Source organism: Haliotis rubra, unplaced genomic scaffold (assembly GCF_003918875.1).
Source record: "Haliotis rubra isolate DU_JTF1 unplaced genomic scaffold, ASM391887v1 Scf114, whole genome shotgun sequence".
NCBI classification, from domain to species: Eukaryota; Metazoa; Mollusca; class Gastropoda; order Lepetellida; family Haliotidae; genus Haliotis; species Haliotis rubra.
The window spans coordinates 119,699-263,877 of record NW_025765048.1 but is presented as its reverse complement, the minus strand read 5'-3'; the positions used below and the strand labels follow the sequence as shown (position 1 = coordinate 263,877).

General features: G+C 40.3%; 5 protein-coding genes across 6 annotated transcripts in view; 2 read left to right on the top strand and 3 right to left on the bottom strand.

The window, feature by feature from the left end:
- Positions 1 to 1,375, bottom strand: part of LOC124253139 — a 1,649-nt gene extending 274 nt beyond the window's left edge. The window contains exons 1-2 of the mRNA XM_046686860.1: positions 1,214 to 1,375; positions 1 to 888 (exon numbers count right to left, since the gene is read on the bottom strand). The exon at positions 1 to 888 is cut by the window's left edge and continues 274 nt beyond it. Of these exons, the coding sequence (XP_046542816.1) occupies positions 1 to 888; positions 1,214 to 1,302 (977 nt within the window). The 5' untranslated portion in view covers positions 1,303 to 1,375. The remainder of the gene's footprint in view (positions 889 to 1,213) is intronic.
- Positions 1,376 to 11,195: 9,820 nt separating this feature from the next.
- Positions 11,196 to 37,401, top strand: LOC124252762. Its single transcript, XM_046686417.1, has 3 exons — positions 11,196 to 12,730; positions 35,931 to 35,950; positions 35,985 to 37,401. The coding sequence occupies exon 1, from the start codon at positions 11,196 to 11,198 to the stop codon at positions 12,705 to 12,707; it is 1,512 nt and encodes a 503-aa protein (XP_046542373.1). The 3' UTR covers positions 12,708 to 12,730; positions 35,931 to 35,950; positions 35,985 to 37,401.
- Positions 37,402 to 44,113: 6,712 nt separating this feature from the next.
- On the bottom strand, positions 44,114 to 49,526 carry LOC124252769 (peroxiredoxin-like). Its single transcript, XM_046686428.1, is given in 8 exon segments — positions 44,114 to 45,693; positions 46,128 to 46,258; positions 47,232 to 47,335; positions 47,750 to 47,808; positions 47,811 to 47,887; positions 48,462 to 48,603; positions 49,269 to 49,359; positions 49,445 to 49,526. Coding segments are annotated over 8 exon segments (717 nt in total). The 5' UTR covers positions 49,472 to 49,526; the 3' UTR covers positions 44,114 to 45,607.
- A 254-nt stretch (positions 49,527 to 49,780) lies between these two features.
- Positions 49,781 to 71,416, top strand: LOC124252754 (WD repeat-containing protein 6-like). The gene is made up of 25 exons (XM_046686409.1): positions 49,781 to 50,084; positions 50,455 to 50,553; positions 51,149 to 51,227; positions 51,869 to 51,935; positions 52,177 to 52,295; positions 52,713 to 52,860; positions 53,216 to 53,443; positions 53,608 to 53,668; positions 53,832 to 53,881; positions 54,552 to 54,656; positions 59,640 to 59,713; positions 59,977 to 60,128; positions 60,242 to 60,348; positions 61,144 to 61,308; positions 61,507 to 61,671; positions 63,778 to 63,852; positions 64,991 to 65,170; positions 65,785 to 65,848; positions 66,120 to 66,185; positions 66,638 to 67,148; positions 67,825 to 68,333; positions 68,962 to 69,105; positions 69,879 to 69,976; positions 70,328 to 70,389; positions 71,270 to 71,416. Exons 1-25 carry the CDS (start codon positions 49,988 to 49,990, stop codon positions 71,349 to 71,351), a joined length of 3,507 nt encoding a protein of 1,168 aa, XP_046542365.1. The 5' UTR covers positions 49,781 to 49,987; the 3' UTR covers positions 71,352 to 71,416.
- Positions 71,417 to 76,596: 5,180 nt separating this feature from the next.
- On the bottom strand, positions 76,597 to 127,609 carry LOC124252737 (QRFP-like peptide receptor). 2 transcript variants are annotated; one of them, XM_046686399.1, is made up of 4 exons: positions 127,484 to 127,609; positions 114,141 to 114,247; positions 81,050 to 81,753; positions 76,597 to 78,051 (listed from the first exon to the last, which is right to left on the bottom strand). In XM_046686399.1, the coding sequence occupies exons 3-4, from the start codon at positions 81,438 to 81,440 to the stop codon at positions 77,183 to 77,185; spliced, it is 1,260 nt and encodes a 419-aa protein (XP_046542355.1). In that variant the 5' UTR covers positions 81,441 to 81,753; positions 114,141 to 114,247; positions 127,484 to 127,609; the 3' UTR covers positions 76,597 to 77,182. The 2 variants fall into 2 exon arrangements, with proteins under 2 accessions (XP_046542355.1, XP_046542349.1); XM_046686393.1 differs by lacking the exon at positions 114,141 to 114,247.
- Between the last annotated feature and the right edge of the window lie 16,570 nt (positions 127,610 to 144,179).

Sequence of the window (144,179 nt, the reverse complement as noted above, 5' to 3'; positions counted from 1 at the left end):
GGATCTTCCGCTGCCTGGTGTACTGTGGAAAGCCGCCACTTGTAAGGACACTTAATTTCAAGAAGTCCAGTTTCATTTCCAATGTGAACAACACCATCAGGACTGGATCCAAGATGAGGAAAGTCCTGATGCACCATGAAACCACATGTAACAACCTTTGCATTCACATCATGTTTCTTCATCAGATTTGCATATTTTCTCCTTGCAGCCAACTCATGAGTACGTCCCCATCTCAGAGCATCATTATCAAATGGTGAATATGCAAAAATGGTCTTTACAGCATTATCAAGGCATGTAGATGTTTTCAGTTTACAGACAAGGCCAAAATTGGAAGAGGTTAATCGCCCTTCCCTTGCTGAGCTCCACATGTTATTGTTGGCTTGTCCACGTGTGTTCTTCTCAATTGTTACACAGTCTTCTTTTGAGATGGACAAGGCACTGAAATACTCTGAAAAATACCTGATACAATCTTCATTTTTCAAATCACAGGTGTCTGCATAGTTGAAATCAACTGAATGGAGGGGAGGTACTGATACATGGGATTCCTCAGTCATATTGACAACAGACTCTTGAGTCAGTAACCACCCTGCATGTGGAAAATGTTCACAGAGTTTTGGAGCAAATCTGTCCACATTTATGGGTTTAACCATCGATTTATCAGGAGCATTAGTAGCATCTTGCCTTATAGTTGTTGTCTTTTTATGTTCTATCCACTTGTGTTTTGTGAATGTCATATCTTGTGATTTAACAGGACTCAATTTACGTTTTCGTGGCTGGTTCCATTTGCATTCCTGTGAAGTAGATGCATGTAAGCCCTCAAGTTTCTTTTCTGAGATGTCAACCAAAGCATACAGGACAGCAGCGACATGGTTGCAAGATTCTCCTTCACTGAAACAGATAAATTGTTCACTGAATGTCAAATTGAAAATGTACAAAAAACCCCTAATTCCATATCAAATGAGGTAAAACAATACACTGTAGGCATACGCTTTACTTGGATACGGTCCCGCACACATAAATGGAACACATCTGTATTACATATGCCGACAACGAACGCTCAAACGTTATTTGGTTATACATTCAAAGTTGAATCAAGTCCAGAACATTCATCACAATCGTATATACACAAGTATAGTTTGTTTTCAGTAAATGGAATTCATACTTTAGATCTGCCAGATAATATGATTATCGGTAATTTATTAGATCTACTTACCCGGCAGTGCAGTTGCAACCAGCAGCATGTACCCGGCCTGTAACCTTTGACAAGGACACCCACACATCATAATCTGGTTTCTGTTTCATATTCTGAGTTGGTATGGAAGGAATCACTTTGGCATTGACATAACAATGAGAACAGTCCGCGGATATGTGGTGATATCGGACTGTACACTTTAGCTTTCAACTGGCGTTTAGCGTTGTTTGGGTCAGTGTCTAGTGTCCGCTGCTTGCTCAAAACCAAATAATTATACAGATCACTTGAACTAAATGATGGCATAAGCTCAACACTGCTATCCCAGCCATTTTTCAAGCGTAGTGGGTCTGGTAAAAGTTCCCCGAGAGGTGACAGAAACTTCTCAAATCGTCTTTGTCTCACGCTGACCACGTCGTATGTATTGACATCTTCAATCGATCGTTTGCCAAGATCACGTACACCTTTGGCACGCAAAATTAAGTCAGACTTATTCCCTGAAACGTGTTCTCCGTGATTCCGTAAGTAGGTCTTAAGTTCACGCACATTCAGTTTATCAAAATTCAGATTCACGTCTTGAGTTTTCCCGCCTTGTTTCTCTGCTATCGACGCCATTTTGAACTGAAAACATCTCCGGAAGTGTCCTTGATAAAGGGAGATAACACATGGAAGGGGAGATAAGAACTTATTGGAAAGGACTATATCCTCATCGTCCATCAGAAATTTTCCATAATTTGCAATCTGCCCTGACATGTAACATGTTTTAGTGTAGCTATAAACAAGGAAGAAACGGAAAATACATATTTGTTCTTCTCTGTTGCTTCCTAACATCCACAGACCAATAATTTACTAATAAAGCTGTTTAACAAACTATCATTAAAATATTGACACAGTTCACTGTTTGTTACGAGGGAGGAGTGCAGAGAAAGGGACAGCCAGGTGTTCGCGAAGCACGTTCACAGACAAAGTTATTTATTCATTAACCTGTGCTGTGCCGTCTCCAACCTGGCCTACCCTGTCTCTGCACTAGCCATTAGCCATCTTGTGACACATACTGAATATTATCAGTAAGACACATTTTATGGATACCAACTTCTTCAATATACCATTATGGCGATGTTTCCGAAACAGACACTTTTCCAGCTGCGAAGCAGTTATACAATACGGAGACTACTCTGCTTAGCGCCTCTTCATATGATTCTAACGCAGCATTAAACACGCAAGCAGATAAGCTAGGAACGATGGCGGGGGGTAGCATAGTGGGACACAGCGTTCGAATACCCTGTATGGGTACAATGTGTAAAGCCCATGTCATGTGCCACTGCCGAGACATTGCTTGAATATTGTTGAGAGCGGGGTAAAACCATACTCACTCGTCCAGAACATAATACAGTAAGAAAGATGACAGTATTTACATGGATGCTCGAGTCTCAGGATGTCAATCACTGGCCTGTTTGTTCCGACCCCGAGTATTTACAGACCGACTTGGTGTAGCTGGATTATTGCTCAGTGCGGCGTTGAAAATACCCCAACACAAACATCTGCAGCTTTCATGTCTGGTCGCAGAAAATACATTTTTTCACGAGTCCATCGAGTACTACTCGAGGGTGAGACTCGACTCGACCCGAGTACTCGAAATTCATACCTTTCAAGCAAACGATAGCGTAACCGGCATGACATGTGTTCCGATCACACAAGTGAACACTTACTTCTTTCCGACTGCATATCGTCGTGTGACTAACATTTCCTATTGGTCAGAATCAGTATTTGCATGTTTACTTGGCAAACGTTTTTTTTTCTTCGTACTTCTTGTACTGCCTGCAAAACGCAGTGAGATACCGCACAGGCGGCATTTGGTTATTTTGCTCTTTTCACTATCCAGATCAAGATACGCCCATATATTTGATTTTTTTATCTTTCTCCATGTCTATCAATTGTCTATCAAGATAGTTACCTAATCATTTTAAAAAGTGAAAACTCAAACCATGTATAATATTTACTCTCATCTGCAGACTTGTAGCAACTAATACCATACAGCCACACCGTGTGAGGAGTAAACTATTTAATCTAGGTGTTAATAAAAACATCATCAGATGGGTTAAAGAATTCAGGGTACATAGAACTCAGTATGTCAGTGTCAATGGCTATCAATTTTCTTTTCTCTCAACCTCTACTGGAGCTCCACATGGTTGTGTTCCTTCATCCGTACTCTTCGTTTCGTATACCAATGACTGTTACTTGTCAATATATGACTTGTTCACTGTGAAATTCGCAGATGACGCCACTGTTACTGGCCTAATTTCTGATTCTGAACATTATTATCGTCAAGGCATTGACTAAACCGTAATGACAGTTTTTTTATCAAACCTTTATTCAAAGTGTGTTGACCTACAATTTTCTATGTTGGTATGGGGATCTGTCTCATCGCAACAGAAACAAATTTTTCAATTTTGTTAATACTGCTTGCAAAAATTCTGGAGTGTCTTTCGAGTGTACTCCCTTTATCTATGAGCGCCAGATTGTCAAAAAGGGAGCTAAAATTAGATTTGATAGTTGATATACTTGATCTCAACATTTTGAACTACTTCCTTCTGGACGCTGCTGACGATTACCTTCCCTCAAAACAAACAGAGCTAGACAGTCTTTCATACCATCAAGTATTCGTGAATGCAACAAATATTTTGAATCACCATCATGTGATTAGAACTAGAATTATTCAGCCTCTTTACCTATGTGGTTAATTGAATTATATCATGTCAGTTTTATTTGTAAATAGCATTCGTTTTGAGCATGTAATTATTGTGTATATTTTTGTGAACTGTGTATATATTCATTTTGAGACAGTTTGGATGTATAAGAATTTCCTCCGGGATAATAAAGTTATGTCTTATCATAATATTAGACGTTAACGGCCGCTCATGCTAAGCACATGGCAGACAGTCTGTCAACGTCAAATAATCCGAGTTATCTTCCCTTTTCGAGTCCTCGAGTCCTTCAAAATGGACTCGAGTCCAGCTAGACCCGACTCGTCCTCGAGTACTCGAGTACCCGTGGAAGCCCTATTACCCGTACGAAATAGTTTCCAAATTTTGCCAGTCTGGCTAGCTATGCCTGAAGGTTACCAGCCGACAACATAATTCACACGCCCGAAATTTGAATGTAGACACGGGTTTGATCATTAAGCTGCTAATATGATAAACATATTTGTCAGGCCATAATCTTGCATGATTTAAAAGTGTGTTTTAACTTAACAAGTCGGAGAGAGAGATATATTTACAAAATTAAACCATGAAAATTCTCTAACCAGTCGGGCCAGTAAATTTCCACAGTCACTAACCCGATTGGTTAGTGAATTTTTGACATGGTTTAATTTTTTATAAATATATCTCTCAGACCAGTGTCCCCTGTGTATTTTACTTGCCTTTGCCAGGGGCTAGACGGTGTCACCTTTTCGCCAGTGGCCATTTCGCATACCTGCCCATATAAATGTCACGATATGGCTGAAATACTGCCGTGGTGACGATAAATTTTGACTCACTCACTATATATAGGGTTATGGTCGCCGTCCAATAAGTGGAATACTGAATACGTCGCTAAACAAAAAAAATGCATACATTGATATTTGCCGGATTGCACCATCTTGGAGTTGAAACGTGTGTATATGCAGGATGTTCGGTACATTCTCTCTGTACAATGTGGTTGCTTGTGGAATGTTGTCAATGTTTGGTGTGCCGCCATAAACATGTTCGAACACGTCAGTGTCTGTTGCAATAAACACACTTCTCAGCAAGCCTGTTGTACATACTTTGTTCAAGTGCTACGTGCGAGGTCTTGTGGCGATGTGTGTAACAGAGGGTTTAAGTGATCCACAGCCTACACGTGCATGCACAGACGCCGGGGTTGCTAAAAGCCAATCATAAAGCCATGTGATCTCGTCTGTAGTGTTGGCATGATTCTTAAACAACAACTCAGTTGCCACTTGAGTTTAAATGATTTACCATCCCTGACTTGAATAAATAATTCATGCTTTACAGCTGGCTTGCACTTATAGTCAAACAGTTTGGACTACCTGAGTGGGTTTCTGACAATAAGATCGCCTGTCGTACCTCGAAATATGAGAACGAATGCATACCCAAAATTATAACCGTCCCTATACCGACAGGCATTTGTCTGGACAAAGTTAACATAGGCGTAGATGTCTACGTAATCACACGACACTCTCAAATAAGAACACAAAATACAGTGAGTGAGTATGGTTTTACGCCGCTTTTAGCAATATTGCAACAATATCACTGCTGACGACACCAGAATTAGGCCTCACATTTTGTACCCATGTGGGAAATCGAACCTGGGTCTTCAGCGTGACGAGCGGACGCTTTACCCATTAGGCTACCCCACCGACCCCTACAAAAAATAGAAACTACTTCTTTGTAAAATTAGTTTTTCAAACACATTCAGTAGGGCCAGCCTTTGAATTCGCATTTTCTTCCCCGTAACATATTCAGCGTTTTCAAGTGGACTCGTGATGAAACTATATCTGAACGCATTTCTGACATTTACTACATAATTGACCGAATTTACGAACAAATCATAATTTGAGTTGTTCCTGGTCGAGATCCGTGAAGATCCCGGTTAGAATTGGTCTACAGTAATCCATGCTTGTCGTAAGAGGCGATTTGACTTGGTTGACACATGTAATCGTATCTCAATTGCGTAGATCGATGTTCATGCTGTTAATCACTGGATTGTCTGGTCCAGACTCGATTATTTACAGGCCTCCGCCATACAGATGGAATATTGCTGAGTGCGGCGTAAAACTAAACTCACCCCCTCCCTCCTGGTCGGTTGTTGGGCTACAGTGACCGATACTGCGGCTGTAATACTTCATGTACTTGTAAAACACTCAATATATCAGTCCAGTAGGACGTCAGGTTATAGCCGACATCCCGAAATAGCACCTACTGAATGTACAGGACAGGAGCTGCGGTGTAAGAGCAGGAATTTAGTCAATATGTTTAGGAGCTGAATTACTTTTCCACGAAACATAGGTGCTTATTTGAAATTGTTATTTAGAAATTAAAATAACAAACTTATTCTCTGGAAATTTCAACAGAACAGTGTGTGGTATAAGTATCAATTTGAGTAAACCGGGATTTTTTATTGTGTTATAAACTATCTGTAGCATACTGGGTTCAGTTCGGTCAGTGTAAGCCCTTGTTTCTGCCTGCTGCTACCTGTAGAAACGTGTGCATGTAAGAGCATGTAATCAAATGTTAGGTTCAAGCGTGGACAGCTTGAGTTGGGAGCGGCCTCATGAACTACAACTACTACAGCACGTTTTAGAACTAGTAATACTTTTATTTCAGTCAAACGACTTTCAGGAATCATAAACAGGTGTTGTTTCCGTGATCTAGAGTCCAACCTTGAAGCATGCCTCTCCAGCACAAGATCCTGGATGTCTGCTAACAAGCTGAAACTTAACGACTATAAAACAGAAACATTGGTCATCTCCACAATCTCAAGACAACGAAGCCTTATCATCAAAGATATTTCCATTGGGCAATCTTCGATTCCTTTTTCTCCTCTTGTGAAAAATCTTGGCGTTCTTTTGGACTCAAACCTCAGCATGGACAAGCAAATAAACTCATCTAGTAAAGACCTGCCACTACCATCTGAAGAACATCGGCAGCATCCGCAAAGTCCTAACAAAAGAAGCCACTGCCACCCTTGTGCGGACACTGATTTTATCCCGCCTGGATTACTGCAACAGTTTACTGTTCATCTCTTCGTCTCAACTCCATCGTCTTCAGAAAATCCTGAACAAAGCTGCACGCACCATCACTCTCACCAGTCCTCGCTGTCACATCTCTCCCATTCTAAACTCTCCACACTGGCTCCGTATTCGTGAAAGTATTGATTTCAAGATTCTCTGCCTCACCTACCAGTCTTTCTACAACTCAGGACCTTCTTACTTTCAAGACCTTCTGACACATTACTCTCCAGAAAGAACTCTGCGCTCATCACAACAACTGTTACTTGCTGTCCCGAGCTACAATCTAAAATCATTAGGCTCAAGCACCTTTTCATATGCAGCAGCTTCTCTGTGAAACTCTCTCCCTATCGAGTTAAAATCATCTCCTTCCCTAAGTACATTCAAAACTAAAGACTCATCTATTTCTCCGCTACAAGTGACTTCCAATCATCCGTACCTGCCAACTGTATATAGTTTAACTTGAGCTCAGGAAGCGCTTTGAGCATATCCCTGTGACGTGGAAAGGCGCTATATAAATGGCCTATTATTATTATTATTATCTTTCTCGTTTACACCCTGATCACCGAAGTAGGCATTCTGACTAATTTGTTTGTTTGGTTGAGTGTGACAGCAAGCTATTCCCTGGGCTATAAGGAATGTCGTTATTGTCAGTAGTACTTTTGTCTTGGTCCAAGTTTACCCAAGCGGAGAAATCAACAGCTTTATTAATACGTCTTAGATCTAGTCACGGTCGTCATGTGACAAGACCTAGTGCCCAGACAATATGGAAGACAAAGAAATATTCACTAAAATACTAATAATATGAGCGGTCTCGCGGTTTATGTGCTACAACACGCGAGAGGGCTGCGAGACTTGGTGTTTCCAGTATACGCCACTCGTTGGTTCGAAAGCCACATTCGATTTGACTATGATCCTTGGTTTGTCTGCACCATTCCCGTGTTACTGGGTGCATCGGATCACAGCTCTGTTTTGTCATCCCTGTAAAGCCGATCGACGCCTTGTGGTGAACGTGTGTTCGTTGCTGAAGCTACCCGTGAAGATCCGGGTTAGAATTGACCTTCAGTAACCCATGCTTGTCGTAAGAGGCGAATAACGGGATCGGGTGGTCAGGCTCGCTGACTGGGTTGACACATGTCATCGTATCCCAATTGCGTAGGTCGATGTTCATGTTGTTGATCCCTGGATTGTCTGGTCCATACTCGATTATTTACAGACCGCCGCCATATGGCTGGAATTTTGCTGAGTGCGGCGTAAAACTAAACTCACTCACTCGTTGCTTAAGCCGTACCACTCACAGATAGTCCATCTCCGTGAAGGTGGTCTGTAAATACTGGAGTTAGTCTGGACCAGTCAATCAAGTGACTGACTTCTTGATACACCAGTCATGATAGGAGGACCTGCAATCAGCCAATCCACACCGTAAGCTTCTGCAACGTGCATCTCTAACGGAATCCTAAAGTAGGCTGTCTCAGTAACCCTGAACCACGTTATTTTGACTCAGGTTCTGAATCTCTCATCTCACTGGGGCTATTCTTAAATTTGCTAGGAATCATTTGTTTCTCTCAAAGTTGTATATACATGTATTCAGAGACTAAGCGTTAGTCTATCACACGTGTAATGCAAGCAACGATAAACGAAACTCGGAAACCTGCTCCTACCGTTGTCGAGCTATAGAGTTGTTCTGGTGACAATGTCTGCCCATTTCACCATTCTGTTTTCACTGTCCATTGTGAAAGTGGGACATACTGAGAGTGTGGAATGAAGGCAATCATGGCACTCAAATTGACTTGGACTCATTTAAACTGATCCGCAAAGAGCCTCATTTATCCCTTTAAAACGACAGATTGCAAAAAATTACTGAATATATCCATACGTGACATGTTGATTTTTTATGAAATCATTTCCTTTACACACCTGATTGACATGTGCTTGTCATGTTCAACGGTGTTTATCTCTTGAAAATACGCACATAAAAATATTAAAATTATATTTTGAATACCATTCACGCAATAGAGATGTCGTGCATGTACGTGTATTTACCACCACCATTTCTTTATAAATGTTTGTGTTGATGTTTAACGCTGTATTCTGCAATATCCCAGCTGATGGCGAGCATGACCATCCGATCCCTTTTAGTTTCATTTATGACAAGCTAGGATCCCAAATCTAATCCGATTCTTCCTGACGTTGTTCATACGTGTGTACAACTACCCAGTCCAGTGTTTTTTTCTGTCGGGCAAGCAAATTTGTATATCACACTGTACCGGTGTCCAGTTGACTTTCCAATGTTAATTATGTTGTTTATTTAAAAAATCAACAAGAAAATCGGCCAGTATAGTAGAAAAATTATCAGGGCAAGTGATTTTACATATGCCACTGTACCGGAGTACACTAGCAGTTTTAAAGTTATTTCCACCCCTGTAACTACCTCATCAATAGGCGTGGCTAAAAGAACTCGCAACACTTTATAAATCTCTACACTGTGATAGGTGTGTTTTTCTCCAATTCACAATCACGTGTCCAAAGATATGCAAAAAAAAAGCCTGGGGACAACAGAAAACTTCTCTGCCGCAATTCTAAATGAATAAAATTAATATTGCTTTTATAAGTTTATATCAACCAGAAACTTCATACTCGATGAAAGTTCAACATTCGTTTATAACTGCAAATGCATCCTCATCCCATCCTTTCCTTCAGCTATATAAATGTCATTACCACTATAACAACATATTGGTCCATGCTAATTTTCGTACAAAGTAACAAAAAGTTCACAAAGCGCAACAATCCAGATCTGATTTAGCTGTAGTTGTTTGTACAGTTAAGTGGAATCGTGCCTCTCTGAAAAAATCCGTATACGCTATAGGGTAATATCTCACGCACCGCCATTGAATAAATACCAAGCACTGAGCACCCCGAATAACACAAATATGCGAGAGTTACCTGCCTTTCCTGACATGTGACCTATATACGGTGTCTTGATTGGACGATTGATTAATAATCCTGTTGAGCTCGACAGGTAAATACAATATGACGTTTACACAGCAAAGATGTAGTTGAGCAGGTATCGGCATGTTTATCAGCCAGTTTCCATCCGTCCATGTTTTCGTCAGTGTGAATTATCTGAAAACTGAATACGAACTGCAGAAAGTGCTGGAATGAGAGATAATGGGGTGATTTTCGACAGGTGCAAGATCCTGTCATTGCGAAATGTCCATGCACGAACACTGTGCAGTGTGCGGTGCTTGTGCCAGATGATCGATGTGAGTGGGGACAAAATGGTGTCCCGTCGAAATCTCAACCTGTTTTATTAGCCCATATAAGGACAAGATCAATAATCGAAGATGACTTGAATCAAACTTGAATGTTTTCAAGGTTTGGATTTTGACATGGGCTATTTCAGAGGAAATGTGCAAAGAGAGCTTTGGTCATGTCATCAAGACTGTGTTGTGAAATCGTACTTTTGTTCCTCTAATTCGGATTACGGGGAGTAATGGAGCAAGTGGATTCTGTAAATATGTCGAGTAATTCATCACTGAGTGAAAATCAAAACTTGAGTATTATGGCGAAAATTGATGATAACAGTCGCCAGCCAAGGATTGTGTTCCTGGCTTTGTTCATCTTAGTCACTCTGATCGGAAATATATGTTTGATTATTGTAATTGTTCAGAACAAGAAATACAGAGGAACTGTTTCGAATCTCATCATCTTGAATCTAACCGTGGTGAATATAATGGACTCTGTGTTGAATATGCCGCTTGTGTTTGGGTCCTTGATTGCCACCGATTGGGTGTATGGAGATTTGATGTGTCGCTTTAATACTTTCTTCATGAACATTGTTATTGTAGAAACAGTATTAACATTAACAGCATTGACAATTGACCGATTTATTGCTGTCAAAATAATACCGTCCCGACATGGAAATATACTCAGCCCTTCACGCACGTACATTGCAATAGCATACACATGGCTTCATTCCTTTGGATTTAGTCTGCCATTATTGGCAGGTGCCGTGCCGTCCACCTTTAGGAACCAACTCCATCTTTGTTCAATTTCCAATTCTTCATCCCTATCATTCATTTGTCTTACATCAATAATTTGCTTTGTTGTTCCAGTTATTGCAATGGCCGTTTTATTTGCACTTATATTCAAAGCTGCATATAATGACCGATTTGTTGTTCGTTCCAAACTTGCTGAACACACTTATACTGAGAAGCGTGAAGAGAAGCCTCAGATATGGAAAGAGGTATCCATGGCCAAATATACGGGTGTGCTTTGATCATTTGGTTTGTGTTTGAAGTTCCCTATATTGTGACTGCATACATCAAGCAGTATCAGTACAGCCAGGAGTTTCAGGAGAATCCCAACCTTGGGCAGATTGATTACCCTTGGGTGGTGGATGTTACTTTTGTTTGGGTCAGGTTTGCATTTTCTGGCATTTTACCCATTTTGACATTTGCATGGAAGAAAGAGCTGTGGAGAAGCTGGAAAGATATGGTTTTATGTCGCCGGAGCAACTCGGTGACTGATTTGGAAACTTCTTCAAATCCTCATTTAAAGAAGAAGAATCTGAATGTTGCAAATATCAAAACTAGAGAGAGAGAAAAGATTGAGTCACCAAGTGCTTTGACATTTAATGTTCCAGTATTGTTTGCCACAGCCAATGGCATCCATGTACAGACTGAGGAAGGTAACATGACAGACTCTGATATTTTCTATGCTGAGATGCCCTCAACAACCAGATCCTCGTCAGAATTGAAATTTCTGAAGGGAAAGAAGTTGGATGTGAGTGCGTTAGAGTTTATTCCCCCAGACACAAGTGACTATGACTCCAACAGTGAGGATGATGTGCCCGATCAGTATTCACTTTCGCAGCCGATATCAACACGGCAGTTAGATCACAATGACCTTGACAAGGTCAGTCGGTCTTCATCTCAACCAGATGTACAGACTGAAAAAAGAAACAGCAGCAGAGTGTCGAGTGTACGACCTTTTGAAGGTAAGCTCACTGCTCTATCCTATGGGACAGACTCTGGCCTTGACCTTAGTGGCACATCACGATGTCATGAGGCTTTGACAAAGAGGAATAAACTCAACAAAGACAATCTGGTTAGCATGAATGTAGACAATGGGCAAGAACTACAGACATATGTGGTTTCAGGGGGGAAATTGGAGGATTCATGTGATAAGAAAGACTCTGCCAAATCTGATATAGCTCAAGATGTCAGCTCAACTTTTACTGTTAGTGATTCAACTGTTGAACAGAAATCCACTGAAAACTCACTTGGTGCAACATTTACTCATTCAGAAGTGCCTCAGCAAAGAAACTCCGATACAACCAGGTCATCACAACAATCAAATGTCACCAAAAAGCCACCATTGCACCTGGAGCCTTTGGCTTCCCCAACAAATGCTGATAGAAATGAATTTCCTCAGATCAGGAAGAAAAGGGTAAAACAAATGAAATCTCTGCAACATGGTGTAAAACCTGTTGGTGAACAGGAGTCAGTTTCAGGAAAGGATCAGGATGGTAAGGAATCCAGATCAGGAAACAAGAAGTCTTCCAAGCCTGGTCACAAAAGGCAAGGAACTGCTGACAGTCAGAGAGCTCTGCTTGGGTCATCCAGTTCAGCTGAACTCCAGGACATGAAAACTGAGTTGCAGAAGATGGAATCTAGGGCGGAACAGGTGTCTGTTTCGGGGCAGCGTGCAGATGGATCATCTGAGTTGCCAGCCACGTCTTCATAGAGCATCATGGACACACCTCCAAGGTAGGCCATGTGTTGTTTTAGCTGCACTGAGATTCTTTAGGGGAAAATGTTCAAATGATTTGTTGGTTTGTATCTTGTTTTTACATACTTATTAGAGCTGGTTATCATTGATTATAATCATCGGGATGGTCATTTCATAGTCAAATACCTTTAACTCCGTCAATTTAGTATGTCAATGTAAACAAGCTAAATGCATTGCCATTGGCTGACAGATTGCACTTGTGTAAAAAGAAAACAAGCAATGACAAGGTAGAATAAACATTTTAATGTATGTGCATCCAAATAATGATTATTTCCGATTATCGATCTGCAGTTTTTTTGTAATCGACAATCGTTTTTATTTTGACGTAGATCGAACGATTAACCGATCCTACGATTAATCGCTCCAGCACTAATACTTATATCTCTGCAATCTGTAGTCTGAGCCTGAATGTCCTGTTGTTGGCATCAGGGTCCATGATATATGCTCAGGGTTTGTTGTTTAACGTCCATGATATTTGCTCTGGGTTTGTTGTTTAACGCCGCACTAAGCAATATTCCAGCTATATGGCGGCGATCAGTAAATAATTGAGTCTGGACCAGACAATCCAGTGATCAACAGCATAGGCATCAATCTATGCAGTTGGGATACGATGACACATGTCAACCAAGTCAGCAAGTTTGACCACCTGATCCCGTTAGTCACACTTACAATAAGCTTGGGATACTGAAGACCAAACCTGGATCTTCATGGGTAACTATGATATATGATCACTGGTTGCTGAAGATAAATCTGATTCCTATGAATGCTGTGACTAAGGAATTGGATGGACAACACATGCGACAAGTCTGATTTTCTGTTAGTGTTCCTTAGATGTTTTAAACTACTGCATTGTTGAGCTGAACTTCATTGTTTACTGCTCACCATGATTATGATAACATAGAAAAGGCTTGAATACTTACTATTCTGGCACAAAATACATGATCACCATTTCCCAAACCAAAAACAATAAATTGATCTCAGATATTGTAGTGTTGACAAACTGGACTGCCTTGAAACTGTTGGGTTCATCATAAACCTTTCCAGCTCAGGGTTTGAATTGTCTGCATTTTGGTTAAAGAATATTTGTGGTCATTCCCATTTAGTTATAGTTATAAGTAAAATCAGCAGCAAGACTTATTGGCGGGTTAATCCCCAATCTGTGAACACAATCAATTACCTGTAAAGATAAACTTGGGTCACATTAAACAAGGTTTTTCATGGCCAGTAGCACCTGCATATTTGATGTTCTAATTTCCTGAAGTACACGCAATGGGTTTAACATGTGTCATGTAAACTAGTAAGTACTTAACTGTATTAGCATAAAGAATACACTAAGTTTACATAATGATAGCATTGAAACGATAGATCAATGCAGTGTGTATTGTGATTGTAGAGTTGAAGGGGTCATGTGCACAGGTACTGCATATTTGTACCCCAGGTATGTTACTGTTTAAAGCCTTTCTGTTTACAGAAAGTACCCTAGCCAAAATCAGAGTACAGAAACGTACCCTAGTAAGAGTCCATTCCCCAATGCCATTTTCTTGATCGGAACTGCCATTCTGTTGTACTATAGATGCATTTGATTGCATTATACTAGTGACCATACTCAGTATATGATATTTCGAGATACACAATACCACTCACTATCAGTTGAACATTAACAGCTACAGTCCGGTTTGGTTTAGCGTTGCGGAACATGGAGTCATTCGTTGTCGTAGAGTACTGGATACATTTCTGTATTTTGACTTTGTTTAGGGTACATTTTAGTATACAAAATGTACCTTGGGTACATATTACATATTTGTAGTACCTGTGTCGACAATGATCCATTGAGCGTGATTAGAGGCTTACAATAATACATCAGGTTACAACTCCTGTGTTGCGATGGATGCGACTCATGACATTTCAAGTTGATGTAAAATCATGTGAATAATGAAACTGTTCAAGAACCAGTTATGCAGGTTTTCTAGTACTTCCTAGTTGGCTAAGGCAGTGGGGTAGCCTAGTGGTTAAAGCGTTCGCACATATTGCAAAGATCAGGGTTCGATTCCCCAGATGGGTACAATGTGTGAAGCCTATTTCTGGTGTCCACTCCCGTGATATAGCTGTAATATTGCAAAAAGCAGCGTAAAACAAAACTTACTCACTCACTACTAGTTGGCTATGATATGAAAATCTGCACAGTGCTCTGAACTTATATGTTTCTCCCATACAATGTCCCAACTTTGTTAACTGAAATTTGACAAGTGATTCAGGGTTGTTATTTATCAGCAACTTATGAAATAAAATAGTCCTGTATAGGAATACGAATCGTATTGCACCCATGTTATCAGGATGTGTATTGTTACATCTCCAGAATATATCATCACTTCCATTTTTTACATGTGTGTATAAAACCATGTTAAGTGTATTATTTCATTGTAAAATATTAAACCATTCTAAAAGTTACACTGTAACATGGTGTAGGAATGTTATGACACAAACAGATTCTGAAATATTTCTTTCCAATTATCTTTTTCGCAGTAATGACGTGTCTGAATAGCTTGTGAAATATACGTTAATTACATCTTGAAAGTCTAGACTACTCTATGTCCACAAGGCGTAAGACCTGTCATTAGCTCTTCTGTCATGTCCGCGACCCTCTGGATTCTGCTGGAGCAGTGATTCGTCTTCATGTCGTGACATGGGGAAACGCAATACATTTGTATGAAGATGATTATTCAGCATCTTGTCGTGTCCTGAATAGGAAATATTGGTCGAATAATTGTCAACAAAGGATCAATGTCAGGTAATAAGTTCTATATTTGGTACATGTGGCTGGTGTAGACACAGTGTGGATATGGGAGATAGCAGAGTAGTGCTGTGATGTCTCAGGCTGCCTCCAGTGATTATTGGTTATTCATTAACTTTCCAAGGGACCAATTGTGGTCAAAATCATGTGGTTAATGTTCCATAGGCAGAGCCAGTGGGGTTGGGGTGCAGGGGAGCACCCTGTTGTCCTGAAATTTTATCAAGTGACCATTGAAATGGTGAAAATGAAGTGTGTAAAACACACACACACTCACACACACCCAGCCCCACAATCCCACCCCCTCTCAAAAAGCTGTATCCACCCCTGTGTTCAATGAGGACATGAAACCTTTGTGATAAGAAATGGTTTTAATGGTTTTCAAGCATCTAAATTTAACATTTAATAGTTTTCAGTGTTTTAGCCTTTTGATCCAATCCTGGACATTTTATGTCAAAGAACAGTGTATTTTTTTTTTATTATCTGCTTGATTGGCTTTTTAGAAGTTGATGAATACGGTAATAACAAAGGTATGATACTATATGGATGACAACTTCTTTATTATATTATGAAGCGACATTTCTTGTACTGTTGTCAAGCAAGAGTATCTGAGTATCTGATATGAAAATGCAAGAGTATGTGTACTAATTGAAGTATATAAAAAAATTTAAAAATACACTATCTGATTTTTTATTATCTTGGCTTGTTAAAACTATGTTTGTTTCTATTCATAAGCAATAACCTAATAAAGGGACTTAACTTTTTGACATTTTGACATTATTGTGTTACGCAGCACTCAGGCTCCAACAACGCAGTGTGTTGCAATGTGGGGCTGTTAAGTAGGATGTGTAAGGCAAGCCTTACTTTCAATAGAGGCTGTTTAGGAGTTGACTAGGTCGTTCCTCAGCTGTGTTGAAAGCTTTATCAAATGATTGTGCAATAGGTTCATAGAAAGCGGGGTAGACTACTGTAGTGTAAGGTTGGTGAACTGCTCTTGTTACTGCGGTGTTGTAGTTGTGAACTTTAACTGTGTCAAGTTACCGTCAACTACAGTATTTCCTTGAAAGAGTGCCTTACAAGAAAACTATTTGAAGTTTGGCAGTGCTTGTGCCTTGATTCACCATAGGATTTTCACAGCTTATGATTTTGGTCCTCAAATAACTGCTTTAGATCTAAACATTCAGGATCACAACTGAAGAAATGTAGGTTTTGAATTGGTTTATAAATGTGTGTGTTTGTGTTCAACTTTGTGACAATAGGCCATTGCAAGAATTGTTTCAGCATTGGCTATCTCAATTAATAATTTTTAACATCTGGAACTGATTTTACTTAGTCTTGCCAGCGGATCTGTAGATTTTAGAATAAAAGTGTTTCCAATATGTGTGACATATTCAGAAGAATACTAGTAACCAATTACCCAAACCGTTGAAAAAACATTGAAATTAACAAATACAATAAAGTAAACAAATGTGAAGTGAAACAGTCAAGCTTTATACATCATAAAAGATATTCTTGTTTTCTAAGGCCTAATGGCACGATTGGCCTGACAGGATGAGCGTAATCTGATAATCCACCCTCGAGTAGAGACTAGTTCATCGATCAAATAATACTCACAATAATGTGCAGATGTATTTTCCAGGATATTGTATTTCCTGATCGATGCCTGAATCTGACGTTGTTCCATCACATAGTCAGGTGATATCCTTACATACTTGGGAGAGTTTCTCAGTAGTCCAAAGCATTGATCACAGGATCAATGGATTAGGAATCAGTTGTAGTTATTGAAATATCGGTTATTATTTATTTAAATTCTAATATGTATCACTATTTCAGATTCTGGCCAATAAAAGTGATAACAGTGATTAAAAGAATTAGGTACCACCTTTGTTCCGACTGTCTTTAACAAAATCTTTGTATCACAAAATGTGACATCACAACCAAACATATGTATGTATATTAGCAGTGTTGAAATAGCCATTGGCAGCCCGTGGCTATAAACATCCAGTCAGGCCAATAAATTTTCACAGTCACTGGCCCGACTGGCTAGTGAATTTTCATGGGGTCACACACTGTATATTAGGGATGTCACAATACATAAGTTTCATGAATGTATCCGATACCCATGTCACGATTCGATACGTATCACGATACCTATTTTCATGGCATTATTCCGTAAATTTAGTTACATTTTGAACATTAATATTTCATATTTTATAATAGTCCATGAAGAAATCAACATTTTTTATTCTCTGAGAATAAAAAGTTCTAATTTCCCATCTTTGTGCATGAAAAATAATCATTTTTAACTCTCATAACATTGAAAAACAGGATACAATTGCAAAATGTAAACGATACATAAACGTATTTAAACCGATACTTTCAAAACTAAATATCGATACAGTTTTGAATGTATTGATAATTGTATCTTCTTAGAAAAAGTATCGATGCATTGATGTATCAATGTATCATGGCATCCCTAATGTAAATGTAGTGTAAGACTCTTTAATCCAGTAAAATTCAAATTGAGTTAATTTCTCTCCCTCTTGGATGATGTGTAACATAACCTACCTGTATTAGATGCTTGATTGGCACAAAACCAGCAATAAACAGGGACCAGGGTGTCTACCTCCCAAATGCATGGTACATAAAACAATAAGACAATACCCTACCCTCGTCACTGTTCCCGTGTATAAAGCATAATTTCTATGTATACACTGCTATTACTTTACATTCTATACATTTATAAATACGTCTCTGTACATTTCTTATTCAATCAACAATTTTGTATGAGCCATGTCATCTGTATCTATTGACCACCACATGTATTGCGTCGTCATAGCATTGTGACGTCATAAGCATTGTGACGTCACGGCCAGAGTTAACAGTTACTGTTCAGTTTACCTGATGATGGGGCCAGAACAAGCCCTGAAACGTTGTACTCGAGAATAAAAAGAAGATGTAACCCAGAAAAAATCTCTATGTTCTACCTGTATTAGTTCCATCACTAATTCATATCTGACCTGTGCCTACATGTGGGTGATGTAGGTGGAAATGGCATGGGGTTGACAACAAGATGTTTTATCATTCCTATATCATTGAATGAGTGAGTTAAAAGTTAAAGTCACTTTGACAATATTTCAGTGATACCTATATCATTGAGATGTCATTAGGTGATACATCTCTTCAACAGACTGTAAACAAGATTTAAGGCCAATTTTGTTTCCCTGAATGTGTCAATCATCAATGATATAATAAACATCTATTTCCTGTACACTGTGTTTACTTCTTGCCCCCTACATAGGTGAATGGGGCTATCACATATCTACCTGGCACATCCAGCGTCAGGTAAAGACTACCTGTTTATTGTTCACACAAACTGGTGGATCTATTTCCACATAACTTGGAGAGATTCTTTGTGGGGAAGGTCTCATAACTTGAAAGTCAAATATCGATATGAATGAATTTTTCATTTTTTTCAGTGCTGTGATACATGGAAATTCTTAACAATTTTTACTGTAAATACTGACCCAGTGTTCTTTCAAGTTTATTTGTTTTCACCTGATTATGATGATTGGCACTTTTGAAATGACCCCTTCTTACTTACTTCCAAATGAATGCCTGTGAGAGCTGTTGGGGTGTCTGTTTACAATAAATTGGCATGGTTTATGTGTTTTATGTGTTTTGGAGTCATGTCCTGTGATTACATGTGTTTCTGAGTGCAAGAAAAACACTGAACCATTTGTAATTACCATGCACTCTGTTTAACCTTATCGGAGACCAAAAACACATATATGGTCCCTGACCTCATGCAGTAATTCTGCCTTGTAATTTTGGGGGTATTGTCACTAAATGCTTTGAAATATTTGTACTTCTATGAAAAGCTTGCTGTTGCGTTACACGACATGTTATTTGTTTCGAATGATGGTATGAGAAAGTTCCATTCTTTATGAAACAATGTTCGTGTGAACAAACAAACAAGAGAAGACGACTTTGTCAGAAAAGATGGCAAATTTCTTAAACATCACAAGACAAGATAATTTACCTATTCAGTGATAATTTATTTTTGCTTGGCATGGTCTTATATGCAGGGATTAAGATTACCATATGTAATTGTCTCGTATAAAGTGCCCGAAATAGCAATCAAGTGCTCAGTGCACACGTTTCCCTACAGGTGATTTAGTTAAAACGTAACCGATAATATAATCACATGAATTCTGATGCCGCGATCCTTTGGCAAAACAAAAATGTATGCATATCCATTTTCTGTCAACTACACTTCATTTCGAGATGTGAGTAGACGCAATATGTTAGTGACTGCTGTGTATATTGCGGGCCGAAGTTTTAAATATCAGGTCTCGACACGCGATTTTACTGCAGTTAATGTAAACATTCTTTTTTAACATTACAAGTAAAATTTCTGTCTTGTTGTTGATACCAAACACAAAAACAAACATAGGTTCCCACATTAGGGTCAGTAAAATCTTTATTAGATAGTATTCTCACCAAACATACTTACGTTTTACATCCAAGACAGTAACTGCCAGTTGCCTTGTGATCTGAGTTGGCCGCGATTAGGACCCCATCGCGTGGGGGTCGGCTTATGCACGAAACATACCATTTTGACACTGATTTTGAGGGTCAAGTTAGGGGGTTGGCTTATCTATGAGATCGGATAATCTACGATAATATACGGTATTATGATATCTCAGTATTCCTGTCAAATGTTGAGCGGTATATATTGGATTGCATCATCATCTTGTACAGGACAGACCTCCTTCCAGCAATTTGTTCCACTGTAATCTTAACTTGAAGACTTCGTAACTATAATACCTCAACCTAGACTTAGGATCGTCTTAACGCTAACATCACTGTGTGGAATGGCATCCTTGGCACTGTAAACTAAACTAAGCTCATGTACAAATTTTGCAACTTCAGGAGATGAGTGCGCAAGAGCAAAAACTGTACTGTAGACAACTATGTCTTTGAGTTGTAATTGTTGTACTGCTGCAATGTTGAGAACTTCCCATTCTTGCAACTAGATACTTGTCAAAATAGCCACGTTGTTATATGATTACTCAATACTTCTTCTGTTGATTAGTGAGTGGTCTTTCAACTAAACATTTCTATTGTACTTCATTAAATTGACAGAGAAGGTGGGACACTTTTATTCACTATCAGGAAACAGATTTTGTTCCTGTTTTCATAAATCATTTTTTAGTTGGGGAACAATTGTTCAATAACTGACCAGCCATGCAAGCAATGTTGTATAATGGGGATGACTGGCATGAATAATACTTCTTCAAACATTCAAATTCAAAACATCGACTTCCGCCATATGCAAATGGATGTAACCATGCAACCAGTAAGGAAGTAGTTTATATCATGATGTCATGGCTACCTCACCCTTTTCTGTACCAAAGCAACACTCAGCAATGTCTAAGTCTTATGATGGTGATAAGGGGTGGGTATTGCAAAGAATTTTCATATTGCGATATATTGCGATGCGAAAGCATATATTGCATGTGTATTGCAATATATTGCAAGAAGTTTTTTTAAACAAAAAACTACTTAAAATGGAGTTAATGCTTGAAAAACACAACAAAATCACTATGTTTGATTATGCTGTAATAAAAACATTTAATCATGACAAAATAGATAATATGTGTCACAAATGAAACAAGGAAAAGAACATTGTAGCATCAAACAGTGGTTACTAGTTTGAACTACTTTCTCCACTCTCAAAAAGAGACCTGAGATTTTAGACAGCAACTTGACCTGGTCAGGACATATCAGACATCACTGGTCGTTAATGAGTAAATATTTAAAACATTCAGATCCAAAACATTGTGAAACACTTGAACAGATATTAAGAACACAACTTCAAACCGAACTTAACTTAACTTCCGGTGTGGAAAACGGAAATATCCGAAAATTTCTGAGTGTTACGAAGTTTTCCGAATGCATTTGAAATACCGGTTTTCGATCAGCGTATCACAATAAGTATCGATTTCATGTCTGAACTGGTAAATACCGGTAAACCGGTTATATTGCGCAGCCCTAATGGTGATGTGCAAGTAATCTGTTCTAGAGAATCCTTTGGATAATATGAGCACCAATCCAGTGTTGTGGAATAGGATGATACACAAACCACCAAACCTGATCCAGTTAGTTGCCCCTTTTGAAAAGCAGATGTTGCTGGTGACATGCTTTAGCCTGGTGTCTTTGTGATATACTGAGAGTGAAGGACATGTATTTTATAACACTCAGTTGTAGGGGTGTGGGGTAGCCTAGAGGTTAAAGCATTTGCTTTTCATGTGTGAAGCCCATATCTGGTGTCCCTTGATGTCATATAGATGGAATATTGCTAAAAGTGGAGTAAAACTAAACTCACTCACTCACTGAAAATTATGTCAGTTCTTTCATAATATGTCAGCTTAGGGATGCTATCTCACATTGCCTGAACTTTTACAAGCCTTGAAACCCTGAATGATTATGCAAGTCACTACTGTAGTGTCCACAAGATTTCTGAGTCCCGGTGCTGGAAACCATCATTCTGATCCATCGTCGGACACCTTTTCCACTTGACCAAAGGGGTTAACCTTATATACAGACAAACTTTATGGATAAACAACTTCTTTATTCAGTAGATGCGACGTTTAGACAGATTCTTGTATCGTTGTCAAGCAGGTATGATACAGATTCCTGTATCGTTGTCAAGCAAGTATGATACTTGGTTGACAATGATACAAGAATCTGTATCGAAACGTCACATCTACCAAATAAAGAAGTTGTTTATCCATAAAGTTTGTTTGTGTATTACTCTCCAATGTCTAAACGATGCCGCTCAAAGAATTGGTTAACCTTGTTAGCATGATGAACACGAACGAGTTTATGGATAGACAACTTCTTTATTGCTTGATAACGTAGTTAGCATCTACACTGAAACATTTCATCCATTGCAATAAAGAAGTTGTCTATCGGTAAACTCGTTCCTGTTCATCATACCAGCTTCTAAACGCCACTCAGAGAAGTCAGCAGTTGTCAGGTTATCTGTGATTCTACCTAAAACATTTACTGGACACCGGGTCATTCCTCAAATTGATGCATTTCATGTGTCCTGCCATGACATAAGGGGCCAAATTTGAAGAGCTTCATCTAACATTATCTGTGATTCAACCTAAAACATTCAATGAACGTCCGAGTCATTCCTCAAATGATGCATTTCATGTGTCCTGCCATGATATTAAGGGCCAAATTTGAAAAGCATCATATAAGTTGTACCTACATTCATCCACTGATAACCGTCTGTGTGAGTGGACAGATGGGAGACCATTACCTTTGTCCTTTGTGGACCATCGCCTGCTATTGTACAAAACCCATTGTTCCACTTTATCAATTATGTAAGTGTCAAATCAGATATGATTTTGGAGGATATTGTTTTGCCGTTCTGGTTACAAAACATTTGAGTCGAAGTTCAATTTAGTGTTTGTTCTGGACACCCCAGGGAGCTGTGCTGAGCTCATATTGTTCCGTGACATTATTTATGCTGTTTTCTGATTGGTCAGCAGTGTCGAATCTGCACTTCTCCTCTATTTTGCTGATGACAGTTACAAAAATCATTTCTTATATAAACTCATTGTATTTGGTTGTGAATGAAATATACAGGCATTGAATCTACATATGTAATTAGGCAAGATGACACCTTCATGATTAGTCACCAACTTCAAAATGATCAACCAGATGAATGACACCTTCCTGATTAGATTTGACCAACAGTCTAAAATGCCAATCAACCAGATCATATTGAATCTAATGGTTAAAAGCGTATTTAATATGAGATTTGGGCAATACTGTAGGTTTTTGTGTCCCCTAATCGATGTTGCTGGAATATTGCTAAACTGTCAAACGCAGTCAGTTACTTTGAACATGTTCTTATTGTCATGTGGTACAGGTGTTTTATTGGACCAAGGCTATAAACTTGATAAACACTCCTTGAGTCTTTGAAGATCTTTTTCTTTATAAATTTGAATTAGAAAGAATCTATATTCTAAATTGAATTTCTGCTGAGGTATTGTGTTTTTACACAATGTATTTATATTCTTGATTATAGATATGGAACAGTTGAAAATTAATATGTATATATTTGAAATTGAATTTTGTTTAGACACAAATAATATTATTTATATTCATGTATTGACTTCATACTTTTTGTCAGTTCATTGGGATATGAATCGAAAACCGATCAACAAACTGTTTGAATCCCTGTAGTGGATTCTTACAAAAGCTATACATGATCCGCAATATGCATTAATGTCGCCAAAAGTCCTGTGAATGACAATACCGATAAGATGAGAGGAAATTCCTTCAACTGTAATTGGGATTCCCGGCAGTCGTTAGTGGTAAAAGTTGTGCCCATTGGTGGGCGTGGCTTAATTTTTTTCTTTAAAAATAGTCAAGCATAAGATCAAGATCATACGAACCACAAGATGCCTAGTTTTCCAGGGCCCCGTTCCTCAAAGCGATCGTAGCGCTACGACAGTCGTAAGTCTATGTTAAAGTATGGGAGTTACGATAACCTTAGCGCTACGATCCCTTTGAGGAACGGGCCCCGGGGCTGGAAAGTGGACTTTATAGTCAGTTTCCTTAGGAAATATGACCCTGGTTGCTGTTAGAAGTGAGCCAGGTTTGTGACTGTCGGCAATAAGTTCTGGGATACTTACTGCATGAACAATGGGAAGGTAGAGGTCACTCAGTATATCATGGTCTTTCATGTGGTCTCAGTCTACTCTGTCTAGACATCTATACCCTTGGTGGAGAAATCATGGAATTTGGGGGTCATTATGTTCTGTTATGTCAGTTCACTATTATTGTGTTTCAACACCGCTAATTAATATACTCCTCACAAAAAGTTAAGCAACACAAATTTTTAGTCTCATTACATTTTCATTTATTGAAATTGCAAATCATGGAATGTTGCAATAGAAAGGTCAAACATATGTACACACGATTAACAAAATGAAATGACATGGTATTGAGCAATAATAGACTTACAAAGCATCAAAAGCATGTACCCGCGAAACAGTCGTGCAAAATGTGCTGCATTGATGGAGCAAAATGCTAACATTACGGTTCAAGTCAGTTTTGGACAGTGAAGCAGTTTTCAGTAACGTGTATGACCACCATGAGCACAAATGCAAGCTTCTACACATCTTTGCATTGATCAAATGAGCCTTTAAAGTTCCTTTTGTGGAATATTCTGCCATTCTCTCTGTAACGTCAGTTCAAGTTCATCCAGAGTCTGGGGTTGAACATGGAGACCGTAAACATTATTTCCAATAATGCCCAAGCATGTTCGATGGGATTAAGATCAGGTGACCTTGCAGGCCAGTCCATATGTGTGATGTTGTTGATCTAAACAACATCATTAATAACTCATTCTCGGGCATTATCATCCATGGACGGGCATTATCATCCATCCATATGGAGATAGGACCCGCTTGCTGTACCAGAGGAATGATTACAGGTAGGTTTACACCGATCAGGGTGCATGTGTGAAAAGTGGAGCACATTCATGCCACACGTTTTGCATGTGGTTTCTGAGGGTGGTTGTGTTTGGATGATGTTGTCAATGTTACCAGATAAATCAATTTGACACGTCACTAAAGATTATGTATTCTTTGAATATTTACCTTTCAGTAACATGCCGGCCAAAATCGCTATCGAGATTGAAGCTATTACACTGAAAATACTTGTTGCTTAATTTTTTTGGGAGGAGTATATTTCACCTTACTTTGTGAGGAATCACGTTACCTGTGACCAGAGAAAATATTTGGCTGCATTGGGCTACACATAGGTCATGTTATTTCACATTTTGTTGTTGTCAGCAGTGAAACCCCGAAACAGCTCAAACTTACAGCAATTGTTTCAGCTAGGCTGTCTATGAACCGATGAGAATCGAGTATTGTTAAAGCCTTTGTGAGCTTTGCTCAATGGTCTAATTTTGCCAGCCGTAGGGAGCAGTAATATGTGGACACTGTATTGGTTTTGTGATAGAAAATGGTCCCAAAGGAGGCATTCATGCGTGAATAATAGCGCACAGTTCAATAGCATATCGATCTATTGGTCTGTTAAGGTGTTTTACCGTTACATTTCTCCTTAACCGGCCACCTGTACGTATTCAGAGCGATAGTGCTGTATAGCAAATGTGAAAGTAGATCAACTTAGTGGCTAGTTTGAATGGTGAAGATGCCTTGAGTTGAAATATTGTGAAAGATTCCATTTATTGGAAATTGCCGGGTGCTGCCATTGTCTGTGTGATATTAAAGCAGGAATGATCAGTATCTTTAACAATAAGCTTGATATTCTGGGACCTGTCTGCAGGATTATATAGACAGTATGCTATAATTATCATTTAATTAACTTTTTAACCATGTTAACTAGAAAATATTTTAAGTTATTTTTAGATTCATAACTAGTGTGCAAAACAGCACATATGTTTGATTTTACAGAATTGTCAATAAAAGGATAGAAATATATGCAGATTTCTTTGGAGATTACAGACTTGTCCCACTATCAGAATTTCTTGAAATATTAACGTTTGTCATTCCCAAACTTGTTTGTTGCTCAACACAAAAATATTGATATGGATGATAGGTCTGCATAGTCCACATACCTTAACACCAGGTAAATATCTTTAACCCTTTCATGCTTAACGTAAGGTATAGCACATCAGACATTATCTCTCCCAGGCCTTGTGTTATAGACTATCAAGACAATTGCTCATACATATTTATGTGGGCCATCTGTCATAAGGAAGTAATTAATCTTGTAATGTGAATGACTAATCAGAAATGGCTATAGCTTCATGCTGAGGGGGCTTATCTGTGTTATACCACAAGGTGTAACATATTGAGGTGGCCTAGTGGTCTGTTGGGTAACTGACCCAGATGTGCCAGAACCTCATAGTCTTGGGTTTGAATCCCAGATGTGCCCTAATAATGATTACTGTTTGTCAGCATCATCATGCCCATACATTCATGGAATCTCCCAACATTGCTTCCTGCTGTCCACCCACACCAAGCTGGCAGGTTGTGACATAACTGGAATACTGTTCAATGCATGTCAAAAACAAACTTTCTCAGCCGTTGCAGGCAACTTGTGTCATTTTAGGCTATTGTGAGGTGAGGTGAAATTGGGTTTTACGTTGTGCTTGAGAATATTTCGCTCTTATGACGACGTGCATGCATGTGTATGTGTATGTGCGGCTGCTTGTACTAGCCCAGACTTAAGCTGGTTTTATAGTGCTAGCCCACTGAGATACCATGCCACAGTGAAGCATGAATACCCCACTCAGACACATTATACTGACTCCGAGCCGGCCAGTCCTTGTTGTACCCATTAATGCTGAGCGCCAGGCAGGGACCAACAAGTACCATATTTTAACATCTTTTGGTATGACGCGACCTTCCGCTCTCCGGGCGGACGCTCTAATCCACTACACCACGGAGGCGGTTTTAGGCTATTGTGATAGTCTTGCCACCATTGTGATACTTTACCAGATCTTGTGGACGTTGTGCCTATGAGGTGATACTTGCCACTGTCGTGTCATCTACACTTTATATCTGTAAACCTTTTTCTCTCTGACAATATCAAAAACCTTTTCATATATTAGGACCCCATGTTACAGATGCTGAAGACACTTCAACTATTGTAAGTCTTGTTCTTCCTCATCTTCCATCATTGTCTGTAGAACTACAGCGACTTTGTGAAATAGGAGATGGAACTGCACGATACAGGAGACTGATACTAGTCGATGATACTCCTGTTTCACTCAGGTGTATGGCCTGGTGGAGGTTCTCTGTAGCGTCACACTTCAGTCAGTGTTGGGAATTAGTTGAAATCTCACATTCGATGATTGGTTCATTACCAATGAGCAATCATCGCAAAAAAATTGGTTAGCGTCATTTATCAGATTTTCCTATTCAGGTTGTTATTGCAGATAAGTATAACATGGTTCTCTGTTGTTTTTTGTTTTATTTAGAAACTGCGTAAATTGCATTTGCAAAGTTCACATCAAATGTAAAATGATGCAACTTGCTACTTTAAAGTGATGAGAAATACGTCATGAACACAAACTTCCTGGAGTCTTAAAGAAATATGAAGTCATGACTTTTCAGTAAGTGAAGTGAGTTTTCTAAGAATTAAACATGTTTTCAGGCCCTGACAACTTCTAAGATATGTTCCATCATCAAGTGTTTCAAACACTAAAACATTAGTGACAAAATTGTTTGTGTTCGATTATGAGAAAATGTGATCGATTGCTTGGTCGTTTGGTCACTGCAATCAATCTTTGATTATTTCGATTAATCAGAACACAACTAACTTCAGTAGATCACTTTTCACTTTACACAAATCATGGCAGCATGAACATTTATCTGTGAAACACTTCAATTCTTGAATTTATGCCAAGGTTTGAAATGGAAGAGTCGATAATCAGACATTTCACATACTGGATCTGCCTTAGTGGCAGATTAGTGGCTGATTAGTGGTTCAGATCAGTCTGGATCCTTATCAGTACATTTCTATCCTGAGGTGACATTGTTGCAAGAGCTGACAGACTGATTAGCCCGGTTCTTGAAGACGGAAACAAGTCAATCAATCCTTTTGAGGATCATTCAGTAGTTGTAGATTTGCCCTGCGAGAACGAATCAATAAGTATGTACTGATTGTTCGTCATGGTTCTCCACTGATGAAAGGGTTGACCTTGCTTCAAGGAACACCATTTATTATGAGTTCAAGATGAGAGGAAAGCGTGACATATGCGGCATGGCTTTGATCGTGTTATTCCTAATTGTCATATAAGCATACATATAAGAATGATAATATGCTGTCAGTTGAAATGATGAAGGTTCAAAAGGGAAAGACATCAAAGATCTTTGATTCAAGATGTTTATGTATGAAATATACGGTTGTAATAAACAACTTCCATATAAGGACTGTGGTCACATTGCTCCGTCTGCAGTGTTTTACCGGTTCGCGTATCGGTGCTTGAGTTAATAACCATCACATTAACATTCTTCTCACTATTAACATCTTTTGTCACGTTAACATGGAGTCCTACCTCTGATCAGATTGTCTGGATCTGGATTTTCAGAACTAAGATATTATCATTATTATGGCCTCTGTACCACATATATAGTTTGGTGTATGTGTATATGACAGAGCACTTACTGACACTTGAACCACAAGCCTAGGTCTCTTTATTGTGAATGGGTACAATTAGTTCTTTTTAGTTCTTTTGTTTGACTTTTTTCTTATGTCTGTCAGTCAAACTCGAAACAAATAAACATTTCACTTGTCACAGTAGCAATTGAAAAGGTTCTACACACCCACCCACGCATGGTAGGATGAGAAAGCCACAATAACTTGGTGCGCCTAGTGGCTGCAAGAGTTGTACACTCCCCAGGGAGTTGAGATTGATAATGCGATGTGCCGTTGAGATTGACATCCAATGATCGAGGGAAAAAATACCAGCGCCTTGAGCATGCACTAGTGCGTGGATATGTGCGCTATATAAATATCCTATAATAATAATAATAATAGTAATGACACTCTCCACCCCCATCCCCACTCCACCCTCATTCACTCACTCACTCACTCACACTCACAAAGAGACAGACAGACATACAGACAGACAGACAGAAGTAATGGCAGTTCTACACCCACACATACACACATGGTAGTATTGACAGTTTTACAACACTCTCCACCCCCATCCCCACTCCCCCTCACTCACTCACTCACTCACTCACTCACTCACAAACAGACAGACAGACAGACAGAAGTAATGGCAGTTCTACACCCACACTGCAGAGCTTGAAAATTGCAGGTGACCCAGGGGTCTGACCTTGAAACAATTTCCTCCATTGCTAAGCAATTCCTCCATTTTTGAAACCATGCTATTCACTGGGTAATGTCACAAGTCTAATCAAGCTGTGTTCCAACCCAGGTGATGAACGTCCTGCAGCACCATATTCCTCCCTTCTCGTGCTGTAATTAAGCTTAAATATCACAACCTATCATTAAGTCCATGTGAGATTTGATATCAGGTTGTCCAACACGGTGAACATAGCTCTCATCCTACTAATCAGGCAGTAATCATTATTATTTCATACAAGGCTCAAGTGGCAACATCAATATCTGGCTGGGGACGTCACTTCTGACTCTCTCACCTATGTTGATCTCCGGGGGAATTATTTAGGAAGCTACGAAATATTGTAATTAGTGTTTTATCCAGATTTGATGAACCTGTGAAAAAAATTTCAGATGCAGTTACTTATTCACTAGTCTGCTTAGTGCTGCAGCAGTATCAGTCAACCAGAGTACTTCAGGAGTTCCAAGCAACCAAACACATAGCGGTTTCAGAGCATAATAGTTCCCAGGGGGCTCCTGTGAGTCCTACCTTGTAACTGGCGGGATACAATGTGTCCCATGGCACAATGGTTTGGATTGTTGGTCATGCTGTCTGCCTCTGGTTTACCTTCTTTACACAACAAGTTGATAAAGCTAGAACATTGCTCACCCATCTCGGGGTTGTGGGGTGGCCTAGTGGTTAAAGCGTTCGCTCGTCACGCCAAAGACTAGGGTTCGATTTCTCACATGGGTACAATGTGTGAAGCCCATTTCTGGTGTCCCCTGTCGTGATATTGCTGGAATATTGCTAAAAGCGGCGTCAAACCAAACTCACTCACTCACTCACCTTATACTCAGCGCAATACTTATGCGGTATATTCCATTGTTTATAGTTCAGATGAACAATTGACATGCCTTTGCTTGTGTTTCTAATTGGTGCCACTGGTGGGGCTGGATATGTACTTTTCTAAAGAAAGTGTATTAATGTTTTCGAAGGAATGATTATCCCAGTCTGAAGTTACCAATGATTATTTTCCATGAAACCTGGGTGCTGTTGTACAAAACAACCTTAGCGCTAAGGCTACCTTAAGTCTATGTTGAGGTATGGGAGTTACGGTCACCTTAGTGCTAAGACTACCTTAGTCTATGTTGAGGTATGGGAGTTTCGGTCACCTTAGTGCTAAGACTACCTTAAGTCTATGTTAAGGTATGGGAGTTACGGTCACCTTAGTGCTAAGACTACCTTAAGTCTATGTTAAGGTATGGGAGTTACGGTCACCTTAGTGCTAAGACTACCTTAAGTCTATGTTAAGGTATGGGAGTTAAGGTCACTTTAGCGGATTCTACAATGGCACCCTGATCCGTAGCACCAACCATAATAATCTTTCTGTGTTTTAACAAATACTACTTCTCGGTTGCTAATCATCTGTTTTGTAATATTCATGAATATCATTTTCTTTTTAAGAAAAATTCCCAACCTTAGTGACTCAGAGTAAAATGATCAGAATGTTTTTTAACCTATGTACAAAGTCAATACACAAGATTTGGCTTGTAGAAATGTCATGAATATTTGAAGAAACAGAAGCTTTCAAATGGCTGTCAGGTTGAGAGAACACAGCTCTGTTGCCTGACCTGTCTTGATGGAATTTAACCAATTATAGAATGTCAATTCTTTATTGATTTTATTGATTTGGTATTAAATCATTCGTGCTGCCACCTCTCGTGTACACATCTAATTTATACCTGAACTCAGGTAACACAATGGACGTGTAGTAGCTGCTATTATGCAAGATTAATTACAACATACATGCAAGATATGTTGATCAAAGTATGGGTCGCAGGTATGAAAGGGTGTAACAGTCTTCCTGAATGTTTAATGATGATTAAAAATACGTGGGATTCAGTATTTGAAATAGACATCAGCCCGAAGGCCCGAGGCCGACAGATTTGTTCCCTTGAGGATAGTTTTATATTTCAGCAGGCCCTTATGGCCTGCAGATTATTTTACGCTGGAAACATGGTAAGTGAAAGGTCACATGCAACCAAAAAATTAAACATAATTAAAACACAATTATCACTTATTCATGACATATAATATACATTGCTGATTATGAAAAAAACATTTAAACAAACTTATAAGTGTACAATCGCAAATCAAAAGTGCAATATTTTGTACTTGGGTTTACACCCCAAGAAACGAAGCAGCCGGGATACCGAACCCAGTCAGAGCGGGTGGGTCTGCACTCAAGTGTAACGGCTGGTTCATTTGCAGATGCCCTCACGGCTTATTGTGTGTGTATATTCGTTGGTTTCACATTACTTTTCAACTTGCTGTGCCCATGCGCAGAGCGTCCGAAAAATATCCACTGACATGTTTCCGTTTTGGTCGTATGTTTATCGATAGTGTAAACACTCCAAAGAAAACAAAAATCAAAACAAATATATAGTTTTATGTCGAATATAACTGATCCCAATTGATTTATGAAACAGAGGCCAGTATTAGTTAAATAAATAGCTTCATTTATGTGAACAAGCTCTCACCACCACCGTCCTTCCCGCACATCACCTTCTCACAACTAAACAAACACATCTCTGATGGAATTGCAACCAAAATAGGACATCAATTATTGAAAAGCAGGGGCAAATGGAAGTATGTACTCAGCTATGAACAGTTGTCACAACGCAAAATAATTTTCATAACAGCTTTTATTTAGAGTGCATTTACACTATCGATAAGCATCACGACCAAACCGGAAACATGCCAGTGGATATTTTTCACATGCTCTGCGCATGCGCACATGCACAGCGAAGTTGAAAAATAATGTGAAACCAACGAATATAACAATCTTGGGTTGTGTAAATACATGCTCATTTTTTGTGTATAACATTTTGCAATCAACAGACATCATAACATGTCATGTGTACAAGTATCACATCTGCCTGTCTGTGTAATTACATAATGTGACAGAGACCGAACTCGGGCCATAAATTAATGAGTTTTGTTTATGGTGTATAGCCTGATAGGTGTTAAGTTCAAATTGCATGTGGTCAGTGATCGAAGTTGTGTATTGAATATTGTCATTAGCAGACAGGCAGGCAGACACATAGGTGTCAATAAAACAGACATTGAGTTTTGTCTGTGACAACGACATATCTATATCACAGTTAGAAATTCTGTCAACGCTAAATAATGACATTGCTTTTAAGTATCGAACTGAGAAAGTGACTCGGTAAGAAGAACGTGTGGTGAAATAGACAAATGAAAGCATATTAACAGTTCAATCGGAAATCTACTGTCATAACATATAAAAAGCTTGCACCTGTGAAATATCAACGAAGCATTAGAAAAATAGCTCACACCAAAGCCTTCACCGAGTATTCACCGGACAACCCGCTTCCAAGCTGCGCGAACCTATTTCACTGCGCATGTGCTATGGGTGCAGCCCGGCGCAGCGCAGCCCAGCTGTTGAAACCACTTTCCCCCCAAGCGCTGGGGAAAATTAGTGAATCGTTCGAACTCTGATTTCGCACGTTTTTTTCATCGCATTATTTTTCATTTTTATAAGTTGAATTTGCATTTTTGATGATTTGTTTCGGTAAGTCCATACCGAAAGGTATCAGAATCTGCAAAGTTGTGTTTTACCTTGCATGTGACCTTGAATCATAACACTGGGATACTTTTGAAAAACTAGGTCCAGCTTCAACGTACTCTGCTGGTTAATCAGTCACGCGGGGTTGGAATTTATGGTTTACTCAACACAGAGCAGTAGGTGTCACATTGCTTGATGTTGATGCCATTACTGCACTGCTGTAGAGCTCTTAATTATTTTTTCTGGGAGCTGATACACTTTGTCTGTTTGTCCCCAGATTTCATTGAAAGCTTGTAGCATACCTGGCAAACATAACATATATATATTGCTTGAGTATGTTTGAGCCTACAGTTTTCCACTGGGCCAACAGTTTTTCCAGGTGTTGGCCTTTCAGGCTGTTCATTTACTCTGCTGAGTTTCAGACTCAGGGCCTAGATTTTCGAAGCTCTCTTAGCGCTAAGATAGTCGTAAGTTAATGTTAATGTATGGCACTTATTACTACCTTAGCGCTAAGAGAGCTTTGAAAATCTAGGCCCTGGTCTGTAAACGCTAATGTACCTCGCTGTACAGGCAACTGTTACGTGTAGTTTGGACTCATTCGGGATCAAAAGAAAGGGTTAGCAGTTTCAGTGTTAGAAATTATGGGGCTCTGAAATGTTTTAGCAGAGTATTTTAATCTGGACCCCTTAAATATTTAGGATTATGAAGATGGCTCATGAAAGTGTATTCCTTATTGGACATACAAATGGATGTAGGTTTTAAAAACTTTACCTTTTATATAGTATAGTAGGGAGTGGGTCTGCCTGGCAGATTAAAATGTTGGCAGTTTGATCCATTTCTGCATCATTCGCAAAGGCATTTGAAGGTAGTGCATGTTGTTACCCTGCGAGTCTCGTGGCATTCAAGGGGACAAGACAAGGACTTGTTGAAGTCAGTATCCATTAGTGGTGGTCCGATTAATTGAAATGATCGAAGATTGGTCGTAGTGACTAAACGACCAAGCAATCCATCATTATTTCTCGTAATCGAACACAAACAATTCTGGAACACTTGTTTTCATAAGCAATATTTTTCACATGGTTGGTTTTGTCTGTTACATTTCGTAAGCATTACAAGCTCGTTTCAAGTCATGATTGAATTTTTCTTAAAGATTCCAAGAAATTTATGTTCCTAACATACTAGCCATCCTTTAAAGATGTGAAATTTTGCCAGAAACCCCATAGAACTACATTTTGTTCCTTATTTTTATGTGCATTAACAAATTTCATAAATGATGCTAACCAATTATTTTCGAATATTGATCGGTAGTAATGAACCAATCATCAATTATGAGATTTTAACCAATTCCCAACACTAGTATCCATGTTAGACTGTGGCTTGAAATTTCAGTGGGCCAATGTGTAAACTTAGCAAAATTCAATAATCTTCTTATTCCTGATAGACTTTTCGAATCCTCAAAGGTCAAGCTCATACAATAGAACAATCTCACTCAAATGCTTTGGATACACATCCTCAAAAAGTATTAATGTGTGCATCTTTAAACTTGGTGTATACTGTTCCTAGGGTGAAGCAACATCAAGCTTACAGTGAATGTTTCTCAGTTTCTTTCTCAGTTACCTGTTTTCAGCCATGATAAGTTGTCTTTGCATAAATCTTAGAGATCCATACAACTTGTGTTAGTAAACTGTCTATCAAAGGTCAAGGTCATCCTTCTGTTTTATTGTCAAATCTTATCGTATATTATCTTTGCAAGTTACTGTTACTTGTAAAGTGCTAAGACTTGGGCTATTGTTAGATATAAAGAAATTGTCTTGGGTATGATTGAGGTCTGGAGTGAGTTAAGTTTTTTCACGTTTAGCAATATTCCAGCAATATCACAGACACCAGAAATGGGTTTCACACAATGTACCCATGTGGGGAATCAAACCCAGGTCTTCAGGGTGACGTACGAACATCTTAACCACTAGGCTACCCTACCACCCACTCGAAGTCTGGAAGTGCATGGGGTTACATAAAGTCTTTATATTTTAGGAAATGTCAACGACAGCTGCTTCTGGTTTTGCAAGTAAATGCATGTTTTGTTTGATGAAAAGATATGTGAACGGGATACATTGAGGTTGTTACTGGATAAGTGTCCATGATTGTGCACAATGGTTGAAGTACGTGCTTGATGACGGAACTGGATTGGGTTGTCTCAGAATGTTGATTGTGTGTAATCAGATCCCAATGGTATTGATCAGTGCGGCCACAGATTCAACTTAGTACAGACGGCCTTGTCTGGAGTATTGATATTAGTCGGGCAGATAGATTACTGCAGTTATTTCTAGTTTGTTCATTTCTTGCCATAGGGTGCTGTGTAAGTGGTAATTCTAAAGGCTGCTCAGGGGTAGCACACTTGATCAAACATCATGGGATGGATTAGTCTTATGTTAGTTCACTGTGACAGAGTCAGGGTAAGCTTATATCATGTATATCATAAGTCCTTGCCCTAAGTCTGTCCATTAATTCATCCTTTTGTTGCTCAAAACTCTTGTTCTCCATATGTTCTATAACCATTCAATTTGTGAATGTTTTATCATATGTGAATTTGTGAATATCATTTACTGACAAAGTTCAGTTCAACATCGCCTCACTTAAGTTTGATTTATTCAGGGTGTGTGAGCTTCCATTCCTCTGCTTTCTCTTGTTAACATCCAATAAGCTAGGCTTTCAGTACCTTCCTTGAGTGTTCTAGTGTTTGAAGTGTAGTTTAGAGGATGAATAAAAACAAAAACAGAATTTTAGTACCTCGAGTCTTCTACTGTTTAAAGTCTGTTTTGGTTTTGATTCATCCAAAGAAGGTGAGCTTCTGTACCTATGTTTCTGATGTGTTTGCATTCTGTTTTCCAGGAAGCTGTAGAACTTTGGCGAGCTGACTGAAGGTGATAAAGCGGATGTACCGACAGCTTCTACCTGACATCCAAGCCATCCAGAGTTATATTTCTACTGCTACCCCCATGCAGCACCCTGTCAGCTGCCAGTGTGGACTCCAGGCAGATACACTGATACACAGACTGATATAAATAGTGTATGTATGGATTAGTTGATACATTGTCCCCTCACAGCGATGTGGGAACGGAGCATGCCTTCTTCTGTACAAGTTCATTCTTGTGTGAATGTTGTTGTTCAGTATGTAAAGTATAAATATGGTTGCAATGATGAAGTAACTTTCTGGCATGCACTGGCAAATAAGAAAATAGTGTTTGAAGCAGTCCATTATGTTGAAAGGGAGATTGGGGAAAAGGGTTGTTTTAGTTGTTTTGGGGACAGACCATGATTTTGGTCGCTTTTGGTCAAAACATACTTTTATTCTGAATAGTGAACCCTTACAAATTCAATGTAGTTTACACACCATCCAGTGGACAATTTTGGTAACAGGCCCTCCAATCCCCTCTTCTGCCTGTTTGTGATGACATGTGAAAAATTAGTTTTTTCATTATTTATCTTGTGTATGTTGCCTTGATAACTAGTGAACAGTGACTTGTTTCTAGTAAAGGTTGCATTTGCCTCCTCCAAGTGCCATTACAATGACATTATGTAAAACTGGTCTACAAGCCTTGAAATGTACTTTAGAAGTGCAGTGCACTCATTGACTTCTGCCAAACAAATGTATCTGTATACTACGCAGTCCCAGTGTGAACATATTCCTCAGTATTGATTGGCACTTGCATAGCTAAACATTGAGTAAATGACCATTTGAAACATTGCCACATCAATCGCTTGACGCCACAGAAGTCTGTGAAGCTTTGTACAGTTACTCCTGACTTTGCAATGTTAGAATTTAGACGTGTGATATATAAATAATATGTGGACAGCATTGTTGTGGATCTGCAGTACAATGTGTGTTGAAACTTCAAATATTTGTTTTTGGATGTCAGAGTGACATTTCTCGGGTACAGGGTATGCCACAGATTATGTTGTTGTCGATCAGTTATATGCGTCAATACTTTGTGTTGTAAGTTGTAGTTCAAAAACATGCCATAGTATTTGGGTCACAGATCGAAATATGTGCACTTGGCTGTGTTGACAAGATAACATGATTCCTGGTTGAGATGTGTACAGTGAAATTTCCAAAGTAGAAACCCACTTGTTGTAGCATGCCTCTTCTGAGTTGAACACATGCACATGAACACAACTAAACAATTGCTCTACCGTGATTGTGATCATGGTAAAATCTTCTTTAATTATGATATGTTTGATACATTCAAAGTATGTTATATGCAACATATGTTATATTTGGGATTACACTTCTCAGTAAAGTACAGATTCTAGTACTTTTGTTGGGTTGAGTCCCATGCGGGATTCGAACCCACACCCTTGGAGTCAGGCACCTAATTGCCAGCACACAAAGGAGGAAGTCGCAGTGGCTGAGCGGGTTAGGCAGCTGACTTTGTGTGTTGGCGTTTAGTGTAATCCCAAATATAACATGTTTCATTTGACCACTTTCGAATTGGCATTGTATTCATATGTTATATACATTCAAACTAATTGGATATGGAATATTGGAAAGGTTACGGACCTCATGCATACATTTCCTCATTTATCCGTGCTTTCAGTGTTCCACGTTTGTTTTTCTTTGTCATGAAGAATTTGGAAATATGGAATGACATTGTCAGTGAATATGTTTGTATTTATTCTCAAATAGTCCAAATATATCTTTCTGTCAACAGAAATGAAAAGATGAAAATTAAACCAAGATTGCAGCAGACTTGATGTTGAGGCAGTGTGCTCATTGTTTTTTCATGTTAATCCCTCCATGGATACAAAAGTATATTGAGATAGATTGTTATTAATATATGTGACAAGTGACATCATTCAGCACCAGCCCCACCCACTATATTTTCAGTCAATCAGGAAACAGTAGTCTGCTTGTGGGTGTGGCCTAAAGTTTTTCAAGATTGTGGATACAGAAAATTTAAAAGTGATTGCTTAATAAGCCAATTGAATGACAAGAAATCATAATATTTTTTTTAATGTCCTGAAAATGATTTGATTATTTAACCATCATTGTTGGTGTTTAAGGTGTTATCAATACACAGTGTATATATTTCACAGTGCATCATCCAGTGTTATGTAAACGTGCCAACACGCTGCTTTGACCGTTTAGTTTGCAGATATTTTATTCCGGATGACTTTCAAAAGTCTTTCATCATAGTAGCCAATCACATTGTATATTTCATGGTCACATGTTAATGTTTTCCGTCCATTTATTTAATGTTTTTATGTTTATCAAGCTTTTTTGTTCTAGTTGTATTATATTATTTCGTGTTTTCATTCGTTGACATAATTAGCATAGTTGGTATTGTACTCATTATACAGAAGCATGATTTGGACAATACTTGGATGTTGTTGCTAGAATGGGTGTGCTTAGAAGCTATTTCACAGCAGCTATTTCCAGGGTTGATTCTTATTGTTGATTATGGGAGCAGTAGGGTGGCCTAGTCACGCCGAAGACCCAGGTTCAATGGGTACAATGTGTGAAGCCCATTTCTGGTGTCCCCCGCCATGATATTGCTGGAATATTGAAAAAGGGGCGTAAACCTAAACTCACTAATTGATTGTTGATTATGTAGCCTGTGTTATGTCAACGAACTGTCATTCCTTGTTTAAAGACAAATCTCTGATATCCCATTCAAAATTTGCTTAAGTATTCTGGCCAATTTTCCTCAATGGTGTGTCGTAGGAGGCGACTAATGGGATCGGGTGGTCAGGCTCACTGACTTGGTTCACACATGTCATTGTATCACAAATGTGTAGATTGATGCTCATGCTGTTGATCACTGGATTGTCTGGTCCAGACTTGATTATTTACAGACTGCCGCCATATAGCTGGAATATTGCTGAGTACGGCGTAAAACAACAAACCAATCGAAACCAATCCTCACTGATGCTGTGGGCTGGCAAAATCTCCTCAGATTATAGGAGAATTTTAACGAAAAGGTTGCAAAGAAGATTCCACAGGACTCACAGAAAATGATACATGTCGCAGTCGTTTATACTAATGGATAGTGATAGCAAGTATCTGCATCATGGAGTACTGAACAGTAAATAATGATTTAGTATGTACTATTTCCCATCAGTCATATCATAGCAGTTGTCAAAGTTGTTGCATTTTAAGTGATTATATTTTGTGATCCTTGATTTTCTGCATTTCAGTTGTCAGTCAAGACTGGTTAACGTGTTGCCCTGTCATAGATGTACATTTATACTGACGTTGCACTTTGTTGCCAAAATATTTCATGTTAATTGTACGAGACAACTTGCATACCTCAGATGTTAATAGCAACTGCATTTCCTCCAAACTGACTGCTTCTTTAAAAGAATGAAATCAGTTGTATTGTAAGTAGTTTTGTAATGGTCAAACACTCATTGGTTTGCTATTTGTGCAACTATGACTGATAAATATATTAAAACATTTAGTTCCTGAATAATTCTTGCATTTTAGTGGGGGAATTGTAACCCATAGTGCAGGTTCAAGGCCAGCCCATTTGATTTTCTTGTTGATCAGAAAAACCCACTTGCAAAATGAATAATTAAATTAAAATAATTGATTATTGAAATAGTTTTTTCTTGAAACATCTTTGTGATATGTTGTAAGGTTATTTTAGTAATTGAATCATATCAATGATGTTTGATTTTGATTTGTAATTGTTAAATATTTTTCTCTAGTTTGTCTAATGAAATAAGCAAAGTGACAATTGAATTCATCAGGACTAAATCAGCAGCTCACTGCACATGTTGATCAAAAGTCTGATTCACAGCAGATGAACTGGTGTGTAGTCTTTAATGGCTATTATGTTAATAACATTTGTGCTGCAGGATGGCTTCTATTGTAAATTGATTGCTTCCAGAATAATAGAACAAACACATTTGAATGGCTGCAGAGTTATGAATACCTTATATGTTTTTTAGGCAAAGTTGCTGGTTGACTTGAGCTAAATTAAAATGTTAAGTCAGAGCATAAGGAATGAAGACCTTTTGATAATGAGACTTGTAGTTTTACATGTGTGGATGGACGTATTGGGAAATATTTGCTGGGACAGAACCACTACCAGTTGGAAGTTTATAAAGCATACTTTTAAATAAACATAGTAATTTTGAAATTATCATTCTTTGGTTAAATGGATTAAATGGATTAAATCAAAGTTGTGTTTCCTTATTGTCCCAACTAACAAGAAATGATGTGTCGGAAGTGTCAACTTGTAGACTGTAAATGGCGGTGTATTCAAGGATTTAGGAGAACACAATAGTGCTTGCCCAACTAAATGCAGAGAATAAATCAGAATATAGCAATCCACCAGTGTTTTATACTTTGTGAGACTATGAATGCATTTCATTATTTCATTTGAGCATGAAATCATAATAAAGTTGCCATTATGAAGACACCAGGACTGTTTTTGTCCTGTATCATGAATCTCTCTATTGTTCGTAGTTAATGAGTTGTTATAAAAAATCTATAATTCATGCTGTGGTTTGTTTGTATTTGTTTGAGAGTGATGCTGTTTGTTTGTATCTGTGTTGTCCTGTCACTGATTTACTTGAATGGTCTCTGATTCCCAATAGAGACTGATGATGGAGAAGTGTTTCTGTGAGATGACAATATACCTGTACAATGTCCTCTCATTTATCTCCAGACAGATGAGATTGAAAAAAAATGAGTGAAGAAGTGATAGAGCGTTATCTGGAGTAATAACATGTTTTTTGCTGATTTAATGAGGCATTACCAAGAGAGGTATGCTGGTAAATAATGAGGAAAATAATCAGCTTATTGTAATATCTTTCAAAGAGAGACTTTGATGAAGAAAACCTTTAGTTTTGTCCTTAAGATTGATCAGTGGAAAGTATTGGCTCATTTGTTTCTGACATTATAATATAAGGCTGTGCTTCAGTTGTGGAAAACTACAATTTTTAAGTTAAATTTCAGCTGCTCCATAAAATATAGTGCTCAGATACAGCTAAATGTGGGATAAGCTAAACTGCCTTGTCCCATTATCTTTGTAGTACTTTAAGTAATACACGTTTCAGGTAGTTGTGAAAATGTGACAAAGAAGTACTTCATTAAAGGCTTTGGTGAGGAACAGATATATGTATTTTAAGTTTAGAAAATCAAAAATGGTTTTGTGTGAGATCTTGGGGGATTTGGCATTAAATGATTTGTCAGTTTTGTGCAATATATGAAATTATTGTTACAGATTTTATTATTTTGTAGATTGTTTAATGTTGGTATAGATTTTAAATGGACAAACAATATGAAGGTATCTTGTTTTAATTGATAAGACAATGTTACAAAACAAGAAATTCATTTGTGGATAAAAGTTCTTTTTATGTTCTCAGTTTTACATTGATATGATCAGCAACAGAATATAGAAATAAATGTATGTATTTAACATTTATTCTCCGACATTAAACAAAGTTTATATAGATACATGTGTATGAAATCAACAAGTTTTGTGTTTGTGGGAAATGCTTTTTTCACATTTTGTGAAAACACAATCCATCATGTCAACAAAATTGTATATTTGTAAAAAGGCAGAATTATCATGTGTTTCACTGATGCAGGCAAACCCTGGAAGAACAAGACTGATTGTTGATTATGTGCATTCATGGTAGAATGTGGTCTTTGATGATCTGAAGTATTACACTGTTGAAGCATTCATTGTCCTATCATAATGTCTCAAGTAATATCACATGTCACTTTGTTGATAATAACTTCACTGGCACAATGGAAATCGTGTCTTTTACAGTGTCCATCATGTTTTGTTTCCAGGTGGGTATGTGTGGCGCTCTTATTATTTAATACTTAATTCAAAACAGAAACAGAAAACTGAAAAAAGCACTCAGGTATAACCATGAACGTCTCGTTGTGACATGTCCATATGATCTGGTGGTGGCTTGTAACAGGTTGCACATTTCATTGTAGCACTCAGTGTGAGGTACATGTACTTCGGTCATACATTTATAATTTTTTCATGAAAACAGCTAATTTTCAGTATATTAGAAGAAAAGCTACCCACTTACAATTTTGAAACTGCATAAGTCTGTTTTGCAAATATTTTTTTTTTTTTTTTTTTGTCATGGGAAATAACCGAGACCAGATTTGCATATTTGCATAACTAAATTACATGAAGTGCCATAAAATCCCCCCCAGTCTGCCCCCCCACATGGCCAGACCAGTGAGCTGCATACATGAAGCCTGTGTGATGGCTGGTTGAAGGAATGGACAGATGCAGTAGAGTCGTGACCGGTATTATATGTGGTATGGGACTGAAACAAAAATCATTACACGCCAGAACAATGGCAATAAGATGACTGTGTTGTTTTCAGTGTTTTAGTTTCAATGCATGTGTATCTATATGCACCTTTCTGCACAACTTGATTTCTATTCTGACTGAACTGGAATCATCTTGAAGGATGTGCATTCAACTACTTATAACAAACACCAGCATCTACATCTGTTATTTTTATTAGATTTCGATATTCGTAACAAATGGTGTAACTTGTTCATATTTGTAGGAGAAACTGTTATTTTTGTAAAGGAGAACAGTTGTTGTGTGTAAAATATTCCTTATTTATTAAAAAATAAATACATTAATTTTAACTTGTAGTCATTCTCACTAATTTGTGAGTAGTTTCAATGTTTCCAGTTGCCCCAAAAATGTAAAAAAATATTTTTGTAAAATGAGCAGAGATCAATAAAGAAATTTATCAACTGTTTTCTTTATCTTATTTTCTTTTCATATTGACCAGGCTGATGTAGCCCTGTGGTCAAATATGCCTTTGCATGCTGTTGGCTGTGGGTTTTAATCTGTGGTTTGGCAGTGTCAGACCATGACGATTGTTGGGTTTAATCTAAAGTTTGGCATTACCATGCCATGCCGGTTATTGGGTGTTAATCTCAGGTTTGGCAGTACCATACCATGCCAGTTGTTCGGTTTAATAGAAGGTTTGAAAGTACCATACAATTCCGGTCGGTAGGGTTTAATCCAAGGTTTGGCAGTAGTCATGTTGAAAATTGGCTTCAAACCATAACCCCAGGTGCCATCATTGAGCAGTGGGATCAAGCATGAGTTGGGTAAGTGGTTTTGTGAAGAACATCTTCCCAGATGATGAACAGAAGATGTGGAGGACAAGACATGAGCTCATTTCACCTTCATTCAGGGGAGATAACTCACAAGATCGCCTAGTGTTGAAGATGAAAACAAAAGAGATTATCTTTAACACATTTATTCTTAAATCCATACATACAGTACTTTAACAAACACACCGACTCTGAAACACAAAATTTGCCTATTATAGTCTGTCAATCACCACAGTATATCTCCTTCAATGCACACATATCTTCACATTCAAGGAAAGGGAATCTACTATCACTGACAGTATTAACTTGAATAAATCACATCAAAGAGAAGCTGACAAGATGGTCGCTTTGGAAAACAGATACACTATATCCATTTTGTCTACTTACTATCTGTCTTTGTCCACTTACTGTACTATCTACAAGTCAATGAAGATTACTGTCAATGGACTTGTCTTCAGCACAACTTAATCGTATGCTAGCAGCCATCATCAGGCTGCTAATATTATGTTTCAGGTTTAAAGTTTCACAAAACATTTTTGACATAAAACAATTGGATACATGATTGATACCTTTCATGCCGTATAGTTAGCACTGAATGTACAGGGAACACAGTTTGACAATGAGATCTGACAATAATACGGCAAGCGTTATATGTTGGTATATCGTATATAACATCTTCTGAATACCTGGGAAGGCAATAACAGAAACCTTATCAAGTCTGCATGTACTCAAATTGTCATAACAGAGGGTGTCACGGTAGCAGCACTTCCTGGAATGTGGGGGCGGTGGGGTAGCCTAGTGGTTAAAGCGTTGGCTCGTCACGCCGAAGACCCGGGTTCAAATCCCCACATGGGTAAAATTTGTGAAGCCCATTTCTGGTGTTCCCCGCCGTGATGTTGCTGGAATATTGCTTAAAGCGTAAAACCAAATTCAGTCAGTCAGTCAGTCCTGGAATGTGACGTTCCAGAGCACAAAGACATAACAAGGCTTTTCTGATATGTTGAGGTAATATTCTGATAATAAATAAATAAATGCTATTTGAACCCATGATATCAGAATTTGCATGGGATAGGGACACAACTCTGTGCTTCGGTGCCTAACTGGGCTAACTGAACCCCCCAGTTACATAGCACATCAATCATTGATACCAGTTGTTGTAAACATACATGGATCCATAAATACAATGTAAATCAAAACCCTGAAAAGTAAATGCAAATAAGAATATCTGATATGGAAATGCACTTAAGATCCTGAATAGTTATTCCAAATAAGAATATCTGGCATGGAAATATTGGCGTAAAAACCCTGAAGAGTAAATGCAAGTACAATATATGGATATTCATGGTCGACATGCAACATCTGACTAGTTCACTCTAATACATACAACTCCAAGCCTCGAACACGGCTCAAGTGCATATCAACATGGTTGGATTTGATAAAGTAGATCTGGGTGCCGTTGTACAAAACGATCTTATCGCTAAGGTGACTGAAACTCCCATACCTTAACATAGACTTAAGGTAGCCTTAGCGCTAAGGTTGTTTTGTACAACAGCACCCTGATGTTTACTGTCTGACTAGACATATTGGCATGATTCTACTCCCGAGTACCATCGACACAGTAAACTATGTAAAAGCATTTTGACTGTAAATAGAAACTATGACATTTCACGACATATAACTAGACATCATCTTCTTTGATTGGCATTCTAGAAGTTGGGTAGATGAAGAATGAGGATATATTTTAATGGATATACAACTTCTTTCACCACTTGCTTGACCACGACATTAGAATCTAGGTCGAAATATCGCCTATACAGAATAAAGAAGTTGTATATCCATAACAATAGTCCTCATTCTAGACATCATCTGTATATAAGTTTTACACACATTACTCAAAACAAGTTACCATCCACTATTTCACATGACTACGTAACGGTTTAATGGCTATTGAATATTAAAACACAACCTACCAAATGAGGACATTCATTAACTTGTTTTGAGTATTGTAAAAACATTTTGATTATAAACAGCAACTTATGAACTACATTAGTTTGCTCCTGAGCATAAAATAGGCAAGATTACATAAAAACATTTCTCCATGCCCACTGAACACTACCAAAATGACCAGTTCTGTGAATACGCTACACTTGCTCTGTCATTACTGCACTATATGTAGTGTAAATACTCAGGTAAACAGCTAGAAATGTGGCCAGCGATAAGTGGCAAAAATACCAAATAAACTGGATCATAAACATAAACACAAACATGGTCTTACAATAAACAGTAGATAAATACCACAACAAACAACACAGTTCTTTCACAAGTCGTGTATACCCTCTGAACTGTAGAAAAGCCATATTTCTATAACTGAAATAAATTCGGATTTAGATTCGAATGGGATACAACTTGAGTAGATAATACTCTCTGGCAGTGAGATCAATTGCTTCATTTAATTAACTTTCTCAAAGTACTCCTTGGAATCTGCTGGGGAGGGCTTGATGGTTGGAGAATCAGGCTGCCAGTTTGCTGGACACACTGTGACAAAAGACAAGACTCACCAATAACAAGCGTTTCCTAATTTAGAAAACTCCAGAGCTAACTGATAATGTTCATGTCAACATGGATATGTATAAATGTAGAACAGAAAGAATTTTAATCATTTGAACAAATTTGATACAATATCACAGTAAAAAGAACAGTTTTCAACCAAATCTTCCCAACACAGACATTCATTGTCGTAGCTGGCTGAACTTTCCTCTGGAAAGACAACTTGTTTGTCCAAGAATTCCCAGTAAGAGATAAGCATACAGTATTGGGAACCATCTCTACCCTTGAATTCCCCATAGAGAGACATGCAAAGGATATTGGGAACCTTCTCTGCCCCTAAATCCCCAAGGAGAGATAGATAAGTATAGGGAATGAACATGTGGAGCTGGTGCCCAACTCACTCCTGATGGACGTGTACTGACCTTCTCCATGTTTCTCCACAAACTGGAAAGCCTGGATCAGTCTCACTGTCTCCTCCACAGAACGTCCAACTGGCAGATCATTGATGGTCATCTGTCGGACGACACCACTTGGGTCAATGATAAACAGCCCCCTGTGATCCACGAAAAAGATACACAATGAGGACAGGCAAACATATTTAATCAGAATCGCATGTGTGCCCCACTACTTGTATCTTTTCAACACATTGTGACTGTTTATAAGACTGATCTTATCACTGCCTGCAACCTGTGGATGTCAATATTTGCAACCTCTACCTACGGTTTTTATGCCACTTTTAGCAATATTCCATCAATATCACGGCGGGGGACACCAGAAATGGGCTTCACACATTGTACCCATGTGGGGAAACGAACCCCGGTCATCGATGTGACGAGCTGAATGCTTTAACCACTCGGCTACCCTACCGCCCCTACATGACATTGACTAATTCAACTTTCTAAAAGTCTGTTTATGAGTTACATGTCCCCAAACTAAACCAATCAATTTGTATATTTGTGGAAATTACTGCCTAAAAAACAGTGCCTTGATCTACAAAGTATTCTCAGAGTTACGACTCATATGGTATAACACATTTATCCTCAGTCTTAGTAGAGACCTCTAATTTTCAAACTTGATCTTTGTTTTTAAATACATGTATCTCTTAAAGACAAATTTGAATTTGGTATATTCCACTCACATTTATTGAAGTTCAGGAATCAGTCCAGAACAAACTTTGGTACATATGTGACCTTCAACCTCCCTGATATTGATCAATTAGACTGACCTACATCAGTATGAATTCTACTGTAATATATGTCTTACCAACTCAGTTAAAATAACTGTTTAGCTTTCCATCATTTTGGTGGAAACTATGATGTGATCTAATGATGAGACAAAGTTCATCAAATATCCTGTGAACATGGTGAAAAAGACATGATGGTACTAATATGGTATATAATTACTTATCTGAATTTATTGCACTGACACAGTTACAATCAAAAGAAACTTACATTCATGAAATCTCACTAGATCATGTTGAAACTGAGCGATGAGAAGCACATCAAGGGAGACAACTCAATACCAACCTAAGTGCAAGCCCCATGTCCTCAACAAGCACACCGTAGTCTCTGGAAACAGACTTGTTGAAGTCAGCCAGGAGTGGGTACTTCAGCCCTCCAAGACCCCCTTGCTACAGAGAAAAGTAGATCATTGCATCACAAATACTGTGCCTAATCACACATGTAGCAAACAAAACAGAATACACTCTATCAAGCATTCAATGTAAACACTACTTTTTAGCTTCTCATCATATATATAAAGTTTTCAATGTAAAATTGTCTTGAAAAATAACAACCAAAATGTTTACATGGGTGCAAAAATGTACATGCACTGTTTATAATAATTAAATCCTTTTCTAAAATAATGTCCATGTGTTCATATTGTAATAAATATTCACATTAACCCATTTAGTTACAGTTTTTCTTAGTCACCCTCAACAACATTGGTGCTGAATAATAAGAAGATGAGTATGATATGAATTACAAAAGGCTATTTGTCTATAATATCCACCAATACTTTGGTTGATAAACACAGAATATCCCACCTTCCTGGGGGTGTTGATCCAGGCCAGGTGACTGAAATGTGAATCTGTTGATACCCCCTACCACCTCCGTGTTCAACTGGCTTAAAACGATCCATGGCATCACTGAATGCAATGATTTCTGTCGGACATACAAAGGTGCTGGAAAACAACAAATCACAAGATGCTGAGTTACAGAGAGCAAGTTTACACTGCTGAAGAACTGTCATAATATTGTCAAAACTTTCAAACCTGTTACCATTTAAAATGCTTAGCATTATTTAGCTACAAAAAACCCTGTTTTGCTGCTACTGGCTCTTTTCTGACAGCCATTTTGACCTGCAGTTGGGCAACATAACCGGCTGCCCAGTCAGCACTATTCACATAGTGAACGATGTTGACCGTTTTGTCCCAACGACAGATCTTCTATGATATTTTATTGAGTTGAAATGTTTCACAAAATTCTTATACCATGGTTTACTAACCTGCCCCCAAAATGACAACAGTTACCTTGATCTGTAGATACCACGTTCAAGAAATGTCATAATTCAAAATAAGTGCAAAACTCTCATTTACTTGCTCATGTTGCAAGCATTCACACTGAGGTGATTATTTTCAGGGAGTGAGCTGTCTCCTTTAATGACACTTTAGTGTTATTATGATCCTACTGTATTTAAAACTGGAATTATTCATGCTGCTAACATGTTTTAAAAGGGAATCCATTTAAAAGTCTTACAAGTCAAGAGGGTAGAAGAACAGGACAAGGTACTTCCCCTTGAAATCATTGAGTTTTATCTCCTTGAACTGTCCATCAACAACAGCTGTTCCTTGGAAATCAGGAGCAGGGTGTTGCACTCTTGGACTCAACAGCTTTGGTGCTGAACAAGGAAACATTTATGTTAATACATCGTGAATCTGGAAACTGAACCTACATCACTGAAAAAGAATGTAACAGGGAGCATACTCTTCAAAATCAGACTTGTGGGAAGTATACATCAAATGTTATACACTTTTGGAAAACATGCATAGAATTAAATATTTTTCCTGAGACGACCAACTACTATATACACGAGATGACAACCCTAAATCAAGGCAGGGATAATAGTGTTGAATACAATAACTAATAGTTAATGAATTTTTTTAAAAATAAATACAGAGACCATGCACCAATGCATGGTCTCTGATAAACACACTAATTATGAGTGAATATGTTTGAATTATGAGTGAATATGTTTTAGACAAAATAAAATGATCTAATCTACAATTGCAAACCATCTACCATAAGCCAAACCCACCAAAATTTGTAAATCTTCACATTTTAATGAAAAAAAATAAATGTGAACTTTATCATGTTTATAGCATACGGAACAATATGTGCAGTAAGGTCAACAACTAGACCAAGTCATTGGCAAAACATTTTTGCAAACATTTCTCCCAAACTGGCGGAATTTACATCAAATCATGATGAAAGATAGATGTGACAATGTAATGCGGATGGCATGTCTTATACAAAACCTACTGAAACAAACCATACGTCCATTACCTGAACTGAATGACCTTGCACAATTCACTTTTAGTCTGTGAACCTGACATTTTGTAAGTGTCGAGTTCGCCTGTTGCAAGAATGATCGCACCTGTGAATGGAAAAAATGCATTTTCAATGGGTAAATTTGGACAAGAAAACTGTAAGCTGTTTAATAGGAAAATTCGACTACAGACCCCAAAACTTAGAAGATTTCTCGCCATGCTTGTTGTGTGTTGAAACAAGAAACAGCCAGCTGACGACCGCGACCTTGAACTGTGGCATTACGATTTGCGGAGCATGAAACCGGACGATGGTGAGAATAATTGTAACATTTAGCTAACTTTTGAGGCGTAACTGGTGATACTGACAATAAAACATTTTACGTATGATGTTACTATCAATGTAATGTCATACGCCCTATTGTTAATGTTCACATTGCTTTCCAGTGGCAAAGTAAAGAGGAAAGATACCCGGTTTTTACACTCGAGAAAAAACTTCCGGCGTAAACAAGGGGAGATAATTTCAAAACATGTGTTGATGGTATGAGCCATAAATCAATGAGCGTGGTCATTAATAGTAAACCCACAAGTTCAATTGTAAAAATGTGATTAGTCGAATTTAAATTTCTAACGAATTGGGTATTGTGTGAAGGTATTGTCACAAAGAAACGGTCAGTGTATAGGTGATTTTGAGAATTATGTTTGTCAGACCTTCTTGAAACTAGATTCAACTAACAAATGGCGACCCAGGTAGTGTCTGACATGTCCATGAAGACTGTATTCCATACTGGTCCCGTGACAGCGTTATATATCATCAAGGGGCATGTGTTAGCAGGTAGGAAGTTTGAAGTTCACTCTGTAAACATGTTGTCTTAATTAGGGATTGTTCATATAAATAATGACTGGTGGAAGGAGGGGTGTGTGAGTGTGTCTGTGTCATGATGATGATTATTATGTTTTTTTTGGAGGAGCATGTACAATGTGAATGACCTCCCCAAGATTTATGTTCAAAGTGAGTGACCCCCCTGCATATCATGTACAAAATCATACAAACCCCCCACCCACACACACACACACACACACACACACACACACCAATTCCCCTACTTCCTAGAACAAAATGGTTCACATATTCTGATGATATTATTAGATAACCTTTTCAGCATCGAAATCAGATGATTGTATCTCTTCTTGCTCTCCTTCAGGGATAGGAGGCAGTGTGTATGTGTTTCATACAGACAGGAAGGAGCGGGTGGCCTTGCAGTATGTGCTTCCATGCAGGAACATCCATGGGATTATCAGGGGTAAGAATGTGGTAATGTATGCTTCATAGAATCAATGTAAGTGCAACTTTTAGTTGTTCATCATTTTTGCACATTCATTTTCCATTTGGATGAGAATGTGCCTTGTTGATAATCTCAGTTGATAGTACAGCAGACTCAATTATATCTGTTTTCAAATGATGCCTTGACATAGTCTTTAATTTGTGTTAAAACCTTGTTAACATTCTGATGCATTCACTGATTCATTATCACATCTGTCATGCCTATGTTCTTAGAGATTCTTCTTAGACATCTGTTCTCTCACTATCAACTGCTTGCCTTGTTCTGCTTGATTAATTACAGATGTTACTGCTATGCCATGATGTCTATAAGATTGTTAAGCTATCGCTGCCATGACCAGTACAGAACTTAAGTTTCACATTGTCAGATGAGACATGATTTGATAGCCACACAATGAGACTGTCCTTTATGTACAAGCCTTTGGAACTTGCTTAATAGTCTCTTCATAGTGTGACACTTACTTTTAAACCAAATAGGGACTAAAAAAATGATTCATTGTTTGCTTTGTTTAAGACATATTATATATATCATTGCTATCCCCAATTAATTGTTTCAGATTTAACAGGAAATATATTTTGTGCCTTCGGAGAGAAGTGTTTCAGAATTTTCTCTGTATCAACTGACCCTGAAATAAGGTAAGAACACTAATGCATTATAATCTTAGAGTTTAAACACAGTTCAACATGCACAACAAGTCATTAAACATTGTGAGATCGTTGAACACAAGCACTTTGTTTTGTGATTTTATGTGTTAAGTGCTTTTGTATCAAAGTGAAGAGCCATTCAAATTGTAGACAACCACCTGAGCACTCTTCTGCGAGGCATTGGAAAGACAGCCATGTGAACAACAAAATTATAATTATCAGTGATAAGAGTTGTAACATCTTGGATATCTTCACATATAGATGACACAGTTATGCCCACTGCAAATAAAGCCACCGTCCTATCATGTTCGGGGCGGTGGCCTAGTGGTTAAAGCATGTGCTCGTCACGCCGAAGACCTGTGTTCGATTCCCCACATGGATACAATGTGTGAAACCCATTTCTGGTGTCCCCCGCTGTGATATTGCTGGAATATTGCTAAAAGCGGCGTAAAACTAAAGTCACTCACTCACTCCTATCATGTTCTATCAAGTATCATTACCTAAGAGTAATGTAAATGTATACTAATCAAAAGAAGTTAAGGAACATCCAATTTTGTATATTAGCTCGACTTCTTAATGTTCGTATCTTGTTAATATGATGTCTATATTTATGTTTGTCAACCATATTTCAGAGTTGACTGTCATGATGAAGCCGTTGTCTTGGAAGACTGGATTCTTGATCTCAGGTTTATGGCAGAGGTGTGTTTATATTTGTGTTCGATCTTCAGTCCTTTCCTTGAAAAAACCCAACACCTATAGTCAAGAAATAATCAACTGTCTGTGGACATGTTAGAAGTAATGTTAACACTTTCAATGTTAATGAAACATTTAATACAATTGTCAAAATATACAATATAATTGTTTCAAAATAAGAGTAAAGGAAATTCCACTGAATGAAATTCAAATAGAATCATAACCGTTGAATGTTTTGACATTTCAGCCCAAGTCTCAGCGATGTGCTCAACTGGCTGTGACTGTGGCTCACAATGTGATTCTACTGTGGGACATAGCATCAAGGATGCTGCTAGAGAGGGTGGACTGCACGGAGAAGTGCATTCTGTATCCTTGTCTTCAACATGTCTCTGGGGCTGGACGTTTCTTGAATTAGTGTGGCAAGGGTAGAATGGTAATGACATGCTTAAAGTCTTGATAATGTCAAATGTACCATAGAGACATTATTTTGGTGTAATTACCCATTACAGGTTCTATCTAGACTTGCTCAGGGATGATATTTGACTCCAAGTCTACAGCAAATGATTGTAAAAATTCCCAGTTTGAATTAAAAATTCTTTTCTTTTATAATTTGGTAGTATTTTCCCTAGTAGGCCAGACAAAACAATTGTTCGAAATCCAAAATTAACCGCTGCATGAACTAAATTTGTGTATATCATAAAGTACGACAAGGTGGATTTTGAATAAATAAATGACAGCCAATGTCGATGTAGTTCCCTAGGTTATTATTCTTTAACTGTAAAGTTACTGCGCTCACTTTATCAACTCTTCCTGGCCCACCCTGGTCCTTGCTGCAGGGACAGTGTTCAATCAGGTGATCATCTGGTCCCCTCACAGAACTAGGAATGATCATGGACAAAGGGAGGTAATCCACAGGCTCAAGGGGCATCAGGTGAGTTGTTTCCATCCATAACAACCTATCACCACCGTGGTCCTGTCTCAAGAAGGCATGCTACATTTTGGAAAAGGATGTGGGCATTTTGTGATTTAGTCATTCATTTTCTGTAACTCAAGTAATTTTGTTGAAAATTTCTCAGTTGGTCTTCAAGTGTTGTGATAAGTTTTCTCTTCAGGATTCTTAACTGCATAACACCCTTATAAACATGATAGAAAACACACTGTTGTACACATTGTTGCATTTAGAATGTAATCATAGAGATGATTACATTATACATGTTTATGAAAAACTTCACAATATTTTGAGAGAGTGTATATAACATCAGTGTTGTCATCTCATCTCAATTCAGGGTGTGATATTTTCAATTGACTACAACCCAAAGTCCAGCATCCTGGCATCCGTCTCAGACGACCGCACAATACGACTGTGGAAACTGACCTTTCCCTCAGAGAGCCTTGACCCTTCCGTCTCAGCCTGGTGTGGGATGGAGAGTAGTCCATTGCTGACCTTGTATGGACACTCGGCCCGCGTTTGGGACATAGAGCTGCTGGCGGAAATCTTTGTCAGTATAGGAGAGGTAAGATAGTCAGTGGCTAAGAACCAAATACTGTGTTCTTGTAGATTCATTTGAAAACAGAGCTCCTTTCTTCTAATAGTTTAGGTACCTCTTGTAACAGGCAACAGGATATTCGAGTGAAATGCTGATTAAGCTGTTGTGATACTTATCATCTGCTGTTTCAGGATGCGACATGTATAGTTTGGGACTATGCTGGCAATATACTACACAAGTTCAAAGGTCACAAAGGTAAAGTTCTGCATAACGGTTTAAATTGTGGCCCATATTTAGTGTTGTTGAGTTACTATGATTGTACTACCTGATTGTATTACCTATGTTATACAACTTTTATACACAACTATACCTACTATATATGCATTAGAGATTAATGATTTATTTATACAATTTCAGGAGAAAAGTATTTGGAGTCTTGCCTGTGACAAAAGTGGAAATTTTGTGGTATGTAGAATTAAATGGTTGTATTGTCATTATTGTCATGCATATTTAAAATTTAGCCAAAACACCACCAGTACTGCCAGTGTGAAGTTCTCCATGTTTAATGTGTGCAGGCTATTGACATTGTGTTGCTGTCAACCCAAATGTGTGTAACACACATGACTGGTGCAGTTACGAACTGGCTTCAATATGTTTTGCATTTATGGTGTTTTAAAAACGGAAACACTTTGCACACTGTGTAACATCCCCATGACATTGTTCTCTACAGTAATATAGCTAGCTCTGTTGTCAGCCTATCGGAGTCTTATCTGTTGGTAGATGGGGCCTAATTTGTTTTGGTTTACGGAAACATTAGCATGGAATAAACTGCCTTAGAATCACTTACAACATCTATTCATATCTATTTATGAATATATTTAGGCCTGCTCTTCTTGTATTATAAAATCACATTGAGAGTTATGTTTCATGTATGATCTTATGACCACCATCAGGAGTATGGTCATTGTAAATACATCTGAAGATCAGTTTATACTGATACGGAATAAAACTGTGGATCAGTTTACAATGAACTACACACTGGTGAATCATGGCACCCTGACTCCTTATAGACAGGTGACACCTGTGACAGATGACACTGTATTTCTTTATTGCCACACCCTTTGATGTGTGACAGGTGTCGGGAGGAGGCGACGCCAGCATCAGGATGTGGCTGCTGGATGATGATGACCGTCACCAGGAGGCGCCACAGTTGTGTCTGTCTGTACCCTCTCACTTACAGGTATGTGTCTGTGTGTACCACAGGGGTTTGAATCACTGTTTGGACAATAATTTTTAAAAATAAAAATCTAGATTTTTGTAACTGTATATTGTTTTTATATGTTATGAGTAACTTATATTTCAAATTTGAACGAAATCGGTGAAGAAATGGATTTTTTAGAAAATTCTCCCGCTACACTTATTACATAAAATACACAAGGGATGACACTTCGCGATGCTCAGAGCCTGTTGAGAAACCGCACCGCCTACGGTGACTATTTTAACGCGTCGCGTCGATCAAACCTTACGTTTTCACAAAACAACGTGTTGAGCTTATAGAATTATTCTTTTGGCCTTCTGCTCATCGTATTTAGTTAGTCTAACTGCATTTCATATTTGACCACTGACCCTCGCGATTACCACTACCCTCCGTTTGAACAAACATCTGGCGCCCTTAGGTAAACATCGACACTGTCCGAAACTCTCGGACTGACTCGAAACACAAAGCGGCTCTCATTGGTCAATTTCCCGCGTGTGTGGGGAAAACAACAACAAACATGGCTGACAGGGCACTGAGAGGTGCCATCGATGGCCATAATCTGTTGATTTGGGGCCAGCGAGCGCAGGAAGACAACCTTGCACAAAGATCAGATAAGAGAGTCATTATCAAGCAAAGGCAAGCAGTAAGGACTACATGGCCACAACAGGATTGGCAGCCAGCTAACATCGATGGGGTTACGCTCCATCGTTTCACCGGCATTCTTGATGGGCGGTGTGTATTTCTCTGTTATTTTTTTCATTATTATCAAGGTTATTTCCTCCATATATAATTGTTGTGCGTTATATGAACACTTATACATTTGTGCCTTCAATGAGGTTATGACCGCGTTTAAATCTTGCTGAAAATGTCAGTCAGTTTGACATTCTTCGATATACATACGGAAAATGTACTGTCAGATGGGCAAAGATACGCACGTGTTTTATTTTCTTACATAGCACATACTCATTTTCGAACACCATGTTTTCATAACATAGTATCAAAAAATACTAAAGTCAGAATTGGGGGAACGAAGTATGAATGTATAGTAATCTATTGTCCATAGAATTTCCCAGTGACATAATTGGCACTGCATCATGATTTCATAACAAACATCTGCCTCACATAATGACAGATGTAAATCAAATATGTGTATATTGAAAATATTTCTTATTATAAACACGAAACTTTCATATAAAAAAGACATCAATGTTCGAGGGTTACTCCAACAAATTGATTCTGTATATGAATTATTTGTAAACAACATCTGATTGTGAATGGTTTTAACAGAAATGTAGTTCAATTTTATGTTTGTGAAAGTGTTCCAGAAGTTTAGATAAATTTGTTTCACTGTAAGGAATTCATATTATTTCACAATATTTAGTTTGCAATCACCAATGCAATTTTTTTGTGTTGATAAACTCGACTCTTTTTCCAACATCATTTGTCATCTCATGTACAATACTAGCAATATAAGAACTGTTGGAGTTATGAAATATTCATGACAAATTTAGTGTTTTATAGAAATGGGAAATAAATATGTAAGTAAAGATTCAGTTTGTATATGGTAATTATGTAATCTATCATTATGGACAATGAAAGGCATTGATAGATCACAGAAAAAATGTGTTTGATTGTTTTATTAATTTTGAGACCATCCATAGGGTTTATCCAGGAACAAATAGGAACAAACGTAACTGGGTAATGAAAACTATTTGATAGATGAAAAGCTATCTTGATACCCACTATCATTCCCTGGTAAGGGGTTAAGAGGTTGGATGGCTGTAGTTTCCTTTATTAGTACCAACAAAGGTTTTCTAATGATGCACCCTATCGTATAATGGATGTTGCAGTTTGTAGCATTTTGATTGTTTCAGGGGGAATATATTACTTTTAGGATTGAAAGTGAATTCATGTAACTGTTTTTTATGATTTTGTACTGAAGAAATGACATGAAATCAAAATGTTTCTTGATATTTTCTTGATACCCACTATCATTCCCTGGTAAGGGGTTAAGAGGTTGGATGGCTGTAGTTTCCTTTATTAGTACCAACAAAGGTTTTCTAATGATGCACCCTATCGTATAATGGATGTTGCAGTTTGTAGCATTTTGATTGTTTCAGGGGGAATATATTACTTTTAGGATTGAAAGTGAATTCATGTAACTGTTTTTTATGATTTTGTACTGAAGAAATGACATGAAATCAAAATGTTTCTTGATATTTTCCAACAAGCATATATATTTTGCCTGAAATAACTGCAGTCAGATTTACAATATTGCTGTGTATATATGAATATGTTGACTAATGGGGTAAGGTAATACAGGTATGATTAAGAAGTTAAAATGTAATTCATATATGACTGACTCAATAGATGAGATTGAGAATTGATTTTTAATGGTTTCATTGTTGATAATGCTTGAGGTTTTTGACTGAACTTCAGTCACAATTATTTCTATAAGAGTTTTTCAAATTTTAGAAATTCTCCTATACAAGGGAAATGACAGAATGATGTAATTTTGATTACTTTCACAATGCAGAAAAAAGCCTATTTGACTATGTTCCGCAACATGAGGATGGCGACAATAAGTTCAACTATCGTAAGGATGTCTCACTGATGTCTCACTATGTAGGCAGGTATTACTGATTGAAAATGTATTATTGAATAAAAGTATCAACATGTGAAATGTTTGTGTGTGTTGTATTATACTGTGGAAACTGTATGAAATATTGAATATTAAATCAACAATCATCACGAATTGATATTGAATTGGAAGTCATTGGATATAACTGAAAATGTTGTTGACCTATCATATTACATGTTAAATCTAAAAATAATCTATGAATTTACAGAAGTGAAATATTTTCCGTTTCCATGTGCTTGACATTTTTATAAGGCTGTCAGATTTTCATTATATTGCATTCACCACCTAAAATAATTTTACTCACCATGACAGAATTTCTAAAACCATTTTCGAAGTTTTCCAAACATATCAACTGTCAAAACAATATTCAGCTATAATTGCACACGTGGAAATTGACCAATGAGAGCCGCTTTGTGTTCCGAAGTCAGTCCGAGAGTTTCGGACAGTGTCGATGTTTACCGGAGGTGGCCAGACGCTTGTTCAAAACGGAGGGTAGTGGTAATGCGAGGGTCAGTGGTCAAATATGAAATGCAGTTAGATCGAACTAAATAATGATGAGCAGAAGGCCAAAAGAATAATCTACAAGCTCAACACGTTGTTTTGTGAAAACGTAAGGTTTGATCGACGCGACGTTAAAATAGTCGCTACTGCGGCGGTTTTCGATCAGGCTCTGAGCATCGCGAGTGTCATCCCTTGTGTATTTTATGTAATGAGTGTAGCGGGAGAATTTTCTAAAAAATCCATTTCTTCACCGATTTCGTTCAAATTTGAAATATAAGTTACTCATAACATATAAAAACAATATACAGTTACAAAAATCTAGATTTCTATTTTTAAAAATTATTGTCCAAACAGTGATTCAAACCCCTGTGGTGTGTACCCTCTCACTTACAGGTAAGTGTCTGTCTGTACCCTCTCACTTACACGTAAGTAAGTGTCTGTCTGCACCCTCTCACTTACAGTGAAGTAAGTGTTTGTCTGTATCCTCTCACTTACTGGTAAGTAAGTGTCACCAGTACCCTCTCACTTACAGGTAAGTGTCTGTGTGTACCCTCTCACTTACAGGTAAGTGTCTGTGTGTACCCTCTCACTTACAGTGAAGTAAGTGTTTGTCTGTATCCTCTCACTTAGAGGTAAGTAAGTGTCTTTCTGTACCCTCTCACTTACTGGTAAGTAAGTGTCTGTCAGTACCCTCTCACTTAGAGGTAAGTAAGTGTCTTTCTGTACCCTCTCACTTACTGGTAAGTAAGTGTCTGTCAGTACCCTCTCACTTACAGTGAAGTAAGTGTTTGTCTGTATCCTCTCACTTAGAGGTAAGTAAGTGTCTGTCTGTACCCTCTCACTTACTGGTAAGTAGGTGTCTGTCAGTACCCTCTCACTTACAGTGAAGTAAGTGTTTGTCTGTATCCTCTCACTTACAGGTAAGTAAGTGTCTGTCTGTACCCTCACTTACAGGTAAGTAAGTGTCTGTCAGTATCCTCTCACTTACAGGTAAGTGTCTGTGTGTACCCTCTCACTTACAGTGAAGTAAGTGTTTGTCTGTATCCTCTCACTTACTGGTAAGTGTCTGTGTGTACCCTCTCACTTACAGTGAAGTAAGTGTTTGTCTGTACCCTCTCACTTGCAGTGAAGTAAGTGTCTGTCTGTACCCTCTCACTTACTGGTAAGTAGGTGTCTGTCAGTACCCTCTCACTTACAGTGAAGTAAGTGTTTGTCTGTATCCTCTCACTTACAGGTAAGTAAGTGTCTTTCTGTACCCTCTCACTTACTGGTAAGTAAGTGTCTGTCAGTACCCTCTCACTTACAGGTAAGTGTCTGTGTGTACCCTCTCACTTACTGGTAAGTGTCTGTGTGTACCCTCTCACTTACAGTGAAGTAAGTGTTTGTCTGTACCCTCTCACTTGCAGTGAAGTAAGTGTTTGTCTGTATCCTCTCACTTAGAGGTAAGTAAGTGTCTTTCTGTACCCTCTCACTTACTGGTAAGTAAGTGGCTGTCAGTACCCTCTCACTTACAGGTAAGTGTCTGTGTGTACCCTCTCACTTACAGGTAAGTAATGATGTGACAGACTAAGAAGAAACTCTGACTAAAAGTGTTCATCAGAGATGAAAATTTATTCTTGGTCTGTTGAAACTGTAAGTAGTTGTGGCAGGACTGATGTAAGTCTATGAATATCAGAAACGTATTATATCTCAGGAAAATCATTTACTGTTATTAGAGATTAACATTATTTCTGGGCTATTGGCAGTGATTATTGCTGTAGATAAATGTTCTGAACACCCTGACAAGGGAGAAGGCAGATTAATGTTACCTTGTGTTTCCTCAGGGTGAGAAGGATGACTTTGCAAGGAGCGTCGCCATGTGTGGGGTGGACATTGTTATCATCATGACCAATGGAGGGTAGGGACAGAACAGTCTAACACTGGTTGTCATTCTTTGTTTTCAATAATTTTTGTATTTTTATAACCATAATGAATATGTTATGAATTAAAACATATATCTCATTATATAAGATTTAACACAAACTTATTGTCTGTGATTTGGTACAAGAACTAACCAATGAAATCCATAGATTCCATCAGGTGAATATGAAGTCATAACATTTGTTAACATTTATGCATATTAATTGGATATAACCTGACAGCAGTTATCTCCCCTTGTAGGTGTCTCCTGCAATACAGCGTCTCATCTCGTACCTGGACGTGTCTGTATCAAGATGCACTCTTCTCCTCCTACACTGTCATGGCTGTCTCCCCTAGCAACACTCTTGTTGCTATTGGTAACATAACTGGCACTGTCAAGGTCTTTGATGTTGGTACGTTATACATATTTTCAGGTTATTATTCACCAATTTGAAATAAAACCATCACATCCCAATTTAAACAGTCCTTTTCAAAAATAAAAATGACAGTTTTATCTGATTCCCAGGTACTTGTGAACTGTGCAGTGGTGGTCAGATGTTTGAAGGGAAAGTGTTTGGACTTACCTGGGTGGACAAAGAGCACCTGCTGATAACTGGGCCACAGGGGGTGATGGTAAGTTTGTCTCTGGACAGTCCATTTCTTAATTTCGTGTGGCTGGTAGTCAGATACTTATTTTAAGTATTAGTCAGATGTAGCTCAATTCCCTTCATGTGTATGTTTGAAGCCATATTCTGGTGTACGCATTGTGAAATAGCTTGACCTGTAAATCATGAAATTAATGCGTCATTCACGCTGGCCCCTAGCGACAAGTGCAACTCAGTATTAATGTGACCTCACCCTAACCCCAATGGAATATTGGAGGAAGAAATTGTTTACATGAGGGTCACCCAAGGTGTATTTTATCAAACCTGATTCCAGTCAACAGCAAAGAGCTCTTTGAATACACAGTGCCATTTAGAAGTGGTCAGCCATGGAGGCTGAGTGGGTTAGATGGCTGACTTTGTGTGCTAACTATTAGGTGTCTGACCCTGAGGTTGTGGGTTTGAATCCCGGATGGGACTCCACCTAACAAAAGTACTAGAAGAATCTGTACTTTACTGAGACATTTTCATCCCAAATATAACGTGTTACAGCCAAGAGCTCTGTTTGCTATTCCTGAGAACTAACTCTGTAAAAAAAAATCATGGTTGTCCATTATGTGATTTCACATTAGCATGTGAGTGACTCACTGTTATCTTAACACAGCAATAGCCAACCTTTTATGTACAGGAGACTGGTAGCTGCGACCTCATGTCACAGAGAAGCAGGTGGCCTGGACATCCAAAATACAACAGATTTGCTCTATTATGTTACCATGGTTACATCCAGGCTTTTATCTAAACACTTGTATCCACATTCTACTTTCAGTACATTCTGTCAGCCCCCTCCCTCAGCAAGGCTGCCTGCCTGACCCTGCCGGTTTGTAAACAGAGGTGGGCGTCAGCAGGTGCTCTGTGTGCTGACCTGGGGGTACTGGTGTGTGGAGACCGGGAAGGGACTGTACACTGCTACCACATCATCCAGGGGGCCCAGGTATGTGACAGTTGTCTCCCCTTGGAGTATGGCCGATGTCTTGCGTCATGTTATTGTACAAATCTGTGTATTCATTCTCCAGGATCACCTGGAAAACGTTTTCATTATTAGTCAGATTAAGTACATTATATTGAAGTACACTGAATCTTTGTTGACACTCTGTCAGAGATTCATCAACTTCATAGTCTTTGTTTTTAGGAAGCCCCCACCCTCCCATCATCAAGTTTTGCAAAGATTCATGGGAAGGCTGGTGTTACAGATGTCTGTTACCATGGCAACACTGTATACACATCTGGCCGTGATGGGCAGTACAGACAGTGGGACCTGACAGACAGGGAGCTCAAGCTGAGGAGTTCACACAGGGTCAGTACGCAGGTTATACCATCACATGGTGGTGGATAAATGGTATATTTTATAGGAGAGAAAACAAATATATTTTAGAGGATATTTAGGAGATAAACCTAGTGTGTTTGAAAATCAGAGACATGCTTTACTGAATTGATGGCGACTAAATTTCAATTAGGAACCCAACGCCAGAGCGTGAGGTTTCAATTGAAATATTTAGTCGCCATCAATTCAGTAAAGCATGTCTCTGATTTTCAAACACACTAGGGTTATCTCCATTCTACCATGAACCATTTAAAATCCGAACTTCCTCGCCTCTGCGGAGGAAGACACTCGTAATCCGCATGGGACGCAGAGGCGAATTGAACTCGCCTGTAAAGGGAGCGGTAGGTGCTGTTCGTTATTTTTTAACATTACAACATAACAATATTCTGTCCAAAGAAATCAAACTACTGTTTATTCAATGCAATTATGTAATACCCGAGATCTTGGGTTCTTTTTCATCCCAACTCCACACGACTAAAAACCAGCCTATTGTTTTGTGTGCGGTGAAACTGTACCCCCTGGCCACACTATAATGGAATCGCCCTGACCTACTTATTTTCTTGAAGTAGACAGTTACGCAACAGTTTGAAATGGCGGACGAGCCAGTGTTTTACATTTTGCGAAAGGTTGAAATTTGAAGTGACAGTGGGCAATACTTGACTGACTGTGAATCTGAACCCTGCAGAATCGAAGAATAGATCCTTTCCTGATCAACCTACGACCTGTAACTCACCAAAGACTGTTGATTTTTATGACCGACCGATCATGATTTCACGTGCATCTGCCTCCACCTCGCATGCGACAAAAGGGTGACAGTGCTGCTGCTTAGTGTACATGCGACTTAACTTGTGATTCCTTGGAACTTTGTTTTCATCGTTTGGGACTGGACTGTGTCCAAGCGTTTTCAAAGTAGATGAACATAACAGTGACAACCTTGCGGGGAAGCTGGCAGAGGGCAGAATTATTTTGTGAACGATGCAACGGGATATGATGGAGTATGACTATGAGTGGCATAAATGTGGTGTTTCGACAGACCGTTAGATCTATCTTGCAAATTTCCCATTCTAAACGAATTAAATATACCATTTACCAGGTAGGTAAATGTTTACTAATGTTTTGCTGCATATTTTGTATAGATAGGGATGTATTTTTACAAGGCTTTCTGATTTATATGTTAGATATTGTTTTGTTTATGTTTGGGGCTGTGTATTGTAATTGAGTTTGAATATTTTTATAATAGAAGGTAATATGATAGTGAGGTTCCCTCATAATTGTTGGGGGCGGGGTCATATAATTGTATTTTCGAGTTTAAATAAATGTTTTATCAGCATTTCCATCCGTCTGTTGTGTTGATATTAGTCATGTTGGTGGTCAAGCTGAAGTAGCGGCAGCAGTGTTCTATAATGCGCTAGTGAAGCGCAATGAAATCAAACGCATTCCAAAAATTTCCAATTGCCTATGTGGAATATTCGAAAGTCAGCGTCAAAATCCACGGAGTTGTTGTTAGGATCCGCCATCATTGTGGTCAAACGGAAGTAGTTCTCACAATAAGATTTGTCAATGCGCGGTGAAGCGGCCTTACAATCAGATGAGCGTCAATCCACAATTGATGCCGTCTGATTTTTCTGAACAACCAATCAGAATCTAGTATTTTCTTGATTCATGGTAGAATTATCTTTAAATGACCCACTGGAAAAGTTTCACTTGATAGATAACCACCCATTCCACTTTCTGAGCTAATACCTTCATTAATGTGAAAAATGATTGAAATCAATTCTTTTAAATAACTAGATTAACAGTAATACCTTCACAATCATTAACAGACTTAAAATGTGGACAACAGTACGTTAAGTGCAACCCTAACTCTGCCCACTGCATTAATATCAACCCTGTAAACAGCAGACTGCTAGAAGACATGGCATTGTTTGGTTTTGTTTATGGGCCAAGATTGGAAAGAAACTTGGAAAAAGGACCTGCGGTTTATTTACAAACAAGTAACTTTCTTATTTGAACTGTTTTATCTTAGAGATGTGAGATGTATGATAACGTAGACCGTGTACCCGGAGTGTTGTGTGGCAGGTGATGAAGGGGATGGACTGGATAGACCGGCTACAGGTGACGGCAGACGACACGTTGGTCTACGGCTTCCACTCAGTAAGTTGGACAGGTATAGGGGACACTCTTAAACAAGTCCCCCGTGAAGATGCAGGTTAGAATTGGTTTTCAGCTGCCAATGCAAGTATGACTGGGTGGTCAAGGTTTGCTGATTTCATTAATACTGATAATGTCAAGCACTCATCTGATGCAGACCATGTCACATAAATGAAATATTGCTACAATAAAACAAAAACCTATAACTGTAACAAGTGTGTCCAGCTATTTATTTGCATGAAAAATCTTGGGTTTATGAGGAATTGATACAATCAATAGAAGGAAAGAAGAAGCATTGAAATGTTTTATTCACCTGGGATTTGGGGACAAATCTTTTAAGGTTCTCATCATCCGTTTTTTGACACAAGAATTGATGGATCATTTGTAGGCACAGTGAGTCTCATTGTGTACTGTCATAGTGTGTTGACTTGTATTCTTGCTCATGCTGTCAACCACTTGTTTGTCTGCAGCAGACATTTGTGGCCTGGAGGAGATGTTATTGTTTCGGACTGTTACGGACTGTGACGTTGAAACAGCATTCACTCTCTGTATTGTGCAAAAAAAAGAGTTAACCCACAGAACTCCAGATAAGATTTAGCTCATGTGGGTAGTCTACCCTCTGTATTTTTTTTGAGTGGGTATTATGAATGTTGAGTGGGTATTTCATTTTCCATTACCCACTGCTTTCAAATATGTGCGTATTTCAGTCATTTTACTCACCTAAGTATATGCCATTGAGTAAGTTTACTAAGCAGGTATGTTCTGCCTTGTCATACCTAATCAAAACCAACATAAATATAATGGAAATGATTTCATAAAAAATCACTCATCCTATACTGACAGTACAACACTTGTCCTATAATAACAGTACAACTTTATAGCAGTCGATGTCTTTTTCATTAAGCAAACGATTTTTATAAATATATTCCGTACGCATTTGTTTTAAACTTTCTGCGTATCTAACATTTTAAATGCGTAATTGGTACGCAACAATTATTTTTCAATGCGTAATTCTATGCGTATTTTACCCAGATACGCAGCTTATCTAGGCCTCTGAACCCACATCATGTCAGCTCTGTTAGATTTCAGGGACATTAGATGTAAAACACTCCAAGATCCAACAAAACTAATTCTCTTCTAGTCTCGCTTTACGCTTTGGAGTGTGACACAGAATCTACGACTGATGGACGTTGAGTGTGGAGGAGGACATCGAGCCTGGGACTGTCAGCTGAACGGGAAGATCGCGAGGTTTGTTTACCTGAAGACGAAACACATCCTGGTCTGTGACACAACTTGCAGGTCAAGACAGGTCATTCTCAAGGTCAGAAACTCAGCAGCTTGAAGCATCTGTCCATCTTGTTTATTGAATGTGGACGTCATGATATACCTTCCTTCTCATAGAATCTGTTCCAAACATGTACTTGAGCAAATTTTGAAATTTGTGACGTTAAAAAGTGGTGTAAGAAAAATACATTGTAGATTGTAAATGTCCCTTTGTCAAATACACTGTTTCACCTGCTCATTTATAGATACTTCATTTGATTAGAGGGCGTTGGATAGCGTTGTTGTTAAAACTTTGGCTTGCCAGGTTGAAGACCCAGGTTGAGTTCAGATGGGTGCAATAAATTAATCTCTTGTTTGAGTCCCCAGCTTCGATATGTGGCAACTACTAATGTTTACACTCACTTGTATTTAATTAGTTTGTTTAGTGAAAATTCATAAGCTCCTGGCTTCAATTGTCTACCTTCATTATTACTTTTGTTGTTCTTATACATACATATGTAACCTCTCTGCATCGTAGTTTTCATTCATCTGGTGAAGGAGTAAGAGTATACACTGAAACGTTTGGTTTCTTTTAATTGACTTAATTTCTTGCATTGATGTGTTTCACATCGAAACACCATTCAAAGACATGACAAGGACTGTATTTTCCAGGGGTGTCTCCATGGCCGAGAGTTGTGTGATGTCCGGCATATCACAACCTACCGAGGAAAGGATGGTGAGTTTCACGTCTATTGATATTACTGGAGCCTCTTGTGTCTGGTTTCCTGATGAACATTTTAAATAATCCCTGGGTGATGATGATAAGGAAGGATGTTTGGTTGAATAATGTATCAACTGAGGCTGTGAACTGACGCCATTGTTTGGATAATGCTGCTACTTCAAAGGCGAACTGTTTTATTCTCTTCCAAAATACATGTGTTTAGTATCAGTAGTCATCACTGAATGGTTGGTTGTATACATCAGAACAACAATCTTGTGTATTTCAGGTAACTCTGTGCACATCCTTGCAACTTGCAGTGAGGATACGACAGTACAACTGGTGTCTATTTCTTGTATCCTTGTTATGAGAGTGAGTGAATGGTGTTTATTTCTTGTATCCTTGTTATGAGAGTGGAGTGGAGTGGTGTCTATTTCTTGTATCCTTGTTATGAGAGTGGAGTGGAGTGGAGTGGAGTGGAGCTACCTGGAAGTGATACGGGTTTACATTTTTTGAAAACCAGGAATACATGAATTGAGCTGAAAAACCTAAGAAATAGTAAGGGAGAATTTCAGATTCAAACCCTTTATCATAGGTTCCCAGCACCCATTTTAGCATGTAATCTCCATAATTTACTACAGTCTTACAAGGAAGCATTTAGCATCTGCCATTTTGTTAAAAGAATTCTGTATATATTTGAAAGTGAAATCATGTTATTGCTGAGAAATGGGTTAAGTCACACTTAATGATAATATTGTTAGCAGACAAGACTGTATGAATATATGATTATCCTTAGCTCATCCTCAGCACACAGGGGAATATCCCAACTCACAGTCCATCACACACTCCAAGGTCACCTGTCCACTGTAAAGACACTTGCTGTTAGTTCTTCTACCAAAGGTCGAGGTCATTTACAAGTTTGTGAAAATATAATCTTCTCTGCTGGGGGTCGTGCCCAGATACAGGTATGGAAGGTGAAGGTCAACACTATAAACATGTCAAAAGGTATCATCTCCAAAGAGAGTGACCAAGGGGAGATAACCAATGTGAAAGATGCAACACTGGAACGTAAGCTCCTGTTGAGAGACGATAGTCACATTTCCCAGTCAGATGGTGACAGTCCATGTTCCTATGAACACCTGTCCTCAGTGTTCCTGTGTGGGGAGAGGTATCGTGGGAACAGATCGGCGGATGGAAGTCAGTCGGACCCCGAGACGCGGGTGCTGTGTCTGACTGCTCTGTGTCTGAGGGATGTGTCTGTGGACTATCCAGACTCTTTATACATCGTGGGTGCAGCATGCTCTGATGCCATCGTCAGGTAGGTTGTGACAGGGCATTAGTTACCTTAATAACAGAGAGACATTGTCTAAGTTTCAAAAGGTAAATAATTATAACTTCTCAACACAGACCACTTAAGGGGATGCATACTATTCATGGGAGCTGTTACCCATTTAAATACATTTGTTACCACTTTCTGCATAGAGTATTGTTGTGGTTGGACGATGTGTTTTGCATTGATTAAATTGGAGCTTAAACTTTGTGATTTTAAATTTTATGCAACCTTCATACGGTAAACTAAAGTTTGACAACACATGTTGTCAAACTCAAGTTTGAGAATGTGAACGTTTCATCAACCCGCCACCAAAACCAATTTCAGAGTTGTCAAACTGAGAAATAGGATTGGTCTGTATTCTCACCAACTTTTTCATCAAACTTTCAGTGTTGTCAAACTTGAGTTTAACATGTGAAGTGTTGTCAAACTCGTGTTGCTCAGAAACTACCAATTGCAGTCAATGAAATTGTCATGTGATAGTTTGGTCATCTCGTCAACTCGACAAGTTTGAAAACAAGTGTGACAATTTTAAAATTTTAACAAACATGTGATGTCAAACTTTAGTTTGCCGTTTGAAGGCCGCTTTACAGTTTCTTTTGGCGGTATATTTAGCCTCACATAAAGATACCGCTGGAATAAATCAACAGTCATTCTATTTCAGGTTGTTTGGTTTTGATGAGAGCCATAAATCTTTGACACTCCTACAACAATCAAGTTTCCATGACAACTGTGTGTTGAAGGTCAATCACATCATCCACAAATCACATTCAAGGTCAAGGGTCATATTGCTGTCAGCTGCAACTGGCGGAGAGATTGCATTGTGGGACATCAGCCATATATGTCAAACATACGCAGAAACCTGTTCGTCACGTGAAACACGTTCACACCAGACACATATATCAGGACAAGAAATAGATCGTGAACAAATGGAAGAACACTTAAAACATAAGTCAGCAAATGAGTCAGTTGATTCTGAAAGGACATCGTCCCTGCTCAACTCAGCTGAAGATCGTAACACGACCGGGTCTGTTGCCGAGTCACGACGAGTGTACTCCAGTCGGCAGTGTCTGCGGACATTAGATGAATCATTGCAGCGTCCCATGAAGCCTGCTGCTACAGTAAAGTGCCATCAGTCTGGGGTGAATTCCGTGCATGTCTTCAGTCTTGGAGGTAGGACAACATGGTCGGCGATCTAACCCACTCAGGCATTGGGGCTTCCACAAAAGATGGAAGTCGAACAGCTGTTCCATTTTCGTTGTAGTCACAGTTGCTGTGTGGGTTAGAGTGCTGACTTTGTGTTGTGTAGATCTGGCGTGTCACTCTGAAACTGTGGGTTTGAATCCCAAATGGGGCTCTAGCCTGAAAACTGCAGGAATCTATACTTTACTGTGAAACTGTAATTCCAAATATAGCACTTATTACATTGACTACTTTCTAAATGGCATTGTGTATTCATTGTTGACAAGCCTGTTTGCACAAACATCATATACTTGAGAGTAATGGCAGAATAAGTATCATCACTATGGTGACCACTCATTACAACTAATACTCAATTTTACAATATGCAATGAAAAATTCAATGACACAATCGTGATCGTGAAAGTTCTTATTACCAGCCCTAATACAAATTTGCATGCAGAAAATCTGTTAAAATTGTTTTGTTTGGCATATATGTGTAAAGGAAACCTGCTACTGAACATCAATAAAATCAAATAAAATCAAATAAAATCAACTTTCAAATTGTTCTTGATAAATTTATAAATGTTCCACATCTTCTCTTCTGTTTCTGTGTCAACAGGTGATAGATACCTGATTGGGAGTGGCGGTGATGACAACTGTCTGACGGTCACTTCCATACACGTCACTGCTGCGGGAGATGGGATGGACGTATATGTGGAGAAGTGTTGGAAGAACGTCCACGCCCATGCAGCACAGATCACAGGTATATCTACCTAGTACAGCAAAGTGGAATATTTGGTTGAACATATGTATTTTTTAAACCAATATACCAAAGTTGGAACAAACTTGAAATCTCAGAAAGGTATCTGAGTACAGTTCTAGCTGATTTTATAGAGGTGATTGCAGCCCCTATGCTTAAGACTTGCCATGTGCATTTATAATATGTGTCTCGGTTTGTGGAAAATGTACTTGATCTGGTGTATAATGTCTCACATAGTCACTAGGCTGTGACCTCTACGGAACAGACTCCAAGCACCTGTACGTTTTGGATGAGAATTGCTTGTTCACTGTGTATTGCCAAGTCAAACATCTATAGTGAATTTTTTTTACATAAGTATAAAGGAAACAGTTGTTAAAGTATCTTCATAAAATCTAAATTAAGGAAGAACCAAGTCTTCACTTTCACTGTCATCTAGACTTGGCAGCTATTGTATATTTGGGTGGGATTTATCATGTTTAGAGCTTACTTTTGTTTCAGGGGGTGTATGACAGAACATTTGGGGCCTGGTTGATTGTGTTGTTTCATACTCTGACCATGTAGATCGTTGCTCATGATATCCACCCCTGGTTTGTGTGCTGTATGCTTGTTTATTTACATGACATGATGATATTGCTGGAATATTTCTGACTGTGGTTTATAGCTCACTGACGTATGACTTTAAACAACATCATGTTACATTTGTCATGTAATGTGTAATGTGAAATGTGTACTGTGAAATGTGATATGTGATATGTGTAATGTGTACATATTTATAGGTGTGTGGATTCTCTCTGACTGGCTTGTTGTTAGTGCATCCATTGATCAGAGGGTGTGCGTGTGGGAACTCTCGGATGCTGATTCCCATCATTTCAAGGTAGGTCAGCATCCTCTGTTCACAATGCATTATTATCTGAGTCTTGCTAGGCCACACATCAAACTTTTAGAATAATCTGTTCTTAATAATATACAGAAAATAGTCTGAATTGAAATTTATCTACAATGAACAAGCAAAAGTTTACAGTGAATTCAATGAGAGAAAATATTTTCAAATTTCGACATGTTAACTGTTATTTCATCTTTTAAAGTGTACACTTTTCTCTTGTTGAACCAGACATGGAGACATGTAGTCAGGTTTGAAGAGTTTCTGTGTAGTTGAAAGTGTTGTATGTGGCTGGTTACCATACATAATGATAATATGAACACAATGACTGTTTCTGTCCAACAGATGGTTGCCTGTCAGTATGTGCACTTCTCAGACATTTCAAACATGGACGTCTTTCACGAAGGGTAACAGTATTCTTGTTAATTAACATTATTACCAGGTACTTTAATGTGTTGCGACCGCCTCCGTGGTGTAGTGGTTAGAGCGTCCGCCCGGAGAGCGGAAGGTCGCGGGTTCGATCCCCGACCACGTCATACCAAAAGACGTTAAAATATGGTACTTGTTGGTCCCTGTCTGGCGCTCGGCATTAATGGGTACAACAAGGACTGGTCGGCTCAGAGTCAGTATAATGTGTCTGAGTGGGGTATTCATGCTTCACTGCGGCATGGTATCTCAGTGGGCTAGCACTATAAAACCAGCTTCAGTCTGGGCTAGTACAAGCAGCCGCACATACACATACACACGCATGCACGTCGTCATATGAGCGAAATATTCTCAAGCACGACGTTAAACCCAATTTCACCTCACCTCATCTCACCTAATGTGTTGCTCTAGACTATCTAGAACACATTCTGTACCATTTCTCTACCACCAGAACCAATGGAACATGTCACAGTACACTCTGTATAATCCTTGGTACAGGAACTGTTGTTGGTCAGTAAATACAAATACTTACACCCTATATGTTATGTATGGAAGAGTTCCTTTGGCTTGGGTCAAGGGGGAAGATGGACAATCTGCTTAAAACAGATGTTTGATAAGACATCGTTTCATTGCTGTATAATGATAAATCCTGAGATTTCCCTGCTGTCTGTAAGAAGCGACACAAGGGGATCTGATGGCGCTGGAGATCATTTGACTGTCAGGTTTGTCTGCTCCAAACTGTAGAGATGAACCTCGTATTACTCACTAACTCACTGTCATATGAGGCAACATTGTTAGGGCAATAATGTCTATCTGCGTCTTTAATAGTTCATAATATCCTTTGTTTACATTTACTTTCAGGTCTATGGTATACATGTTTCTGTGTGGCGAGGGACTCAACGTTTTACATATAGACACAGGAGAAATGGAAAAGAAAAAATGAGAAAACACTGTAATATTTATCAGAGAAAGAATAAACAACTCACCTGAGTATGTGAGCCTGTTTCATGCTGTTTCTTTGTGATGTTTCATCAGGATGGGTAGATGAGTACAGAGAGCAGGCACTCTATCAGCTTGTTACAAAAACGTCATGATATGAACACAATAGCAATTGAAAATCAAAATGAGATACAATCTTGTTTGTAGTCTGGAGCTCCTTTGTTGGTTCATGTTGGCAGAATGTGGAAGGAAGGTCGTTGGTGTTTATAAATTTGGTTTTAAGAATAACGCTGCTTATTTGGACACATTTTGGATTCAAACCCTTACCATCGGATCGTGCCAGCCAAGGGACACAACTCTGTTACCCCAGGTCTACTCCTACACCTACACCGACAATGAAATGTTCCTGATGCTCACATGAACCTATAAGGACTTAACTCTGTCCATTAATGACAAGATTAAAGACTATGACAAAGTGTCTTTTTTTAAATATATAGTACGTTTGTGATATGGTAAAACTATGACGTAAATATATTTACTAACTCCATTACAACCGATCAATCATCGAAAATAATTGGTTAGCGTCATTTATCAAATGTTGCTGTTATTTGTGTTAATGCACACAAAAATAAAGAAAAAACGTAGTAATTTGGGTTGTTTTGCAAATTGCATAAATTCCATTTGCAAATTTTGCATATTTAAATGATGATTAGTATGTTTGGAACACATATTTCCTGGATTCTTTTTTGATAAATTCAATCGTGACTTGGAACGAGCTTGTATTGCTTATGAAATGTAAATTTAATGACACAGACAAAACCAGCCTTGTGAAAAATATTGTTAATGCAAACAAGTGTTCAAAGATTGGTCGTGTTCGATTATGAGAAAACATGTTCGATTGCTTGGTCGTTTAGTCACTGCGACCAATCTTCGATTATTTCAATTAATCGGACCACCACTAGTGAACAGGGAAGTATATTAAGTCACATATGTGCCGTGTGTTCCATCATGTATTGGGAAGCACACAATATCACGAAAAGGGGTTGCTTTTTTACTCAAAATTACATTTGTTAAAAGGACCGCTGTCTTCGTCATTTGGATGTTCCATGATTTGTCAATTGTTCTTTGTGTGTGTGAGCTCTCTATGCAAGTGAGGGGGGGTTATCAATAACCCGAGAACAATATACAGGTACAGTCCTCACTGGAACCAAATACCAGTCACTCTTCAAATCTGTCTTTCACATTGAATTGAGCAGATGAGGTGTATGTGTGTGTGCGTGCGTGCGTGCGTGCGTGCGTGTAAAACAGGAAAAACAGGCAAGATGATTCTTTTTCTGTCATTAATTGCATAGTAATAGCGATACGTTACCGTCGTCAATTGTGTTAAGGACGAGTGTTCACGAATTGGTATCGTGTACGTTCGTTACTGATGTCGCCGTTTGTGTGATGTTCGTGTTGAATGATAATTACGATGTTGTCCAGTTTATCACTGAAGAGGTCGCACCTAAATTACCAAAGGGCGTTCTCCATGATCGATTGTAACCCCTCTGTGGTTGATGTACGGCGACATGGTTCCACCCACAGCCCCGAGCTTCAGACTGATGGCTCCCAGGTGTAGACCAAGCTCTTGATCCTGGCCCTACTGCGACGTTGTGTCCAGGCAGTGATACTGACTCCACGAAGCCGATTTTAATCGTGTTCATCTATCGTATTGCCAGTCTGCACTCCCAGTTCCGGAATAATTTACAGAAACACTCACTTCTCTGCCAAGACTCGATTATGTTTGGCTATATAATCAGTGCCCGATCCACAAACCAATCGTAGCACTACGACATTCGTAAGCCTATGATAAACTGTATAGTTACGACATTTCGTTGCACTAAGTACCCGTGAAGATCCGGGTTAGAATTAGTCTTCAGCATCCCATGCTTGTCGTAAGAGGAGGCGACTAACGGGATCGGGTGGTCAGGCTCGCTCACTTGGTTGACATATGTCATCGCTTCCCAAATGCGTTGATCGATGCTCATGATTGTTTAGTCCAGACATATAGCTGGAATATTGTTGAGTGCGGCATTAAACAACAAATACACAAACATTACGTTACGCATGTTTTGTGGATCGGGCCGCAAACTCTGATGTTTCTGTTGGCGTTACCTCAACGGATGTCGGTAGTGTTCCCACTAGGTAGACTCGCCATTAGTCACGTTAACGAAACGAAACGAATGCACACTAACAGGTTGCACACTAACAGGTTGCACAATAGCAGGTTGCACAATACGGACGACAGTGATCGTATAACATTCTCCAACCCTTTTACAGTATAATTCTTCCTCGGAATCAACACGCCGCCCCCTAACGTGGCTCTGTGGTCGAAGGTGATGCCACGCTCATTGCAAAGTCATGTATCTTCGCCGTGCTGCGTTCGATTTGTATCACGGAACGCGACCCTATACGTCTGTGAGCGATGATGCCTTGGATGTTGTGCCAAGATCGGAATTGGTATTTGTGGAACATGTCTTGCACGAACTCGTCGCAAATTGTTGGCAGTACCACTGATCCAAGACTGAATTGATAGTTTAAAAAGGACAATATATGTGAGGCCTCTTGACCCAGTTGTCCCACGTTGGATAAGCATTATCACCAGCTGATCAACAGTTCGAATCCACGCCCGCCTTGGATAATGAATGGCCTATCCTCACCATGTATGTGTTGGTGGTTCGTCCTCGAAAAGGGCTAATGTTCTACGTCTACTGACATAACATGCTATCACCGAATTGCTGTTGACTCCCAGTCACCCTCTTTCTCCATCGACGAAGCAAGAAAACCAGTTGTTGATAGTGTGAATAACGATCCCTGCCACATCGAGGTTGGGGTTACAGCTGACTGGGTGTTTGGGGATGGTGTACACATTCAGTGTGCTAAGCCTATAACAAGTTCAAATAAATACAAACACAAAACCGTATGATGAGATCAGGAGGCGCCTAAAGTCGGCACGACTGTCGATGTATCACCCAAACCCCCCAGATTACAGCAAGCCAAACTCCCGTGTCAAACACAATGATTCACCAGTGTTTTAACATCCTTGCACCCGCTTCAAATAATAGGTCAGCAATATCAAACCCGGATCCTGAACGTGATTAAAGAAAGCCGAACCAGTTAACTATCTTCGCGTATATATTGGCTATATTGGCTTTATTAAAGGTTTGCTAGCCAGCAGATGGAGGAACATGTTTAGCACCTTGACTCCCGATAATTTCCAGGTTTCGGCCCTCCCAACGCTTAAATTGTCTCCCTTGGTTTTTGTTGGAAGCATGGCTCTCGGCATGGTACCTGGGAGACAGACATAGTAACGTCACTGTCAACATTTTAGCACCTCAAAGGCAGATTGGGCTGTAGACTCCTCAGGGAGCTGAGAATGAAAATCGAATTTACTCTAATCCATCTACCGGGGTAATAATTGTCTCTAGTGTCTTAAGCAGTCGCTTGGCCCAGGTAATCAGACACTTTAATACATCTGATCAGATGGTTGTGATGTGTGACCTTCTGTTATAAACAGTTGCTCATGTCATCAGCCAGTGCCCGGCCTTGTTTAAACTCGCGGTTGATAGAATACAACAGCCCGATATAAGGCAACATTGCCCCTTAGGAGGCGGGTATATACCCTTCATCAAATAATCTCAGCAACATCATCGTAAACTCAGTTGATCCGGTAAAGAATAGCAGTAGATGCCGACGTCGAGGATGCAGCACCTTAGTGTCAATCTTGGTGTTCATGCAACGTAGCAAAGGTCACGTGAACTGATAATTACCGATCGATTTCCCTCTAATATGGATCACTGTCAACAGTTAGCTCTAACTTCAGACGTCAATACAAATGAGATAAATTGTACGTGATGGCGCTTGGGGTAATAAGGACAAGTATTTATTTGATGGAGATTAGTCATTTGGCCAATATTATTTCTTGACTGATGTGAAATCCTAGATAGATGTCCGAAACATCCGCGGCCCGGTAATGAGGTTCATCTAGCGCGTGGTCCATGTGGTTGATTCGCTGGAAGCTGTAGGGTTCACTGACCGACTGAGTATAGTTTTACGCCGCTTTTAGCAATATTCCAGCAATATCACGACGGGTGATACCAGAAATAGGCTTCACAAATTGTACCCATGTGGGGAATCGAACCCGGGTCTTCGGCGTGACGAGCGAACGCTTTAACCACTAGGCTACCCCTGTAGGAATCAAGGGAGGTGATGTAGAACTTTATAAAACGACGTTACACAGCTTCCTGTAAACATGATGATAGTATTCTACACCTCCCGATCGCTTCATTTGTAACAAGATGTACGTCTCCAGATGTCTCGTTATGGAAACATCTACAGGGAACTAGGCTGAGATAAGAAAGCCGTCATGTTTTTGCATATTTAGGTATGAATAGAAAATCCTAAATATTATACCGCCCACGATATTTGATGTTTGGAAATAAGACAACGTAATATGTTACGAGCTACTACTTTGCTCGTATATAGGCTTCGTGTCTCGGTAAGAAGATAATAGGCTAGGCTCCTGTCGCTGCCCCAATTACGATCCTTTGTAGTCAGTCCCATATCTATATATGTCCTGCGTTTCTCCGAGAGTTCTACGATCTGCCTCCATTTGGTCTTTCCTCTTACAACAATCTGATACTATTTAAAGCTGCACTTTGCACACTCATCCGGATAAATAGGGTTTTCCTATAATGACTGGTTGCCATATTGAAATGTGCACTGTGGGCGTTGATAACAACGAAACACAGTCATTGAACAAACATGAAAGCAGCCACACTTTCAGTAGCCCGAAACGACCTACGGCCCCTTTAAATATGTCTAAAAAAATATTTACAACTATAATGCACGGATACGAAATAAAGGTTGTGTGTTTGTTGTGTGACAGTAAGAGTCTACTATTTTCGTCTCATTCTTTCTTCATCATTTTGCTTTCATCTAGCACGTGACTAACGATAGTATCCAGTCCCATCAAAGTAGTTCAGATCATTTCACTTTTGTATTTGTCTGAGGACTGCAGAACGCTTACTTAGACCATTTTTAAATCAGAGAGGGACCTTGGATATCAGCCAGTGTTTGAAATCCTGAATAATATTTCTTCCAGGAAGTTCGGTACCCAGTTATGACGACATTATCAATTGGCGTCGCCTTCTGGAGCGAACCGACTCTGTCTGCTAGATAAACCCCCCTATAAAAAGACATCCAACTTGAAATCCATAAAATAAACTTTATTCAGACTCATTAGTCTCATGAAAGGTCACTTGTATCCAGTTTCACTATTGAGCCATGGTTACCATGGTAATGCCATCGTAATATCAATACCAACACAATATATTATAGGATTTCAGTAACATAACAATCATCACATTGGATCAAAGTTGGACAATGTGCTTTTATAATACCATTAAAAAGGCAAGCTGAGCGCAACTTATGTTATATTTGGGATTACACTTTCCCATCAGAGTTTCGAACCCACTCTCCAACACTCAGTTTATAATCCCGGATGTAACCAAGCCCAACAAAAGTACTAAAATATGCTGTTTACTGCTAAAGTGTAATCCAAAATATAACACGTGTTGCATTTGACCACTTTCTAAATGGCATTGTGTATTCAAGCTAAGCGCATTTTAAATTCTGTGTTAACATAATTGTGTGTATAATATAGATGCTCAAAGTTTCAGCTGATGCCCAATGTCATTTTTAAAGATAGATACCAAAATGTACTGTATCCATGAACACTGTCGTAGTTCCTCTTTGCGCCTTAAAACCTTTTCCAATCACATTGTTTTGCTTGTCTCATCTCACAGATTTACAACACAAAGTGTCCACAATAATTCCTAGCCACTGGAGGTCAAGGTCAAGATTATGGTCAAGGTTATCACGCCTTACAACCATTTTCCACAGGGCACATGGGGACGGCTTGGTCAGCTGGCTGGCGCGGGTGCTTCTTGGGGTGTACGAGCTTCGCCCGTCCCCACGAGGTAAACACTTTATCACCGAATGTTTAAATGCATTCCTGAACTTTGAGGACACAAGTCCATATATGATCGGGTTCCCTGCACTGTTGATGTAACCCATGATTGTTGTTGTTGATAGCATGTTTTGGTAAAACTCAAGTCCCAGTTCCTCGACACTTTCTGGGGGCGTAAACACGATCCAAAGTCCGAATATTCGAACCGGAAGAAGTGACACAAAGAACAGGATCACTATGGCAACCATCATGCGCACAACCTGCTTCCGGGACTTGATGGTCCTGGTATGAGCGTAATCTCTTGGTGATGTTTCTGAATTAAGTGTGAACATCTTTTGAATGATAGAAGCATACATATAAGTTAACATACACATAGGCATGATAAAGAATATACAGAATATAAACACGATATAAAGCCTGGGCAGAGTGTCAGACATTTTGGTTCGACACACTTTCACATGGGAGCCATCTTGGAATTTGGCATCCTCCAGAACTGTGAGAAAGACGAATGGTAGAGCTAAGATGTAAGCGAGCACCCAGATGCAGGTTACGAAGACGCCAGTGCTGGTCAGAAGGCACGTGTTCTGGTCTTTCAAAGGATGGCAGATGGTGTAGTATCGTTCAAAGCCAATTGTCAGTAACGTGAGAACAGACGAGTGGATTGAGGCGTTTTCCAGGAACGGGACCAGGCGGCCTGAAACGTAGATGCGTTTAAGAATGAAGGACTAATTTTGTGTTTTTCACTTGCAATTTTCTCTCAGGTGGCGATTATGGCACCATAAGGGTTTAGACTAATGCCGCATATATTTATGTCATTTTACTGACTTTAGCGAGTTTGAACTGATGAACCTGATAATACTGATAATAACAACTGCATTTCATTCAATCTTGGAGGGGCGGTGGGGTAGCCCAGTGGTTAAAGCGTTCACTTGCCACGTCGAAGGCCCGGGTTCGATTCCCCACATGGGTACAATGTGTGAAGCCCATTTCTAGTGCCCCCTCCCGTGATATTGCTGGAATATTAATAAAAGCGGCGTAAAACCCAACTCACTCACACACTCAATCCTGGAACTATGTCTGCCGTGTGCGTTCATTTGATATTTCGAAGGAAAGTGTTAGGGAATTAAATCTCATTCACAGGGAACGCACCTTTCTAACATGTATGACATTAACCAGTGGTACTGACACACAATCATTATACCGGAACACACACACACGCACGCACGCACGCACGCACACGCTCATCACTATCACGCCTGTGTGTCACAAATGCTTTGAAATGTCCGCTGAACTTCTTCAGGTTTAAAGATGGCCACCTCTCCCCCAATTAGATGTCACTGCCCAAGTGACCTCAGTGCAATCCTAATCTGGCATCGTCTCGTTACTCTAATAAAGCGAGACAGCTGCCAAAATTTGACATTAGCACTAACACGGGGAGACTTGGACACCGTCCAAATAATGGACGGAAACGTAATTTCGATGGTCAGTTATGAGTTTAGTAAGTCCACTGTACTTCTAATGGCAGCGATAAAAGGTCAAAGTCATCGCTAAGTTCAAGAATATCCGTCTATGGTCCGTTACTACCCATCCCGTGCCTCTCAGAGACGACACGATTGATCGACAGGGCCGCGGCAGTGCCTAGGTGCCTCCCAATGGCTGCACTATGCCGGTGCTCGAGTCTTTCACCAAAATGGCAAATTTCGATAGCTAAGTTGCCTCGTAATGGGCTTTTCAACCATAACATAACTCTGACATACCATGATACCACTGAAATATTATTCAAACCCAACTCACTCACCCACTCACTTGGCAACCAACAGAAAGTTTGAGTTTACTTCTGGCCACCCCTTCACACGTGTCCATGTACATATTAATGCAGGTGAGCAGTATATAGTTGACATAACATGACTGTGGGAATAAGGGCGACAGTGAGACCAGAGACTTGTTTGGCATGCTGCTCTGCGACCCGCTCATGAATGTTGCATATACAATCAGCGTTGATGAATATGGCTTAACATGTGCATACTCAAAGCTGTTTATGTGTCAATACGATGTCAACTGTAGCCATGGCTGCCGACGCCCTCTCTGCCTGAAGTGCCCACAACCTGCTTTCATCCAGGAAACATGGACTGTCTCCTCAGGTTATTTCAGAGATACAACTCTCAGGTGTCTGTATTTCAGTGAGGTGAACGACATTTGTAGTCAGAAGACCACTTAATGAAAGGGCATGTATACTCTACATATGCACAAAGGAGAGTGAGTGAGTGAGTTTGGTTTAACGCCGGTTTTACCAATATTCCAGCAACATCACGGCGGGGGACACCAGAAATAGGCTTCACACATTGTACCAATGAGGGGAATGTGGGGAATTGAACCCGGGTGTTCGGCGTGACGAGCGAACGCTTTAACCACTAGGCTACCCTACCGCCCACATAGAGGGAGAAAGCTTCAGAAAAGTCTTTCAAAAATAGTTTACCATTGTCTATCCAGTCTGGCGGCAAGTTGGAATTTATAATTGATAATTTCTACTGTTACACGTATAGACTAGATCTACTGGTACCTGGAAACTGAAATCCGTTGCCTTCTTCGAAACATCAGTCATGGAACATACGCTATATTTGTGATTACACTTTCTTAGTAAAGTACAAATTCTAAATTTGTTTGGGTTGAGTCCTATCCGGGATTCGAACCCACACCCCCAGAGTCAGACACCAAATCGCCAGCACACAAAGTGAGCCGCCTAACCCGCTCAGCCACCGCGACTTCCACAAATGGAAGTCGGACAACTGGTAGTCTAGACTGCGGACTTTGTGTACTTTGTGTACCCCTCTGATAAGTGTAAATTGGCGATCTGGTGCCTGACTCTGAGGGTGTGGGTTCGAATCCCGGATGGGACTCAACCCCAAAAGTACTCGAATTTGTACTTTACTAAGAAAGTGTAATCCCAAATATAACATATGTTGCATTTGACCACTTGGCATTGTGTAAACATCAGCCATGGAGACATACGGGGTTTAGAGATACGTCAATAAATTCCGTCGTCTTTCAGGCTTTTCGATTGGATAAAAAGAGCATTCGTAATACAATTTGGCCGAAAGTTGTGGCCAGAATTAAATCAGGAAATAATTATCGAGATAATAGTTTTAAACTTTAAAATGGATTTTAAAATCAGTGACTGAATTGGATGACATGGCTCAGTCGCCTAGTTATGCATTTAAATTGACTGTGCGAAGGTGCCTCCACTTTTGTTTGAAAGGAAGAGTCACCGATAATACAATCCTCGATGTCAACAAGTGCGCGATAGTTTTCCCAATATGGCAAACGTCTTCGATATTCAGGCCTCCCCTCTCTTATTGCACTGACAGGGTGTGATAAAAACGAATACGATAAAAAGTCAAAGCGGTTTCAAAACATTTAGGGGTGGTTGTGTAGTCTAGTGGTTAAAGTGTTCGCTCGTCACACCGAAGGCATGGGTTCGATTCCCCACATAGATACAGTATGCGATGCTCACATTGGAAAAATAGTTTATGTCTGCTGTTTCTGCCATCTCAGAATATCGCTAAAGCAACTCACTCACTCAAAACATTTTGTTTCACTCATTCAGCCAGTGTGTGTTATATAGGTGGATTGGACGGCCCAGAGTTCAAAGAAACACGACTAACTTTAAGAATGATATATACACATATACTTACACATTGCCTCTCCGATTAGCCAGCGGTCTTTGCCATAGAACTCCAACAAAGCAGACGGTTGGCATATCACAAGAACTAACAAGTCTGCCACGCTGAGGCTCATTAGAAAGAAATTCATCTGCGTGCGCATGGCCTTCATCCGGGCAACGACTTGTATCACCATCACATTTCCCAGAATTCCCACTACAAAGATGAGTACGTTTATCGTAGTAACGTAGACGTAGACGTACGGGGGTAGTTCCAACTCGTCCCGGCTCCTCGAGGAGTTTCTCGTCAGGTTTGTGCTTGAATAATCACAACAGTTATCTCCCTTCTTCCACTCACTAAATCCAAACGGAAGTTGACTTTTCGCCATGACTCCCAACGTCCCAGCATCCGTTGTAGCGTTCATTGGTGTGGTGAACAACCAGTCTCTTCAGCGACGTACATGCTAGACATGTGTTGGTAAATCAGCCTGGCAATTTTCTTCAGCAAAGAGATCCGCTCATTTTACGTCCCTATGGTAGCTCAACCTCCGCACTAAACGGCCTCAAACACTCAAAGAAACGTCGGACCAAAACGCCTACAGACAATAATTCACTGATGTCAGAATACGACAAAACCTGCTCCTGTTGATTGTTTTTGGTATCCTTAGATGGTATTCCACAGGATACGCCGGTAGTCACTTCAATATTGACGTGTAACGGACCCCGACTCCCATCAATCTGGAAAGAAGAGACAATCATTACTGCTGTGAGAGGCGCGTCAATCTCATACATTCCATTGCTACCGCCTTGAGGGAGGTTACTATAGGCTAGAATCCATATGAAATGCCCTACACGGCGAGAAAGCCACTAGGAATCCTCAGGATCAGGCAAGAACAGGTTAATTTAAGTCTTGTTATTTTTATGACTTACAACCTAGCACGATGTAATATTTCTCCTTTAATACCGGTAAACCGGATTTTCTTCTTTCCGGCATGGATTAAATGAAACATGTTTTCAGCAAACGCTTCGATCTGTATAGCAACGAACAAAGTCGATCCCAAACGGTGTTGATACTTTCAAATCAGTTCATCGTGAAATGTTCTTGTATTACAACTTGCAATGAAACATTTTTGAAAAGCCAACTTATCTATTAATATCAAAGCTGTTGTACGTGCAAAAACGCTTTGACTTGAAGACAGCACTGCACGATAAATGTACTATTATATGGTATAAAGTATACTAGGTGTAGTGTGCTACGAAGGAAATTCCTTTATTAATTTTACTTCCAATAGCATACGCTCAGTCGGCTCCATGGAGACGCTGTTTTATCTGAGCTGCTGATTAAAGGACTGGGATACTGTCGGAGTCATCAGTTGGATATATGTGGAATAATGAGTGAAGCTCATCTGTATTTAGCTGCCAATATGTCCTCAAAAAGTGATGTAAATGATACGCTGAAATTTCATTAGAACTGTATTATGAGTCTTACTGGCATGGGCTATGTGAAGCCAGCGAGACTGACACTATACATAGATAACCATTCACAGTCTGGGAAAAATACTTCCATTTCATACCATTATTGGAATTGAAACGTGAGTTAGGTTGGAAGTCTCTAACGCTATCTAACACGTGCATTGATTTATCCCAATGTGTAAAAGTTAACTGAACCTCACTGAACCTTGTTAGACATCGCTTAACCTCACTCAAACTCGCTAAACTTTGTTAAACATCGATAAACCTTACTAAACCTTGGTAGACATCGCTAAACCTCACCCAAACTCGCTAAACTTTGTTAAACATCTGTAGCGGCCATAAAATTTCCGAGTCCCGTGCTGGGATTTGAACCACGGACCTTCTAATCCGAAGTCGGACACCTTGTCCACATGACCAAAGAGGTTACCCCGTCAGCAAGCTGACAAGGTAAAATGTCATCTGTGGGATGACTCCACGCCCTGCTACACATCACTAAACTTTGTTAAACATCGCTAAACCTTCTTAAACATCGATAAACCTCACTAAACCTTGCTAAACTTCGCTTTACTTCGCTGAATGTCGCTTAACTTCGCTGAACGTCGCTGAACATCGCTTAACTTCGCTGAACGTCGCTGAAACTCGCTTAATTTTGCTGAATGTCGCTGAACGTCGCTTAACTTCGCTGAACCTCGCTTAAATGTCTTGTCAGTAACACAAACAGGCTCGGCGCTATAGTCTCCGTCATCTTTTCAATGCACAAACGTTAATCACAGTCACTGTAGTATTAGAACTGATACTTTGTAATTATTTCTATGAAGGGGATTGAGTTTATAGGTCTAGATACCCTGCACAATGTTATTTTTTGCTTAAAAGATTAGATGAAGAAGGTAAACGGAACTGGGTAACAGGTATTAAATGTTTTTTGTTTCCATGTTTTTAAAAATATATATGGAATTATCAAAGTGTTGGTGATGCTAGAATTTTTATGCATTAGTTTAATGAAAGATTACAATATGTTAGTGCACAAGACTGGTTTTCTAAATTGTCGTCATCAAAAGATTTTGAGCATTACTCAAATGTGAAATCTTTACTTAACGTGGAACGATATATTACATATTAAGAAGATAAATCTTTAAGACGTGATTTTTGTAAATTAAGAATAAATTTGCACAATTTCAAAGTTAATATGTTACGAAAGTAACTACTGCAGTAAGGGTCTCATTGAGACCGAAGATCATGTATCTTTTCTTTGTATGTAAATATTATAATGGCCTACGTTTGCATTATATTACACAACTCACAAATGTATTCCATGGCCAGTTAACTTTGCATAATATACTCAATTGCCAAAATGAAACTGTTATTAAAATCACTTCTATTTACATACAAAAAATGTTTATGTCAAGAAAAGCGCGATTAAAATGTTATTCTTAATTTCATTGTAACATGGGCCACATGGCCTACATTACCGCATAAAGTCTGTCTGTCTGAGTTTATACAAAATACCTCAAGCAAAAGCGGATTGCTGACAATCCCATTTTCATGCGTCATGACACCTTCATCGTCTAACTGTGGAAGTGTATTAACGCCACAGTTTAAACTTTTATTATCAGCTAAATAAAAATACTATCATGTATACCTTGACAGATACAAAATGTGTTTTTGCAAAGTATTCGTCATCATTATCTAGGCTGTGGACAGCCTCGTGGTTACAGTGTCATTCAAAAGGCTAGTTCGATGTGTGAAGCCCACTTCTGATGTCCCCCGTCGTGATGTTGCTGGAAGCGGTGTAAGCGTGGCGTAAATACCAATCTATCCATCGTCAGCATCTACTTTTAAGTGGAAACGTCCCACCAACACATCCCCCAGTTCGTTGAGACTATTTCATCATCAAACAGAGTTATGAGTTCAACATTACCCAGAACTGCCTGTCAGGAGAGAGGTCTTCCGAGCCTGCCATCACACAAACTAACTGGTCTCCCCTGCCTGTTTAGTGTAAGACAATTACGTCCAATTAGCGCCTCCAACTTCCAGGAAGACGTCATACCAACATGCACATGCGTGCCCTAATTGTGTGTTTTCGCTAAAGTGATGAAAGGGTGATGAAAAGTCGAGGGTCGTTATCTCGTGGTGTAGAGTGGTTGGCAGTTGCAAGGGGCAGCCACACTGGCAGTGTACGATCAACACCGGTAGTACGATCAACTCCGCCTCACACCACAGACACTTGTACAGCCACAAGTTGCCATACTTCATATGACTTCAGGCAAGTGGTATCGATCGAGCTGCTGACAGCATGGTTTGTTCAGCTCCCAAAGGGCGTTTTGATGACGATAAATATTCCTAAACTGTTTCCAGTATCTGCAAATGACCCAGTTCTTATGATCTGGGGTATAACTTTCTGAGCCGACAGAGGGAGATATGGCCGTTGAAAAAGTTGTCCACAACCGGGGAATATCCCAACAGAAAACCGACACAACATATAACACAGTGGAGGCCAACAAATGACTATTTTCCTTGGAATGTTCTGTGTTGAAGGTCATAGTGTTTGAGACGTTATTCCTGAAGTACAGGAATAAACAATCCTTAAAATTCTTATACAGTAGGACACATTTATGTTTTTTTTTTTTTTTTTCAGTTTTCAAGTCCCAGGTAACAATTCTCCCTTAGGATCACTTGATGTGTGAAATCACATTAGGGAACGTACACAGTGTCACGAAAATAGGAGACTCTTTTGAAATGTATCAATGATACAACCATTTGTATGCTGAGTTATAAGATGCCTAGCGGTTAGAACAATCGAAAAAAACAAACATTATCCGACATTAAAGGTATAATGTCTTTCAGTGGCATTTTTAGAAGTTGTACATTGATGTCCAAGATATTTTTATGGATAAACTTCTTTTTAATTTCTCTCACGACGTTTCGAGACCATTCCAGGTCCTCGCCCTTTAACTATAATAGTTCAGGGCGAAAGTGTGTTTCATTACACTATACATGGTGGTAGAGCGAACTGTATTTCTTAATTATAAATCCCTTCACAAATCCATTGACACCATTCTTCGGTTTCACAGACCCGTCCCTAGAAGTCTTCATTAAACTGGCCCCGAAAAGTGATATCTCAGCGGTCAAACCAATATCCCCTCATCTGTCATCTCAGCAATATCATATTCAAATTAATCAGCAACAGAAAGTCTGGATCGCAATCATAAACAAATGCCTTATTTACACCACCCAACCCCTTAGAAGAAATGGTCGATTTGTGTAGTTGTTTTCAGTTCCGTGACAACGTCACCAATCAAATGTAAACTCGCCAGAATTACATATGCATGTATCATAGGTCACAGGGTCAAACCTTCACATTCCTCTTTTGTCCTTTGAGACTATTCTGAAACCTACGCGCGTCTGGGATGTCGATGTGTGGGTCGTAGTTGTGTTGGGGTCGTCGCAGTGTCGGGGTCATCTTCATACAAGGGCCGCGTTGAGGGTGCTCTCACTAAAGGTCGCGTGATTTATGAGTCTGTGATGTGGCAATTTCCACTCTGATGCCACTGGATTTAATTCATGGACAGCGTTATTTGTATGGTTCGTTATATGTATTAGTGTTTGACGCACCGACTGTGGGGACTTATATAAGGTCTTCGATCTGCTTCAAATCGGTCACTTGACCTCATTTACATATTTCCTTTTATACGCAGCAAACATTGCCTCTGTTGGCTATAGGTTCTGAAAACTCGACGAGTCTTGGACTCCAGTATTCCATGGTTACGTCACCCTAGAGGCAGTAGTGACATTTAAATAAAAAAACAGTTTGCTAGGAAATAATTGCGTTTCATCCTTATCTAAGTATATTCTCGTGTACACATCCAGTTGGTGACATTTCGACAAAATGTATGTTGGCGTCATCCAATATAGAAAAAGGGAAATGTTACATATATGATAATGTGTAGTTAATGCTCTTACGAGTGTGGTTATGATTATATAGCTGCCGTGGTTTAATTAAAGCAAAACATGCACATTTCACACAAATTGTTATCACTAGCCAAGACATTTGAGAGAAATAGTGTGTTAAACATATTAAACATTTATCATTGTCATGTGACGTAAGTCGATGACGTATGTGCAGAGAATGTTCACCTTTGTGACATATGTCGTCGACGTATATACGCAGAACGTTCACCATTGCGGTTTACGACGGCCACGTATGTACACACAACTTTACCATGGTGATTTGCGATGTTGGCGTATGTACGCAGATGGTTCACCATTGTGAGTTACGGCTTCGACATATTTACACAGAACGTTCACCATTGAGATTTGCGATGTCGACGCATGTACGCAGAACGTTCACCATTGTGATATACGATGTCGACGTATGTACACAGAACGTTCACCATTGTGATTTACAACGCCGACGTATGTACACAGAACGTTCACCATTGTGATTTACGACGCCGACGTATGTACACTGAACGTTCACCATTATGATCTACAACGTCGACGTGTGTACACAGAACGTTCACCATTGTGATTTACGACGCCGACGTATGTGTACAAAACGTTCACCATTATGATCTACAACGTCGACGTATGTACACAGAACGTTCACCATTGTGATTTACGACGCCGACGTATGTACACAGAACGTTCACCATTGTGATTTACGACGCCGACGTATGTACACAGAACGTTCACCATTGTGATTTACGACGCCGATGTATGTACACAGAACGTTCACCATTATGATCTACAACGTCGACGTATGTACACAGAACGTTCACCATTACGATTTACAACGCCGACGTATGTACACAGAACGTTCACCATTGTGATTTACGACGCCGATGTATGTACACAGAACGTTCACCATTATGATCTACAACGTCGACGTATGTACACAGAACGTTCACCATTACGATTTACAACGCCGACGTATGTACACAGAACGTTCACCATTGTGATTTGCGATGTCGACACATGTACGCAGAAGGTTCACCATTGTGATTTACGACGTCGACGTATGTACACAGAACTTTCACCGTTGTGATTTACGACGCCGACGTATGTACACAGAAGGTTCACCATTATGATCTACAACGTCGACGTGTACGGAAATACTGACATGATATGCTGTGGTATTGGTAATAATGTTGAAACACCCATGGAGAGAAAAGACAACCGACACACTAACCAACATCACACTTCCTCCTGACGTGTATATTGCAGAAATAAATAGTTGGCGCAGGAGTGATAAATTGATATTTGTTGGTCTGAAGGAATTCAAGTGATATCATTTTGAAGAAATGATGACAGAATCCATGAATCAGCCTTCGGATGTGACTTGAATCTGACAATGGATATAAATCTGCTATTGCGAATCATGACATCTTCGCACGAAATTAACAGCATGTAAAACGATTTCTGAATAATATAGACTCGTGGGCTCTCGCGACACGTAGGCAATGAAATATACTGAGAACTGGTATTGGCATCCTTATCAGATCTTTGTTACAGGTCTATTTCTGGCTAAAGAGTCAGGGGGGTTGGAAAAGTACGACGAACATGTACTTGTGGATTTGGATAACGAACTGCCAGGGAAAGTGGGTATACACCAATGTTTGATAGTGGCTGTAAATGAAACCAGCAGGAAACGGTTATTGGATGATGATGTATTTGGGTAGCATTACGGGTAGCGTGCATTTTGGGCCTTTGGTGTATTTCGTTGCGGCGTATGCTTTGAGGTTAGAAACATAGTGATAACAAATGTTATTGTTTAGTTTTCTTGTATTTTGTTAATCTTCGAGCGAATTTCTTCATTCGCCCATCAGTAAAAGTGGGTTATCCGCTGGCATATGTCTGTGATAGGTGTCATACAGAACAAGAGAGTGAGTACGGTTTTACATCGCCTTTAGCAATATTCCGGCAATATCACGGCGCTATACACCAGAAATGGGCTTCACATACTGTACCCTTGTGGGGAATCGAATCCGGGTCTTCGGCGTGAAGAGCCAACCCCACCGCCCCACATAACAAGAGAGATGCTTCAATATTTAGGGTCATTGTAGGTTCCGTTTTCAATAACCATGGTCCCTAATCATGACTTATAGAACTCATCTGTTTGGATTCCATTTGTATGGTCGGGCGACGTATGACGGAGGCGAACAGATACGTGGGAAGTGCGTAGGTGGGAATGGCGCCCTAGAGGAATAACGGCGTTATTGTTCTGCAGAATTGAACGTGAATGTCAGCGTGACGAACAACTCCAACCCTCAGAGATCTGTTTATATTCTGCCTGACGTGCAATGAAGCTTTGACGAGCACAAGCACGCACGTACACACGCACGCACTCTCGATACCAGTGTTGGCTGCCAGCACGGACTGAAACCATTTCTGTCCAAGAGTCGTCTTGACGATGTTGAGCCTGTGCCGTTATAACCAGGTTCCATTGGTATTTAGACGTAAGAGCCCTGTAGAAATCCTGTCCGCTTTACCGAGTGCGGTTCCAGGCTCACATAGCGTGATAAAGGGTACGTCAGCTACACAAAACATATCTCAGCAGTTTAGGCTATTTACACCATTGAGTTTTTGATGACACGAACAGTTACACCACTGCTGGAGCTGGTCTTGGAGATGGCTAGTTGCAAATGGGCCGCACCTACCGTCATTAAGTCATTACGTGCAGGGCGTATTCAAACGTCAAGAACAACTGTTTCTTTACAATCACACGTTTTCAATGATAATTTACCATTATACATTAACTTGAAGTACAGTATATTCATCCAGACAATGCTCCTGTTTCATGTTTATCCTACGATACAAGGGTACATTGTACCACTTTCGTTGTCTGAATTCACTGATAATGCTATTTACAAAGCTAAAACCTGGGCCAGATTCAGGCAATATAGGTGTTATTGTGCTCATTGAATGAATCCATCACAGTAAACATTACCGTCTCTAACGCACAGAGGTTCCCGGTCTCACGACCAATAAATCCAGATGTAGAGCGACAGTCCATCACGCCGCCACAATGGTACACAGAATTCATCATCGACCCCTCAGCACCCTTCTGGGAACTACATTGGAATCAGGGCAATACAAATGTCGGAAGCCCTTATTCCAATGCCATTCATTCATTCCTGCAAGAAATATCTAGGATTGACCATTGACCGGAACTGTGAGCACATGTATTCCATGCTGTGGTCCTGTGTAATAAGGTTAAGGGTGGTGGATGAGAGCAGCCCGAGGGGTGATTTAGGCTGGAGGGGGTGGGGAGGAGCATTTACTGTGGTTCACGGTTTTCATTCACTATGCCCTATCAGATACTGCATTTGTTAGTGTGCGACCACCATAAACGATGAAAATTGCCTAGGATATGACTTGGCTCAAATTGGATTGGGAAACCTTGTTGAAATAAACCTGACATCGGAAATTCGTCCTTCGTTTCACGGAAACAATAACGATTGGCCAGGAATCGGAAGGATAATCTAATCAAAAAGAATGAGGCAGATGGGGCAATAACACTGCCACTGCAGGAATACATTGAGTATTGTACATGGCCACAGACACGTTTTATTTTTAAATGTTCTATAGACGCGAATTCTATTGGATGAAAGATGACTTAATACAAAACATTGATACCTAAACAAAAGCACAAACATTTTGAAGTCAATTTATTAAGTATGTAAATGCATTTATAAATCTTGAAAGTATTTAGGATGCCTATTTCAGAGACTTCCATTCTGTTTTTTCTCAGCATCTTGAGACAATGGTCCTCGGAATAAGATATTCGACAGGTTTTTTTTCAATTATAGATACGTTTCTCTTTCCAGTCGTGTTTAATGTAATGCATCTTGAGAAAGCAACAACTTTTGATATCAACACCGGATGTTAAATGATCTTAAAAAGCTATTATACAAGGAAACGTGCTGGTTCAGGCTGGCGCTTTTGTCCACAGATAAACACATCAGTAATGACACAAAGATTGGTCGTACCACACTGACACTGTTCTAGTTAATACACCCCGGAGCAGCCTGGTGACTGCACGGTGAGAGAGATGTTATTGATGTAAATCTACCTTGTCTGGCACTGGCAGTGAGAGATTTATGATGTTGTTTTGAAGGTAGACCGAGGCATTTTACTGAAATGCGCATAATATATACCAAATGACCTCAATCAAAACTTATTACAGGAAATGAATAAAGATCTTCCTTCGAGCAATGGTGGAAAGGACATAAGATGTTTTTCTCTTAAAGAAAAATACATTCGCGACAGAAAAACACAAAACTGTGTAAATCTCTAAAACGTTTTTGTATCTTCATTAAAGATTGTTGACATTAATTGTAAAATGTGAACATTGATAGAATTGTTAGACGTGTAAGAACGTACTACTCGGTAGTTTTAATAACAGCAGTCAAATACCGTTCTGTCCAAGCTTACGGTACCTAAGATGATACTAAGAGTTGTCCAAGGTTCGATGTAACTATGAAATGATGACTATATAGGCAGGGACAACACAAGGTTCGACAGTGCAACAGTGAAACACAAAAGCGATCGACTGCATTTGGGAAGATGAACAGAACAAATCCAGTCCATGGTAATGTTAATGTTGGTTAACGTCCTTTGTTCTCGAATAGGCTCTTTGAACAACTGTCCAGGCTACGCCAGTGTGGAGAGCTATGCTCTGACAACACCGGGTGTTCATGAGTAAGTGAGTGAGTTTAGTTTTACGCCGCCCTCAGCAAATTTCCAGCTATATGGCGGCGGTCTGTAAATAGTCCAATCTGGACCAGACAATCCAGTGATCAACATCATGAGCATCGATCTATCTACGCTGGGTGTTCATGAACAAGCCAGCTATGATACACATAACACGACGTACAGCGAGGTCATATAACCCCAGCAAACAAGCAAACGTGTATCCTGATAGGGCTTTGATAGACCACAGTGAATTACATGGACAGTCAAGACGTATGGTAGTCCCTGAGGTTAATTACAGCGCTAAGTAATGAACCACTGTTCAGATACGGCTTGTTGTTCTTCGCAGCCTAGTTAAAGTCTACTCTACGGCGGGAGTGTTGGGTCGGCACCAACAATGGATGCAGGTGCATATCGATTCCACACATGCATCTGGTCAGTATGTCTAGTGTCAGGATCATTAACAGTAGTTATGAATTATTGTTCATACAGTGACCACAGTTTTACCCAGCTATGTTTGACAAAAGGACAATCATAAATTTGAAAGCTTACTTTGTTTTCGGTATTGAAATCAGTTGTCATCATCTTTTTGTTGTGTGACATTGCGCATTACATACATTAATGACATTCAGGAAAATAATTCTACCGAATCAGCGTAGGCGCCAAGACGATCACTGCACTTAAGTTGGAACAGGTTTGCAGATGAATATGACAAAATCGGGATATTCATAGTAGCCGCAATAATGTTTAAACAAACCCAAACACTCAATTGTGTGTTGACGGTTAATTGCGTGGCCATACCCCGGCGGTGTGCGTCCAGAGTTAAGTGACGACGCATCATTGAGGTCTGACCCTCAGGGTCAGGTGACCCATTACCTGAGGTCATAATGACAAGAATGAACGCATATTCTTCAGAAATGGAAGCTTAATTGATTTGATTCCGGTCCCAACGACACAGCTATCTGCCGTGGGGCTTCATCCAGTCGTCTGTGTGAGTATCTATGGTCTATATCCAGGTGAATGAGCACAGAGACGCCAAGGTGAACATACTGTGACGATGTCAAGGGATATGCCATGTGCTGGTGTCGGTGTGATATGCAAACACGGTTCAAATACACACATTTCATCGACAGTCCCCATGCATCACAAATATATGATTGCCTCGTTTAAAATTGTCGCCAAAGCTTAGCAAACCTATAAAATATATTTTTACGGATTTGATTTAAAAAAGTACAACCATCATTCAGGTGTGTATTTTTTCGCGCAGGTGATACATCTGGTGGTATTCATTTCCATTAATCGGTCTCCGGGGATCAATAAAACAAGAGCTCGGCTTTCAAAGCGGACTCTGTGCTGCGAGGAAATTAAATTCTTATTTGATCACAACGGAGTGACCTTTCGGAATGATGCAATCCAACACACGGTAATAAAAGCTGCAGAGAAATTATTGATAGAAATCAACTTAATCTCTTTATACGTTTAATCCACTTCCTTATGTTTTATTTTTTAAGATATTTGATGCAAAAATTAGTCCGATTCTTTTATATGGAGCTAAAATATAGGGGAGTTGATAACTTTAAAGAAGTCGAAGTTGTACATATGTTTTGTTTTTAAGGGTTTTTAAATGTCAAACGGTCGACTTCGAACCATGTAGTTAGGGGAGAACGTGGCCGTTATCCAATGTATATATGTATATATACAAAAGTTATTAAATATTGGTGTAAAATATGCAAAATGCCCGATTCCAGATTGGTAAAGAAATGTTATAACATGTTAGACTCTGTAAATGGTAAAACAAACTCGGCATCAAAAATTAAGAATATTCTTTACTCTTTTGGATTTCGCTTTATGTGGGAACAGCAGCAAAATTTATGTAATGTCGATAAATTCATATCAGAATTTGTTTTTAGACCAAGAGCAAGTTATGAACAAGAATGGCACACATCGCTTGTAAATAGTCCTAAATTTTCACTTTATTCTTGTTTTAAAATCTCATTTAATGTTGAAGTTTACATGAAAGATTTATCAATTTCAAAATTCCGATCGGTCCTTGCTAAATTCAGATGTTCTTCACACCGCCTCCAAATTGAAACCAAGATCAACCAAGATCAAATAGATTATGTTTTGTATGTAAAGATAACTTTATTGAAAATGAATTTCATTTTAGTTTGGTATGTCAAAAAAATCAAAATCTGAGATATTTGTATTTACCACATAAGTTTTATTCGAATCCCACTATTCATAAGTTTAATATGCTCATGTCAACTGGCAATCCATATATTGTAAAAAGCCTAGCTTTTTATATACACAATGCAAAGAAACTTAGAGATTCACTTCTATGCCAATAATATCATATTTCCTTTTGTATACTTTGTAAATTAACTTATTGTCTTGTGAACTATATATGCACATATGTACCGCTCTGAAATCCTGAAGTGTAGCCTGGGTCTATGGCCTCCACTACAAAGAAAATAAAGACTGATAGAACTTCAGGATATCCTTTCATGTGTATACTTTAACAATTATCTAAATAACAAATCTCTCATAATAGATGTAAACGACTGCCGTTAAGATAACATACATTGAGAAGTTGTGTACACTGAATTGGTGTGAACCTTACCACAAAGGATTACAAAACACCCTAAACAATTTGTATACATTTAGTACCCAATCGTCTATATATAGGCCTTATACAGGTGAAATATGTAATCATTGGCCTCAAGCACGAAGTCCTCTTAGCGCTACGACGATCTAAACTCACACATTTTAACACAGACTTCCGCTTGTCGTAGCGCTAAGATCGCTTTGTGCAAGTGCCCCCTGGTGGGGCAGTTATACAGGTAGCAACATGTTCACAGTATTCGTTGTTAATGCAAGTGGACACATTGGCAAACATGCTGTCTCATACTGTACCTGTAGCGAAGTTCGAGGGGGAACAGCAGGAAAAGACATTACAAGGTCAGGCAGACATTCAACTACTACCATTTTGGAAATATTGACATAATACATAATATGATTATGATATGTTAATAATGACTCACTACGTTTCATATAGCCAATGCTGTGGATGTGCTTAGTGAGATGGTTGTTAACACGAGGAATGAACCGGGCATGAAAATGGTTTATGACAAGTCGGGTTCTAAGGCTTCTGAAGCTTCAGGTTCAACATCAGGAAACAATTAAAGATGAGCTACCGCCAATACGTTTCGTTTCGTTTCGTTTTCTATGCTGTTCCTACTTTTGTACAGACCATTCCCAGTTTTTGTATTAAATGTCCGGCCTCGCCGCGTCTGCATTGGAGCATTGGTGGTTTTGTTTACTGGCGTGGTGGCAGCGGTTTTCACCCACGTTGGAAGACATTTACTTGACAAACAAAGTAATCCACGACACCTTTCACCTCCGGTAAGCAGTGCGATCGAGTGCCATTACGTTCTTGTAGGCCCAAGCAAACTGCATCAATTAATAACATCGTGAACGCCATTCAGGAATATAATGGCTACAGCACGTGCACCCACGCAGTGGCAGTTAACTACTAATGAGACTATCAATTCTTTCGAGAATTGGAGACAAAATCTGATTTATATTTTGTCTTTGGACAATAACTTCGCACCCTTCTTAAACGATGGATTCACTTGGCATAAGAAAAGTGCTGCTAATCCCCACAGAGGCTTACAATCTGATGGTGATCCGTAACACAGGCACGACGTAAAACTGCTGCTCAGAAAAATGCTCAACTTGAACTCATGCTCGGACAAATCGCGAACTACTGCCCTGTTATCTCAAGAAATTCTATCATCAAGGGTTCGACCTCTCTCCCTGACATTTGGCAACACTACGGTTTCCAATCTACTGGTGCACACTTGTTAATATTACTCTCAAGCCAGCTGAAAAACCTGAGGACCTTTTCCAACGATTAACAGCCTTCTCTGAAGACAATCTGTTAACCACAGAGGGAAACATAACACATCATGGCGAGGAAATTCTAACTGATGAGGATCTTACCCCTACTCTCGAGTACACCATTGTGGTTCTTTGGCTTCAACTGATTCATCCTGGTTTGCCACAACTTGTGAAGAAGAAATATGGTTCAGAACTACGCAACTGATCTATTGCTGCCTTCAAACCGGAAATCTCGCAAGCCTTGGCGTCTCTCCTCGATGAACTTCACACGATAGAAGACACTAAGATACTCAGGAGTTCCACCTTCAACCCAGGCAGAAGGTTCAAGGCCCACCCTCAACACACAATGCGTCGCAAACAGCCTAAGAATTGCATCCTCTGCAAAACAGCTGGCCGTCAAACCTTCTCATCATATAACCTCGTTGACTGCAGATTCTTACCAGACTTTGACAAGAGAAACTTGAGCTTCTCCCGGATGATCATAGATGATGAGTATGATGATGAACAGGCCTACACTCAGCAAGATGATCCCACAACTAGTGATGGGCAATCCAACCCTGATCCTCTCGTCGACTCTCCAACAGTTTGCCGTGTGGATGTTATCCAGTCCCCAGTGCTGTATGCATACTACTTACAACACCCTGTGAAACTTACACTTGACACAGGTGCTACCACAAATATGGTAACTTATCCTTTTGCGAACGGCCTCGGACTGACGATCAAACCTACTTCTCAGTCAGCCCGCCAAGCTGATGGCATGACACCATTGGAGGTACTAGGCGAGATACACTGTAACCTGACAAGAGGTTCACACATCTTCAAAATCAATGCTCTTGTTGTCAAGCATCTTGACGTGGACATCATAGCTGGTATACCCTTCCAGTCATCCAACGACATTGCTACAAGTCCTTCCAAAAGCCAGATAGTAATCAAAGGCTCTGAGGTTGTACATTACGGCAGCCTTCCTCACAGGGACGCTTCCGTCAGGAGAACCCAAGCTTTCCTGCTTCGAGCACCTTCACACCGAACAGTGGTCTTACCTGGTGAATTTGTGGAACTAACTACACCAAGTGACTGTGATCCCGATACTCAATGGGGCCTGGAGCCAAGACTAGACAGTCCTTCTAACTCTGCCCACAAACAGCAAATAGCATGGCCTCCTCCACAAGTAATAAACTCTGTTGGCCTCTCTCTCAGAGTCACAGACAGTCTTGATGACCCTGTTGTACTAAAGCACAATGAACATCTCTGCCAGATCAGAGCCATAATAGCCTCTCCCACCAACATACCTAGATGTGCCAACATGCCTTCAACAACATGCCAGAGTACCGCCACCATATTCAGCAAATATCTCCCTAGACCCTGACAATTGCCTTTCCAACGATGTAAGGGACAAATTTCTTGATCTCCACAATCAATTTGAAGATGTTTTCAACCCTACTGTTGCCAAATATAATGGATTCAGTGGAAACATACAAGTAGTTGTGAATATGGGACCTACACTCCCTCCACAGAGGAAAGGAAGGCTCCCACATTACAACATGCTTGTTAAACTTCAACACAAGTTTGATGAGCTCGAGTCTGCAGGCGTGTTCTCTAAAGCAGAGCAAGTGAATGTCTCTGTCGAGTACCTCAATCTCTCCTTCATTGTTCGCAAGCCCAAAGGCGGAAGTCATCTTGTCACCTCATTTGGTGAAGTCGGCCAGTACAGCAAACCTCAGCCCTCGCTCATGCCTAATGTTGATAGCGTACTACGTGACATTGGCAAAAGGAGATTCATTATTGTGTCTGACTTACTCATAGCTTTCTACCAGATCCCTTTGGCTCATTCCTCGATGAAATATTGTGGAGTTGTCACTCCCTTCAAAGGCATAAGAGTGTACACCAGATGTGCTATGGGGATGCCAGGATCCGAGACTTGTCTGGAAGAACTCATGTGCAGAGTCCTTGGACACCTAATTGGGGAAGGATGCGTGGCAAAGATAGCTGACGACCTTTTCTGCTGTGGTGATTCCCCAGACGAGGTTCTACACCATTGGAGTCGTGTACTCAAAGCTCTGAAGGACAATAGCCTGAGGCTCACGGCATCGAAAACAGCCATCTGTCCACGTTCCACAACGATCCTTGGATGGGTCTGGTCACAAGGTACACTTAAAGCTAGCCCTCACAGAATTGCTGCACTTTCATCAGTTGATCTCCCCAACACTGTCCAAGGACTACGTTCCTTCACAGGTGCCTACAAAGTGTTGAGTCGTGTTCTACACGGATACGCACAGCTTCTGGATCCCCTTGACCAAGCTAGAGCGGGGAGACAATCACAAGAAAAGATTATCTGGACGGATGAACTAACTGAAACATTCAAAAGGGCTCAAGCTGCACTGTCCAATTGTAAATCCATCACCCTACCAAGACCAACTGACTGTTTATGGATAGTCACTGATGCCTCTGTCAAGGACAAAGGCCTCGCTGCTACCTTCTACGCTCTGAGAGATAACAAGCTCTTACTTGCTGGGCTCTTCAATGCAAAACTAAAGAAATATCAACTTGCCTGGCTACCATGTGAAGTAGAAGCTTTGGGCATCAGCACAGCTGTGAAACACTTTGCCCCTATATCATCCAGGCAAAACAGACTGTACAAGTCCTCACAGACAGTCGACCCTGTGTCCAAGCCTACCAAAAGCTCTGGCGAGGGGAGTTCTCAGCCAGCTCACGTGTCACAACTTTCCTGGCAACTGTCAGCAGATACATGGTTGAGATCAGACACATATCTGGTGTAGCTAACTTGCCTTCGGATTATGCCAGTAGACACCCCAGTGTGTGCTCAGACCAAAGCTGCCAGATATGCCAGTTCATCCACCAAACAGAGTGTTCAGTTATCCGCGGCCTCTCTATCAAAGATGTCACAGAAAATAGTGTCAGGATGCCATTCACTAGCCGAGCAGCATGGCTGGATACCCAACACGAATGCCCGGACCTCAGATGCACCCATTCTCACCTCACACAAGGATCAAAGAAGATGACGAACGTTCCCAATGCGAAATGCTACTTGCGAGAAGTTACCATAGCTCGGGATGGACTGCTAATGTCAAGGATTCCCAACCATTTCAACCGAGTCGTGAAAGAATCGTCGTACCATGTGAAGTTCTGGATTGTCTCCTCACTGCCATACACATACGGTTTGACCACCCAACACAATATCAGGTCAAGTCGCTGTTCAACAGATATTTCTTTGCTCTTGGAATAGACAAAGCTGCTACCCGAGTGACATTATCGTGCCACCATTGTATGTCACTGAAATCATTCCCCAAACAACTATACCCTCAGACGTCAGACCCTTCACCAACCTCCATCGGCGTGTCATACGCCGCTGATGTTATGCGTCGATACCGCCAGCTGATATTTGTCCCCCGTGAGATGGTTTCCTCCATGATTTTAACAACGTTGATTGACAACGAGCGACATGAAACTCTACGTGATGCCTTTCTCATTCTTTGTGCAGGCGCCCGCCCCATGAATGATGGTGGTATCACAGTTCGTGTTGACCCTGCACCTGGTTTCATCGCTTTAGCCAAAGACACCCTTCTCTCCCAGTATGGCATTAACCTCGCCATCGGCAATGCCAAGAACCCGAACAAGAATCCTGTGGCTGAAAGGGCCATCCAGGAACTTGGATTAGAATTACTTCATCACTCACCGGAGGATGGTCCGATATCAATTGTGACTCTAGCCCTCGTTACAGCGAGTCTAAATTCCAGAGTTCGGAACACCGGCCTTTCTGCTCGAGAGATTTGGACGCAACGTGACCAGTTGACTGGCGATCAATTACCAATTGCCGATGAAGACGTAATCTCTCTCCAGCGTGAAACTAGAAAAACTAACCACCATTTCAGTGCCAAATCCAAAGCTTGTGGTAAACAAATTAGCTCTCCTCCTGATCTCCGTGTAGGAGACTTGGTCTTCCTCAGAGGGGATCATGACAAGACGAAAGCAAGAGACAAATACATCATCACGCACATATCAGGGGAGAACTGCCAAGTCTGCAAGTTCTCGAGGTCTCAACTTCGTTCAAAAAGCTTCGACATGAAGATTAGAGCCTGTTACCCAATCATGACTACGATGGTTGCCACTCCATCACCTGGTCCAATCCGTGGCCTTGACGACCACGATATCAACTCTGAAGTCATAAACCCTCCATCCTATGTGTCTCACCCTGGGACAGGTCCTACTCCTAGAGTGCCAACACTCAACGACAAACCACCTCTTCCCCCGGATATTGTATTGCCTCCTGCTCCCAACACTCCGGCAACCACTTACATGCCCGACAACCACCATCAGCTCGAAGCTGCAACTGAGGCATGTGAATACCCAGTGACTACTTGACAGCCTGACAACCACCATCAGCTCGAAGCTGCAACTGAGGCATGTGAATACCCAGTGACTACTTGACAGCCTGACAACCAGCATCAGCTCGAAGCTGCAACTGAGGCATGTGAAAACCCAGTGACTACTAGACAGCCTGACAACCAGCATCAGCTCGAAGCTGCAACTGAGACATGTAAATACCCAGTGACTACTAGACAGCCTGACAACCAACAGCCATCTACACCACGCCGATCTTGCCGATCTCGACATCCTCCTCGCTGGCAGTAAACGGGAGAATGGGAAATGCCATGAATGAACATTTAATACTTGTGTTTTCTTGTTCATTCACAGTCTTACTTTAACATACCATTCCTGGGGAAAAGGGAATGGAGAGCCAACTGCGCCACTACGTTTCGTTTCGTTTCGTTTTTTATGCTGTTCCTACTTTTGTACGGGCCATTCCCTGTTTTCGTATTGAATGTCCGACCTCGCCGCGTCTGCATTGGAGCATTGGTGTTTTTGTTTACTGGCGTACGTGTAATCCTACGGTTGACGGGTTGACGTCTTTAGTGTCAGGAGCGACATCGCTGTACCAATCGTCGTGGGGCAAACGTTTTGGTTCGGATGAATCAAGGTTTAGTTTGGGTTTCCTTGTAAGGCGCAGCAGAGTGAGACGTACATGGAATGGGTGTTTTCATGCCATCAACGTTAGACAGAACGATCATTTAACGGGTGGCTGAGTGATGATGTAGGGTGCGATCACTGTGACTGTCCGAAAACCTTTATGTGTTATTTACGGACGTGTCACTGCGCAGTACTGCCGCGACAACATCCCGGAGGCACACCTGGTGCTATTTACACACTGACATGGATGTTGTTTTGCGTTTCAGGATGACAACTCTAGAGCACACTGGCTCGTATTGTTAGTGAGAGCCTCCAGCAGGAGGACAAAACCACCTTACCATCAGCACTCAGTCCACACCTGTCACCCATGGGACAAGTCAGGGCATCATGGACGGTGGCGCGCACCTGCAAATCTCTACGAACCTGGCGCTGCCCTGCAGGAACAATGGGCGTTTGATTAGGAGCATACGTCGTCGAATCAGAGATTGACGCGATATTAATGAATTTGACTTTTCATCATGTAAATCACGTGAGCTTATGCCAACCATCTAACAAACTGTATGGTCATTTGGCGTTCAAGATCTGAATCTCAGTCATATATCTCATTTACACAGTTAAACTCTTTATCTAATTACAATTTTATAAAATCAATAGTTATAACACCTTTTTATTGGACATCCCCTGCTTCTTTGATAGTATATAACTATGCTGCCAGTTAGACTTCATGACGCTCATATCAAATAACCCCGAAAACAGATCACACATTAAACAAGGAAAAGAGAATGATTATATCTAATGAAGAATGCCCTGTCATGGTGATTGATGGTAAAATGCTGTAATCTATTCCATTTTGAAACATGTTTACGGCTGTGGCAAGGTTGATGACGTCAAAACCAGCCTGGCTGTTTACCTGGAATCAGGGCCAATGGACGCTTGATTGGTGTACGTTACAGGTGTAATTAAATTGATGCTGTGACCAGTGCATATGACTTCCAGGTAATTTCCAGATATCTGCTAGTTACTGGCTTTAGAGACAGAATTGGATTATGTTTTCGTGTTGTTTTTGAACAAAGGGGAAATGAACGAGATTGGTTTTGAAATGGAATCACTCATCTCATTTGTAACGTGCTGCTGCATTTACTATTTTTTCAAACGTTTATGACGATGGCAATGTGTTACACTTTACGAAATATTGAGGAACAAGCAATAAATTATTCTCGTTCTTACTGTACATGCACTTGCAGGTAGTTATACATAATCTTCCCCTTTCTTTTCCATCTACCTTTTTTCTATAAAGGTTTTTAAAGTACTACATCATCAGAACTTCAAAGTACGAGTTCCATGCCATTTTAAATTGTTTTCATGAAGTGCCGAAATTGCTGTCAACGACTTTCGGGGACAACTACCTTGTTGTGTTTGAAGTAGTGGATGAAACTGTGCAGTGAGCTCAGGTCACAGATCAGTTGACGTTTAGGAACGTTGGTCGCGGAGGGTCTTGTATATGGGTCATCATGTCTGGCAGCTTGACTCCTGATAGTTTCTAGGACTACCAAGGCGCTGGCCCCGGGTGACGTATGCTTGCCGTATGCCTGCGTTGTCTGCACGCCAACTTACTAAGAGACCTGGAATCACTACTGGCAATATGCTGGAAACATTGACATGCACATGCATCGGCTGACTATTGTTGAATACAGTCTCAAACACGATCACAACATTGATACGACCAGAGAGCCGTATTATTTTCGCTGTTGCATACGTGTGTCATCGAAGTGATATATGAAACTTTGTTACATCCATGAGTCTATGCAGCCCACATGGAAGGTGTCGTGTACCCCTGTGATGGAGTTCACATCAGACGCTGAGGGATCGAGTGTGCTCTGTGTTCACGGGTGTCACCATGACACAGATGCAACCCTCATTATACAAGGTCAGGAAGTTGACCTACTTCAACTCTGACGTCTCTTCACATATAAGGAGTTACTAAGGGGACCCGCTAAAAGATTCTGTGGGAATTTTATTTTCAATGTTGATCCTCCATTATCACCATTGAAATTCTAATAATATACTACTTCAGAATGTTTGCCATCGCATCAACGTGTAAACCGGTCGTGTGTTTGCCGACAACGGCTTAATTGCCAGCGATTAACGATTTACGATGAAAATAGCAGACACTTCTTAGCATGATGAGAGTCTCGATGGGTTTTATCATGAAGGATACATTAATATATTTCACCATTATAGCCATGGTATTCTTTGTAACGGAATGTAAAACGGATTTAGATGGGTGGGTGACCGAGTTCGGCACTCCAACTACTGGCCTGGCTACGGAGAGTTTCTTGGGCTCCGGTCATGCTCCTCACAAAAGGAAAAGTGATTTTGAACGTCCATCAGTGAATGGGTACCCGGTCGGATGGGATAGTAAAGTGACCGTTAACCATCTAACGCTTCACAGGCATCCATGGTTGTATACTCACCAGAGAGAATGAAGCTAGGGAGAACGAGCAGCACACAGAAAGCCTTCAGTTTCACTTTTCAGGCTAGCCGACTTAATCCAGGTGAAAGACTATTCAGGGTTTCCCTCCTTCCCAACAGTATAATGTGTAAGATGTTGTACCAAAAGGCAAATAGAAGTGACAAACCTTTCCACATTCATAAGAATTCTCTGCCAAAAGCAGAGTCGATTGTACAATTACAGTATTACAGCTGTATTATGTTGTTTGTAAACAAATCGGGTCTGGACCAGACAATCCAGTGATTGTCACTATGCGATACGATGACAGAGCTTGTATTTATGAATCACTATGAAGTAGTGATGATACCATGCGAGCGAGGGTATTTTCTTTAGGCAAAATTGTAAAATTCTGTGGTGGTTGTCGAGTCTGAGCACCCTATACAGTCAAGCCGTACAACATGCATGGGCTTTATATGCATGCCTAGATTTCCGATACAAATCTGCTGGCAGAGCAAGAAACTGTGATTAAACACATGGTCGGACACACTACGGGATGAAACTCTTCAAATGGAATGACGATTGGCCCAACCGTACCCTCCAAAGGGTAAGAGAGTACCAAAAAGATGAACATTTACAGTCCTAGGTGCTTCAGTTGGGGCACATGTGTTCTCCCAAGAGAGGTAATAATTTATAGCCAATGTACTTTGAAATACGTTCATTCAGCAACGTCCACCATGTTTAGTACATCTGGACTAATCTGTGAAAGCTGTCCGGAAATAGAAGCTTTCATGATGGAATTGGCCGGAAGGCTACTTGGTCCTGTCAATGCGATTCGCCTTGCCGAAACACATGACATTATTTTTTTCACACATGAATAAAGACAGGCAATTCTAACAATACTGTCTGAATTGTTGATTACTTCGAAGAAGGGTCTTTCTTATCCTAATATTCTCTGTGCGCAGAATATCGTTTAAATGAAATTATGTACTTTTATCGCGTATATTTTCAGCGCCTAAGCAATAATGTTATTGTTAATGTCTCGGAGATCGTATTTGGGGCAGCTAAAACATGTACAGAATCCATTTTGCTTTATATGAACATCCTTTATGTAACCAAATGCACTGGTTTATGTTATTCAGTCAACTGACAGAAATAACGTTCATTATGGCGTTCCATATTCAGACTGTAGTACCAGATATAGTCTCACCACCAGGATGGTATGCATTTACACACTCAAAACCATTCCACTGCAATAATTGAGTCACAAGAAATGTGCATATTTCCATGTTTAGAATCCAAATGATGTTTGTCACAAAACTATAGCGACATATAAATGAGCATCGCCTACAGTCCCATGAAGTATGGGCGAAATGAGCATGCCTTCTTCATCATGTCGACTTCTTCATCATGTGTTTGTACTGGGAGGGATGCTTAAGGTTCATATTTGCTCTGTTTAGTATCTGTTGAATAACAAAGTATACACCGGATTCAAGTGAAAAGTGACGACGCAAAGTTGGGTCTGACGACGGGTATTCTTGAAGGATGTAGGCTTTGATGTGAGTGAGTGAGTATGGTTCTACGCCGCTTTTAGCAATATTCCAGCAATACCACGGACGCCAGAAATGGGCATCACACATTGTACCCATGTGGGGAATCGAACCCGGGTCTTCAGCATGACGAGCGGACGCTTTAACCACTAGGCTACCCCACCGTTCTCTTTGATTGGGAGTCCAGGACGTTGAATGTGGAGTAATTTCAGAATGCCTGGTTTGGTATATGAAGTCGATGGACTTGTTGTGACTTGTAGAGAAGTTTGGTCTGGCGTGAAGTGAATTACGTGTAACGTCGGGAAGTGGGTTTGATGTACTGTTAGGAATATTCATTCAGTCCAAACTGGACACTCGGTGTAAGGATACAGTGACGTTTCATGTGGGGTTTAAAGCGGAGTGGAATCACGAAAGTAACAAATAAGTGTATTGATTTATGAAATGAGATGTTTGAGATAAAAGCGACATAACACGTTCCATAGCAAGAACTATCAACATGCTGACTCTATTGTGCGCTTCAAATACCGTGAACGTGTTTATGAATCATTATAACAAAGACACGCGATAGGCTTTGGTGGTTAAAGACACAACATTAGACCACTAGGAAGTCAGTCGCATGTAGTACTCTTTAGTCGTTAGTCCACCAGGGACATTGGGAATTGTGCCATTATTGTACAGTTGCGCCAAAATAGCACAATGTACATAAGAATACCATGACAGCACATACAGTTTACAGAGAGAGCGTATAATGTTTTAAATTGGTAAATGTAACAGTATAACAACGCTACTCTCTAGAACCACCACGCATCCATGTGGCTACATCCGTGAACATCGAAATCCAATAGTGGACGTCAGCGTGACTGACCAGACAACAAACGATTTTTAGCAACGAGTTGTTGATTTAGGACCCTTGTAGCTCTCTCCGCCATATAAGGAGCCTGGAAGCGAGTCATTGGTATGCCTTACTAACGATCAGAATTTTGATCGGCAATATTTCATCATATATATTCACCTTCGCGTACTGGCTATTTTAGGGAAGTATTTTAGGGAATTGTTTAGTATTCTAACAAATATTTATCATGTCATTATTATCAATGATTCTATACTGGCCGTTCCAACGTTCCACCAGTTAATTTAAATACCCGGCTATTAGCAAAATGTCCACAGACGCAAGGTCGAGACTTCATATATTGTATATACCCATGTAGGGACCAGAATGTGGTGATACGCGTATCAAGCCACCTCTTACATTAAATAACCCTGTCACCTAGCTACCGTTTACATAGCGAAGTAAAGCAAACTCATAGGTTTGGTATTGACTAAGCTTTCAGGATGCCATCAAAGACAAATGGTATCATTAGGAGATGGCATGACTTCCGCTGCTCTCAGTTAGACATAATAAAACAATTACTTTCCACGACTGTCAAAGACCACCATCAAATATCTCCAAAAGACTCAGGAAATCGGCTGTCAGTATATCTTCATGGTCATCGGTAGAGCGAATGAACCTGTCATTTTGAGAGAAGCCAGCGTCCCCTCAGCGTCAACGTTGATCATGATCTGGATCGACATCCTTATATTGGCGACGACGACGACATGGGGTCGGAGACTGCTGAATATTGTGCTCTCCAGACCAAGTGCAGATGGTAAATCTTGGCCAGACACACTACTGGTATCTGGATAGCCTCTTCTAATTGATGGGAATCTGTCATTAGTAGATGACACAGGTAGTTGATCAAAACTTGCATTAAGTATGGGTATAGATTACCTAGTTAATAGACACCGCCAAACATTGTTATCGAATGCTGAGAACGTTGACATGAGGGTAAAAAAGACTGGGTGTTTCAGTTAAGATCAATTGTATGACAAACTGGGTTTTTATAATTACACAATGCCATTTAGAAAGTGGTCAAATGTTACATATGTTATATTTGGGATTACACTTTCTTAGTAAAGTACAAATTGTAGTACTTTTAGAGTTGAGCCCCATCCGAGCTTTCGAACTCACACCCTCAGAGTCAGGCACCTAATCGCCAGCACACCTACCCGCTCAGCTACCGCGACTTCTGAGGGTGTGAGTTCGAATCCCGGATGGGGCTCAACTCAAAAAGTACTAGAATTTGTACTTTACTAAGAAAGTGTAATCCCAAATATAACATATGTTACATGGGTTTTTATAGGTTTGGACTTTTTAAACCTTTGGCGATTTAAGTTGTTTTATGTTCTTATTCAAACAACGATGAAAGGGGTAGTAAATTACTAAACTCTCATTCTAATATACTACAATGATTGTCCAGCGTGTATATTCGTTTTATAATGAACCTGAGAGATACCTATCTCTCCTCAGCCATGAGTGAGTTAGGTTTTACGCCGCACTCGGCAATATTTCAGCAGTATGGTGGCGGTCTGTAAATAATCAGATCTGGACCAGAAAATCCAGTTATCAACAGCATGAGCATCGATCTACGCAACTGGGATGCGATGACATGTGTCAACCCAGTCAGCGAGCCTGACCACCCCATCCCGTTAGTCGCCTCTTACGACAAGCATGGGTTACTGAAGATTTATTCTAACGCGTATCCTCACGGGTCCTAAGACATGGAGGAGATCTCCTCACACCTATCTAGGTGTAAGTGTCGATGCTTATCGTATACCTTACACTATAATACTACTAAATAATAAACATATAGTTTATGGACAAGTGCAAACAATTTTCCATTTTCGTTTCCATTGTGTACCTTTTGATCCATCTGTAAAGTCCATTTTAAAATCAAAGCAAGAAGAACTCGCTTTATATTACAATGTTGAGTCAACCTTTCAGAAATTTATACACTTTCTAGCCACCTTTAAGGAAAAGTATCATAGGAATGTATCGATTTATATAGCGAGGAATTTAGTATGAATTTAATTACATAACCGTTAATACATGTGTACAGTACATGAATATACTGCATAACATGAACTCTGGGCCAGCTAGTCTGTTTTCAGGAACAACTTAATCTTCTTCAATAAGCAACGCGGGTGGATCTGTCAGGACGCTGCAGGTAACGCTGGTCTAGCATATCTCGGCAGGGGTATCTGGACCACCAACCAAAGCGATGACTGAAAGCATGAGTTACAACCCACCCACTCCGGCTATAATGACACGACTACAGCTACGTGACTGGGCCTGAGCACATTGGGTTAGGAAACGTCTTAGCGCCATGAAGTGTTCAGCGTCAGAGATATGCGTCATTGGAAGTTTTCCTTACACAATACGTTGGAACGATGCGAAATGCTCTTCAAACTGATGTGGAACTATAAACTAACCAATTTGGTGAAACCCCTGAAGAATGGTACTGAGCGACCACGGATTATAATGACTGCGATTAATGGGATTTAAAGTTGTTATCCCTGGTGCATTGTTACATGTCCTTAACATGTCAAGAATTCTTCTAACGAGAGTTTATCATCACAATATCTAAGGGCTTGATCCTGGTCAACGTGAACATGGACGAATAGACGCACGGAAAACGCCCCCATTGCTCAGGAGAAACAGCATAGCGTGGACCATTAATACGTACTTGTTGCGTTGTTGATTTATCCAGTATCATAAGGTCACCGTGACATTGAGAAGAGTCTTCCAACATCATTCAACACAGACCTGAAGGAGTCTAGATCTGAGAGTAGCTTTATTTCATCAACGCCATCAGATCCACCAGCTTCAACATCCAACTTAATTCATGCTCACTGTATCGTATTACACAGCATTGAAAGCTGCACCGGAGTGCGCATGGTTTGAATAACGAGCCTCAGTTTCAGAACCCTTTATACACGCTTGAGAGATATATACAACAGTGTTGAAGAAACGTTAATACGGCTTTGTAAAGAAAGACGTTCCCCGTACATTTGTCTCTATTACATGGAGGAAGTCGACTTTCTTTAAAACTGGCTACCAGATACATTTGTTTGTAACCTATCTGTTTGTTTACTTCACCAAAAAACACATACATCTGCTGTAATGAGACTCTCTACAAGCCATCATCTTGAAGCAGAATATATGTCTACAGCGGATTGTCGTACAAAGAGTTGGCATTGATGTGTTAATGATCTCTATTCACTACCAAGATAGACTTCAACTACCTCAATGTAAGACTAACAGATGGCGTCAGCATGTTACATGGATGAAGAAGTTTCGTTGGCGTTTAATGGAAAACACACTTTGAAGCGATTTCTATAAACATCGTTTCATCTTATCTCAGACATGGAACCTGCTCAAACAGTCTAAATGATCTTTTATTAGGAACTCAGTTGGAAAAAGACAGTTTCAAAGGTATCAGATTTCTAACATTCAATTAAAATATAGTGTAAAGGGATTACCCAATTATTGTGAACACACTAGACTGCAAGTGAAGGTAAGCATTTGGAAACTTACTTAGTCTGAGAGGTATGTTGATTTCAACTTAAGATATTTCTACTTTTCTTTTTTTCGTCCTACTCAACTCTCTCTCTCATACACACATACAGTCTGTAACATAACTATTGCATGGATGAATTGTAAGCTCATGAGTCCATGTCAACCGATGCTGGGAAAGGACACCTGTATATATTCAGTTAGTTCACTCAGCTGTCTACAGCAGTGATAGGTAGCGACTGATAACATAATGGTGGTATGTGGTCCTGTGGTGGCGTGTGGTCCTGTGGTGGCGTGTGGTCCTGTGGTGGCGTGTGGTCCTGTGATGGCGTGTGGTCCTGTGATGGCGTGTGGTCCTGTGGTGGCGTGTGGTCCTGTGATGGCGTGTGGTCCTGTGATGGCGTGTGGTCCTGTGATGGCGTGTGGTCCTGTGATGGCGTGTGGTCCTGTGGTGGCGTGTGGTCCTGTGGTGGCGTGTGGTCCTGTGGTAGCGTGTGGTCCTGTGGTAGCGTGTGGTCCTGTGGTGGCGTGTGGTCCTGTGATGGCGTGTGGTCCTGTGGTGGCGTGTGGTCCTGTGGTGGCGTGTGGTCCTGTGCATAGAGCTCAGGTCACAAATCAGTCGAAGTTAAGCAACGTTGAGCACGGAGAGTTCTTGGATGGGTGAAATTGTTTGGCAGCTTGACTCCTGAGGGTTTCAGTGATACATGTGGTCTCACCTTAGGCAAGTGAGTTTGTTCAAAATTGCTTCTGTTCATCCAGCAGAAAATGGGTACCCGGTGGGATACTTCATGTGATTAGTATCCTTCTAGCGCCTCAAAGGCAGCTTGGGTTGTCCGGGGTAATAATGTCAGTTGTACTGTTGTTAGCGCTATGAGCTTTCACCCAGTGAATGGAAAGAGAAATATCACCAGTCTTACGAAAGTCACAAGACTAATGCTCAAGGGTTATTTGATCAAAATTGATCACACCAGATAATAACTGTAAATGTTTTCAAAATGTTTCAGGGTGGACATAAAGAGGACATTTCCAAAGCTCTTGCATCAGTAACGAAACCGATGTCCGGTGCATTTCCCTATTACGACCTAGGTAATATGGTCCAGTATTTTTCATTGAACGATTGTCATGGCTTTGCACGTATTTGCGACGAGCGACACCAGTGGGACAGGCTAAGCTAAGCTTTTTGCGAACACCAGTTATCATAACCATTTGATAGTGATTCATAAACACATGATCTTGATATAATTGGAATCTTACGATGAATTCTACTTTAACTGGAGATTTCTATCGACTTCATGAAATTGTCACGGCTAGTTTGTTCTTGAAAGTAAATGGTATCTGTGTCTGGGCATAATCAAGCTATTCTCTAGTCATGACGTTTCAAATGTGTTGATTATAGTAGGAATGGTTTCATTGATTGTTCATATCAATTAGAATATCCGATATATAGGTAAGAATCGATCTGCACAACACTGTGATTCTGGAAAGAAACTACCAAACTGGGGATCGGATGATAATAATGTCTGACCTTGGTCATTGTGTGTCTTCTAACCCGAATGGTGCGGGATCTGCTCATCATTTCAACCACCTGTTCTAGGCTTTCTAAATGTAAGGATTTTTGTGGCCTTAAATAACACTCGAGTATACACTGATGTAGTGGCGAAATCCCACAGTTGCGACAAGGACGCCTCCGCGAAGTTATCAATGTTATCGTGTTGTTGCTTGTTATCGTGTTGACAAAGAAATGTCTCCATAATTCATGAACTATTTAACTGACAAAACTACATTATTTGGCTGGAAGTAATTAAATGAGAGGAGGAAACAGTTCTACAATGCTCTGCTCAACTTGCTAAGAAATGGATGTTGATCGTAATTGTCCCAAAATCCATTTACTGACAGATGTATTATCTCACTGTGATTTGACCGGTAGCGGCTAATTTGATAGACAAACGTGGGCAATATAACTGTAATTGGAGACTGTATAGCGTTGTGAACACCTATTACAGTTGGGCTACACACAACCTTCCTGTTTTGTAGTCACTATACCATGATGTTAATAATTGTATTCCGCAGATGCGCCGATGAGTATAATAGCATATAGCCATTATTGATGGTACTTAGAGGCTCAATTTGGATGTATTGGCTGAATACGTCAGTGACATGTGTTGAACTTTCTATGGGGCATAAGCGATTGCCTGTATAAATCATCAGTGAGTTTATTTTGTCACATGTGAAACCTTACGATACACGTGCTTCTGTTAACTGATAAGGTGACGTAGAGATGAATCAATACGTTCCACAGCAGTGTTAACTCTGTAGTTACGAACAACTGTGCATCCAATTTGTCAGATAGAACACACTTCCACAAGAATTGTCCAGGAGCCTTGGAGGAACGACTGCCGAATGCCATAGTCCGCGTTGCAACTGTCCTGACTTGAATCAGTTTGTGATTTGTTCACAAGCAAAGACTGACGACGATTGAAACCTTTGTAAAGTTTGGTATCGTCCCCATAGAGATGAAATTGTAGATTGTGTGATCGGATTATTTCTACAAACGTTGATGTATAAACAGTAAAGAGTAACGGTCCTAAGAGTGAAACTTGTGGAACTCCATAAGGAAGGTCAACTTTGCTGGACGTTATCCCATTGTAGGATTCGATCCCATTTGCAAGTAGTGACGGCTGTCGACCTGATAGGTAGGGTTCAATCCACTGTAGACCACTACTAGTCCCTCCTATTCTTGGTTCTAGTTTGCGAAGTTGAACCTTGTGGTCAGCCTTGTCAAATGCGGTAGACAGATCAAGTAGAACAAGAATAGCTTCATCATCTGTGTCAATAGTACATGTGATGAACCTGCTGGTTTGAACATGAGGTAGTGTCTTACCATGATTTGATATTGAATTGTAATTAGGTTCAACGTTTAGGATAAATCCATGTACGGCGGATTAGGTCCCAGGAAACCTCATGATTGCACAAAGACCAAGCAACAGAGGACCGGGATGTCAGGCTGTGTCTCTTGGCTGTGAATATGGCCATCATACTGACTTGTAATTACCTCACCACCAAGGAGACCACCACCAGGTTGATATCTTTAGCTGTAGTAAATGAAAGTGGTACAAATGACTTGATGATGATTTGTGGCCGTCATGACGAACACTCTCCTGTGAGTATGAGGTATCATGTCGAGTTTACTGATAATTCAAACACGTCAGTACCATATCTCCTGGGGGATGTTGTATTCGTGGTACAAAGGCACCACCCCATTGTCCTAGGACGAAATCATAAACAAATCACGTCATTGTTGCTATGACTTTATGTTGTTGCCACATATTACACGATTAATATATTGTTTGATACCCTTCGAAGTCCTTTTCTAAGGACCAGTGTGTTGATGAGTGACACGCCTGATATGGTGGATGATCGTTTTTTACACTATGTATTCGTTCAGGCCAAAGAACCTGATAGATTTATACGCATCATTTATACTTGAACATCTCCTTAAAACCAATACAACCACAGGGTATATTGATAAACATATTCCGACATCCAATACGACCACAGGGTATATTGATAAACATATTCCGACATCCAATACGACCACAGGGTATATTGATAAACATATTCCGACATCCAATATGACCACAGGGTATATTGATAAGCTTACTCCGTGATCACAATGAGGTAATGTTTTTCTTTGTCATAACAGGCGATCAATGGATTCAGCAGTAGTTTGCACTGAAGCACGGGATTCCCAAACAGAGCAGACCCCGTGTGTGGCTGTCGGATCTTGGGGTATTGTACCCTGGATGGTCATTGTCTCTGGACTTTACTTATATTTCGTGTGAAGTTCGATTATTTACAGATAACTGCTGTCTTGCTTGACGACCGCGGTGCCGAACAACATTCAATCACCTACCGGAATAATTAATCCCGAGACTAATGACGGGTCAAACTGGACCTACACTGCTCCATTGTACAAAGCGATCGTACAGCTTCGACTTCCGTAAGTGAAACGGCGCTCTAGATGATGTTATTGAAATACGTGCAATCACCAAAGATGCCCATCAAACGTCAAGAGGAGATTTGATTTCGGTACATATTCATAGAGAGTTCGTAGCAGAACCTGATCATCCTGAAAGGTGCCATTTTGGGCACCGTCGGTCAGTTCTGTGACGACATTTTAGACCACAAGTGGGTACTTGGAAGATAAGATGACGTCTGGTCTATTGATGCTATTTGTGTAAGAATAAGCTTTAGTGTCAGTAATAACGCGCCCAGTCGTGTCCACATACTGCCCTGATTCCTTTTTATAATAGACAAGGTTAAAAAGGAAGACATTGTTGACCACAGCTGTCCTCGTGTGGCTTCATCAGAAATGTTTGACGAAGAATGGTGTTTGCAAAATACTACTACATGTATCTGTGATGCTATTATTACTGAAAATACCACCTACACCACCCTCCTTATTCTGAACTCTCTGGGAGGTATACAACTCATGCTACGCTGAAAGGTTCTTACATCCACCTCAAATGAAACGTCTGGGCCTGCGTCACTTTAGATTTTGAATCGTCCATAGGTGACGGTCCTTCAGGTTCATCTTCAGAAAGTATCCTATCTGAACCAACATCACAACGATTCTCCAACATGAGAGGCCCGCGTGATTGATTACATAACGCGTAATGACAATTCAGCCAAACTACAGGAACAGGATGAATAACGATCGACCTAAACACCAAAGAAAGTGGAATACGTGTAGTTTTTGTCAATCAGTGATTTAGTACTTTCCTGACATGATTGGAAAACCGTTTAAAGATGTGTGTTAGCCCTGAAGGAATCACGGGCTTTTGTGGGCTGTTTGTTTCTTTCATGTTGCAGTACTCGGAAATGACAAAACACTATCTCTCTCAGATATTCTTTGATGAATGATTCATGAAATGAACATCATCTTAATAAAATCGATATGATCCCAACATGCGGAAGATGGTCTAGTGTTTTTTTTCCCAATTGGACGTGCTTTAGAATGTCTAACATGGCAAACAGAAAACATCACATGTGCTCCTAATTATTAATACAGACCTCAGGTTTAGTCGGGTCGACAACAAACTTGGGATGTATATCACAATGAAGTTTGTGGTATTTTGTTAACAGTTCAACTACATTTCTAACTATACCTGTTTAATTACTAACATTGGTACTTACACCCAATTCTGTTTCTAAATACCGTTATTTGTAAGAGAAACCCCATAAAACACATCCATTTATTTCCCTTTTTCATCGTATTGTGATATTAAATCATTTCTGTTTCAGAGTAACATAATCTATGAGAAGACGTATGTACGCTCCTTCTTTGTCAAAACATCGAAAGGCTCTCTGCAAATACGTCCCAGATTGTTTCCGCTGTTCTCTCGTTACATCCTGACTCCCCCGGGACAATGAACTGCAGCCCCTAATGGCGGAGGAGAGGTGACATGAGTAAAGTCCCTACCTGGCAACACAGGTGTTTAGCTACCTAATTGCTGGCAACTGTGTGTCAGTGTTTACCTAAACCATGCCGTGGATGTAGATTTAATACCAGAGAACCAATCCAACCTGGTAATGATAGGAAGAATGTGGGACAAAGCTGGTCATTTGAAGCTAGCTGGCGGCTTGTCTGAGCATTTAAGTCACCATCAAGGACCAAACTCACCCCACAGAGAGGTACATTAGCACCGCGGCTGTTGTAGCCCGTCATCAGTGTTTCGGACTCGTAACGTCAATGTTGACGTTATTACTTTATTGGATGTTAAAGGTGTACTGAAGCATAAAGCTATTCTAAGAATACGCAGCTCCACTTATAGGGAAGTGCATACAGGCGTATAGGTGAGACAGTTGTACGTGGTTGTACAAAAATATCGTTTTATTAATTCCACTGTTGGTAAAGTATACAGAACACCTACTAGCGTCAGTTGAAACCATGTATGCGAGTTGAAGGCACCAAGAAGTGAAGAAAACAAACTAATGTCTGTTTTCAGACTACCTCAACATGTGAGCCTGACAGACGTCGTCAGATTGTTACATGGATGAAGAGGTCGCGTTGGCGTTCAATGATAAGAAAACACACTTTGATGCGATTTCTTATCTCAGACATAAAACCTGCTCAAACCGTCTAAATGATCTTTTGATAAGAACTCAGATGCAAAAGACAGTTTCAAAGCTATCAGGTTTCTAAATTCAATAAAACTATAGTGTAAAGGGGTTAACCAATTTGTGAACACACTAGACTTCACGTGGGAGTAAGCATTTGAAAACGTACGCAAATTAGTCTGAGAAGTACGTTGATTTCAACTTAAGATATTTCGACTATTCTTTTTCACATTTCTCTTAATCCCTCTTCGTCGTTCTAAACTCACCCTCGCACACAAACAGAGTCTGTGACATAACTATTGCATGTATGCATCATAAGCACATGAGTCCATGTCAACTGATGCTGGAAAGGACATGAAGGACATGAAGGTAATCATCGCAGCTGTCTATATTCTCAATACATCGTACAGATAGATTAATGAAGAGAAATATGACGTAACCCATGTCCGGTGCATTTCCTATGTTGACTAAGGCCATATGATCCGGAGTTTTTTCATTGAATGATTGGCATGGCTTTGCATGTAGTTGCGACGAGCGACACCGGTGGGACAGGATACGCTCAGCTTTTCGCGAATAGTTATGATAAACTATTCGATAGTGATTACTAAACACATTAACTTGATATAATTGAAATCTTACAAGGGATTCTGTTTAAATTAGTATTTTCTACTGACTTCATGACATTTGCACAGCTGTTTTGTGCTTGAACCAATTGGAATCTGTATCGGTGGATAATCAAGCTATTATTATGAAGTTTCAAATGTGTTGATTATTGTAGGAATGGTTTCCATTGATTGTTCATATTAAGTAGAATATCCGATATGTAGGTTAGAATCGGTCTTCACGACACTGTGATTCTGGAAAGAAACTACCAAACTGGGGATCGGATGATAATAATGTCTGACCTTGGTCATTGTGTGTCTTCTAACCCGAATGGTGCGGGATCTGCTCATCATTTCAACCACTAGTTCTAGGCTTTCTAGATGTAAGGATTTTTGTGGCCTTAAATAACACTCGAATGTACACTGCTATAATGGAGACATGGACGTTCAGTGACATCAGGACACACACACAACCCCACAGTGGGGACATGGACGCCCTAGCTAGGTCAACAATGTTATCGTGACGAGGGCACATTGCTTGTTATCGTGTTGACAAAGAAATGTCTCCATAATTTATGAACTATTTAACTGACAAAACTACATTATTTGGCTGGAAGTAATTAAATGAGAGGAGGAAACAGTTCTTATTTTCTATAATGCTCTGCTCAACTTGCTGAGAACTGGATGTTGATCGTAATTGTCCCAAAATCCATTTACTGACAGATGTATTATCTCACTGTGATTTGACCGATAGCGGCTAATTTGATAGACAAACGTGGGCAATATAACTGTAATTGGAGGCTCCACGAATCAATACAAGTGCAGCGACTGTATAGCGTTGTGAAGAGCTATTACAGTTGGGCTATACACAACCTTCTTGTTTTGTATTCACTATTCCATGATGTTAATAATTGTATTCCGCAGATGCGCCGATGAGTATAATAGCATATAGCCATTATTGATGGTACTTAGAGGCTCAATTTGGATGTATTGGCTGAATACGTCGGTGACATGTGTTGAACTTTCTACGGGGCATAACCGATTGCCTGTATAAATCATCAGTGAGTTAATTTTTTTGTCACATGTGAAACCTTACGATACACGTACTTCTGTTAACTGATAAGGTGACGTAGAGATAAATCAATAAGTTCCACAGCAGTGTTAACTCTGTAGTTACGAACGACAGTGCATCCAATTTGTCAGACAGAACAAACTTCCACAAGAATGGTCCAGGAGCCTTGGAGGACCGACTGCCGAATGTTATGATCCGTGTTGTAACTGTCCTGACCTGAAGCAGTTGTGATTTGTTCACAAGCAGAGACTAACGACGATTGAAGCCTATGGAATTTGGTATCGTCCCCATAGAGATGAAATTGTAGATTGTGTGATCGGATTATTTCTACAAACGTTGATGTATAGACAATAGAGAGTATAGGGCCTAAGACTGAACCTTGCGGAACTCCATAAGGAAGGTCAACTTTGTTGGACGCTATCCCATTATATGATTCGATCCCATCTGCAAGTAATGACGGCTGTCGACCTGATAGGTAGGATTCAATCTCATCTGTATGTACAGATTGTTGTCGGCCTGATTCAATCCCATCTGTATGTACAGACTGTTGTCGGCCTGATTCAATCCCATCTGTATGTACAGATTGTTGTCGGCCTGAATCAATCCCATCTGTATGTACAGACTGTTGTCGGCCTGATTCAATCTCATCTGTATGTACAGATTGTTGTCGGCCTGAATCAATCCCATCTGTATGTACAGACTGTTGTCGGCCTGATTCAATCTCATCTGTATGTACAGACTGTTGTCGGCCTGATTCAATCCCATCTGTATGTACAGACTGTTGTCGGCCTGATTCAATCCCATCTGTATGTACAGACTGTTGTCGGCCTGATTCAATCTCATCTGTATGTACAGACTGTTGTCGGCCTGATTCAATCTCATCTGTATGTACAGACTGTTGTCGGCCTGATTCAATCCCATATGTATGTACAGACTGTTGTCGGCCTGATTCAATCCCATCTGTATGTACAGACTGTTGTCGGCCTGATTCAATCTCATCTGTATGTACAGACTGTTGTCAGTCTGATTCAATCCCATCTGTATGTACAGACTGTTGTCAGTCTGATTCAATCCCATCTGTATGTACAGATTGTTGTCGGCCTGATTCAATCCCATCTGTATGTACAGACTGTTGTCGGCCTGATTCAATCTCATCTGTATGTACAGACTGTTGTCGGCCTGATTCAATCCCATCTGTATGTACAGACTGTTGTCGGTCTGATTCAATCTCATCTGTATGTACAGACTGTTGTCGGCCTGATTCAATCCCATCTGTATGTACAGACTGTTGTCGGCCTGATTCAATCTCATCTGTATGTACAGATTGTTGTCGGCCTGATTCAATCCCATCTGTATGTACAGACTGTTGTCGGCCTGATTCAATCTCATCAGTATGTACAGACTGTTGTCGGCCTGATTCAATCCATCTGTATGTACAGATTGTTGTCGGCCTGATTCAATCTCATCTGTATGTACAGACTGTTGTCGGCCTGATTCAATCCCATCTGTATGTACAGACTGTTGTCGGCCTGATTCAATCTTATCTGTATGTACAGACTGTTGTCGGCCTGATTCAATCCCATCTGTATGTACAGACTGTTGTCGGCCTGATTCAATCCCATCTGTATGTACAGACTGTTGTCGGCCTGATTCAATCCCATCTGTATGTACAGACTGTTGTCGGCCTGATTCAATCCCATCTGTATGTACAGACTGTTGTCGGCCTGATTCAATCTCATCAGTATGTACAGACTGTTGTCGGCCTGATTCAATCTCATCTGTATGTACAGACTGTTGTCGGCCTGATTCAATCTCATCTGTATGTACAGACTGTTGTCGGCCTGATTCAATCCCATCTGTATGTACAGATTGTTGTCGGCCTGATTCAATCTCATCTGTATGTACAGATTGTTGTCGGCCTGATTCAATCCCATCTGTATGTACAGACTGTTGTCGGCCTGATTCAATCCCATCTGTATGTACAGACTGTTGTCGGCCTGATTCAATCTCATCTGTATGTACAGACTGTTGTCGGCCTGATTCAATCCCATCTGTATGTACAGACTGTTGTCGGCCTGATTCAATCTTATCTGTATGTACAGATTGTTGTCGGTCTGATTCAATCTCATCCGTATGTACAGACTGTTGTCGGCCTGATTCAATCCCATCGGTATGTACAGACTGTTGTCGGCCTGATTCAATCCCATCTGTATGTACAGATTGTTGTCGGTCTGATTCAATCTCATCTGTATGTACAGATTGTTGTCGGCCTGATTCAATCCCATCTGTATGTACAGACTGTTGTCGGCCTGATTCAATCCCATCTGTATGTACAGACTGTTGTCGGCCTGATTCAATCCCATCTGTATGTACAGACTGTTGTCGGCCTGATTCAATCTTATCTGTATGTACAGATTGTTGTCGGTCTGATTCAATCTCATCTGTATGTACAGACTGTTGTCGGCCTGATTCAATCCCATCTGTATGTACAGACTGTTGTCGGCCTGATTCAATCCATCTGTATGTACAGACTGTTGTCGGCCTGATTCAATCTCATCTGTATGTACAGACTGTTGTCGGCCTGATTCAATCTCATCTGTATGTACAGACTGTTGTCGGCCTGATTCAATCTCATCTGTATGTACTGACTGTTGTCGGCCTGATTCAATCCCATCTGTATGTACAGACTGTTGTCGGCCTGATTCAATCTCATCTGTATGTACAGATTGTTGTCGGCCTGATTCAATCCCATCTGTATGTACAGACTGTTGTCGGCCTGATTCAATCCCATCTGTATGTACAGACTGTTGTCGGCCTGATTCAATCTCATCTGTATGTACAGACTGTTGTCGGCCTGATTCAATCCCATCTGTATGTACAGACTGTTGTCGGCCTGATTCAATCTTATCTGTATGTACAGATTGTTGTCGGTCTGATTCAATCTCATCTGTATGTACAGACTGTTGTCGGCCTGATTCAATCCCATCTGTATGTACAGACTGTTGTCGGCCTGATTCAATCCCATCTGTATGTACAGATTGTTGTCGGTCTGATTCAATCTCATCTGTATGTACAGATTGTTGTCGGCCTGATTCAAGCCCATCTGTATGTACAGACTGTTGTCGGCCTGATTCAATCCCATCTGTATGTACAGATTGTTGTCGGCCTGATTCAATCTCATCTGTATGTACAGATTGTTGTCGGCCTGATTCAATCCCATCTGTATGTACAGACTGTTGTCGGCCTGATTCAATCTCATCAGTATGTACAGACTGTTGTCGGCCTGATTCAATCCCATCTGTATGTACAGATTGTTGTCGGCCTGATTCAATCTCATCTGTATGTACAGACTGTTGTCGGCCTGATTCAATCCCATCTGTATGTACAGACTGTTGTCGGCCTGATTCAATCTCATCTGTATGTACAGACTGTTGTCGGCCTGATTCAATCCCATCTGTATGTACAGACTGTTGTCGGCCTGATTCAATCCCATCTGTATGTACAGACTGTTGTCGGCCTGATTCAATCCCATCTGTATGTACAGACTGTTGTCGGCCTGATTCAATCTCATCAGTATGTACAGACTGTTGTCGGCCTGATTCAATCTCATCTGTATGTACAGACTGTTGTCGGCCTGATTCAATCTCATCTGTATGTACAGACTGTTGTCGGCCTGATTCAATCCCATCTGTATGTACAGATTGTTGTCGGCCTGTTTCGATCTCATCTATATGTACAGATTGTTGTCGGCCTGATTCAATCCCATCTGTATGTACAGACTGTTGTCGGCCTGATTCAATCCCATCTGTATGTACAGACTGTTGTCGGCCTGATTCAATCCCATCTGTATGTACAGACTGTTGTCGGCCTGATTCAATCCCATCTGTATGTACAGACTGTTGTCGGCCTGATTCAATCTTATCTGTATGTACAGATTGTTGTCGGTCTGATTCAATCTCATCTGTATGTACAGACTGTTGTCGGCCTGATTCAATCTCATCAGTATGTACAGACTGTTGTCGGCCTGATTCAATCTCATCTGTATGTACAGACTGTTGTCGGCCTGATTCAATCTCATCTGTATGTACAGATTGTTGTCGGCCTGATTCAATCTCATCTGTATGTACAGATTGTTGTCGGCCTGATTCAATCCCATCTGTATGTACAGACTGTTGTCGGCCTGATTCAATCCCATCTGTATGTACAGACTGTTGTCGGCCTGATTCAATCCCATCTGTATGTACAGACTGTTGTCGGCCTGATTCAATCCCATCTGTATGTACAGACTGTTGTCGGCCTGATTGCACAAAGACCAAGCAACAGAGGACCGGGATGTCAGGTTGTGTCTCTTGGCTATGAATATGGCCATCATACTGACTTGTAATTACCTCACCATCAAGGAGACCACCACCAGGTGTATATCTTTAGCTGTAGTAAATGAAAGTGGTACAAATGACTTGATGATTTGAGGCCATCATGGCGAACACTGTCCTGCGAGTATGAGGTATCATGTCGAGTTTACTGATAATTCAAACGCACCATTAGCATATCCCTTGGGGGATGTTGTCGTATTCATGATGGACAGGCATCACCCCATTGTCCTATGACGTCAGTTCCCAGGACGTTATCATATGCAAATGACGTCATCGTTGCTGTGACGTTATGTTGATGCCACATACCACACGTTGAATATATTATTCGACACCTTCGACGTCCTTTTCTAAGGACCAATGTGTTGTGACTGACACGCCCTATGGTAGTTGGTCCTTTTTCACTATGTAATCGTTTACGCCAAAGAACCTGAAGGATTTGGTAAACATCATTTACACTTAAGTATCTCGGCTGTGCTACGACTGTGTAATATAAGCATATTGATTTTCATAACAATTGTAGAAAGTATTGATACTAAAAACAGACAATTATTACGCGCTCAAAAATAACATTGGTATCTTTAATTCCTGACGTCCAAATACGGCCACAGGGTATATTGATAAACATATTCCGACATCCAATACGACCACAGGGTATATTGATAAACATATTCCGACATCCAATACGACCACAGGGTATATTGATAAACATATTCCGACATCAATACGACCACAGGGTATATTGATAAACATATTCCGACATCCAATACGACCACAGGGTATATTGATAAACATATTCCGACATCCAATACAACCACAGGGTATATTGATAAACGTACTCCGTGATCACCACGAGGTAGTTTTCTTTTTTGTCATAACAGGTTATCAATGGATTCAGCAGTAGTTTGCATTGAATTACTCCTTGAGGATTCCCAAACAGAGCAGACAGACCATGTGCTGTAAGACTACAGTTTGTGGCCATCGTGAATCGGGCTATTGTACCCTGGATTTTTCGGTCATTGTCTCTGGGCCCCACTTATGTTTCGTCTGAAGTTCGATTATTTACAGATAGCTTCTGTCTTGCTGGACGAACGCGGTTCCAAACAACATTCAATCACCTACCGGAATAATTATTATCGAGACTAATGACGGGTCAAACTGGACCATTGTACAAAGCGATCGTACAGCTTCGACTTCCGTAAGTGAAACGGCGCCCAAGATGATGTTATTGAAATACGTGCAATCACTTAAAGATGCCCATCAAACGTCACGAGGAGATTTGATTTCAATAGATATTCATAGAGAGTTCGTAGCAGAACCTGATCATCCTGAGAGGTGCCATTTTGGGCACCGTCGGTCAGTTCTATGACGACATTTAGACCACAAGTGGGTACTTGGAAGATAAGATGACGGCTGGTCTATTGATGCTATTTGTGTAAGAATAAGCTTTAGTGTCAGTAATAACGCGCCCAATCGTGTCCACATGCTGCTCTGATTCTTTCTTATAATAGACAAGGTTAAAAAGGGAAGACATAGTTGACCACAGCTGTCCTCGTGTGGCTTCATCAGAAATGTTTGGCGATCCTCAGTAGAATGGTGTTTACAACTACTACTGCTACTATTTGTGATGCTATTCAGGGGCGGATCCCCCTAACCTTTGGACTTCATGATTTATGTGCACCACCCTTCTCCAAAATCCTGGATCCGCCCTACTGTTACTACTTTAAATACTACCTTCACCACCTCTTATCATTCTGAACTCCCTGGGAGATATACAACTCATGCTACTCTGAAAGGTCTTTACATCCACCTCACGTGAAACGTCTGGACCTGCGTCACCTTAGAGTTTGACTTTGAATCGTCACAACGATTCTCCAACATGAGGAGCCCGCGTGATTGGTTACATAACGCACAATGACAAATCAGCCAAACTACAGGAACAGGATGAATAACGATCGACCTAAACATTAAAGAAAGTGGAATACGTGTAGTTTTTGTCAATCAGTGATTTAGTACTTTCCTGACATGATTGGAAAACCGTTTTAAGATGCGTGTTAACCCTGAAGGAATCACGGGCTTTTGTGGGCTGTTTGTTTCTTTCAAGTTGCAGTACTCGAAGATGATGAAACACTTTTTCTCTCAGATATTCTTTGATGAATGATTCATGAAATGAACATTATCTTAATAAAATAGATATGATCCCAACATGAGGGAGATGGTCTAGTTTGTTTTGTTTTTCCAATTGGACGTGCTTTAGAATGTCTAACATGGCAAACAGAATACATCACAAATGCTCCTAATTATTAATACAGACCTCAGGTTTAGTCGGGTCGACAACAAACTCGAAGCTCGTTGTCCGTTTTTTAACTACATTTCCAACTATACCTGCCTCCTGCCTTAATGACTGAACCAATTTAATACATACTGACATGCAACCATCATCTATCAATGGGGTAGGTTGCATAGCATATAATATCAGGAAATCAGAAAGTGGTACAATAATTATATTGCTGGTTTATTATTTTCGTAAGGAAGGCTGTCACGGTGTAAAGAGTAAAATATAGTAGCATTGATCGAATAGGTTGATGAGAGACTCCTTCGGGTTGCGTGTGTGGTAAAGCTTTCACAACGTGACACCGGGCACATTCCAAAGACAAATAATCAATTGTGTTGATTACCGAAGGTTAACGCAGAAACCGGTACGTTTAAAACTAATTTGGGAAAAACAGTAAATAACTATCTAAGATCAATGAAAGATCACCAAATGATATTGACATTCACGGACATACTACGTTCACTACAATAGAAGGTAATACACTGTGTCAACACATATGGCACCAGTGATATACAGGTCTGTTAGTCCTTAATTCAGTGCACTAAAAATGTCCAATGTTTGTCTCAGACTCCAATAAAGCACTTGCTATACTGGTATATTCTGATCCCGTCCAATAAGATATTACGCAAGGATCAGGTCGTAATTTCCAGACAACCGTACATAGGTTTGCTCCTCACGCCTGAACTCTCGATACAGGTAGATTGATAAAGATAACAGGCTGTGGGGTGGTTAATACCACCGACAAATTCAAGGGAGGCCACTCTGTATCGAGGTCAATACCACAAAAGAACATTATACGAGCGCCTCAAAGAATTTGCTGTCACAATAATCACCAGAAATAGTCACATAGATACTAGTTACAATAAGAAAACAACAGGCAGCTTTATTCAGTTTTAAGGCTCCTACCGAAAATACATATATAAAATCATGACCATGCATTGGCATTCTATACCAGATTTACGCTGGTCTTGGATGGTCCTTTCTTATATTTTCCTGTTATAGGAATAGCAAGACACTGATGACATCAATAAATGCGTTTAACATGTGTGTGACTGGAAATCAAACACAAATTGAATAAGCTTGCTAGATTCTCTCAATAACTGCGTATTGCCCTCGGATAGTCTGACAATTAAGCGTAATATTTCCTCTGTGTAAGTTGAAATGATGACTGGGCGAGAGTGTTGAACGCATGTCTTATCTTGAGTTACTATCCGCCTACAAGATTTCAGAAATCTGAACAAGGGATATCTAGTTCCGTTGGTTTAGGAACCCATCTTGTGGAGAGCAGTTCCAATGATTGTACCGACCAGATACCCGTACCACACCCTGTCAGCGACATGTTCCATTGTAACAATGAGTGATCCCTATGTTGACTCATACTGCATGTTCCATTGTAACAATGTGTGTTCCCTATGTTGATTCATACTGCACGTTCTATTGTAACAATGTGTGATCCCTATGTTGTTTCACACTGCATGTTCCATTGTAACAATGTGTGATCCCTATGTTGACTCATACTGCATGTTCCATTGTAACAATGTGTGTTGATCTCTATACTGTTGATTGTAACATACTGCACGCATGTTCTATTGTAACAATGTGTGATCCCTATGTTGTTTCACACTGCATGTTCCATTGTAACAATGTGTGATCCCTATGTTGACTCATACTGCATGTTCCATTGTAACAATGTGTGATCCCTATGTTGATTCATACTGCATGTTCCATTGTAACAATGTGTGATCCCTATGTTGACTCATACTGCATGTTCCATTGTAACAATGTGTGATCCCTATGTTGATTCATACTGAACGAGTGACTTGCCTTTGCACGTGTTTGTGACGGGTGTCACTGGTGGGGCAGGATACACTCGCCTTCTGCGAACACCTGGTGTTATGATGATTTGATAGAGATTCATTAACACGTGCCCATGGTAAAGTCGAGTTTTAGCAGAGGTTGATAATGGTTATGGATGGTATCATGTTAACTTTATTAAAAATAATTTCATTTTGAAACTTTCTTTTCTCAAACCTGTCTTTGGGACACACAAACAAGAAAACCCACACTGGAATCCTGACTAAAATATCAACTGAAATTATCCATTATTTGTCAGTGAGATCTGTCAGATGTGTCGTTGTCAGTGATTCACCACAGACACAGCTGTGTAGATGATCTGTAATCAATCTATTTCCATGACATATTAATTACACTGTACACTATCAACATATGTGACTAATTACACCGCCGTTGCTATAGAAACCAAAAATATCATACATGACTAATATAGATATTTGTTTGTGTTCCTTTCCAGTATGCAGCTTGAGCATATGTTTAATTACATTTAACGCCTTCTGTCGAATAGTGTTATAATTACACTTTGTATTGTGATAAATATGATTGTAATTTTAGTTTACGGTCACTGTCGTTATTATTTAGATGTGATGTGATCATCGTGGATTCAAACCTATGTCAGCCCTCAGTTGTGACATATGCTAGTGGGCTACAATTCAGCAAGCGGTAAAACTTCTACAACCACGGCTTGTGTGAGAACCATGACGCTGATCTGTTCAAATCTCCCCTCCCCCCAACACATCACCATCACCACGAACCAGATACGTCATATACTATTCAAAAAAGGAAACGTATAAACCACACAACAGTCTCGTTCCTGCTGACTGGGTTCCGTCTTATTGCGCAACTTAGTACATTAACCAGTCCAGAATTTTGAGACCAATTCATTCAACTGGATACATAAATATTAATCAGTATTATTTGATACATCTAACCACTTGTATATTGCAACACTACGCTCCTTCTAATCCTTGCAAACACGTCGTGCAGCTCTGTCATCGTGCTCTGACAAACGGAAATCTGGAAATCGTGGTAATCTCAAAACGAGGCTCTGCGGCTAGAAAAGTTTGGCGATCTGGTACGGACTTGATATTATATCAATCACATTGTGCGTTACCAAACTACACTGAATAAGCGCAAAAAACACATAACAGGTGTAACCATTGAGCCAGATGAATTCTGAATCATTTTACGACCTTATCGAACAGGGGCAGTCTGTGGCGTCTTAGTTAAGGTCATGCTGCCTACACCTCGCCATAAAATATAGAAATACGATGTTAGTAAATTTTGAAATTAAAATGTACTTGTAAATACCATTTTCTTTTGAAACACGAAATTGGAATTCAATGTAACCATAGTTGTTTGTGGTGTCTCTTTTCACTTTCACACGAGACAATTCGGATCGGCTGAAAAGTAGGTCATTGTCTGAATAGGTTAATGAGACTCATGTTTCGGTTTGCCTTTTTAATCCTTGTAAGAAATTTCATCAAAATCAAAATTTTCAGGTAAAGTCTTTTTTTTACTTTTGCAATTGTGTAAAATCATGTTATCAAAATTTTTGTTACATATTTTGACGATATTTTTTAACACAATAGGTAATTGATAGATTTTAAAAAATACGAAACGCCTGTGCGTTTCTTTTTGTATAGTATATTTTGTATTTCAACCATCACTCACTAATCAATATACAACACTATTGTATACAACTATTAACACAGTATAATGTATCAGTTATACCTACTGCAGATGTCAATGCACCAGATGGTACACATTTGTCACAGTCCATACACGTATATACTGGCACACCTAGATACATTAGTCAGGGTGTCGGGCCTGCGGGCTCCCAAGAGACCAAAGGTCCTACATTTTACTAGCACCGTTGCGTCACTCTGTCTGCCAGGATCCGCTAGTCGTGGGTTTGATTCCCGGTCTATCTACACCATGCTCTTACCGTGAATGCCCCCTCACAGTAAACATGAGATTCGTCTCACGTCGGGTCTTCCATCTACCCTGAGCTGACACGGCGTAAGATAACCCAGATACTGTTGAAAGTTTCGTTAAACTCACTCAATAAGACCTTTTAATAATTTAGTTGCTGCTGCCATTCAGTCAGTCGATAACAGACAAGACGATAAAATGACAGTCATATATATGAACATTTATGCAGAACGGGCTGGAAATCGTATACGCATTACCAACACTTCTGAAACTTGTATGGGTACATTAAAAGACAGCAGATTATAAAGTTACTGTGTAGTAGACAAGCCTTTTTAATTAAATCTCGTCATGTAGACAGTAGAGAAGAAATGCTTTTTCCCAAACCTCCAGATACGAATACAGACAACGTTACACTATCACAGCCTGTAACTGAGATGAAGTTTCCTGGTTTCCAGGAACTCGCTGCACCGACAGCCCGGACCATGAACGGCTCAACACCAAACTTGAAAATAGATCCTTAGTCCTCTATCTGATGTTTAATTCTCAAAAATATGTCACTCCCTAATTGACCAATGTGAATATTCACAACAATCATAAATTCGGTAACACCTAAAGATGATTATAAAGAAAATTCCAACTAGTAAAAGCTAACGTGTCTGTAATACACCAGATAGCCTTGAGATGAACGGATAACTGGGAACGCACCTGCAACATGTGTCACTATATTCTGGTACTCACCATGGATGTAAGACCCTTCAGTCTGGGAGTATGCAGTCCCCACTGTCACGGTTGCCTGTGTATCCGACCGACTGAAGCCGGGAGAGAGGCGAGCACAGTATCAGGCGGGGTGGTTGTCGGCAACAGATCGATGGTGAGATTAACAGCCAGCTGGAGAAGGAAAATAGGTGTAGTTAATAAAGGTGGGCTAGTTTAGACAATTGACAAATAGAGGCGGTGAGTGAGGGGTGGGGAGTGTGGGGGTCAGGTGGTGAGCACACCTACCCCAATACACATGGTGGACAATCACGTGTAGGAGGTGGGTGGATCGGGTGGAAATATTACAGGTTGGGAAAAACTGTCAGGTTCGAGTCCGGGAAAGTTGGGTTTGAGGTAACGAGGGACAACAAATGTATGCATTCTGTAACAGACATTAGACCAACGTGGGAATGTTAAAATATCTATTCCTGTTGACCGACAATTGTGTCTTCGGTGCCTGTGTGTGTGCATGCCAGTGTTAATGTCATGAATCTTATGAGTTGTGCCTGTATCTGTGTATGTGTTTTGTCTCTCTTTGCGTATGTGAAGAGAGTTGATGTGTGCGTGTGTTATGTGCGTAGGCATATGTGTGTGTTGATGTATGTGTGTGTTGTGTGTGTGTAGGCATATGTGTGTGTTGATGTATGTGTGTGTGGATGTTATGTGTGTAGGCATATGTGTGTATGTGTTGATGTATGTGTGTGTGTTGTGTGTGTGTGTGTGTGCTTATATCTGTGTATGTATATACGAGTTTACATATATATGGATGTTATATGATTCAGGAAATAACACCAATAACGACGTGACTGCGTGTGCGATGCTTGGATTTCCATCTACATGTACGTGACACATGTTTTCGTATTCCATGACAGCAAACATAGGCACCACCACAAAGTTTGTGCCGCCGAATGAACAACCATCACGGCGCCTACCCTGCACATCCACCTCGATCTTGCCCTCACAGTCAGATGTATGTAACCTTTATATGACAGCAAAACAGATCACTGTTCTAAAGGGACGTATCACAATTTCCTTTTCGACCAATCTAAATACATAAATCTAAATAAAACGTCGACGCAGACGAGACGTGTGCCAATCTCAAATTCTTTTGGGAATAAACGGTAAACCGGTGTTGGAAATTATGTGATTGAAGCACTGGAAATCGGTGTTGATACCAGGTTTTCACATTTAAACCGATTAGGCTTAATCTCTGACATTAAATTGCCGTACTGTCATGTCAGAATGACGAGATCTGATAAGACTACGTTACATTAACTATGTACTATGCCTCTCTCCAAGAAAATCTAAATCCCTTTACCCCGCCATGAAGGTAAACGCCACACTGTGTACGGATACAATGGGAGATCACGTGGTGTATATATGGTGTTATGTCCTGGAGGGGGATATATATGCCATTTGGAAATCTTTTGTGAAGGAGAATGCGATGGTTTGAATCGCAGTCAGTCAGCGATATTTCATCAATATCAAATCAGCCAGTAAAGTGAGTGAGTTTATTTTTAAGCCGTTTTAGCAATATTCCAGCAATATCACGGCGGGGGACACCAGGAATGGGCTTCACACATTGTACCCATGTGGGGAATCGAACCTAGGCCTGCGGTGTTACGAGCCACCGCTTTAACCACAAGGCTATCCGACCAGCCCCGGCCAGTAAAGAATGAATAGACAAACCAGTGATTCACGATATCGGAGAAGGATCACCCACAATCAACATGTAGCACAGTTTGTCAAACGATTCCAGGGAATCTAGCACCATGAGGACACCATCAATGGAATTGGACATGTTGTACCCATTTAGGAATATACTTCGTATTTGGGCGTAACGATCGACAGCTCTTACTTCCAGACTACCCAACAGCACCCTTTGATGAAGACGTGTAAGGAGTACATTTGTGCTACAGGAGCAGCATGCCGCCCACGGGGTACTCATGTCGAGGGTTGGGTGGAATGCAAAGACGCCCAAGGGGAGATAGTTGAACATATGCTGATGCATATAATCTGTTATTTTATGTGCGAAGGTTGGGACTAGGGGTTGATTGACTTGGGGCTAGATGTAGAATGAGTGGATGAGAGCCTTGAGTTGATGATGTCGCTATGGTACCGGTTGTGGACGATGTTGACGAGGTATGAGATGCAGGTGACGTCGTAACAATAACCGTTATGACCGGGGGAGATGGAAAAGCTGCGGTTGGCAACAGATCGCATACTAACATAGTGTTGATTAAGTCGGTGATTGGTTTCAATGGGTCAGTTCCTGTCGAGGAGACAAACGGTTTTACTTCAAGACGCACAATAATTATTTTCTGAAAAATATTTATCATTAGTTTTTCTAAACCTCAGGCAAAATATTATTCTCCAGAATTTTTTGGACCATTTCCGAACACTCTCAGGAACAACCCCCACTGACAAGTAACTTGCTGGGGTTGTTAACCTCAGGGAAGGTCATGCCTATACTTTTCGCGAGCACCTGGTGTCGTCATTCGTTTTCAGATGTCCATTTATATAATGTCCACTTCTACTTTGGCTGTTCGCCCTGGGAAACAGCGGATAAAAGGGGCTGTTTTTGTCTCAAGCGATAATGCTTTATATTTACAAATGTTCCATTAGTTATAGGATGAGATAGAAAAATGTCCCAGATATGACTGATACGGCCGAGCAATCCGGTACAAAGTGACCCACATTACTCCCTATGCGTGCTTCCTCCATGATAGCAGACTCCGATCTAATCTCACATGAGACTTATAACGAGACCTGCCGTGGAACTCACTTGTCAAGTATGACTACACATGAGCACGAACGCATATATGTAATGAAAATAATATTCTGAGTGGCAGGGCATCCATTTGTAAAAAGATGGAGATCAGAGTGATGGAATAACGCGACTGTAGAGATAGGGGATTGTGGCTGGGCCCGAGCACTCACAGACTTTATTACAACTTACAGGAGTTAACAGGCCAGACTTGACAAGCCGTACATTCATAAGACACAGTATATGGACTCTGTGCATTCATAAAGCACAGGAAAGGAAGTGTGTAGACTCTAGGCTAGATTTGACGTGAGTGCCCTGTGAAGATCCGGGTTACAAGCCTTCTTCAGCAACCCACGCTTATCTAAAGAGGCGACTAAGAATTGGGAATGGGTGGTAAGGCTCGCTGACTTCATTGATGCTTACGATATTGTTGGATTGCCTGGTCTAGACTCTATTACTTATTGACCACAGTCATATGGCTGGAATATTGCTGTGTGTGGCGTTTGACAATCGACAAAGCAAATCATGTTAGGTGTAACTGCATGGAAGGATACACAACCTGACAATTACAAGTAGGCCTATCTATTGCCAACCTGTTGACAATTACAAGTAGGCCTAGCTATTACCAACCTGTTGACAATTACAAGTAGGCCTAGCTATTGCCAACCTGTTGACAATTACAAGTAGGCCTAGCTATTGCCAACCTGTTGACAATTACAAGTAGGCCTATCTATTGCCAACCTGTTGACAATTACAAGTAGGCCTAGCTATTGCCAATTGTTGACAACATGTTGACAATTACAACATGTTGACAATAGGTCTAGCTATTGCCAACATGTTGACAATTACAAGTTGTACTAGCTATTGCCAACATGTTGACAATTACAAGTAGGCTTTAGCGATTGCCAACATGTTGACAATTACAAGTGACAATTACAAGTAGCTATTGCCAACATGTTGACAATTACAAGTAGGCCTAGCTATTGCCAACATGCTGCAACAGTACAGTCTCAATACGGACGTGTCTACATCAATGTAATGTTTCCGAACAATAAACCTTACCAACGAAACATGCAGCTTTACCAATCGATAGATGTACTGTTCCGACAATGTGCCCTGTGATGGCATTATATACTAATAATCTAAGTGTGATATCGCACTCAAATAGCCCGTTACTGTTTGAAAACATCTTGAAGCTTCTTTTAGAAAAAAGCGACAACAACCATAAGAAGTCGCTTCTAAAACCAGAGTCCGTTGCACGATTCCGATCATAAGCATGTTACTCACTGCTCAGTCAGGAGGTACATACGTTTAAAACCTCGCGAGAAGAAATTCTCGCCAGTGTTTTCACGATGTGTATAATGGGGCTGGAAGTGCAGGTATGAAGATAGGATGGCGAGGACCAACGTCTCTGGTGTTCCGTCGTATGGCTCATGAATATTGGTCAGTAGGCTACACAGACAATACAAACAGTACAGACGCTACCACCAGCGCCTCGGAGAACGTCGAGTCATGTAATAGAGATCTGTAGGCATGACCGTTAGAGACACCAAACCTGATAGATCCATACATATGTTATAGCACTGACGGTTGCCTGGCCGTGATTGTTCCACATCACTGAAAACTGTGAAGTCTCAGACTACAAGAACAATGATGTCAATTTATGATTCGTGCGATTTTACAAAAGTATGATTTTTTATGAATATTCCACGCACAACACTGAAGGATATTAGTGGTGTTTGGAAACAGTAACCAGTCACAATCAAACACTTTTGTACGTCAGTCTGTTATTCGTATCAAGAACCAGCAATATGCATGTCGTCTGTTTAAAGTTGGCATTTCCTTTTGATCGAATACAGTAAAATGTAGACTAACGCTTGGTCCCTGAAAATGTACAATTTTGATTTTAACAAGTAAACCCATTTAAATTGAAAAGGAGCCCCAGTGAGTTGGGAGAATCCTGGGAAATCTAGATTTGCTTTATGTAGGGTTTAGGCATTGCAGGGAGGGTTAACGTTAGACATTAAGGAAAATAAGGTGGTTCAGGGACTGCGAGACAGACTAGGTAAAATGATATGGACACAGTTAATTTTCGAAAAAACTGATTTTAAAAGTAAATTGTACTGCATATTTATAAACGACTTCTTCTTGATTGCCAAATGGCATGGACTTGAAGTGTGTCGACCATATATATGTTGGGTGTTGGTGTTCCAGTACTCGCACGATGGAGCAAGATTTAAGCATGTTATAATACATGTTCATCCCGATGGGTCAAGTAACGGTCAAGAGACTGACCAATGGTTCTACTCGTGGAAATGTCATTGAGAGGAGAAGACATGGACTCACACGAGAGTTCTTGAGTCTGTTCACATTCAGCTTATATAGAAGACAGTGTACTGTATAGGATGATTAAGTAGGATTACACGACACCCCTCTGCAGGGACTGGTATAAGGTCATCTGATGTCAGGATGTATTTATTTGGGGATGTGTTCACTGGGGAGTTGTTGAGATCATATTCATGCATTACCAGTTTATGTTTATGTAAATACTACTTATGCAATTATTACAGATGGCTGTTTGAGGTGACGGCGCTAGTTTGTACATGGAACGTGCAGCGTTCATTGTGTTCAGCTCCTTCGACCATCCGAGTGTGCTGTGGATCTGCCCGAGAATCAGCTGGAGTACAGTACTTCGTGCGATATATCTAGGAAATCAGAATATCGACATGTATAAAACATCGAACGGTTTGAGAATAGGCGAATGGCCCAAATTATATAGAAGAGATATTCATGGCAAAATACATAAGTAAATTATGAAATACCGCATTATATATTCCACGTGAATGTAACACCTCTAAAAATGTGAAACACACTTCGTGCTGGAACTACTTCCCCCTGGCAGGGTGTTTTCAAACTTGTAAGATCACTACCTAATATACACAACAATTGGGCGCTTATGTCAAATAGTGTTTTTCTAATCTCGTGAACTGAAAAACATGACATATTCTCTAGTGTTTTCCCAAATTAATTTCCATCTTTTTCAAGTCACGCGTCGAGATAAACATCCTCTCTAACAAGAATGGCGTGGAATAATCCACATTACCCTCATATAGCTGTCCCAGGATCAGCTTGCTGCTCACATGTCGTGTAGATAATCCCGCTTTATTATGCTCTCTATATAATCATGTTCATTTCCTAACCCGGAAGTACACAAATCAATATCTTCTTTCTTTATGGCCCTAATGCGATTATAAGAAGCATAGGGTCGGTGGCATCCAGCTGGTTGTGACGGGATCGAAATCGGATGAAGTATTCTCAGTTCCAAGTTTTTGCATTTAGAAGTAGCATGACGGGGATAATTATGTAATAAAGTACCGTCATGTCGTGTATAAAGATGTTGACGTTCATTGATGACCACTGGAAGACATCTTGACATTCGGTGCTGCGTGATCCCGTGGGCGGAGTGGCAGAGACAAGAAGGGGTAGCCAGGGTTAGCCTCATTTGATCATATACATGTATATTGGTTCAAGTCACAATTCATACCACACGTGTTTGTGACGGGTACCATCGTTTGGGCAGGGCGTGGTCACCGTTTCGCGAACACCTGGTGTCACTAATCTTTGAAACTGACCATAAGCATATGCTGATACATTTGGAATCATGAAATGAGATTTTTTTCAGTTTACGGAAATTAGTTTTGGCGCTTCTTATTTGTATCCAATCTAACAGATGAACACGTGGTTTATAAGCACACGTGGTAAAACCTGAATCCAGCGAGAATACAATAATCATTTCCCACCACCTGCAGAGCCTCAGTGATGTAAGAAGTGATAATTACCTGGATTCAGAGTGATATTACCTGCGGAGGAGGAAGAAGCGTCCGTTGCTCATCCGGTTCAGGGATGAAGTCATCAATAATGTTGATCAAGTTGGTGTTGATGTTAAATATATCGGAGGGGAACCTCCCGCATTCAAAAGCTTATCTAGCATCAGACTCTGCGTCTGATCTTTGAGCAATTCAGTCCTACACAGCTATCCTGCTACCGAGTGTCATGAAATCATTGAATGCCAAGTGAGGTTTAATGTGTACTAGCATGAAGTTGTGTCCATTGGTGTAATTTGTATTATCACTTAATACAGAGATATTTTCTCATATGACGGCCTCGGTCAGATATGGGTGTCTCGGGATCATATGGGCAAGATATGAAAAATGAAGTGTAATAATATCTACTTATGACACTCGTGCCTAAATATCGGTATATCCCTCGCTCTCGCTCGGGAAATACCAACATTTAGGCACTCGTGTCGTGAACATAGTATGACATGGGCACTCATATAATATCCTCTATTTACTGAAAGGTTCCTCAGTTACGGCAGGGGCTGCACATGGCACTTGGGAACCTACTATCTTGTACTTTATACTAGCGATATATTGCAATCTGTGGAGTTCACTGATAGTTATCTATTCTGCAGGGTCTACTGTTTCTTGAACAGAAGGACATCACACAATCCATTGTTTGGTGACGTCTTCCATTGTTAATTGGACGATGTCATTGCTTCTTATTGGACAACGTTATTGTTCCTGAATGATTTTAACCAATGTCCAATGAGTCCCCAACACTGCAAGGCATAGAGTAGGACATACAGAATACTACACGACATAAAGTGAGTGAGTGAGTAAGGTAAAATTTAAATCGGCAGTATTTTAGCCATATCCTGACTATGAGTGTTGTATATAAAAATAACCTCATGCAATATAAAAATTTGTGAACGAAGGACAGTACGATATCTAGAATATCACAGATGTAAACATAAACTAGCATGTAATCATGAAACAATATTTCTACAGAACAATACAATATATAAATGGGCTTTAGATCGCCAACAACTCTAGATCCCCATACTGGGGACTCACGACACAAAGAATACTACACGAGTTCTCATTACAACATTTACTTCCGCTCGATCAGATGGCACAGGACGTTCACTCGTTTCATGAATTTGGCATCTACGAGTATGGTATTTCATTTATCACCCACGTTTTAGATAATTTACTGCTGTTTTGATTAAGTTTTAACGTTTTGTATTTCTGAACCTAAACCGGTTTAAGAGCGCGGCTGCGGAGTAAATGATTTAACGAAGCAAATGATTCTTTGCATTTCAGTGTAAGCGCATTAGCATGAAGTTGTTAATTTGGCGTAGAGAGAAAGACTGTGGAATCAGTGGGTCAAATTTCAATGAGACGAAATATACTCTCCCAAAAAAGAAACGCATCATGAAAATAGCAATTTCATTTAGCAATGAATTAAAACGTGATTCATTTTACAAAAGGTTTTGCTCTGTTTATGAGTCCTATGGTGTTTATGTTTTGAAACATCACAACAAAACGCACTATCCGTAAAATACCCGTATTTAACAGCATGATTTTCAATTTCGGCGTGTAGTGTCACAGAATACACAATTCACATGCAATGCACGTGAAAGTTGGGGATCAGATAGTCTCAATGATGGGTATAAAAGGTTGATCGCTGTCTGTCGATTATTCACTGTATTTGGAATATTGTTGACGAACGCAAAATGCCATGTCTAAGTGAAGCCAACCGTCATATCACCATTGGTTTGCTTGAAGCTGGCCAGTCTCAACGTGCAGTTGCCCGACGCATAAATGTTCACCAAAGCACCATTTCACGGCTCTGGGAGAGATATCGCCGGCAGAATTCGGTAGCAGATGCCCCTCGTAGTGGGCGACCTTGAGCGACCACTGCGGCGCAGGATCGCTACATCCGGGTACATCACCTGCGTCATCGAACAGCTACGGCGACCAGTACCGCTCGACAAATACCCGGATTGAGGAGGCTTTCTGCACAGACTGTCAGGAACAGGTTGAGAGAGGCTGGTTTACGTGCCAGAAGACCTTATTTTTGCCCTGTGCTTCGACAGCAACATCGTCGACATCGAGTTCAATGGTACACCAACGTTCAGGCCTGGAACCTACCGAATTGGCGTAGAATCTGGTTCAGTGATGAATAACGATTTCTATTGGAACGACGCTATGAAAGAATGCGGGTGTACAGATTCGGCCGGGGCAGTGTTATGATGTGGGGAACGATCACCTGCCGTAGGAGAAGTGATCTGGTGATGATCCAGGGCAACCTGACAGCTCAACGGTACTGTGACGAAATCCTACGCCCACACCTCCTTCCAATCATTGATCGCCAGAGGGAGTTGTTTCAACAGGACAATGCCAGGCCCCACACAGCACGTCACACTAGAGACTTCCTCCAGAACCACAACATCAATGTGCTCCCCTGGCCCTCAAGATCACCGGACTTAAACCCGATCGAACATCTGTGGGATGCCCTGGACAGACGGGTGCGACCACAGACACCCACTGCGGGTCAGAAAATCGACAAACTAAGCCCTGGTTTACTATCCAGCCCCCCTACTATATAACATGTAAAGGTTCATCACAGAAATACGGTGACATGATCGAAAACCGGACAATTACGCACACATCAACCGATATATCGTATTTTAAAGGTCTCACAAGTATCAAAAACTCTTGTCCATATCTCCAATGTGTGTAGGGGGCATATACATGGGCTTTCCGTGGGGATGCATTTGATGGTTTTTATTAAATCGCCAAAGACCGAGTTGCTGTGCCGGAAGTATACAAAAATAGGTCGTTTTTGGGGAGAGTATATAACGTCAGGTTTGAGCTATGAGAAAGACTTTAACTGTCAGTATTCCCAGACTGTCAATCCAACAAGACAAACTGGGTGTAAGAGCAGAGGTTTTGACTTTACGTACAGAGGCTATGGCTTCAACATCACCAGGCTCCCTATCCAGAAAACGTTCGTAACGTTACCACCTTTCGTAACTCTATATTTTATCATATGCCGACGAATGTCGTAGCGCTACGAACGCTTTGTGAATCGGGACCTAGGTATTGTAAAAATGAAAAATTCGCGTGATTGTTATGAATAAAAAAGTTGACCCTGACCATCATTATCCAATCTAGTCACGTGATTCGGGGGTTAACCCCAGGTCAGCCTAGTGCGTCGCACGCATGATGTGAAGTACGAGTTTCGTATCCTACCATGTGTTGGTTCACCACATAGGTAATAATTCAGTTGACTGTATTTAGATCAGTGTCACATGTAAACGTCTCTTCTGTAATTGAATATTTTCTCAGTGTTAAAATTTTCAGTCGCTTTGTGAAACCGCGCCACTCAAATCATTCGGAATTTTTTTCCTTAATTCATCGTGTCTGCGTATCAATTTTTACGTGGTTCATCGATAATATTTACAAATACATTATGCAAGTAGACTGGATAATCAAATTTAAATATTCTGACAATGGATAACATACAAAAGATCCATTCAGCACTAGCCACTGACACTAACGAGCCTCTCAACATTAGGGAAGTTCGTGAGACTTACGTAAAGCTTAATGGACCATCATGATTGATGAAGAATCTGTTCTACCTGAAAGTGAGTGAGTGAGTGAGTATGGTTTTACGCCGCTTTTAGCAATATTCCAGCAATATCACGGCGGGGGACACCAGAAATGAGCTTCACACAATGTGCCCATGTGGGGAATCGAACTCGGGTCTTCTGCGTGATCTACCTGAATCTACCTTCAATAGTATCAGTATGTCCTGGGATTATTTGCCTAATGAAGTACAGTTAGCGGAAGATTCGTGAATTACAGAACTGGCGCATAATCAAGCAAATCATCTGTCGACCGTCGTCACTGAAACTGAAACAAGTGCCGCTATGTCTTATAAAGAACAGAAACAAGTGCCGCTATGTCTTATAGAGAACTGAAACAAGTGCCGCTATGTCTTATAGAGAACTGAAACAAGTGCCGTTATGTCTTATAGAGAACTGAAACAAGTGCCGCTATGTCTTATAGAGAACTGAAACAAGTGCCGCTATGTCTTATAGAGAACTGAAACAAGTGCCGCTATGTCTTATAGAGAACTGAAACAAGTGCCGCTATGTCTTATAGAGAACTGAAACAAGTGCCGCTATGTCTTATAGAGAACTGAAACAAGTGCCGCTTTGTCTTATAGGGAACTGAAACAAGTTCCGCTATGTCTTATAGAGAACTGAAACAAGTGCCGCTATGTCTTATAGGGAACAGAAACAAATGCCGCTATGTCTTATAGGGAACAGAAACAAGTGCCGCTATGTCTTATAGGGAACAGAAACAAGTGCCGCTATGTCTTATAGGGAACAGAAACAAGTGCCGCTATGTCTTATAGTGAAACAAGTGCCGCTATGTCTTATAGCAGAAACAAGCTATGTCTTATAGGGAACAGAGTGCCGCTAGAAACAGAAACAAGTGCCGCTATGTCTTATAGGAACAGAAACAAGTGCCGCTATGTCTTATAGGGAACAGAAACAAGTGCCGCTATGTCTTATAGGGAACAGAAACAAGTGCCGCTTATGAACAGAAACAAGTGCCGCTATGTCTTATATAGGAACAGAAACAAGTGCCGCTATGTCTTATAGGGGAACAGAAACAAGGAACAGAAACAAGTGCCGCTATGTCTTATAGGGAACAGAAACAAGTGCCGCTATGTCTTTATAGGGAACAGAAACAAGTGCCGCTATGTCTTATAGGGAACAGAAACAAGTGCCGCTATGTCTTATAGGGAACAGAAACAAGTGCCGCTATGTCTTATAGGGAACAGAAACAAGTGCCGCTATGTCTTATAGGGAACAGAAACAAGTGCCGCTATGTCTTATAGGGAACAGAAACAAGTGCCGCTATGTCTTATAGGGAACTGAAACAAGTGCCGCTATGTCTTATAGGGAACAGAAACAAGTGCCGCTATGTCTTATAGGGAACACATAGGAAACAGATATGTAAACTACCGAACAAGAGAAAAAATATGAAACTACCGAACAAGAGAAAAAATATGAAAAAAACAAGAATATTAATTTCGATGGTGATTTTTTAAATATGGGCATTGGTTTGATCCAAAGCCATATTGTAATTCCGCTATTGTTTTTCGCTTGCAACGTAGTAACGTTTGTACAGCTTTTGGTCAAATTGTTAAACTATGCTTACTTTTCCCCGGAAGTATGTTTAAACAAAACAAAAGCAACAAAAAACACCAAAACAAAAACAAGCACTGAAACAAACAAACAAACCAACAACAACAGCAAACAAAACCCCCAGAAAGATACACTAATACAAGTATATGATGAACAAAAATGTAAAATAATTCTGTGTTCCTTGAGATATTTCATGATCAAGGCAGGTGCCCTTATGCTGTGTAATACCTACAAGATCAAGCAATGCCTGTCACGTGTTGTGTTGAGTTGGCAATGCCAACAGTGGTGCATTCCAAGACGGTTCCCACTACTGTAAAATCCTCGTGTTTCACTGACAACCAGGTTTTTTAAGTCATATTCATTAGAAATAACAAGCCGCAGTCAGTTGATCCAGGCCAAGACAGACTGCCCAGCGTGGACTGCTTACAGTCACTGTAGTTTTGTGGCTTACCAGTTCCGTATTATTTTCTAGTGATCACCTTGCGTTAATTAACTGAGAATGGGAGCATGTTATTTCGATCCTCTTTCTCTTTGTATTGTCATGCTGCCCGCAGGGTGAACATATATACCCTGTTGTTGTAGCACATCTTGGCCAATTATGTCACTTCACAGGAGACAGGTGCGTAGTTCCGTCCTATTTCACTCCCCCGAATCTGTCAAAGTTGACATCGATGACACTGCTGGCCGCTCTGATGTCGGTGTACCTGCGTCATGCCGTCACACACGCCCACGACAGACACGTACAGATACCTTCTAAATGATGGAAATAGATAGAGATCACGTGCAAAGAACGACCCTTTGTCTGGACAATTGCAGCACGTTGTTCCGTGTGGGTGGTGGAACAGAAGTAAAGCGGCATCCGGGATGCAGTTGTGGCGCAAGGGTTATCTACCCTGACGTCGGGGGACACCGGCTATGGGCCTATGTTGGGAATCGAACCCCGGTCTTTGGCTTGGTGCCCGAACACTTTAACCACTAGGCTAACCCACCGTCACTTCCGTTAACTCTATGATGATATTAGGTGACTAGTGGCACGTTTTATGGACACACACAAAGTCAGGTCAGTTGTTCACCGAACAACAAGGGAACATAGTGTACAAATAATGTACACATATGACGTCTAATTCAATAGCGTTACCATCCCGTGAAGACCCGAGTTAGAATTGGTCTTCAGCAACCCATGCTTGTTGTAAGAGGCTCGCTGACTTGGCTGAGACATGTCATCGCATCCCAGCTGCGTAGATCGATGCTCATGCTGTTGATCACTGGATTGTCTGGTCCAAACTCGATTATTTATAGACAGCCGCCATATACCTGGAATATTGCTGAGTGCGGCGTTAAACATTTCTCCGTGAAATGTTTTTGCTGAGACCCTGAATGTTGTACGGTTGATCAAATAACTTTTGAGCAAGCACAAACACGAATTAAAAAACGAAACCAGTGTTGATTTTGAATCAATAGATTCACTTGGGACAGACACGTTAATTGTCTTCTTTCATCCCCCACCGTCCTGCAGAAAACCTAACGTCTGTATTGTGCATCTTGGTGTATGGAAATTCTGTGAACGCGTCTTCCGGAATTATAACCTTGCTTAATTGAATATAAATAAAACACCAAGTATTCTCATTAGTTTCATTTGGGGCAGAACATTCTTTTATTCGAATCTTTTCAGCAGAACACAAAAACTGAATGGTACGATTTGCCGTGTGTGGGTTATGTAATATGACTTGCTCTGGGGCTGTTTAGTTTATTTATGACGTCTGCCTGGCAACACACCGACTTGAAATGAAACCAGTCACAATAGAGTATACACATTATACAGTGGAAATCGACGGGGGCATCTCCTTGAATACATTTCTTCATGTCGTGCATGCTGCTGGGAGGCAATCAAACTAGCATGACATGTTGCCACGTCGTGTCTGTGAGCCAGTGTTAAAGGTTCACCTAGCATGTCATGTTGTCATGTCGTGTCTCCTGATGTGAGGCAGTGTTAAAGGTTCACCTAGCATGTCATGTTGACATGTCGTGTCTCCTGCTGTGAGCCAGTGTTAAAGGTTCACCTGGCATGTCATGTTGTCACGTCGTGTCTCCTGCTGTGAGCCAGTGTTAAAGGTTCACCTAGCATGTCATGTTGTCACGTCGTGTCTGTGAGCCAGTGTTAAAGGTTCACCTAGCATGTCATGATGTCACGTCGTGTCTGTGAGCCAGTGTTAAAGGTTCACCTAGCATCATCATGTTGTCAGCATCATGTTGTCTCCTGCTATGAGCCAGTGTTAAAGGTTCACCTAGAATGTCATGTTGTCACGTCGTGTCTCCTGCTATGAGCCAGTGTTAAAGGTTCACCTAGCATGTCATGTTGTCATGTCGTGTCTCCTGCTATGAGCCAGTGTTAAAGGTTCACCTAGCATGTCATGTTGTCATGTCGTCTCTCCTGCTGTGAGCCAGTATTAAAGGTTCACCTGACGTTTCATGTTGTCACGTCGTGTCCCCTGCTATGAGCCAGTGTTAAAGGTTCACCTAGCATGTCATGTTGTCATGTCGTGTCTCCTGCTATGAGCCAGTGTTAAAGGTTCACCTAGCATGTCATGTTGTCACGTCGTGTCTCCTGCTGTGAGGCAGTGTTAAAGGTTCACCTAGAATGTAATGTTGTCACGTCGTGTCTCCTGCTATGAGGCAATGTTAAAGGTTCACCTAGCATGTCATGTTGTCACGTCGTGTCTCCTGCTATGAGCCAGTGTTAAAGGTTCACCTAGCATGTCATGTTGTAACGTCGTGTCTCCTGCTGTGAGGCAATGTTAAAGGTTCACCTAGCATGTAATGTTGTCACGTCGTGTCTCCTGCTATGAGGCAATGTTAAAGGTTCACCTAGCATATCATGTTGTCATGTCGTGTCTCCTGCTATGAGCCAGTGTTAAAGGTTCACCTAGCATGTCATGTTGTCATGTCGTCTCTCCTGCTGTGAGCCAGTGTTAAAGGTTCACCTAGCATGTTATGTTGTCATGTCGTGTCTCCTGCTATGAGTCAGTGTTAAAGGTTCACCTGGCATGTTATTATGTCACGTCGTGTCTCCTGCTATGAGTCAGTGTTAAAGGTTCACCTAGCATGTAATGTTGTCACGTCGTGTCTCCTGCTATGAGCCAGTGTTAAAGGTTCACCTAGCATGTTATGTTGTCATGTCGTGTCTCCTGCTGTGAGCCAGTGTTAAAGGTTCACCTGGCATTTCATGTTGTCACGTCGTGTCTCCTTCTGTGAGCCAGTGTTAAAGGTTCACCTAGCATGTAATGTTGTCATGTCGTGTCTCCTGCTATGAGCCAGTGTTAAAGGTTCACCTGGCATGTAATGTTGTCACGTCGTGTCTCCTGCTGTGAGCCAGTGTTAAAGGTTCACCTAGCATGTCATGTTGTCACGTCGTGTCTCCTGCTATGAGCCAGTGTTAAAGGTTCACCTAGCATGTCATGTTGTCATGTCGTGTCTCCTGCTATGAGCCAGTATTAAAGGTTCACCTGACGTTTCATGTTGTCACGTCGTGTCCCCTGCTATGAGCCAGTGTTAAAGGTTCACCTAGCATGTCATGTTGTCATGTCGTGTCTCCTGCTGTGAGCCAGTGTTAAAGGTTCACCTAGAATGTCATGTTGTCATGTCGTGTCTCCTGCTGTGAGCCAGTGTTAAAGGTTCACCTAGCATGTCATGTTGTCATGTCGTGTCTCCTGCTATGAGCCAGTGTTAAAGGTTCACCTAGCATGTCATGTTGTCATGTCGTGTCTCCTGCTATGAGCCAGTGTTAAAGGTTCACCTAGCATGTCATGTTGTCATGTCGTCTCTCCTGCTGTGAGCCAGTATTAAAGGTTCACCTGACGTTTCATGTTGTCACGTCGTGTCCCCTGCTATGAGCCAGTGTTAAAGGTTCACCTAGCATGTCATGTTGTCACGTCGTGTCTCCTGCTATGAGCCAGTGTTAAAGGTTCACCTAGCATGTCATGATGTCACGTCGTGTCTCCTGCTGTGAGCCAGTGTTAAAGGTTCACCTAGCATGTCATGTTGTCACGTCGTGTCTCCTGCTGTGAGCCAGTGTTAAAGGTTCACCTGCCAGGACAGATGGTTTAACATCTGGTCAGTAATAAATATTCACATTATCGTTTCTATAATGGTCATCCCAAACTCATCTGAACCTGGTTGTTGAAATAGATATTTTAGTTTGCTGTTGTGTGCTCATCCATATTATACAGCGGAAGCGTCAATCTTAGATGTCTTTGTGGAAGGACATGTTTCTGAACCTCCAAAGTTACAAATGAAAACACCACTAAATATGTCTGATAGACCTTCGCGCCTTCTTCAACCACTATCATCTCAACCTAGTTGCCAGAAACACAAGACTGAGAACAGTCCGACTTGCAATTCCGCCAAAGATGAATCGTCAAAACCAGAGAATAACCAGTCTCGAATATCAGTTGACAAGGATGACATTGAACTGTCAGTGGATATTATATGAATAGATCAACCTAACTCAGCGATGACACCAGGTGTTCACCCTTTCTGATATGCGGCACTGGCAGCAGCACACACACCTCCGGTACAGGCCGTCAGACATACATGCTTCACAGTTTGATGCCTTGTTGATTATACAGTCATATCGTTTGAAGTAGCCGAGTCTTCCGACTTAATCCGTCTCAACTCGGTAATAACATATTGTTCGGCTCTCGGACTGTTTAATAGTCCCGTCGCTGGGATATCAGGAGAGGTGATTACCTAAGGCAATAGCCCTGAACCAGATATGACATCCTTTGATTGTTTCTCCTATTTTCGAGAGATATGGTTCTTTAACATATACGCTCACATGTCAT

Bases quoted from the DNA above. Each gene is read 5' to 3' on its own strand.
- LOC124252737 (XM_046686399.1), bottom strand. From the start codon at position 81,440: ATGAACGCTACAACGGATGCTGGGACGTTGGGAGTCATGGCGAAAAGT. The intron at 78,052-81,049 runs GTAAGTATATGT...TCTACGTTTCAG, and splicing joins GCTAATCGGAGAGGCAATGT to GCCGCCTGGTCCCGTTCCTG.
- LOC124252754 (XM_046686409.1), top strand. From the start codon at position 49,988: ATGGCGACCCAGGTAGTGTCTGACATGTCCATGAAGACTGTATTCCAT. The intron at 59,714-59,976 runs GTAGGGACAGAA...CTCCCCTTGTAG, and splicing joins ATCATCATGACCAATGGAGG to GTGTCTCCTGCAATACAGCG. The intron at 63,853-64,990 runs GTAAGTTGGACA...ATTCTCTTCTAG, and splicing joins TGGTCTACGGCTTCCACTCA to TCTCGCTTTACGCTTTGGAG.
- LOC124252762 (XM_046686417.1), top strand. From the start codon at position 11,196: ATGGAAAGAGGTATCCATGGCCAAATATACGGGTGTGCTTTGATCATT.